Here is a 144,179-nt window from a genome sequence, read left to right on the forward strand (position 1 = left end):
TGATAATTAGAAGCGTTGTTCCTTAAATATCGCCATAATACTTGTAGGATATATTAGTGGTGTACTAATGTTTAATTTAAGATTGTTTGCGTCTGTCTGGTAGCAGTGTTGCCAGCTACAGAAAATTTTAATTCCAGGTTTTAGGGGGAAATTTTGGGAAAATTATCTGTTTTGCCTCTATTATTTCCCTCTTGTTGGCTATATCGGAACGAACGTACCAGTAACTGTAAGTATCGTCTTTGCCCTACACAACGCACTATAGAAAGCTTCAATAGGATAATTTGGGGAAGTACAGTTGAAGTTTGCAGTAGACCATGTTCTCTAATTTTAAAGGTAACTGTGATATTTAAAGGTAGAATGAGATATTTTTTATTGGCATGCTTACTTTTAGATATCGTCACAATACTTGTATGATATATTAGAGGGATATCAAACCTTATTTTAAGATAGTTTGTGTGTGTCTCGTAGCAGTGTTTCCATTTACAGAAAATTTTAATTCCAGATTTTAGGGGCAAATTTTAGAAAAAAATCCCATTTTTGTTACTATTTTTCCCTCTTGTTGGCTACACTCGAACAAACGACCAGTGTCTAAAATTCTCGCCCTTAGCCTACACAGCGCACCATAAAAAGTTTCACTAGAATAATTAGGGGAAGTACAGTTGAGGTTTACAAGAAACCATGTTTTGGAAATGGTAAGAAAATGGCGAATTTCTGAGGTAGATTAAGATATTGTTTTAATACCATGCTTACTTTATTAGATATGGCCATGATACTTGTAGGATATATTCTTGGAGTACTATGGTTTACTTTCTGATAGTTTTTGTCTGTCTGATGCTGGGTTTCTAGCCAAAACAATTAATTTCCGATTTTAGGTGAAAAATTCGGAAAATTTCCTTTCCCCCTCTATAATTACCCTCTTATTGGCTACTTTGAAACAAACGTACCGCTACTTAAAGCTTCCTCTTTGGCCTACACAGCGCACCATAAAAAGTTTCAATAGGATAATTAGAGAAGCTGTAGCCCCGGCATATCTGTTGATTTTTGCTTCTGAGGCGTAAAAAGTATCAAAATTTCATGTGTATGATGACAGATAATTTTTTCTTTCCCTCTTTGAATGGAAGACAGCGACTTCAGGATTTCACTGTACCTTGTCAAGATACCAAAGAATCTTTTTAGGTCACTTGAACCCATATAGCAGCAGTGGTGCTAGATACAAAAAATTTTGAAATTCAGTTAGGGAATTTTTTTGTAAATTTTCACCCCCTACATTTCCCTCAAAAATTTCCCACCCGTTAGTAACACTGCAATAAAACTTACACCAAAAAATAGCCACATCCATTTTCTAGAAAACAAGGCCTTAACCATATCAATCAAATCAATGGTTTTTGAGCAATAAGTCACTAACTGAAAATATAGGAAAACGCCAAAAATGACCTGGGTCCGAAAGAAATAATTACACAATTCTGCTCGTATTGGTACAAAGTTAAACAAACGATTTGTAAGTTACAAGGGCTTCGACTCAAGTTCTGTTGATTATTTCAATAATCTGCAACATAAATCAATAAATAATAGTTGCCAGAAAAAAAACGGACATTAGAAAAAAACGTCAAAAAGAACGATGTTTTTATTGAAAAAAAACTTCACAGAAAAAAAACGTTTTTTTACAACACTAATCATAAGAGCGGTAGTATAAAGTATCAAAGATCCTGGGTTTTAGGATCGTGCTGTCCAAATCATAAAACATTCAACCTAGAATGACAGCACTAATATGCAACATGAACATAAGAGAACGTAATTATAAATGTATCCAAAGAGTCATTCGCCAAGAAGACGAATTTCGAGAGAAAGCGATAGTAAGCCTCCTTGCTACTTCAGAATACACCTGGCCAACGTCATAATGAAACGTAGTTAACTATATCCTGCACTATTTTAATTAATCAGCTATGCATACTTGTAATATACGACTTATTGTACTTACATAATTACAACCATTCCTACACTATAAAATAAAATGTAACGACGAGTAAAATTCGCGATTACACAAAGTGCCTTGACACAAGTACACTTTGGCCGTAAGTTAATTCAGATAGGTGAGATAAGTCTCGGAGCTGATTATTTACTTGCCCTACAGACCATGGATGGGACTTCGCGGATTATGAAGCACGATAGACTGTGCGGAAAGTTCCAGCTCACGTATGGGTCTGAATCGTACTGGTCTTCGAATGAACCGAAACAAGTCGTTATAAACCATCTCAATTCTGTTTCACATTACAAACCGTAATTTTGTCCCAACTACGTTATAGCCCTGTATCCTATTCCAGTTTGGCCAAAATATTATTTTTGATATTTCTAAACTCGGTCACCGCTTTCTATCTTATAATGAGGACGCTAAGATATATTTTCGTTGAAGAACCTATTTCTTCTGTTTCTTTTTACTGTGACGTCACTCAAAGACTTAGATTTTCTGTGCAGTGGCTACTAATAGTTTTGCGAATAATTCTCTTCCAGTTATTGTGTTTGTTTTATATTCTTTTTATTGTTTACTAAAATTTTTAATGTCTCTCTTTTAAAATGTTTTTAATAAAAAAAAGGAAATTTTTTTCTGGATGTTGTCCCTATTTCTCCACTGGAACGTGGTAATACAGACGTTCTTGAGCAGCAGATATAAATTATGAAAAAGTAACATTAGATGCAGTCGAAGACAGAACAAATGCCAAAAGGTATTAAATTTATTATTTTTATTAATAGAAATGAGTTATGTGGTCGTTCTTGTTGTGATACTATTCCAAACAACATATTTTTAAGAACTGATGACTCTGGAAAAGACTACATTTATTTTTTCTGCGAATAAACAAACTAAACATTTACATGGAACGCGAATAAGTGCTTTTCTTTTAATTTACATTCTGTAAGTGACTATGGGCGACGAGACTTGAAATCGTACTTACATCGCTACATCGTACATACTTTAAAACTACAAATGGAACATAGTAGAAGTAGGAGTAAATATGGGGACTCAGAATTCACAGTTTTCTCTGGTTTCGAACACCTCAATTGGCAGCATCAAGCTAATAAAAGCACAAAATAATTACAGAACATTCAGAACTTAGTAACGTTCTCGAAATATTCTATACTCATAAGGGCAAAACTTTATCTCGTTATGAGATGGCATTTCTACCAAGATTACTCATCAGACTCATCGGGTACATGAAACGAATATATGGAATCGTCGCTGGTAATGTCTCCATCTATCTCACACACGGAAAAAGTGTCACTGTCACTGTGTTCCTCAAGGGTTCTCTTTTTTCTTGGTATCATGGTGCATTTCAAGTGTGATGAACTTGCATCTCCCGATAACTTATTTTCTAAGTTTTTCTGCTGCTCTGACTGAACAGCCTTCTAAGTCTCTTTATGCTTTTGCCTTCTGTTCCTGGTGATGCAACTTCCAGTTTTAAGCTAGATGTGTAATTTTTCCGGCTCTGGAAGCAGTCAGTCTATTCCTTCACTTAGTGTGAGTTTTTGAGAAGGTACTGAAAGATCTTTCTGTGGTGGCTGATGATACCGATGCTGTTAATATCCGCTGTGCGACTTTAGATAATGGGTCCTTCCACACAAACGCTGCCACCAAATTACTGGGTTCATTTCACCAGAACTTGTCCAAATGAACTTCCTGCCCCAAAAATTTCTTTGCCTTGTAATGTGCGAAATCTTTTATAACATTTACAAGATCTGTTCCCATGTTCTCTGCAACCTTGTATATGAACTTCAATCCATCGACATGTTGTTCTGGAGACAAGTCCCTGCGATGATGGATCTAGCAAAGCTGCGGCATAGTGAATCGGTTGTAGTGCTGTAGTTTTTCTGCTTTCGAAATTATTAAGATATTAGTTTCTTCTGTTTTGGACAATAGGAGTTCGGGAACACCCTTTCTTAATTGTTCTTAGATTTCTTTGACAACAGGTTTGTTACATTCATCTCATTCTAATACATTTATCCAGGACACTATTTGCTTAAGAACATATATTAGCTTTTCGACTGTCATCCAGTAAACCTCATTATCAGGCAACCTTGGTTTGTGGTCCTTGATGAATGTTGTATATCTTGCATTGGTTTCATGAACAGCGAAGTTCTGTAGAGTGACTTTTGTAGCTTTCTGACTTTCAAGAGATTGAAGAACACTACAAAATACCACTGCAGACAAGGTTCAAGGTGTGTATTTTAAATAACAATGGTTACAATTGGAGATATTTTTCTTGGACAAGAGAAAAAGTTTTCTCATATTTGCTGCCATTATCACCAGGGAGAACAAAGAACTTTTCCAATGACCTCAAGTTGATAAAATGAACAAATATTGGATGGGGGCTTGTAATATTGAGGTTGATTATTCTCTCATTACAATCATACTCCAACCGTCACATAGAAGATTTAGATACTTCGAATTTTGTAGCTCTACCCACAGTTGTGTTTATATTTCATTAAACTGGGTATCGAGTTTTTCCTTAAATTTTTCACTTATTTGACTATGTGGCCATTATTTTGCAACATATAAGCTATTTGAAAATAATTGTAAATTGTTTTACCAACCCCTTTTCAGGCATTGTTTTTCGACTTGTTTTACAACGTCATATGGCATGTCCTTAAATTATAAAATAAAATAGAAACACTTGCGCTAGGCTAGGGTAAATGCAATGTCATATATAAGAAAATATTTGTTGAATTTATTAAATAAATAGTTAACTGTCTTTTGCCATTTGCAGTTTTTATCTGAACTTTGAGACAACTTATCCTGCAAGCCAGCAAACTACTCCCTTATCATCCAACCCAGAACATAACTTGACATGTGATGTGTGTATGAGCTCATTAACTCATTAACTTACATGTGATACGGTATGCATATATAGGCTACTTACGTTTTCATCAGCTTTCATTGTATCCATAAAAGTTGTAATGCTACTAGATGAACATTGTTAATTGATGGGGGAACCTTTCAGATCTGAAACAGCATCAAAGTTTTATCAGCCACCCTCGTTACTAAAGAGACATCAATCCTTTTATTGTTGCTACAACTTGACGTAGGTTGTTCACTTTCATTCACTTGTTCTGTCCCAGTATTTTGCCAGCAATCAAACAAATTTTTCACTTGTAAACCTTTTAAAATTGTTTTCTTTGGACTTTCAGAACACTTAAAACATTTACTCAAATGATCTTACATTTCATTTACATTTGTGTGTTTATAGTTTTTACCACAGTACTTGCAGTTTACTGATTTATCACTTCGTACATAATACGCGCTCCAAATACTACTTTTATTTCTACCCATTGTCTGTTTTTTCTCTCCATGAATAACAGAAATCTTAGGCAATTCAAGTAAGATAAAAGGCATGTCTACTCTCAAAATCAGTAGCAGCACTGAACTTAATTAGAAAAGGAATTGTTCGAAGCAATGTTACAAGAAATAAATTATGAGTTTCCAGTGTATCAGGGTTGCGTCTTTCTTTAAACACATTTGAATGTGGAAGATTTTATTCTGCAATTTTAAAACCCACTGTGTATTCTTATTAGGTAATTTTGCAGTTTGTAAAAATACCCAATTGGGTAGATAAATAAAATTTCGGTATTTACCCAATTTTTATTTATCTACCCATTGGGTAAATACCCAAGCCCAATCCCTAGTGCTGCCAAACTTCCAGATTGAGTAAATTCCTTTCCACACTCTTGGCACGTGTGGGTGATTTTTACCAGTATGTATTAACATGTGCTGCCAGATTTCCAGGTTCTGTAAATCTCTTGGCTCCTGTGAGGTTTTACACCCGTATGTATTAACATGTGTTTGCCAAACTTGAACTGCTAGCAAACCTCTCTCCGCACTGCTGGCATAAGTGGAGTTTTACAACCGTATGGATTAACATGTGTTTTGGCAAATCTCCATGTCGATTAAATCCCTTTCCGCATTCTTGGCACGTATAAGATATTTCTTTCGTAAGTATTAACATGTGTTACCAAATGTCTAGGTAGTGTAAATCCCTTGCCACAATATTGGCATCTCTGGGTTTTACACGCGAATGCGTTAATGTGTCTCGCAAAATTTCCACGTCCAGTAAATCCCTTTCCGCATTCTTGCCACCTGTGAGATTTTTCACCCATGTATATTAACATGTGTGTTGCGTAATTTCCACGTCCAGTAAATGTCTCTCCGCGTTTTGGCTCCAGCGGGCTTTTACACCGATATGTATTAACATGTGACTTGCCAAATTGAACTTTGAGTAAACTTCTTACGACACTGTTGGCATGTGTGAGGTTTTGCAACTATATGTATTCAAAGGTGTCTTGTCCAATTTCCACGTTGAAAAAATCCCTTAGCACATTCTTGGAACCTGTGAAGTTTTTTTCGTTCTTATATAATAACAAGTGCTGCAAAATTTCCACGTCTACTAAATCCCTTTTCGCATTCTTAGCACGTGTGGGAACTTTCGCCAATATGTATTAAAATGTGTGTTGCTAAGTTTCTACGTTGAGAAAATCCCTTGCTACATTCTTGGCACGTGTGGGATATTTCACCTGATGCGTTAACATGAGTTTCGCCAAATTTTCGCGTCCAGTAAATCGCTTTCCCCATTCTAGGTACCAGTGGGTTTTTCACCCGTATGTATTAACATGTGTGTTGCCAAGTTTCTACGTTGACAAAATCCCTTACCACATTCTTGGCACGTGTGGGATTTTTCATCCTATTCGTTCACAGAATCTGGAAACTCTGCAATGAGAGAATAAAGCAGTGGTGGATTGTGCTCCCTTGAATTTATATTGTATGAAGTGATTAAGTGAGTTTCGCTGCTAAATATAGCATGCACAGGACTTTGTAAGTAACCGTGATTATATTTATATAATACAGTAGATCGTCGATTATCCGAACGTCGGTCAACCGAACGATCGCTTAACCGAACTGTGTACTCGCTCACACCTGTTACTCTCCCACCCTACCGTCCATCATCCCCCTCACTCCCAAACCATTTTCCACAGTAGTCGCCGCACTGTCAAGTAAACCTTACGTTTGGGTGAATCGAGTTGCTGACTGAGACACATATGAAAAAGTAGTACGAACTGTGGTCAGTATTTCAGTGAAGATGTAGGCGCGAAGCTCCAGGGGTTTAGGAGATACAGTTACGAGAACATCACATGGAAGTACAGAATAGTCTTCATACAGTTGGAGGTGAAAGCTCTGTAAGACGTCTTGTAACGGCAAAAGGTGAATAACTAATATATGGGTACATATTAGTACTAGTGGGAAGTCATATAGTAAGGGTATACCTGACGGCGGCCATCTTGAAATCCGCCATTTTGAATTAAGGTTAAGTTTTAAAAATAGGAATACGGTCATGTTATACATGATTTAAGGCGCAAATTTAATCAGAAGAACAATGGTGACGCTAATTTTGATTTAAGCGCAATTGGTAAAAAGTTACAGGGAAATTAAATATTGTTGCAGCATATGTATTAGTCCTTTACCCCACCTTGTAAATTTTGTGTTAATGATAAAGCGCTGCTGACCGGCCAAGCCGTCAATCGCTGTGTTTCAACAATCAGCACACTTCTGTCGTTTTGACACTGGCTGTAGAAGTAGCGGCAGTATCAAAGCTGTTCACAGCAACAGCTGCGCCATGTACACGTACCACATACTATATATTCCTACTAAAGTTGCCTTTGTACGTTACTTTGCAATACTTAAAGAGAGGCCTGGTTTTATGAATAAATTTACTGTACTTCTTTTTGGCAAATAAATATGTACAGTTCGATTATCAGAACAAACCAGTTTTCCGAACACCCATGTCCCCCAATTACTTCGGATAATCGACGCTCTACTTTACGTTATATTATTTATGCTCAAGAAAAAAGGATAAACTTAAAAGTACGATAGTTTAACCTGAACAGTGCAATGTAAACAAACAAAAGACGAACGATTTTGTCAGTGCTGCAATCTCTATTTTCTGTTTCAATACGGGGTACAATCAATACAGTTTATACCGATTAAATATGAGTTTTTGCGGAGAGTGTATGAAATTTACTTCTAGACAGGATGTAATTTCTAAAATTGAATGTGGTGACTGCTTTAATTTCTGGCACATAAAATGAACTCAACTTAAAGATGAGGATGTTCAGTTTATGAAATCGGAAAATAAAACATGGCGATGTAAAGGTTGTGCGAAAAAAAGACGTACTAGCCTTTACAGCGAACCACCTCCTTTAACAGCGTGTCCATCATTACAAGATATTTACCAACTTGTAGAAAAGTTAAGCAATGATCTTACAGAACTCAAAAAAGCAAACCGTGAAAGTGAACAAGATTTAGAAAAGTCATTGGACGTTGTACATGAAAAACTAGATGAGAGTGCTAATTTAATAAAACAACAATTTGAAACAATTAAAAAATGCATGGAGAAAATAGATACATTAAAGGAAGAAAATTTACAATTAAAAAAACAGTTGAAAGACACACAGGTGAAAGTTGAAGAATTAGATCAATAAGGAAGAAGAAATAAAGTGGAAATATACGGTGTACCTGAAAAGACTAATGAAGATGTGTGTGAAACAGTAAAAAACATTAGTAGGGCCTTAGACATGGAAATAACGAACGAAATGATCGACGTGTGTAATAGGAAAAAAAAACTTTCAAACCAGAGCGCAGGGGGAATTATTGTAAGGTTTTTGAGGCGAACGGGCAAAGATAGGCTCATGCAAAGGAGAAAGGTAAAAAGAAATCTAAACGCAAGACGTTTGGGTTTTTCATCTAGTGAAGTTGTGTATATAAATCATAGCCTTACTCTTTACCGCAAGAGTTTGTTTGGTCAAGCTAGAAAATTAAAACGTGATAGGAATTTTGCATATTTGTGGTGGATTATGCTGCATCAATTAAATTAAAGAAAAATCAAAATGATAATAATGTAATTGTAATAAAAGCGATTGAAGATATTGAGAAGTTGTACTAAATTTATGAGACAAATTAAGTCAGAATTTATTATCAGAATGTTAGGGGATTAAGGACTAAAACAAATGATTTTTTTTTTTAGCTAATACGTCCTTCAAAGAGTATGATATTATATTGGTAACAGAAACATGGTTAAATGATAGTATTTATGATGGCGAGATATTTAGTAATAACTATACAATATATAGACGGGATAGAGGTGTTAAGATAGAAGAAGAGGTGTTCTAATTGTAATAAAAAACAAATATAGTACCTGTAGATGTACACTGAATGACAAATTAGAAAATCTTTGTGTACGGGTGAATTTTCAAGGAAAATACTATTATAATTTCATTGTGTATTTTACTCCAGGATCTAGGGTAGAGGATTATATTATTTTTTTCAATTCATTCGAAAATAATGTACCATTTCATAATAGTAGTTTTATTATAACAGGTGATTTTAATCTTCCTTTAATTACGGGTGTCGAATGCGATCTACATCTTCAAGGACAAAGTTATAGAGCACTTGATAATTTTATGATTTTTTATAATTTAAGATCGATCAATAATGTTAAGAAAAAAATGGAAGAAGTTTGGATTTTATTTTAACAAATTTAAGACAAAATATTTTAGTAACTAAAGACGACTCACCAATAGTTCGACCAGATGAACATCATCCTCCATTAATAATCGAAGTAAACTTTCATAAAAATAAAGATTACCGGTACAGGAAAAATAGTTCAGCGTACAGGTATAACTTTCAAAAAACGGATTTTTTAAAAATGTATGAAATATTTCGGGAAACGGATTGATCATTTTTGAAGAGAATTGATAATGTAGATATAGCTGTAGAGCAATTTAATAAAGCAATAAAAGAAAATTTTAGCATAACCGTACCCAAAAGGAAAACGAACTCAAGTAAAACATTTCCTTGTTGGTTCAATAAGGATATACTGGATACTATTAGGCTAAAGGAATATTATAGAAAACAAAAAACAATCTGAATATAACACAATGTTGTATAAAGAATACCGGAAACGATTAGAAATAATGCTGAATAAAGCATATAAAGAGTACGTAAGGGAAATGTTAGATAATATTATAGGGAATGCAAATGCATACTGGAAGTTTATTAAAAATAAAAAAGAAATGTCTTCTTCTATAAATCAACCAATGACATTAAATAATAAGAATTTATATGATGATAAAAATATAGTTGATGGTTTTGCAACATATTTTAGGTCAGTGTATTCTGAGAACAAAGCATATTACAGCATATGTGAATCTAGCAAAATGAACGTAAATAATTCGTTAGTGTTATATGCCATAAAGATAGATGAATATAAAGCAGCAATAAAAAAATTAAAACCCAAAAGGGCAAGTGGACATGACAATATACTACCATATGTACTTAAGGCTTGCTCTGAAATATTGATGTATCCTTTATGTACAATCTTCAATCTAATCCTAAGGACACAATCATTTCCCAGTCTGTGTCCCTATACAAGAGTCTGTAAAATTTATAAGTCGGGAGAAGAAAATTATAGACCTGTAAGCATAATATGTGCACCTGCAAAAATATTAGAGCAAATAATATATATGCGTATTTTAATCATACCAAATGTTTTGTTTCTGAAGACCAACATGGTTTAAACCCGTGTAGATCAACATTAACTAACTTAATAAATTTTACTCAGGAGGTTTATGATGCATTTCATAGAAAAATACACGTGGATACTATATATATATAGATTTTGCTAAAGATTTTGATAAATTAACCATGAGATATTATTACGAAAACTTTCTAGCTTTGGTATGTCTAGTGAAATGTTAAATCTTGTGGCTTCGTATCTTAGTAATAGGAAACAGTATGTAATATATAAGTATGTAGAATCTTTTAAATATAATGTGAACTCGGGAGTTCCACAAGCATCCAATTTGGGACCTTATTTTCCTTGTTGTTTATAGACGACCTTCCGACCAAAATTAAAAGTTCAAAATGTCTCCTATATGCTGATAATATCAAAGTATATAAAGAAATTAATAGTTACGAAGATACGTTACTACTACAAGATGATGTAACTACTATATACAATTGGAGTGTACATAATGACCTCCCATTGAATTTTAGAATGTGTTACTACTTGAGGTATGTAAGTAAAACAGACAATGAAAGACGTACATATACAATTAATGGTTATGCTATATCAAGAGTATATACAATAAGAGACCTGGGAGTTACAATGAATTTTACTTTGTCATTTCAAGACCATATACGAAACATTATGAAAGATGCGTATAAATGATTAGGGTTTGTAATTACAAATTCAAAATATGTTCATAAATTGTATACCATTATTGCAATTTACAATACTATGGTTAGATCAAAGTTAGAATATTGCTCTCTTATATGGAATCCATACAAGAAATTTCTCCAGGGACAGACGAAAAAATTTAAAAGAAATTTTTAAGATTGTTATATTTTAAAAAATACAATATGTCTGCCTATGAAAATAAAATACCGTATATTGCACTATTGAAAGAGTGACTTTATATTTGTAACTAACAGGAGAGAATATTTTGAACTATTTCTTTATGAAATCATAAATGGAGTAATACAAAACATTTCCTTTTTACATAGAATTAGTTACAATGTAAAGAAAAATCATTTAAGAAGTAGAGGTCTATTTTATTGTGTTAACCAGAACAGAAATGTATAGAAATTAGCCACTTATATATGTTCGAAGTATAATTTAATGATTTCGAGAAAAAAAAACAATTTGGATTTTAGCCAAAATATCAAATATTTTAAGAAGAAATTAGACAAGTTTTAAAAAAGGTAAAATATTTTATAACTCATTTGATAAAATGTTTTATTTGTAAATGGGTAGATAATGATTTTATTAACATCAAGTGAACTTTTAAATTTATTTTTACTTAGTTTTTGTAGAATTAAAAAGCGAAGCTTTTTAGATGTTACATTCTTAGAAAGAGTATGGATATTTTGTTTTGTTTAAAATTACGTCTTTTTCATTTAATTTTCGTATTTGTGTTTTTTTTTGTATTTTAGTGTATCTGCATAATATGTATACAAATATACTTTGTGTAAGCCTCCCGTAACTGGAGCTTGTACTGTGGGGTAAATAAATAAACATGTGTCGCGAAATTTTTGCGTCCAGTAAATCTCTTCCCGCATTCTAGGCACGAGTGGGTTTTTCACCTTTATTTATTAATATGTGTGTTGACAAATTTCCACTTTAAGTAAATCCTTTTCCGAATTCTCGACACCTGTGGGCTTTTTCGCCGTAAGTACTAACGTGTTTTCTTAATTTTTTACGTTGAGAAAATCTCTTTCCACATTCTTGGCACGTGTTAACTTTTTCGTTCCTATGTATTAACATGTGTGCTGCCAAATCTCCACGTTTAGTAAATCACTTTCCGCATTCTAGGCACGTGTGGTTTTTCGCCCGTATGTAATAACATGTGTTTGCCCAAGTTTCCACGTTGAGAAAATCCCTTTCCACATTCTTGGCAAGTGTGGGATTTTTCACCCGTATGTGTTAACATGTGTGTCGCCAAATTTCCACGTTGCGAAAATCCCTTTCCACATTCTTGGCATGTAAGGGGCTTTTCACCCGTATGTGTTAACATGTGTGACGCCAAATTTCCTCGCTGAAAAAATCCCTTTCCGCACTCTTGGCACGTGTGAGGTTTTGCATTTGAATGTATTAACACGTGTGTTCGCAAGTTACTAGGGTCAGAAAATCCTTTTCCACATTCTTGGCACGTGTGTGGTTTTTCACTTGTATGTATTAACACGTGTCTTGCCAAATTTCCACGTTGAGAAAATCCCTTTCCACATTCTTGACACGTGTAAGGTTTTTCATTTGTATGTATTAACATGTGTGTTGCCAAATTTCCATGTCTATTAAATCCCTTTCCACACTCTTGGCACGTGTGAGGTTTTTCATTTGTATGATTTAACATGTGTGTTGCCAAATGTCCATGTGTAGTAAATCCCTTTCCGCACTCTTGGCACGTGTAAGGTTTCTCATGTGTATGTATTAACATGTGTGCTGCCAAATTTCTATGTCTAGTAAATCTTTTTCCGCATTCTTGGCACGTGTGAGGTTTTTCATTTGTATGTATTAACATGTGTGTTGCCAAATGTTCATGTCTAGTAAATCCCTTTCCGCACTCTTGGCATGTATGGGGTTTTTTGCCCGTATGTATTAACATGTGTGTTCGCAAGTTACTAGGGTCAGAAAATCCCTTTCCACATTCTTGGCACGTGTGAGGTTTTTCACTTGTATGTATTAACACGTGTCTTGCCAAATTTCCACGCTGAGAAAATCCCTTTCCACATTCTTGGCACGTGTGAGGTTTTTCATTTGTATGTATTAACATGTGTGTTGCCAAATTTCCTTGACTAGTAAATCCCTTTCCGCATTCTTGGCATCTGTGGGCATTTTCACCCCTATGTATCAACATGTGTGCTTTCAAACTTCCAGATTGAGTAAATCCCTTTACACACTTTTGGCTTCTTTGTGATTTTTCACCCTTACGTATTAACATGTGTCTTGCCAACTTTCCACGATGAGTAAATCTGCTTCCACAATCTTCACGCGTGTGAGTTCTCTTACCAGTATGTATTACGATGTGTGCAGAAGAATTTGAACTATTAATACATTCCTTTTTGCACTCTTGGCACGTACAAGAATTTTCTGCAGTATGTATTAACACTTGTGTTGGCAAATGTGATCGAGAGATTCCCTTGTAAACCTCCTTGTTAGTACGAGGTTCCTTACCAAAATGAGAAATATTTTCCATTGGTGTAATGAACGTATGTGCTCTTCTAGAAGGAATATGTTTACGGAATCTGCAAAAAGTTGAATAAACACGAAATGGAAATATATAATATGAAACTTCACAAAAATGCAAGCGTTGTTATAAAATACAGCACTAATAGGAAGATATTTATTTTGTATTATACTTCTTTTGCATTTAAAATATGAGGGGTTCCCAAGTAGTGATGGGTAATATTCCGGAAATTTATGTACAATCACAAAGAAAATTGAATTCTATTAGTATAATATGATTTCATAGGATAACTTGTTCCTTATCACCGCTAATTATTACTGTTGTGTCCAGATTATTTTCAAACATTATATTCTGAACGACAATATGTTATTATATTTAGAGAATACCCATAAATGTATATTTACTTACAATATGTTCTATGCAAGTAAACATGTGGAAAAAATGGTATAGTACTTACACATACTTTTACACCGCTAAACAATTCAAATTTAGATGTAAGTGGATTTTCTAAACTTGATTCTAATATTGTTATTATAAATATATTAAATTTTTATATGTTATAAACAAATTAGGTTGGGTTACTGTCAGAAGACACATGTTTCATCATGTCTCAGAAGACACACTTGCGCATACATTACTAATAAAACTCCAATTGACTAAAGCAATATAGATATTTTAAGATTATATATTTGTGCATAATCTTAAAATATATACACAAATATATGATCTTAAAATATATATATATATACTGCTTTGGTCAGTTGTCGTCTTATTAGTAATCTTGAATTTTCCAAAGCTAGAATGAATAATTTATAAGTTGCGCATACATTCTTATGTTCACAATATTTGCAAGATATTGACCTAGTGTTATAATGTAGCACCTAACATTGAAACACACGACCTTTCTTCCTACCTATTTCTTGAAATTTTATGCGTTATTTCACATGTAAGAGAAGTCGAGTCAGAGAGAGGAGACACCGACGTCTATTACTAACGATGTTTCGGGGTGTATTAATTGTACTTCATCTCTGCTTCTACATAATTTATACATTACTTTACAAACTGGTTCCTTTTCATCATTTCTAAATTAGTACTTTGCTACTCTTTAGTGCAAATAGAAATGGTACTTAAAATATCATATTAGTTATTTAAAGTACTGTCAAAAGTTTTTTTTTTAATCTCCAAATTATTTAAAACCTAGAATAATAATAAATGAAAATAAAGTAATTAGACACATGGTTCTTCTAATTTGGAGGATAAAGTAATGAAAATAAATTCCTTCCCGGGAATTTATATGCCAAGGAAAAAACAGGGAATATTCACATTTTATATTTTCCTTCCCAGCGGGAATATTCCCACTGCCCATTCCTATTCCCAAGCACTCGTACATATTTCGTGATGAACTGAAATCTCATACTATGGAACTATTACATGATATGTCGTAGAAATATGGAATTTACAACAATCGAGTGTTTTCCGTAGCACTTATATTCTCCACAGAGGAGAATCCATTGTGTTTACATTTTAAAATTGGAAATCAGATTAACTCAAGTACGCACCAAGGTGCATATGTTACAGTATGGAATGAACATGATTTTATAGGTGAAAATGGACGTAGGAAGTCAATTAATATATTTATAAATAACATTGTTAATTTAAGTGACAGAAACTTTAGTCAATGCGGGAAATTGTTGCAATTACAACTACCAGAGACAGTTACTATAATCACAAGGGAACAAAGGAAGGTTATAACAAATTTAAAATTTTGCAGTGTAACATAAACTGCTGGTATTTTTGTATCCTCGGATTGTTTTCATATATTTGATTTTACTATTCTCTGACTGTTCTGATATACTAAAATTTTAATCCACATAACGATCCTCAGAGCCATTGAAATATATCTACGTTGTTAAATGTGATACAATTGTAGGTGCTTTTTCGAAATAAAACATTTTGAGAAACATCGAGTTATCAATTCCTCGTAACTTTTCACCTATTTATAAGAAATGTAATTATGAATATAAAATTCGGCGCTAGGATAATGAGCAAATGTAGTGCCCCGTTCGTCTCCTTTGTGTTATTACTGTTACAAGCATTTCGAATTTCATAGGTTTTTAAGCTGTAACGTCTTCATCTTGCACACCGGAAAACAACTCTGCTATTCTACAATACGGTTAGCACATAGAATTTAAATTTGTAATATACTCATTACGACACTGAACGAAAAGAAAATTCTATACTTGGTTTTCAACACTACTATCGCCGGGTATGTCAAACAACGTCTCTCGGGTATTATTTGCATTGCGAAAAAGTTCAGTGTTTATTGTTTATTACTTTAAAGTTTAAAGAACGTGTCAAGATAAATGACCCACTATATATTTAAAAAATGAAAGAAACGTGTTATAATTCACATTATAAAGGGAAGGCGGTTGAATTTTTTGAAATGAATTTTCTAATATCTTGGTTGTCTACCTTCACCTCAGTTTTTATCATCTTCCTTTCATTGAAATGGGTATGATAAGAAGAACAGAATTAGAAATGTTCGTCAAAAAATATCATCTTACGAGTCACTCTTCTTAGAGAGAGATAACTTATTACGCATGCTTATCATTCAAAATTAACTGCGTCGTGTACTAGTGTTTTGGGAAACACTGTATTCCCAAGAAAAGGAAAAAGATCTGTGTATTACTTCACAGTACGTAAATTTCAAATCCAGCTCCTTTCATTAGGCCAGGAAACGAGCAAATCGTTTGAAATTAAATTTTGTACTGAAGTTACTATTGCATCGGACTGCAATGAGGATCCTATGAGTAGTCGAACTTATGAAAATTGTAGGCCAAAGCTAGGATATATGACAAGTGGATTATGTCAGGATGGTGAAATTTGGTACATAAAATCTTTACTAAAAACCAGTGGACAAATGATCTACGCTCTAAGGGTTGAAAGCGGACTATTTGTATAGTTTTCAGTTATATATCAAATTATCGTTTTGTAGTACAATATAAAGTTAGATCTTATATACAGACGTCTATCACGTCATCTAATATAGTTTAGTGGCCACAGTTTTGCCAGCACGGAAGGAATTCTAGGAAAACTAGGTTTTCAAAAGGATGTTGCGTCCTAAACCCATACATCTCCTATAAATGTACCGCAGATACAAGAAGAGAGCAACTTAGATGAATTAGCAGAGAAAATAGAAGATAGAAAAAATTAGCTATTAGAAACTCAACAAAAGGAAAAAAAGACAACCAAACGATTATTGAGTAAAACAGAAACCTTCCGGACCAGTGAAATAGAAGACGTGAAAAGAAAAACGCGTAAAGCTAGGAAACTTTATCAACATATAACAGAAAGTAATTTAAGATGAAACAGATTAAATAAATATAGAGTTTAAAAAAATACTAAAATAAAATGATAGAATCAAAGAAAAACAGCTGGAAAACACATTGAAAATAATTTAAACCTAGATCCCTTGGGTAAACTGTACAATTATAAGTAAAACACCTACCACACTCTCAACTCTAAAAAGAACAAATGGTACATATACAAATAATTGGGAAGAAACAATACACTATCTAATAAGTGAAAAAGGAAAATCTCAGTCCGACTCCGACCCATGTTAAAAAATGCGTTTGCTACAAAGAAGCTTTCATTCTTCTCAAGAAATATAGTCTCTGTATCCGCGCCTACGATCCATTTTTCACTCAAAACGAGTTGATAACAAAAAGTCGACCCAAGTGCTAATCATGTTCAAAAATTCATTTCAAACGTTTCAAATGTTTCATAACTCTGGACATTTTATGAATATAAAATGGGAACTTAAGATATTTTAGAAATATAACCTCTGACACTTTTATAAGTGGAATTTTCGAAAACGCTTTGTATATATAAAACCTAGTTTCAGGTGCGCACTCAGAAATTATTGTTGGGAGGGGTACAAGTTTTGGAGTGGGCCTAATACTATAAGATACCAAGTCTATTTTGAATTAACTGATGTTATTCTATACCTCCTCCCCCCAAAAACAAGTAATTCTTATGTGCAGACCTATATCCTGAGGAAAACTAATAGAATTGGACTGTTCTTATAAGAAAAGGAAATGTACGACTAAATTTTTGGGCTATATCAATCTTTTCTTCTAAGCAACCATAGTTTTACTACAAAACTGTTTACATCTCTGTTGAGTTACGATTTTTTTTTGGGAGGGGGTGTCCGGACCCGGTGGACCACCCCCGTATGTTCGCACCTGCCTAGTTTATTCTTCCTGACTAATTAATTTTATCATATTTTAACTCCCACTACCTTAGAGTACAAATTTTAAAGAAACTCGTATGATAAAATCTTAGGTTGAGTCCAGTTAATCATATTCGAAAGATCATTTCAAATATTTCAATCGTTTTCGATAATGATCAGACGGACGATGTTTTCCTTTTTTTCTCGGTTTCGGTTTTTGTTTCCGTTGGTTTTCGGGGACGACAAACAGTTTCCAGGAATGGATTCAGCATTAAAGGAATATATTCAATCTCGTGCGACAATCTTCTGCATAAACCGGAAGTGGTTGAAACAGGGTGCGAAATCCGGGGGGAGGGAATTTTTCCCACCAAAATTTTAATCATGCATTTCCCCCACCAAAATCTGTCGGCGGGTATACCTTAAAATGAAAATATAATTGTAATGAAGATGTTCAGACAAATAAGACGAACTTCCTTCACCACACCATTTTCAAACGATTTCGGATCCTGGGTTGAAATGAACTATTTTATGGTTTCATCAGTAATGCTCACATATTCAATAATTCTATTGCTGAAGGATACAGTGTTCGATTGCGTATTTATAAACATGTTATGCTGATTGCAGCAGTAATAAAAAAGAAATCTACCTATAAAATATATCATAAGTAAGAGTATACTGTGAAGTCGAAGGTAAAAAAAAAAACACATCAACATTTTTATTTCGAGAATAGCCTACGGAATGAAATCTGTGTTTTACGTTCCACGATTATGCCGGTTAGGCTAAACGAGACGATGATGATGAAAGAATGAATGAAATGGGGCGGAATTAATAAAGTGGGAAAAAACCCACGCATACGATGTTTGTCCACCACATAGTTCACTTGGCGGGGGCTAGGATCAAAGCCGGCTCCCTACGCACCAAAGGTGAACGCTCTACCACTGAGCCACCGCGCCCCCCAAAAGAAGTCAGTTCAATAATAATAATAATAATAATAATAATAATAATAATAATAATAATAATAATAACAATAATTAAAGATGAAGCTCTCCAAGAATTGATTTTGCAAATCTATGGCTTGAAATCATTGGTCGAAGTTAAGTTAAACTTTAACCTTATACTTGCAGTTGACATTTGCATAGAGGCCGGTCCGTATGATGCGCTTCGCCCCCTCTCCTAAGTTGTCTTTCGCATGTGACCCTCGACATCTGCCACCTTATTCTGGTCATTAACAGTTATTCTGGTCATTTTAGACACTCTCGGTAGTTTCAATGTTAAAACTATTGCGTACAGTGGAAAATTCGAAACGAATTTCTTGTATTATTGAACTAACTCTGTTGTAAAACTCAAATTAATCTTTCTCTGTAAATTTACTTAAAAAATGAATTTGCAACAATTCAAATCTTTCTTTACAGGATACAAAGTGAAAATGCAGTAAAATTTGTACAAAAACGAAGATATTTATAAAAATAAGCTTTTCTATATGATTGTTTTGTATTGTTAAAATTTTGTTCATCGACGGGGAGCGCTAAACGCTTTTGGGCCTAGGGGCGGCAAAGCAAAAAATCCGGCCCTGGTCGAACATAAAATTAAATCAATCATAGGTGTTTGTCCGACTAATATTACATAAATGGTATAAGTTATATCTGTTTTGGATAAAATATAGATGAAATATAGCTTTAGGAACACACGTGAGCTAGTTGCATCCTCCTAAGTTGTCCCGCTCTCTGAACAACGATTAATGATTATATGAAAATGAATTAAGTGGTCGAGGACTGGCACATTTACCCTAGTAATACAAAACATTTATTTATGGCTGTTCTGCGTAGTTATATTTATGCAAAAACAATTACTTGCTAACTATATGAATTTCATTTCCAAGTAAATAGTCGATGGATATGAAATTCTATATACTTAACAAGATGCAATAATGTCTCTCAAATACTCGTTCAGAAAATATGTAAATTCTATTTTCTATTTGGATCAAGCAGGAGTGCCCACAGGCTGCTTTTATGGCGTTGGTTGCACCTGTTAGACTGTGTGTCGGGGGAGAGCATATTTTCTTTCAAAATGACAGAATCACACTTTTAATTATACTATAATTTTCCTTTTAAGAACGGCAAATGTGAAGGTGAATGAATGTATTCTTTGGGGCTTGAAAGGATAAAATTTCGACGGAAGGTGGAAGAAAATAGTGTATAGAATAATCCTGTTTAGAAAGAATGGACACGGGCTACCAAGTGATGCAGCCTGCAATGTATTCCACATGCAAACCAGTGTGGAAACTCATTGGGGAGGGGGAATCTCGCTAAGAATTTAAGCACTCTGTTTTGGGGGCGAACAGTATATTCGGGGGAAAATTGCGCCCAAGTAGTTGGAGAGATGGGCTCCCCTCGGCCGAGGGAGGGCTGCAATTCTTATGTCGTTAACTTCTAGCCCAAGATTCAAGATTCCACTCCCGTCTAGAAAATTCGTAAATAAAACACTGACTTAGCCTACAAAATTCCTATTAAACAATGGCAAGCGAAATCACAAGAGCAACTTATAGTTAAAGGGACAAAGGAAAATATTCAAACCAGTTTTGGCGATAATGTATCGTTAAAAATGTAGGTAAATACAAAACAATTTAATTTAATCGATTATTTTATGATACTAAATTATGACTATTCTTGACGGATTTCGAGGCCAAATACTCCAGTGTGCCGACAAAACATCAAGACATTCCATAATTATCTTCTATTTCCTTCTAAGAAATACCTAATGACAAAGACACTAAAACATCTATCCCAGGTTGGCCAATGAAAAAAAAAAGGCCGGGGACCAAAGATAGTCCCTGCTTACCTATGGTCGATTAACAGCAGGTGTTATCTTCAGATAGGGAAAAAGAAGCTTTTGTGTACAGAACAAAAATCTACAGTGTTTTCGAATTACAATATAGTTCTCTCTGCTATTGGAAGAACCAGGTGTCTACTTTGATCCAACCTCACTCAACCTCACGCTCACAAACTCATTTCGACCTCACGCTCAAAAACCCATTTCGACCTCACGCTCACCTCACAAGTCTGACCTCATGCTCACATCAACAGCCTGACCTCACGCTCACATCACCAGTCTGACCTCACGCTCACATAACCAGTCTGATCTCACGCTCACTTCGTGAGGTTGAAGTCGAGCGAGCGTGAGTTCCGAACTCGTGAGCGCCGACCTCATGAGTTTGGACATCTTTGGTCGTTTCCGCTTATTTTTGCCTTCATTCTTGACTTAGAATTACGGTATGGTGTACCTCTTCATAGCTACTTTGCTACCGCTAATGCTTTCCATGTGTATGTTCCAGGTTCAATCATCAGTGGTATGTCATACCTGGGATAAAACCTTAATACTAACCCATATTTCACTTTCAGCAACAGACTTTGTCTCATACAGCCTTAGTACAGTATATACAATTAAAATATAATAAATTAACTTCAGTACCATATAGTAGTTAATTTCCTTCCTTTGACTCAGATTTGTTCAATAGCTCCTAACGGATAACGCAGAACGAGTATATTTAATCGTACCGAAATTGAAATTTTTCAATTTATCATTTATTATCCAATATATTCTGCTTTGACTGTCATTTTAGAAATAGAATATAACGTTCATTATCTTAACAAATAGGGTAAATTATTACCATAATATATTTTGTTTCAAATTGATGAAATGCTTTATTACCGTTTCACATCACTTTATAACACGAACTTCCTGAACCTTGTAGTGGGAGCTACGGCACTCATCTTTGCTATATGTAGTCTCGGGTTGGATCACCAAACAAGTTAATTCAAAGTCCGATGTTTCGCATAGTTCACGTCTCACTTTAAATACATTCTGCTTTTTATACAAGTTCGTTAGTTCGCAATGTATTATGTAAGCATATAAACATAGATTAAGCTTATTCCTGAGCTCTCAGTGGTGTATGTGATCTTTATTCGAGAAAACTAATTACGTTGGAATTTTATATTGACTGAAACTTACTTGCGAAACATGGACACACATATTATATAAGTATATACGTAATAATATGTGTATCTTTTTTCGAGCTATCTATATCTATTTTCTCTCACTCGCCAGGACAAGTGATTCTTAACTTTCTGTCGGATTTCTTTTGTATTAATTTTCGAAATTCTGCTGGAACATGGATTGAATAATCAAAAAATCTTTTTTCTCGTTGTACGACTTTCGTTAAATTTTGGATCGATTTTTACCCTACCTTACCCATTAAACGTTATATACAGGATGTCTCAAAAGTCCCGTGACACAGGATAATTCTGTTATTATCAGAGTTACAACAAAATGTAAGAGGAGTATACAGTTTCCAAATATGATATTTTTAAACTAAAGTGAAGTATTTTTTTTTTTTAAATCGGGCAAGCCGTTTGTGCTGTACACTCTTTATGCGACCAATGCTAAATGAAAATGCAACGTTGATATTTACCTGAATCTACAACATAAGCAAATGAAATCACTGTCTCTTACGCTAACGTGTCGATGGCCAGCCTTCACTTCAAACATGCCCTCATTCAGATTATGTTGTAGGCCCACGTTGCATTTTCATTTAACATTGGGCGTATAAAGAGTGTACAGCCCAAACACTTCGCCCTTTTTAAAAAAATAATTTCACTTTAGATTGAAAACACTGGAAACGGGTTTCCCTCTTACATTTTGTTGTAACTCTAATAATAACAGTTACCCTATATCAGGGGACTTTTGAGACACCCTGCATATATATAAACTTCAGAGGTAGACTATGCTGAATCACTTTTTGGTCCAAATTAAGTTAAGAGTACTTTTTTAATAGAATATGTACTTTCTACAGGTTAATAATGTAAGTCTAAAAGCATCCTACTTAGTGATGATGATGAGCGCATGCAAGGACGAGAGCAAGACCAAGACCCGGGTGACCTTGGTCTTGGTCTTACACATCCAGTCTTAGTCTTAGTCTTGCATCGGAACCCTTGGTCTTGGTCTTGCTTGCAAGTGTTGCTTTTAAGAAATCAAATGATTTTCATAGGTAAATTTTGCTTTGGATATAAGGGATAATAACATCTATAACGCGCCAGTAGTAATGGAATTACAATATATGTTTCTAATGTAATATAGTTTAACTTCGTGTGAGTATGGTGATAGTGTACAACATAGGCGACGACCTTTGTTTCTTTTTTTAAATGGGTGCCCACGCTTCACTACTTACAACACAAATCACAACATTTGCTGATTTCTTCATATTTTTAACAGATCTAATACTCCGCTGGTTCCCAAACTGGGGAGGCTGCCCGTGAGACTCATGAAAGAAAATCATGACGGCAGAGGTAACTGAAATACCATGAATTACAAAATTATTTTTACACTCTAAAGGTGTCAGTTTTTTCTTTTCAGTCACGATTAGTTAATCTTTGTAATGTACAAACTTCCAATTAAATATTCATATTTTGTTTTACTAATCCAATATGTAGTCTAAGGGGCAGAAATATAGACATTACCCAAAAGCGAAGAAAAAATTGGAGGCTTTCGAAACGTTTGTATGGAGCAAGGAGAGGATTAGCGTGGTTGAATGGAAAACGAATGAGAAACTGTTAAAAATAGTAGCGGTAAGATAGGAAAGAAGAAGTTAGATGTAATTAAGAGAATGGGGAACTGGTTGGGACATTAGCTAAGGAAGAACTGTATTATGAGGGACGTGCTAGAGGGTATGGTGGAAGGAAAGAGAGAGAGAGAGAGGCGAAGGAGACCAGTTGAAGAAAGGTATTAAAATAGAAAATTGCTACGTCAAGACGAAGAAACTAGCTGAGGATTACCATACATCGAAACTTCTTAGTTGCAGCAAGTGACCTGCCAATAATTGCAGAACAGCTATGATGATGATGATATGTTTAGTAGGCCAAAAAGAGACGAAATAAAATAATAATGGTTATAATGAAACCTCTTCATATTTTACAATAATTGATATCTTAATACCTGTCTGTCTATTGTGCAAACTGAATTTATTTGTACATAGATTTTCGACGTGGATTAGAACTACAAAATAACGGCATCAAACTCGAATTTATATGAAATAACTGTACAAAATCATTCTCACTTTTGAACATGGATAATTTATTGTTGTATAAAGTTATATCGCCCAATCCTCGATGTGCCGTATATCTAAGGAGGGTAAAAGTTACACTGATCACCATTTGAGTTAGATACACCTGCCTAATACCGTGTAGCACCATCTTCACACGGTGGCTGCCCAGCACAGCATGGACTTCACGAGGCGCCTGAAATGTTGTTGTGGCATCTCGATCCATATTTGCTGCAACGTCTGCCACAGAGCACGCTGGTTGGTCGGAAGAGTGTCCACAGTCCGAAGGCATTGTTCCGTAGCGTCGCAGCGAACACAGATGTGTTCGACAGGATTGAAGTCCGTGATGGCCATGAAAGAGTTGCCAGATCAGAGAAGTGCTCATAAAACTACTCTGCTGCGATCCTAGAGCAGTGGGCCGGCGCGTTGTCCTGCTGAAAGACGAGATCACCGTCCGTATGTTGCAGCCGAGCAAATGACAGGACATGGTTATCCAGAAGGTCGCAGTAGCGTTCACCTGTGGGGAACCATGTCATACGTGTTAGGGGACAAATTTCAGTCCATGTAAACCACCATCACCGGCCTGAACAGTTCCCTGCAGGCACGATGGATTCATTGCCTCATGTGATTGGCAACGCACCACGCATTCGTACCAGACCATCGCATTTTCCAATGTGAAACGTTACTTATCTGTCCAGGCAACCATTTCTCAATTTCCACAGTCCAGTGGCGGTGTTACTTTGTCCATGCTAGACTATGCTTTCTGTGTTGTGTGGTTAGAGGGGTACTCGCGTGCGCCGATGGATTCTTTACCCTATGGCGAGTAGGTGGTTGTGGATTGTGTGGCTCCTCACATGGCGTTGTTGTCCTGCATTGAACCTCTCGGCAATGTGACGCACTGTAGAAGGTCTATCGGCTGTTACGATGCGGGCCAGTCGGTGCCTACCCATGTCGTCGGCACTCTTCTGGCCGCGGCAATTTGCCGATGTGGCTGCGGTTTTAAATCAAACCAGGTACTCACGACAAGCCCTTGATCCAGTTGCCTTTGAAAGGTGAAAAATGAAATCTTTGAGTTTTACGTCCCGCGGTTATGCCGGTTAGGCTAAAGGAGACGATGATGATGAGTAATGAATGAAATGGTGGAATGAAGAAAGTAGGAGGAAACGGGAGAACCCCGAGAAAACCCACGCACACGGTGTCTGTCCACCACAAAGTTCACTTGGCGGGGGCTGGGATCGAACCCGGGACCCCAAGCACCAGAGGTGAACGCTCTACCACTGAGCCACCGCGGCCCCCCTTTGAAAGGTGTAACGCTCCCGCGCTTGAAAGTGAGAGACCATCTAATTCGTCCAACAAACTCACACCAAAAAAGAGTTCGGAATAATGAACTATTAGTGAGGACGAATCGGTCGATCACAATATAGTGCTTTGAGTACCGCAACCGTGCCCCTGAAATTTAACGCCAACCTCAATTGGCAAATTTTAAGTCAAAAAAGTAAAGATATAACTATGTTTTTAAGATTTGTATAAGCAAAATATCAATTCAAAGCCAACCGAATTCAATTCAACAATTTATTTTCTTTAGCAATTTCACGCAAAAATTTGATGAGAATTATTACAATACATATCACTTCTTAATCACCCTACATATAATTTCACTCCAATTCATTAATTAACAACAGTTTCGATACTTCATAACTAGTGATGGGCACTGGAAATATTCCCGGTGGGAAGGAATTTAAAAATGGGAATATTCCCGGGTTTTTTTCCCTGGCCTATAAATTCCCGGGAAAGAATTTATTATCATTTCTCTACTTTATCTTCCAAATTATAAGAACCATATGACTAATTACTTTATTTTAATATATTATGATTTACTTCTGGGTTTTAAAGAATTTGGAGGTTAAAAAATTTAATATTATTTGACGGTACTTTATATAAGGAATAATATATGTTTTTAAGTTCCATTTTCATTTGAACTAAAAAGTAAGCTATTTGTTTAGTATTGAGGAGCCAAAACTAGCGAAAAGTAGGATGATTTACGGAAGAAATGAGTTGATAGTGATGTTAAAGTAGTCAAGAAAATATCGAACACAATTCTTTTAGGGCAGTAGGGGATTTATACAAAACGGACATGTAAGTGAAAATGATTTATCTGAGAAAAGAAAGTGAATTGTTGGTAACGAAGATAAAATCAAAGCGCCATGCGGGGCTCTAACCCGCCTTCATTCGCTAACGCTCGCTCTGCAGTGCTGTCTGAATTTAATTTTGGTAACGTAATTTAATGTGTGAAACCATAAAACAACCGCATCGGAATAGAATATCGCAAAAAAGTAGGTACAAAAGCTGGCCCCTAATGCTAAAGAACAGCCAAAATTAGCAAAGTACTAATTTACAAATGATGAACCATTTTGTAAAGTAATTTAGAATTACAGAAATAGAGATGAAGTACTATTAATAAACCCTGAACCACCATTAGTAATAGACGTCGGTCTGTCTCCTCTCTCTGACTCGAATTTCTGAAGAGGTACTCGGACTTCTTTTTCATGTGAATTAACGTCTGTATGCGCAAATGTTGATAAATTGGTGAGACATGTATCTTCTAGCATTTACCCAATCTAATTGGTTTATAACATTTATAAATTTAATATGTTTATAATATTAGTAATAGAGTCAAGTTGAGCAAATCCACTTACATATAAATTTAAATTGTTTAGTAGTTTAAAAGTATTAGGTCTTACTATATAATTTTTCACACATATTTAGTTGATGGAACTTATTGTAAATAAATATACATTTTTGCGTACTCTCTAAATATAATAACTAACTAACTAACTAACTAACTCTATGGCCTATGGAACCCGGAGGTTCAGTGCCGCGTTCACAAAAGCTCTCCACTGACTTCTATCCTTAGCTAATTGCATCCAGTTTCTACTTTGTATTCCTATCTCTGCGAGATCCATCTTAATATTGTCCTCCCATCTGCGCCTAGGTCTTCCTAATGGTCGTTTTCCTATGGGTCTACCAGTCAAGACTTTGAAAGCGTTTCTACCTTCTTCCATTCTAGCTACATGACCTGCCCACCTAAGCCTCCTAGACTTGACGACCCTAACAATGTTGGGTAAACCGTATAATCTATGTAGTTCCTCGTTATGAAGCTTCCGCCATTCCCCATTCTCGTTCCTCTTGGGTCCGAATATTCTTCTCAGGATCCTGTTCTCAAATACTTTCAGTCTATGTTCTTCCCTCAGAGTAAGCGACCATGTTTCACAACCATACAGAACAACAGGCATGATTATCGTTTTATATATTTTAAGCTTCAAATTCCTCGACAGGATTCGCGACGACAAGAGATTTTGAACCGAATAGTAACACGAATGCTCTGCTTTTAGTCGACATTTAATTTCTTCGTGAATATGATTTTCGTCTGTTAATATTGATCCTAAATATTTGAAAGTATCCACTTTATCAAAAGCATTATTTAATATTTTAACGCCTCCACAATTTGCCGTATTACGGTCCCGACGCACTTCCATGTATTTAGTTTTCTCTGCATTTACTTCTAAACCCATGTCCCTGCAAGCGTTTAATAAGATCTCTAAATATAATAAAGTGTTAATAAAGTAACATAGTACCGTTCAGATTATATAGATTTTAAAGAATCCTCTGTGGGCAACAGTAATAATATGCTGTGATATAAAAATTAATTCAACTTTGAAATCATAATATAGTAATAGAATGCAATTTTCTTTCTGATTAAACATAAATTCTCATTTTGGGAATCTTCCCGGGAATATTCCCGAAAAATATCTTCCCGGGAATTTACCCATCACTATTCATAACTACTAGTCTCGCTAGAAACTATCAAAATTTGTAGAATAAAATATAATTTAATTGCAACGACTAACTATTACAAAATCTCTACAACCGGGAAATATTCAATTTGATATATATATCTATAATCTGTAAGGCAATAGTCAACTGACAAAACCAGATTCTCTTTTTTTTATTTATTTATGCAAGCCAAATTAAGGAGTAGATTGTGACGCTAATTTTCAAATCAAAAACCCAACCCAATCCAATTAATAATCCGCTAAAGATCACAACTACATGCTATAGTGATTTAATTGGGTTCAAAAAAGATATAACCTCAGAAAATTGATCAATGCAGAATTCCAATAATTTCTAAATCTAACTAACTTCCAACAAATAGTTTCACTAAACAGCAACAAGTCTGTAAAGCTATTAAACCTGGTCGAAGCTTACACAAAAATATGCTAAATTCCAAACCAACACATTTATTTGAGCCAAGAACAACAAAATTTCCTATTTAAATACTAATCGGAATCAAAATAACAAAACAAATCAAAAATATAAATTCAGAGCAAACCAACTGGGGCTATAAGTTTAACCCTGCAATACGCGCGCGGGCTACTATTGTAGCCCAGCGTTTTTGTTTTCCTTGCCGCAAGGTAATTTGAGATGCCAACACAAAGGGTGTTTGTGTACCTTTCTATCAACTATCATTCTGCATGTTTAGTGTGTGATCGAACGTAAAATCGAAACGAGCTCATTGTTATTCTGCTTGAAAGTTTCATGGGCTACATCTGTAGCCCGCGCGACTATTGCTGTCACGAAAGATCCAAAACGTCAAAGTTTTTTCATTATAGTTTGTGTGTTGATCAGATGGTAAATGGGTTTGCAAAATGCTAATTCTGATGAGGAATGTTTTCTAGATTGCGATAGTGAAGGTGAAGACGGAAGAACTGCATTTTTCGGACACAGTAATAGTAAAAATTCAGAAGATGTTACTGAGAATTCCGGGTGGCAGGAATCACTGATACCTGTTGATGATAGTGACAATAAATACAGTTCCGAAGTAAATTATTATGTAGCAAAAGACAATTTCAGATGAAAAAAAAAATATTACTCGTAATATTTGTACTCGTGCTGATAATATTATGCTTCGTTTTCCTGGACGTAAAGGTGAGGCCAGGTCTGCGTTGTCGTAACTTAAATGTCTAGAATTGCATTTAGATGCAAACATTTTCATACTTATAGTTGATTATAGCAATATTTAAATTGACAGAGTTAGAAAGAGATTTGTACGTGACCGTGATGCAAAACTTACAGACGAGACCGAAATACGTGCCCTTTTTGGCATTTTGATACTTTTCATGGGTGGTCAATGCTTGAAGGAAGGTGCGCATTGACCACTCAATCACTTGTGCGCAGGACATGCTTCGAAGATCTTGGAAACAGAAAAAGAAAAGTATATGAGAGGAAATAGCATATGTATCATTATGCAAAATCGTAATCAAACTTTTGATAGCAGAAAATCATAAAAAAGTATTTCGATGAAAAGGTATATGTTTTGTCGATAACACGTTTATCTGTAACCTTTGTTTGTAAACTTGTGGTAAAATAATGCGAATTTTTAAAAACAATTCCGACATATATGTTTACGATGAAGAAAAGTTCGAAATGCACCAGATTGGTGCATTTATTGCTTAACACAAAGAACTTTTACAGTCCTATTCGTGTATTACTTTTGAAAAATGAATGGCGTTGATCTTCTTTGTATATACATAACTTTCAAAATAAATATATTTCTCAAATTGTGTATAAGAGCCTTAGAACAGTTTATAAATACATTTCTCTACAAGAAAGATAAAAATATTAACAAACTTGCCAATATAATGAAATAAAAACAAATGGGCTACGGTGGTAACCCGCGCGACTAATCATGTCACAAAAATCCGCGCGCCTATTGCAGGGTTAAACAAACAAATTTATGACTAATTCAGAAGGTTAATTTAACAACACTTAAGATTATCAAATTAGAACACGAAATAACCCTCAACAACCAATAATGACGGCAATGAACTCAGTAAAATTCAACCTTAAGTAATTTAAATGAATGTGCTAGCTTCAATCACCCAAACAAAATGAGCCAAAAGCACCGAACCTGTTTAATAGTCCGGGACAGTAACTTAAACGAAAGACCTCCAACTAATCTTGTAAAGATACTCAATACTGTATTAATTCAAATGGGTCGTTAATCTAAAACGAAGAAAATCCTTTAGCAGACCTGAATTTTCAAATAGGACGCTAAACCAAATAGAACGAAATCATTAACAAAATAAATTAACACCTCAAAGGTACTCAAAAATTGAAGCAACGAAAATGGGACGCTGAATTAACACGACTAACCTTCAAAACAAATTAAACAAAATTATACAAAACAAGCTACGAAAATGGGACGCTAAATTAACGCGATCAACCTAGAAATCAAATTAAACAAAATTATTCAAAACTGAAGCTACGAAAATGGGACGCTAAATTATTACAAATGGACCCTTTGACAAACCTGAAATAGTACTAAAGTAGTAGAAAAATGATCGATCTGGCTCAACATAGAACATACTAGAACAACTCACAAGCCCCTGGGAAAATGACCACCGTGCACCGTGAGCCCACGGTCTTTTACGACCTAAAATTTACGGGTGAATTTAATCCCTTTTATGAGCACTTTTAAGGGGGTGTATTCGTTCTCTTTTATGACCACTTTTAAGGGGTGAACTCGTTCCCTTTTACAAGCCCCCCTGGGAATTGACCACCATACAACGTGAGCCCATGGTCTTTTACGACCTCCATTTTAGGGGTGAACTCGTTCTCTTTTACGACCTCCATTTTAAGGGGTGACCTCGTTCTCTTTTACGACCTCCATTTTAGAGGGTGTACTCGTTCCCTTTTATGAGCACTTTTTCAACCCTTATTTTAACATAGCAGAAATTACGAACACATAGAAGAGCAGATAACACATAACACTACGTAACACACAGCAGAACAGATAACACATAAGACTACGTAACATTTCAAGGGTGAACTCGTTCCCTTTTCCAACCCCTATTTTAACATACCAGATAGCACAGCTAATAAAAGAGCATGGCTTATTTTTCAAACACCTATTTTAACATAGCAGAAATTACATAGAACAGCTAATAAAAGAACATGGCTTATTTTCCAACCCCTATTTTAACATAGCAGAAATTACACTGAGACTATGAACACACAGCAGAACAGATAATACATAGCACAGCTAATAAAAGAGCATGGCTTATTTTCCAACCCTTATTTTAACATAGCAGAAATTACACTGAGACTATGAACACACAGCAGAGCATAAGACTACGTAACACACAAAAACCTCCATTTTAGGGGTGGACTCGTTCTCTTTTATGAGCATATTTTTCAACCCTTACAGAGGTGTATTCGTTTTCAACCCCTTAGCATAAGACTATGCAACATAGCAGTTACGAACACATAGTAGAGCAGATAATAAACACAACAACCTCCATTTTAGGGGTGGACTCGTTCTCTTTTATGAGCATATTTTCCAACCCCTATTTCAACATGACAGAGACTACGAAACATGGCGGACATAGCACAGTGGGTGTATTCATTTTCTCCACCCCTAATTGAACATAGCAGAAATTACACTGAGAGTACGTAGCACACAAAAACCTCCATTTTAGGGGTGGACTCGTTCTCTTTTATAATTACTTTTCCAACCCCTATTTTACCATAGCAGAAATTACATAAATTTTTTTTCAACCCCTATTTTAAAACAATGAATACCTATGTAACATAGCGATTGGATACGCTCTTTGAACCGATTTGGATGAAACTAGGCATATGGGGGTTTTCGACCATGCTGAGTACGAATATCATACCTATTTTTTACCTGGTTCTTATAGTTTATGTGGGATACGCCCTTTGTATGACACTTAAAACCTAATCACTCGAAAACGGAGCCAAATATCGAAGTGGTGTTTCCACATTTACTAATTGTTCATCAACTACTACAAGTTCCAAAATACTAATCATCGAGGTCAAACGTCAAACTCGAAAACGGAGCCAAATATTGAGGTGGTGTTTCCACATTTAGTAATAGTTCATCAATCACTGCAAGTTCCAAAATAATGACCATCGAGAGCTTGTAAACGGAGCAACGGATTGAGGTGTTGTTTCCAAATCTAGTAATAGGTCATCAACTAGTAAATGTTAAAAAGTACTGATCATCGAGGTCAAAGGTCAACATACATTACATAAAAGGTTACATAATTTTTTTTCAACCCCTATTTTAAAACAATGAATACCTATGTAACATAGCGATTGGATACGCTCTTTGAACCGATTTGGATGAAACTAGGCATATGGGGGTTTTCGACCATGCTGAGTACGAATATCATACCTATTTTTACCTGGGTCTTATAGTTTATGTGGGATACGCCCTTTGTATGACACTTAAAACCTAATCACTCGAAAACGGAGCCAAATATTGAGGTCGTGTTTCCACATTTAATAATTGGCGATCAACTACTACAAGTTCCAAAAATAATGATCATCGAGGTCAAAGGTCAACATACTTAAAACCTAATAACTTGGAAATGGATCCACATATTGAGGTGGTGTTTCCACATTTAGCAATTGGTCATCAACTACTACAAGTTCCAAAAATAATGATCATCGAGGTCAAAGGTCAACATACTTAAAACCTAATAACTCGAAAACTGAGCAAAATATTGAGGTGCTGTTTCCAAATCTAGTAACTGGTCACCAACTACTACAAGTTCCAAAATAATGATCGTCGGGGTCAAAGGTCAACATACTTAAAACCCAATAACTCGAAAACGGAGCCAAATATTGAGATGCTGTTTTCACATTTAGTAATAGTTTATCAACTACTAGAAATATCAAAAATAGTGGCCATCGAGGTCAAAGGTCAACATACTTAAAACCTAATAACTCGAAAACGGAGCCAAATATCAAAGTAATGTTTCCACATTTAGTAATTGGTCATCAACTACTACAAGTTCCAAAATACTAATCATCGAGGTCAAACGTCAAACTCGAAAACGGAGCCAAATATTGAGGTGGTGTTTCCACATTTAGTAATAGTTCATCAATCACTGCAAGTTCCAAAATAATGACCATCGAGAGCTTGTAAACGGAGCAACGGATTGAGGTGTTGTTTCCAAATCTAGTAATAGGTCATCAACTAGTAAATGTTAAAAAGTACTGATCAGCGAGGTCAAAGGTCAACATACTTAAAACCTAATAACTCGAAAACGAAGCAACGTATTGAGGTGCTGTTTCCAAATCTAGTAATACGTCATCAACTATTACATGTTCCAAAAGTACTCACTATCGAGGTCAATGGTCAAATATTTAAGCCTTAATAACTTTAAACAAAACCTGTGTGACCTATTCAGTTTTGTACCAAGCAGAGAGAAGTGAAGAATGAATAAATATGACTGGCTTACTTCGAGAAAGAAAGCAAAGATATTTCATTTTTAACTAGCTGAGAATTTTAAATCATCTTGTATTATTTAAACAAACGAAAGGATAAATTTTATACCAACGAGAAATGCCATTTTATACCATTTTGTATTACTCCAATAAACGAAGGAATACCAGAAAAAAATAAGTGAAGAATGAATAAAATTTAGGTGGATTATTTTCTTTTGTACCAACTGGAAAAGAGAAGAAGAGCTACTTTAACTAGCTCATTATGTACTGTTTAAACAAACGAAAATTGACCATTATGTAACTTTTGAAATACTGAAATGTTCTATTTTTGTATCAATCAGAAAAACCCGAAGAAAGATCATTTTAACAAGTTCATAATTTCGATGTTCTACTTTTTATACCAACGAGAAAAAATGAACAAGCTGAATATTTAAATATACGAAAGAATAAATTTAAGTGACCTATTCAATTTTGAACCAATGAGAAATGACTCAGCAAAAGGCGAAGAAGGACTATTTTAAACAATGGAGTATTTAGTTTTGTACCACCAAGAAAAAAAAGAAATTGCACCATTTTGGAGTATTCAAAAAAACAAAGGACTTATAATTTGTGTCAACTTTAAAATCAATTAAACGAAGTAATGCATTTGAAAAACCGAAGTTGAGTATTTTATACCATTTTGTATTATTTCAACAACCAAAGGAATAAGCAAAAAAAGGATTATTTTATATCATTTTAAACTAGTCTAATAAACGAAGGCATAAATATGAGTGAGCTATTTAATTTTACCTAAGAAGAAGGGCGAAGAAGGACTATTTTATAATTTTACTACTCAAATAAACAATGGAGTATTTAGTTTTGTACCACCGAGAAAAACAAAGAAATTGCACCATTTTGGAGTATTCAAATTAACAAAGGACTTATAATTTATGTCAACACAAAATCATTTAAACGAAGTAATGCATTTGAGTGAGCTATTTAATTTGAAAAACCGTAGCAGGATCATCTTATACCATTTTGTATTATTTCAACAAACAAAGGAATAAGCAAAAAAAGGATTATTTCATATTATTTTAAACTATTTAAATAAACGAAGGCATAAAACATGAGTGAGACCAGAGAAAAACCGAAGAAGGTCCATTTTAACTAACTGAGAATTTCTGTAACTTTTTGTACTATTTAAACAAACGATGGGATAAATTTGAGTGACCTGTTTTTTGTACTAACCTGAAAAATCGAAGAATGTACCTTTATACTAGCTCAATGAACGAAAGAACAAATTTGAGTGTTCTACTTTTTATACCAAACAAAGAACCATTTTGTACTAATCAAATAAACGAAAGAAAAAAGTGAAAAAAAAGACCAATTTAACTAGCTCAGAATTTATATACGTTTTGTTTAGGTGTCCTACTTTTTGTACCAGAGTGAAATGTCTTTTTAACCAGCTCAAAAGTATTCAAATAAACAAAAAACCGAAGAAGGATCATTTTAACTAGTTCAGAATTTCTGTACTTTTGTGCCATTCAAACAAATGAAAAAACCAAGCAGGAAAAGAAAAGAATTTGTACTGACCAGAAAAGGCGAAGAAGGATCATTTTATACCTTTATGTGCTATTTAAATAAACGAAGGAATAAATTTGAGTGATCTATTCAATTTTATACCAATCAGAAGAAAAGCAAAGAAGGGCCATTTTGAAGAAGGTACCTTTATACTAGCTCAATAAACGAAAGAACAAATTTGAGTGTTCTACTTTTTATACCAAACAAAGAAGAACCATTTTGTATTAATCAAATAAACGAAAGAAAAAAGTGAAAAAAAGACCAATTTAACTAGCTCAGAATTTATATACGTTTTGTTTAGGTGTCCTATTTTTTGTACCAGCGTGAAATGTCCTTTTAACCAGCTCAAAAGTATTCAAATAAACAAAAAACCGAAGAAGGATCATTTTAACTAGTTCAGAATTTCTGTACTTTTGTGCCATTCAAACAAATGAAAAAACCAAGCAGGAAAAGAAAAGAATTTGTACTGACCAGAAAAGGCGAAGAAGGATCATTTTATACCTTTATGTGCTATTTAAATAAACGAAGGAATAAATTTGAGTGATCTATTCAATTTTATACCAATCAGAAGAAAAGCAAAGAAGGGCTATTTTAACTAGTTGAGTATTTTTGTGCTACACAAATCAACAAATGAATAAATTTGAGTGACCTATTCAATTTGGTATCAACAAGAAATACCATTTTAAATAACTCAGCATTTTATATCTTTTTGTGCTATTTAAATAAACGAAGAAAGCCAAGGAGATCCAATTTAGCTAACTCAGAATTTTATACCATTTTGTACTAATCAAATAAACGAAGGTATAAATTTTTGTGACCTATTCAGTTTTGAAAACAAGCAGGAAAAGGAAAGAATTAACATTTTGTACTAATCAAATAACCATATTAACTAACTCAAAGAAACAAAAGAATAAATTTTGAGTGGCTTAAGCAAAGAAGGTCAATTTGTACCTTTTGTGCTATTAAAACTGAGTGACCTATTCAATTTTGTTTGCAATTAAAAAAACGGAGAAGGTCTATTTTATGTACATTTTGTACTTCTCAAATAAACAAAGAAATACCATATTCTGCTACTCAAACAAACGACGGAATAACCTCAGAATTTCTATACCTTTTTGTGTTATTCAAATAAACGAAGGAATAAATTTGTGTGACTTATACCAACCATGAAGGTCCATTATAACAAGCTCGGTATTTTTATACCATTTTGTATTACTCTATTTCATTTTTGTAACAATCAGAAGAAAACAGCTCAGAATTTTATACCTTTGTGGTGTTACATTGAAGTCTCAATTTTTCCGGTCATTAACTACATATTTGAACATAAGATTTAACAAACCAGAGTTGAGTAATAATTCTGTAGAGCAGACTCCATAGCAATTTGCGTAACAGCATGCTTGGCCAATTTGAATCACAGCAGAAGAAAAGATCATATAAAAGTAAGAAAAGCAGATATTTAAACAACGTTGCGAATGCGTTACCTAACATTTGTATTGCTAAGGTACTGCCTATTGCTCAACGATTCAATTATTTTTTAGAACTTTCTTTCCTCGTCTAAGTCCAAAAACACAAATATATATTTTTGCATTTATGTGTTTTATTATAATGGAATATAAGTTTATGGAGTATATTTGGAAATAATAGAACATACATCATGATGTTATATTGCCTTGAAAACATGTTATTAAACACGGAGAATGCATAGAATGCTTTTATTCTAGGTATATAAATAGATGTATCACACTTGATTTGTTTTTGCTGAAGAGCAGAAAAAATGACTAGCACGGAGATTGTTTATGTTTTACCTAGAGAAAAAGAAATTCAGCGTGAAAACGAAAAACCTATACTGTTAATTCACCCGTCTGACCCCGATTTGCCAGATGAATTACGTGATAAAGTAGGAATCATATATCCAACACAGGAAATAGAAGATGTGTATTATTTTAGACGGTATAATATATATAATGATGAAATACTCCCGGAAAGTGATGATGACAATGTTTCAAATATTACCTGTTTTGAACTGGAAGCTAATGAGTGCGACTGTACTAGTGAAACTATTAGTGATACATGTGTTATACAATTATTTAATGAGTATACACCAAATTCAGTATTATTATGTGAAGCATGTTCTAAACATAATGAGAATGAAAAAGATCACAACTGTTTGCTGCAATATGATTACGAATTATTGCAAATGTGTGGACGATCTTGATTAAACGTGAAATGAGAGAAAAAATCTATAAACTTTATATAAAGAAGCATTTTAAAGGTTGTAATATTAAGAACACTTATACTTTGGAGAAAAAATTTAATCAGGTATATGAATACATTACAGAGTGTGATTATTATATCAACAAAATAGTAGAAATGTTTTTAGAGAAAGATAAACAATTATTTAATTCTGTAAATGAACACTGAGCCCACTGTAGCATATGCGTTTGATTGTGTAAGAATAGAAGAACTTGAACTGTTAAATGGATCAATTTGTACTATTGTAATATTACAAACATTGGACTCTGGCAACTGAATTGTCAGTGAGAGTCAATTTAAATTGTTCTCTGGATGACACAAACATATACAAAATGTAACACCACAAAGGTATAAAATTCTGAGCTGTTTTCTTCTGATTGTTACAAAAATGAAATAGAGTAATACAAAATGGTATAAAAATACCGAGCTTGTTATAATGGACCTTCATGGTTGGTATAAGTCACACAAATTTATTCCTTCGTTTATTTGAATAACACAAAAAGGTATAGAAATTCTGAGGTTATTCCGTCGTTTGTTTGAGTAGCAGAATATGGTATTTCTTTGTTTATTTGAGTAGTACAAAATGTACATAAAATAGACCTTCTCCGTTTTTTTAATTGCAAACAAAATTGAATAGGTCACTCAGTTTTAATAGCACAAAAGGTACAAATTGACCTTCTTTGCTTAAGCCACTCAAAATTTATTCTTTCGTTTCTTTGAGTTAGTTAATATGATTATTTGATTAGTACAAAATGTTAATTCTTTCCTTTTCCTGCTTGTTTTCAAAACTGAATAGGTCACAAAAATTTATTCCTTCGTTTATTTGATTAGTACAAAATGGTATAAAATTCTGAGTTAGCTAAATTGGATCTCCTTGGCTTTCTTCGTTTATTTAAATAGCACAAAAAGATATAAAATGCTGAGTTATTTAAAATGGTATTTCTTGTTGATACCAAATTGAATAGGTCACTCAAATTTATTCATTTGTTGATTCATGTAGCACAAAAATACTCAACTAGTTAAAATGGCCCTTCTTTGCTTTTCTTCTGATTGGTATAAAATTGAATAGATCACTCAAATTTATTCCTTCGTTTATTTAAATAGCACATAAAGGTATAAAATGATCCTTCTTCGCCTTTTCTGGTCAGTACAAATTCTTTTCTTTTCCTGCTTGGTATTTTCATTTGTTTGAATGGCACAAAAGTACAGAAATTCTGAACTAGTTAAAATGATCCTTCTTCGGTTTTTTGTTTATTTGAATACTACTGAGCCGGTTAAAAAGACATTTCACGCTGGTACAAAAAGTAGGACACCTAAACAAAACGTATATAAACTCTGAGCTAGTTAAATTGGTCTTTTTTTTTCACTTTTTTCTTTCGTTTATTTGATTAGTACAAAATGGTTCTTCTTTGTTTGGTATAAAAAGTAGAACACTCAAATTTGTTCTTTCGTTCATTGAGCTAGTATAAAGGTACCTTCTTCGATTTTTCTGGTTAGTACAAAAAACAGGTCACTCAAATTTATCCCATCGTTTGTTTAAATGGTACAAAAAGGTACAGAAATTCTCAGTTAGTTAAAATGGGCCTTCTTCGGTTTTTCTCTGGTCTCACTCACGTTTATGCCTTCGTTTATTTAAATAGTTTAAAATAATATAAAATAATCCTTTTTTTGCTTATTCCTTTGTTTGTTGAAATAATACAAAATGGTATAAGATGATCCTGCTTCGGTTTTTCAAATTAAATAGCTCACTCAAATGCATTACTTCGTTTAATTGATTTTGTGTTGACACAAATTATAAGTCCTTTCTTAATTTGAATACTCATAAATGGTGCAATTTCTTTGTTTTTCTCGGTGGTACAAAACTAAATACTCCATTGTTTATTTGAGTAGTAAAATTATAAAATAGTCCTTCTTCGCCCTTCTTCTTAGGTTGGTACAAAACTAAATAGACAACTCAAATTCTGAGCCAGTTAAATACCTTTTCTCATTGGTACAAAATTGAATAGGTCACTTAAATTTATTCCATCGTTTGTTTAAATAGTACAAAAAGGTACAGAAATTCTCAGTTAGTTAAAATGGGTCTTCTTCGGTTTTTTCTAGTTAGTACAATTTTGTTCTTTCGTTAAAATACTCAGCTACAAAATTAAATAGCTCACTCATATTTATGCCTTCGTTTATTAGACTAGTTTAAAATGATATAAAATAATCCTTTTTTTGCTTATTCCTTTGGTTGTTGAAATAATACAAAATGGTATAAAATACTCAACTTCGGTTTTTCAAATGCATTACTTCGTTTAATTGATTTTAGAGTTGAAACAAATTATAAGTCCTTTGTTTATTTGAATACTCCAAAATGGTGCAATTTCTTTTTTTTCTTGGTGGTACAAAACTAAATACTCCATTGTTTAAAATAGTCCTTCTTCGCCTTTTGCTGAGCCATTTCTCATTGGTACAAAATTGAATAGGTCACTTAAATTTATTCTTTCGTATATTTAAATACTCAGCTAGTTCATTTTTCTCGTTGGTATAAAAAGTAGAACATCGAAATTATGAACTTGTTAAAATGATCCTTCTTCGGGTTTTTCTGATTGATACAAAAATAGAACATTTCAGTATTTCAAAAGTTACATAATGGTCAATTTTCGTTTGTTTAAACAGTACATAATGAGCTAGTTAAAGTAGCTCTTCTTCTCTTTTCCAGTTGGTACAAAAGAAAATAATCCACCTAAATTTTATTCATTCTTCACTTATTTTTTTCTGGTATTCCTTCGTTTATTGGAGTAATACAAAATGGTATAAAATGGCATTTCTCGTTGGTATAAAATTTATCCTTTCGTTTGTTTAAATAATACAAGATGATTTAAAATTCTCAGCTAGTTAAAAATGAAATATCTTTGCTTTCTTTCTCGAAGTAAGCCAGTCATATTTATTCATTCTTCACTTCTCTCTGCTTGGTACAAAACTGAATAGGTCACACAGGTTTTGTTTAAAGTTATTAAGGCTTAAATATTTGACCATTGACCTCGATAGTGAGTACTTTTGGAACATGTAATAGTTGATGACGTATTACTAGATTTGGAAACAGCACCTCAATACGTTGCTTCGTTTTCGAGTTATTAGGTTTTAAGTATGTTGACCTTTGACCTCGCTGATCAGTACTTTTTAACATTTACTAGTTGATGACCTATTACTAGATTTGGAAACAACACCTCAATCCGTTGCTCCGTTTACAAGCTCTCGATGGTCATTATTTTGGAACTTGCAGTGATTGATGAACTATTACTAAATGTGGAAACACCACCTCAATATTTGGCTCCGTTTTCGAGTTTGACGTTTGACCTCGATGATTAGTATTTTGGAACTTGTAGTAGTTGATGACCAATTACTAAATGTGGAAACATTACTTTGATATTTGGCTCCGTTTTCGAGTTATTAGGTTTTAAGTATGTTGACCTTTGACCTCGATGGCCACTATTTTTGATATTTCTAGTAGTTGATGAACTATTACTAAATGTGAAAACAGCATCTCAATATTTGGCTCCGTTTTCGAGTTATTGGGTTTTAAGTATGTTGACCTTTGACCCCGACGATCATTATTTTGGAACTTGTAGTAGTTGGTGACCAGTTACTAGATTTGGAAACAGCACCTCAATATTTTGCTCAGTTTTCGAGTTATTAGGTTTTAAGTATGTTGACCTTTGACCTCGATGATCATTATTTTTGGAACTTGTAGTAGTTGATGACCAATTGCTAAATGTGGAAACACCACCTCAATATGTGGATCCATTTCCAAGTTATTAGGTTTTAAGTATGTTGACCTTTGACCTCGATGATCATTATTTTTGGAACTTGTAGTAGTTGATGACCAATTGCTAAATGTGGAAACACCACCTCAATATGTGGATCCATTTCCAAGTTATTAGGTTTTAAGTATGTTGACCTTTGACCTCGATGACCATTATTTTTGGAACTTGTAGTAGTTGATCGCCAATTATTAAATGTGGAAACACGACCTCAATATTTGGCTCCGTTTTCGAGTGATTAGGTTTTAAGTGTCATACAAAGGGCGTATCCCACATAAACTATAAGACCCAGGTAAAAATAGGTATGATATTCGTACTCAGCATGGTCGAAAACCCCCATATGCCTAGTTTCATCCAAATCGGTTCAAAGAGCGTATCCAATCGCTATGTTACATAGGTATTCATTGTCTTAAAATAGGGGTTGGAAAAGTAATTATAAAAGAGAACGAGTCCACCCCTAAAATGGAGGTTTTTGTGTGTTACGTACTCTCAGTGTAATTTCTGCTTTGTTCAATTAGGGGTGGAGAAAATGAATACACCCCCTGTGCTATGTCTGCCATGTTTCGTAGTCTCCGTCATGTTGAAATAGGTGTTGGAAAATATGCTCATAAAAGAGAACGAGTCCACCCCTAAAATGGAGGTGGTTGTGTTTATTATCTGCTCTACTATGTGTTCGTAACTGCTATGTTGCATAGTCTTATGCTAAGGGGTTGAAAACGAATACAGCTCTGTAAGGGTTGAAAAATATGCTCATAAAAGAGAACGAGTCCACCCCTAAAATGGAGGTTGTTGTGTGTTACGCAGTCTTATGTTCTGCTATGTGTTCATAGTCTCAGTGTAATTTCTGCTATGTTAAAATAAGGGTTGGAAAATAAGCCATGCTCTTTTATTAGCTGTGCTATGTAATTTCTGCTATGTTAAAATAGGTGTTTGAAAAATAAGCCATGCTCTTTTATTAGCTGTGCTATCTGCTATGTTAAAATAGGGGTTGGAAAAGGGAACGAGTTCACCCTTGAAATGTTACGTAGTCTTATGTGTTATCTGTTCTGCTGTGTGTTACGTAGTGTTATGTGTTATCTGCTCTTCTATGTGTTCGTAATTTCTGCTGTTAAAATAAGGGTTGAAAAAGTGCTCATAAAAGGGAACGAGTACACCCTCTAAAATGGAGGTCGTAAAAGAGAACGAGGTCACCCCTTAAAATGGAGGTCGTAAAAGAGAACGAGTTCACCCCTAAAATGGAGGTCGTAAAAGACCATGGGCTCACGTTGTATGGTGGTCAATTCCCAGGGGGGCTCGTAAAAGGGAACGAGTTCACCCCTTAAAAGTGGTCATAAAAGAGAACGAATACACCCCCTTAAAAGTGCTCATAAAAGGGATTAAATTCACCCGTAAATTTTAGGTCGTAAAAGACCGTGGGCTCACGGTGCACGGTGGTCATTTTCCCAGGGGCTTGTGAGTTGTTCTAGTATGTTCTATGTTGAGCCAGATCGATCATTTTTCTAATACTTACTAACTTTACCAATCAAAACGTAACTTTACTGAAATAAGCAAACAATTTAAACAAAGGCAACATATCCTCAAACAAACTAAATTTAAAAAAAACTACGAAAATTCCTTACTTTAATAGCGGAGAACTCAATAACCTGGAGAAAGAGACAGACATAGAGAAATACAAAATATAATAATCTCCAGTTACCACAAAAATTTTAGCGGCAGTCTTAGTCCACCTCTCTCATCAACGACCAGTAATTCAAAAGAAAAAAAAACAGCTGACTTTATATTTCCAAACAGTAACAAATTCACACAATGATTAATCAAATTGTTTGAAAAACACAAAAAAATCTAACTCAAATCCGAGCGATGTAATTGCGAAAATAGAAAATAATTCTATCAAAAAACGTCCCTGTTAGAATTTACACACACCCGCTCAAGCTTGCATACAACAACTCGTTGACGTGGCAGACAGAAAGCACGGGTGGGATTGCTTCCGAGCTACGCAAAATCACCTCAGGCAACTTTCAATTCTTTCTAGCTTCTGGCGCTAGCAAAGCAACGCACCAGCCACGAGGAAGAGCGCAATGATACAAAAGTTGACTACTGACGTAAGATTACTTAATACTAAATACAAACAACTAAATTACTTTTAAATGTAACTTCTTTTCTGTTTTTCTTCACATTTAAATTTCTCATTTTCGATTCTAAATTTCTTCTTTTTAGACTTTTTTTTTTACCAAACCAAAGTTTTTTTACTTCCAATATAATTTCACATAATATAGTCCAAACTAAACCAATAACAAAACATCTCTCCATTTCAATAACTTAATAGTTGTAGAGTCCAAACAGTAGGGTACCTCAAAAATCATGATACAAAAATAAAAACCCACAGAAAATATTGTAGCGACGAGTCCATGTTGTCACAAAGTCCAAGTGCCGTATTCACTTCCAAAATTGGGTCAGTCGTCTGACCACGCTCTTCAGGTTCTTCGTCTTAGCCATCGCACGCGGCACTGATACGGATATCGAGAGAGGATGCACACGGCAGCAGTGTTTCATTCACATACTCTGGTGTTGCCTCTGCAGGGCAGTTTCTGTAACTCTTTTGTTGTCTCTAATTCAACTGGTGATCAGTGTATATTGGTAAACAATTATTAAATATATGCGCTATAAGCATTCGCCCATGAAACCAAACCTGCGGTCACATGCACTAAGTTTTTTCTCAATGTCATGAAAATGTTATTGTAATATTAATTTTATGTGCACACATTAAAAATTTCCAACGGATGCTGAAGCCTCGGAGCCAAGGAATGCCCATGTAGTCGGCACATATGGTGTACGGAATTACCGATGTTTTACCCTTTTTTATTAGTTTTTGAAAAACACCACTAAAATGTTTTGAAATGAAATCAAATATCTAGTTTAACGTCCCATGGTGATGCACCGACGCTAAGGTAGACGAAGATGGTGAGAAAAGAATGAAATGGTGGAATTAAAGTAGGATGAAACGGGAAAATCCGGAGAAAACTCACGCACACTGTGTTTATCCACCAAAAACGCTTACTTGGCGCAAGCTGGAATCGAAAAGGGGACCTCGTGCTGCAGAGATGAACGCTTTTCCACTTTTTTTTTTAAAAAAAAAAAAGGTCATTCCAACCGGAATATTGGTCTCCATGGTCATCTCATACATATTCTACTTAATCCAAACACGACAGGGATCCGCACACAGAAAGATGGAGGACAGTTAAAATTCCGACCATGCTCACCAAAGGGGTTCGAAACCCCAGTGGATCGCGCCTCGTGATCCGAAGGCGAACGCCCGAGACCACTCGGCTATTGCCACCGGGAAACACTGAGCAACTGCGGCCATAACATGTTTTAGTTTACTTTTCGCTTATCCGCTTCTTATAGACAACTATTTTTCGTATGATTTCTAAAAATCCAATCATGGGATGTCATAAGTGAATAAATGATGACCAAAGTAAAATCAGGCACTGAAGTTCTTATACCTACTAACAATTCATAGAATTATGCTATTAGTCGTCCACCAAAAACCGATTCAGAAATCGACATACTGTAGCTATATGCTAGAGTGCAGGTCGACTCGCACAGATTGCAAAAGCTACTGGCAACACATTCACTCCAGCGGCATTTTTTACTGAAGCCAAGAAATTATAGTTTGAAAAGCAATATTATAGGTCATACTTAAGGAAACGGTTTTTGGCTTCTCTTGTAAAATTACGAAATTATGACTTGGCTTAGTTTATCTCTGAGGTCCGGATATAATAAAATCATCACCATCATCATAATCAACCACTATCAATCCACTGCTGGATGAATGTCTCTTCAAATCTTTTCTACAACTATTTATCTGGGAAGTCTTATTTGCACACCACCTGGTGTATGTATCGAAATCGAAAAGAATCGATCTTCGTCGACACTGAAATTTGCGATGTTGCCAAGTGTACTGTTAATACCATCGCAACCGCAGCTAAGCCCATTTTCAGTGAGTGACCTTTTACTTAATGAAAGAAGCATTTTTCAATATACAAAACAAAATAATTAATTTCCGCGAAATAACCGAGAAGATGCTTGGGCCATGGCAGTTAAAATACTATATTTCAAAAGGTGCTTGGTAAGTGATTTCAATCATTTTAATTCGAAAAGGATCTACAAATTTTGATGTGAATTGTAGTAAACAATCTCATAGCATGTCATTTATGTCTTCAGGTTGAGAATTTTTTTAATGCACTTTAGCATTATCCCATATATTAATTTATTGAAGACATTATGAGACAAGCGCTATTATTATTACATATTTATATTATTATTATTATTATTATTAAAAAGCGCTTTTACACCAATTTAAAATTACAAGAGTAAAATGTACTAAAGAGGTTGTACAGTGTTGGACAAAAAGAAGGGTGCACCCGCTCTTATTCTCCCCGGGATTATTAGAATTTTGTGTGGAGTATTGAGTCATTGACATTTATATTAATTGTAGTACTAGCCCTTCTTCAACTGAATGTCATTGTTTTCCTTCTTAGATTTCCTTGTTCTTGGTGAGCATCGATCAAAAATTGCGGGTGTCCCGTTTTTTTGTCCAAGACTAAACTATTTAGAAATTTACCAAGTCTATACTTCATAAATCCGTCTTAAGTGAGACAGAATACCCTGTTCGTATAAACGTTCTTTTTCATAACAAGGATGTAGATAACTGACCCACCATACCTGCAACATTGAAAATTTTATTACAAGTGCCAAAAATTGAAAAAAATACCAATCCTAAGTTAACATCGGGGCAAAGGTTCCGCAGATGTGAATCAGGAAAATACTGACTTAGGTTACGTACGTAAAGTTAGGTTATTTCCTTTCGAAGTAGTAGACGCTTATTTTGTACTTAAGAAAAACACTAAATTCCGTCTGCTCCGGTACCGTTTTACACTCATTCAGTTTGCTCTTGCCAGTCAATAGGATAGCCCAGAATTGGACAATAAAAGATAAAAGATATGATATTAAACAATCAAGTGATTTTTTAGTATTTTCTAAAGGCCACTACTTTTCACGGATGTTCTTGTACGCCTGTAAAAAAACGTTTAAATATGGCATTTCCGTTTAAGAGTCCCTATCACTGCGAAATTAAAATATCGCTAATTTTGCAGTAATTATGTGATATCTTCAAATAGATAAAAGATAATCGAAAAGTGGATCAAGACCTCCCTAGACGATGTTATTTTGCATGAGGTAGTGTTATCACGAGTCACCTAGTAGCTTTGCGTTTCCAATTATTTAGAAACGCGAAAATAAATGCCGAGTTTCTAAATGGCTGGAAATCGAAAGCAGATAGGTGAATCTTGATAACGGTATCTCCCGCAAAATATTGTCTAGGGAGGTATTGTTCCACTTTTCGATTACCTTTTTTCTATTTGAAGATATCACATAATTACTGTAAAATTAGCGGTATTTTAATTTCGCAGTGATGAGGCCTCTTAACTACGGCATTCCTTGTATTTTTTTTTACTTTTGACTAGTTTTGGCTCACAACTGCGATACCTTTACCAATGTCGGTATTTGATCAGCCATCTACATCCTTGGATAATAAGCGATTGTATAACCGGAATCCCACATTAAATTTCCCCTTGTATTTAAGGGTAATGCTCAAACAAACCATTTACAGATTTTTCTTTAAGTAAAACATTGTCAAGATACTGACTTCGGGTTAGGTAAACTTAAACCAGTTTCCTTCAGAAATAGTAAATTAAAAACAGTTATGATACGAGGGATGATATTTCAAGATTTTGTCTTTTTCAAAAGAATTAACTAAATTCCTAACGTTCCACGCACGGTTCTGTTCAATATATAATCTTGTCCAAACGCTACTGTACTGAAAGCTTACGTGCGGAAATTGAAATATATTTATATAGTTACCAAGATTACGGAAGTGTATTTAAAAGTGGAAGAAAATATAACCTCGTATTAATTTACATTGCTGGAAGTAGTAGTACTAGAAAGGTTTAAAAATGTATCGATTTTATTCTACGTAACAGCAGGCTTCAATCTCGCTCTCTGAAACACAAGCTGTAATGGAGACTGACGCTAGGTTTTCCGTTTCATAATGTCTTTTAAATTATACCTATATCGAGATTATTATACCTATGAAGTGTATTTTACGTGGTTGCGTTGGTATTAACAGTACACTTAGCAACATCGCAAATTTCAGTGTCGACAAAGATCGATTCTTTTCGATTTCGATACATACACCAGGCGGTGTGCAAATAAGGCTTCCCTATTTATCTTGGACATTTCTTTTCCAGGTTACTCTCCAGTGGTTCGTGATTTCGACACATCTTTTTGTATGCCGACGTTTCCTAGGCTGATTTTGTCTCGTTGCATTCATTTCAGAATTATTTAGGAGTTCAACCTTATATTTTTTTACAGACTTTAACCACAAAGAGTGAGATGATTGGTAAGTATCAAAGAAAATACACGGCATTCTGCATCAGAACACAATCCTATATCATTTTTCATAATTAGAAGAATTTCGCGAAAGTTGACGTCGCAGAAATTTTTACCACATACAGTAATTTAAATGAGGAAGCTTCGAAATTTGCGGGGAGATTACCCACTTTCATTTTCTTGTATTTGCAATGGCCGATTTTAGCCATAACAGATGGGAATTATATTGACACACTAAAATATTCAGGTCTACATACAAGGTTTTATCAAAATCTAATAATTTTTAAATATATTATACCAGAAAATAATTTTGTATGTGTGCAACTTTGCAACTTGGAGTGAATTTTATCTTTTTTAAAAAAAATCCTTATTATTGGGCAATGTAATGCAAAAAAACTGGGTTATTTAGGAAGGTTGGAGGAAGGTACGAAATGTTACTATACAGTAAAAGCTCTTTATTCGCGGGGTATATGTTCCATAAATATGCCGCGAATACAGAAACCGTGAATACGTAATGGCAATTTTTATAGGATTATAGGGGGTACGTTCCTAGGCGACAAAATAAAAAAAATACATATATAAAAAATCAATTTACTGTAATTGAAGTTTTTGACCATATTGACTAATTATTATCTTCAGGCTTAGGCAATGGTTTGAAGAATTTTGTATTTTTTTCTTGCTTGGCAGTTTTTAAAAGTTTCTTCAATTCAGACTGATATCTAGCAGTGGCATTAGCAATTTGCCTCTTAAAAATAAGACTTCGTTCCATAGACGGATCAATTTTCATAAAGGAATCACAAAGCTCATTTGCCATTCTAAAACCTTCACTAAGATTTTTCAAATTAAATGTCATGTTTCCAGTGCTTGTTGAAGCCTCTTCTTCAATGGGCTGTGAATTTAACATTTCCTCCAAATCGGTTTCAGTCAAATCTTCATCTTGCTATTCAAGCAATTCCTGAATGTCACTTGATTCTATTTGTTCGAACCGATCTCGTCCTATTCCATTCGCAATTTCGGCTATGTTTGCAGTCAAAGTTTTAATTTGCACACATTCTTAGTCATTTTCCGCAGTCAGAGCAGGCCACAGTTTTTCCAGCATGACTTCAATGTGTGTGGCTTCAGTTCTTCCAATGATTCTTTTATGTTTACGATGCATTTTGCTATGTCAAATTTCTTCCAGCATTCCATAACATTCATATCAGGATTACATTCCATATTATCCAATACGATGTTGAAGGTTCGTCTAATGCAATATAGCTGGATTATTCCTTGGTCCATGTTGAAGCAAAGCCGTCGTGTTGGGAGGTAAAAATGTCACTTTTACATTTGGATGCATAGTTTCAAGTTCGCCAGGATGACCTGGTGCATTGTCCAAAACAGGAACTTGTAACGTAATAGTCCCAATAAATGTATATTTGTATGTATGTTGTATAAGAATGTTTGTAAGAGCGCAAAGATTAAAAACTACATATAGATAACCTATATTGACTGGCCTATGTCTGAAGTGTGCTACCATCTGGTGGGCAATTTCGGTACCAGGTCGGGAACTAAGCCGGGCCGTGACGAATTGCCATCACTTTGGATTTCGCAGGTAAGAAGTAGGGTCAGGGAATAGCTTACTTCTACCTAGAGGTTAGAATATATAAAATGTAATTATTAAATTCCTTTTAGATTGAATGTAAATGGGAAAGGAAGTATTAAGGTATCATCCCGGCATATTAAGGTCTCATGTAAATGTATATTTTTGGTAATATTAACCTTCTAAATTTGAACCTGCCACGAGGCCATATGCATGCTGATCATTTGTGCTCACATTCAAATTTTTAATATTGTTATGAATCTTGAGTATTCACGAAATTTATGGTTAAGATTTATATAAAGGATACCTTATTTAAATCACTATTTCGGTATTGCATATCTATATTACTTGTTGTTCTTCGTTACGTTTTCACTACTTGTTATTCAACGTGTATTAAAAAAAAGAAATTTTCTTTCATGTTAATAAATTTGTTGCTTTACAATTAGTATTATACTTCACACGATATAACCTGTGTGCTGGCTTCCGTCAAATTCACAGAATTTACTAGAAGCCAAGCATGTTACATAATTTATAGGGCTGCGAAATCCAAAGTCCATCAAGTTGGGCAAGCGCAAATTTACAGCTGTCTTCTTAATGAGATATCGTGTGGGGAAGAAAAATCATTGAAACATGTGAGCACCTTAGGGATTTTTATAAGTATAAAATATGAGTGAACATAATTTAATTTCTTTTTCTCAAGATGATTTCCTTATTCATGCCTCAGATATTCAAACATATAAAAGGGTATTAGAGGAAATTCTTGAACGTTTTCGAAAATGGGGAATTACTGTTTCAAAAAGGAAAACACAACTTTTCCAAACTAAAATCAAATTCCTAGGTTATGAATTTGAAGCGGGAGAAACCAGAATTGATCCGGAAAGGATTGACACAATTCTTAAATTACCTAAACCCAAAAATAAGAAAGAAGTAAATTGTATCTGTGGGTATTTTTATTATTTCCGAAAATATGTTAAAGATTATGCGGAAATCATGGAACCTCTTCACCGTTTAAGATCTAATAAAATAAAATTTCACTGGGGTGAGAGGGAAGATGAAGCCTATAATAATATTAAGCAAGCATTTGTTGAACATGCTGTATTACAATTACCAGACATGAATAAATCCTTTGTCATTCATGTAGATAGTACTTACAAGAAACATTCAGCTATACTTTCTCAATACGATGATGACGGCCTTCTTAGACCTGTATCATTTTTCTCTAAGAATATTTCTTCAGTAGATTGGTCTAAAAGCATATACGAACTTGAACTTCGTTCTCTTCTTCTTCCTATTGAAAAATTTGAAATGTATCTTATAAAACAATTTATTGTTTTTTGTGATAATTCATCAGTCACGTGGTTGTTACGGAATCATAAGCGTCAACGTAAGTATGGTACATTAATTGAAAAACTATCTAAATATTGCTTTAAGGTTGTTTACCTCCGCAGTAAGCAGAACTTTCTAGCTGATTTTATTTCGCGCACGAACAATGGTGTGGAATTCTATACTAATGATCCTTCAGTTGAAGAAATTGAAGAATTCGAAGGGAAACCAGTCAACCTTAGTTTCGCCAATTTTTGGACTTCACCCTTGTTTAGGAAACCGTTAAAGGAACATCAAATGGAAGATCCTGAAGTACGGAATATTATCCAAGAAGTGCGGCGAGGCCAAAGGGCGGATGAATTGTCTCAAGGATGGAATCTTAATGAAGAAGACCCGAGGCAGAAGAGACCATAGTTGGAGGATAGTCATCCCGAAGGAAATAGTGTATCCTATCATGAAGTATTTCCATCATGATGAGATGGGAGGATTTCATGCTGGATATTCCAAAACGATAGCGAAAATAGCGTCCAGATGTACCTAAAAGACCCTATACCGTGACGTCAGAAAATACGTGAAAGGATGTCAGCGATGTCAACTCTGCAAGGACACCAACAGAAGAAAGCAAGGAGTATACTACAGTAGGAAAGTTACTACGCCAAACAGTTGGTATTTAGATACCATTGGCCAACTCACAAATTCTGGACGTTATCGTCATATCCTCGTCATCACGGACGCAGCATCACGGTTCGTCATGCTTCACCTTTGCGTTCCTTGAATTCCAAGGTTATATGCAAACACTTAATGAAGTTGTTCATGTTAGTGGGAAAACCTCAGAAAATCATTCATGATCGTGCTCAAGTGTTCTGTAGTCATCATATGAAGCAATTTTTCTTCAGTTTAGGTATCCAGGATGTGAGTACAGCTCCGTACAATCTTAGCAGTAACCTTTGTGAAAGAGTGAACAGAGTACTTAAGAACATGCTCCGTGTTAATTGTAATGAACATCAAAATAATAGGGATGAACTGTTGGACAGAATCCAATTCACCTAAACATCAGTAAGAGTGAGAGTACGGGATACGAACCATCCGAATTGTTTCTTGGAAGAAAACTTTATACACCTCTCGATGTGTTGTGGGAAATAGACTGCGACGAGTTAACTAAGGCGCCGGATAAAGAAGAAAGATTGAGGAGAGTCATCATCAACATTGGTAAAGCATGGCTTAGAAAGGAGAAATGTTATAATAAAAATGGAGAACCTTGTAATTATTCTGAAGGTCAGAAAGTATTGGTTAGGAAGTTTCAAAAGGCTTCATTCATGAAGAATTACACACCTAAGTTATCCCCCTTATTTTATGGGCCATTTGAGGTCATTAATAAACCTACATTAAACACCCTTTGGTTAAGGAAATGTGATCAACGTAGTGTTATCATTAAGAGAACATTAATCATGTTAAACCTTATATTGATAACAATAATGAATCTTAATATGTATATGTTATCTTCTAATCATTGTTAGAAATTCCTGTGAGTTTATTATTTTTTTCTTTGCAGAGAGAGGTATACCATATCCACCCAATACTTTGTAAAGCAGGCTTGCAATAATATGTAAGAGGGTTAAGTTTTTTGTAAGATCCTGGAAACTGTAAGTAGAGAATTTATTCTTGGTCAACAATTCATATTCCATTTATTGTGGACTATTCCTTTGTAGTAAGGTTAGAATCATAGAGATAGAGGGGTAGGATATATTATGTAACGTAATAGTCCCAATAAATGTATATTTGTATGTATGTTGTATAAGAATGTTTGTAAGAGCGCAAAGATTAAAAACTACATATAGATAACCTATATTGACTGGCCTATGTCTGAAGTGTGCTACCATCTGGTGGGCAATTTCGGTACCAGGTCGGGAACTAAGCCGGGCCGTGACGAATTGCCATCACTTTGGATTTCGCAGGTAAGAAGTAGGGTCAGGGAATAGCTTACTTCTACCTAGAGGTTAGAATATATAAAATGTAATTATTAAATTCCTTTTAGATTGAATGTAAATGGGAAAGGAAGTATTAAGGTATCATCCCGGCATATTAAGGTCTCATGTAAATGTATATTTTTGGTAATATTAACCTTCTAAATTTGAACCTGCCACGAGGCCATATGCATGCTGATCATTTGTGCTCACATTCAAATTTTTAATATTGTTATGAATCTTGAGTATTCACGAAATTTATGGTTAAGATTTATATAAAGGATACCTTATTTAAATCACTATTTCGGTATTGCATATCTATATTACTTGTTGTTCTTCGTTACGTTTTCACTACTTGTTATTCAACGTGTATAAAAAAAGCAATTTTTTTCATGTTACTAAATTTGTTGCTTTACAGTTAGTATTATACTTTACACGATGTCTACTAATAATCTGTGCTGGCTTCCGTTAAATTTACAGAATTTACTAGAAGCCAAGCATTTTACAAACTGCTTTAAAGTCTAAATTCTGTTTTCTTAAATAAGTTTCAACTTCAGAAACAAAAGAATTCCGGAACCAGTCCAAAAAATAGCACTTGTAACCCACGCTTTCTTATTAGCACGCTATAACACTGGCAGGACGTCCTTGTTTAGATTTTCTAAAGCCCGAGGATTTAACGATCTGTAAAGCATCAGTGGTTTAATAACACAATCTCCAGATGCATTAGAACATAGCAGCAGTGTAACTCTATCCTTTGCTGCCTTAAATCCAGGAGAAGACTTTTCGCTTTTAGAAATCAATGTTTTGTTTGGTATTCTCTTCCAAAACAGCGTTGTTTCGTCTGCATTAAATACTTGCTCAGGTTTGTATCCTCCATCAGCTACTAAGTTTAAAAATTCTTCTGGATATCGTTGTGCTGCAGCAGTGTTTGTAGATGCAGCTTCTCCAACGATTTTAATGTGATGCAAAGATTGTCCCACCTTAAATTTATTGAACCAACCTTCCGATGCTTGAAATCCTCCATCTGTACATTCACCACTACAACTACCATCAGGTTCTTTAAAATGAGCGTAAAGACGCTTTACCTTCTCCCGGACCATTGGACCACTCAGGGGCACCCTTTTTTGGTTGCGGTCTTCGATCCATAATGACAACGCCACTTCCATTTTTTCTATTGCTGGATTACGAACAATTTTCGCTGACAGTGAAGTTGAAGCTACAGACGACCTTATTTTATCTTCGGATTTTTTTATCGATCGTACATTCGTTGACATTGAATGAGCATGATATAGATGCAGACGACTCTCCAAGGCGTAAACGATCAAGCATTTCTATTTTCACTTTAAGCGGTAACAGATTTTTTCGTGTCAAAACACGTTTCTCATTTTTTTTAGTTGACATTACTGTATAAATTAGAAAGACAGTGGTAGAGACGTGTTACTCGATCACAATTTTTGTAACGAATGGAAAGACGAAAGAATAAAACACGCAAAGCTGCTCTTACCAAAGAACGGAACGTCTAATAATGTGGCGGCATTTAAAAATATACTTTATTCATTGAGTAATAAGATTGCTTTCATTCTGTTTGTTTACATTCTCAAAAACACCGAACGCGGCGAAGGCGGCTTATGTCAAAGTCCGAACCAATACAGCGGCGATATCATTTAACAACATACTATATGCAAAGTTGTAATAAGTTCTATTTTACATTTTATTAGTCCATTTGACGGCGTTTACAAAGGATATTGGGTTGGATACCCATTGGAATGCTTTCTATTATTATGTATGTACGTACTGATAAGATCCGCGAATAAAGAAATCTTTAGCCGCGAATATAGGAATTGGGTCGCATTTTTTTAATCCGCGAATAGTGAAAACGCGAATGAAGGAAGCGCGAATAAGGAGCTTTTACTGTACAATTAGATAAGGTTTACGGGGTTCAGCGGACACACACAAATGTTGATCGAGTAGAAAGATAGAAGTTTTAAAATTTTATCTAAAAGAAAATATATGTCAGATGCAGGATATTTTCCCATTCTCTTTGTCAAAATCTGACAACATAAGAAAAATGAAATATTTTTCAACGTCCCATGATTATGCCCGTTAGGCTAAGGGAGACAATGATTAAAGCAAGTGAATGATGATGGAAGAATTGGTACGATGAAAAGTGGAAGGAAACGGAGGTACCCCCGAAAAAAAAGAACACGATGTTGTCCACCAAATTTACTTGGTCGGGAGTCAAACCAAGAACCCCATCCCCACCAGAGGTAAGCGCTTTACTTCTGAGCCACCGTGTCCCCCGAAACAACGTAAGCAAATTAGAAGGAAACATTTTAAGAAGGAATATCTTTCAAAGGTAAAGTCACTGCGCGGATGATCATCTCTATGAGCAGAAGAGACTGATATTTTCTCTCCTATATGAGCTTCTTAAAACCATTTCCTTCATCCGGATATTATCCTACGTGATGAGAGCGTGGTTCTGGATTCGATTCCAACAAGAATAATTGAAAATGTTGGTGTTGACCCCCAAGGGCGCCGATTTCTCTGTAAATTTGGAGGTCCCATCCAGATGCAAAAGGGATATATGAGGATTTTAAGACAAATTGCATTCAAACTATAACAAATATTGTATAATCATAAATACAATGTGAGGGGGCCACATGAGCTTAAGGGGGCTCGGGCCCCCTTGGCCCCACAGGATCGGCGCCCTTGTTGACCCCGCATATTGAGAACACTTACGAAGCTAGGTGAAATAAGACGAAACGGAATGAGATCTAGAGAGCCTGCATTAAGGCTGTACTAAAGCCATTATATGGTATAGGGAAAATCGGTTGCCTTACTCTCCGACACAAATGCATCAAAATAATTAATATTTTGGCATACTGAATGCTCTCGTTATAACATGTTAATTACTTTCCTATTACAAAGGAAATTTGTAGAATAACATAAATAAATAAAATAAAATGAAAAAGTGTGAATCTTTGGTTTTATCAAATACGACATTCCTTACGGATGATTGCCTTTTACGTATGAAATAGGAAAAACTTAAAAACCAAGACTAGTCAGAATTTTGTATGTTCCGAAAATGAAGCTGGAATTTCTACTCACATACATTCCTTGTCGTTTTTCTTTCAACAGAAGTCCCCACGCACCCACCCTTCCCCGACCCCAGCTATTGCCAAAAAGAAAGGGGAGGAAGGGAAAATGCATGTAGTGACACCTAGCAGTTGAAGGAGCATTATGTCCACTTAGAAAGAGAAAAAGTATTCAAATATCGAATTTAGTCAATGCATAATAGTTTATAAATGACGCCTTCTTACGTTTAATATATGTATTACGACACATTTGAAATAATTAAATTAAAATATAGTGATTTAGGGAGAACAATCGTTAAAATTTCAAATGTCGTGTTTTTTAAACTTTTATTGATTCACAAAATTACCGTAACTTTCATCGTAGATCTAATAAAATATATTAGATTTTTGAGAAAGGGACCCTGAAGCTACATAGTATAATCCTATTTCTATAACATATCCAAAAATTATGACAATCTTTCACATTGTTAATTAACAAGAAGGAATGAGAGCATGCATGTTTTTGCGAACAATTTTTTTGAGAGTAGGAAGACTCTTAAGAAAAAACTACAGCAACGTTTATCAAAATGACACTTTTTTCACAAAAGTTACTGATATTTGGCAAGGGCCTATTTTTAAAAAATCGGAACAAGCTTGCGGCATAAAATACATAAGTTTCGTCTAAAGTTACAAGGTCTAAAAAATTCGGAGGGGATAGGAACCCTCTAAATACGCCCTATTATCTGGGAAGAAACAAACAGACACGCACACAAAAGAATTTCCGTCTTAAATGTCCATGGTTATTTCCCCGTTAGAATAGTTAACGATTTATAAACCCAAACCCAATGTTACCAAGAGAAGAAAGCAGGATTGTTCCGTTCCAAGTTCAAAACGGGATTTTCCCTCATTATCCACTGCATGACACTTCTTTTTATACTATACACACTGTATATTTGAGTCTCATTGTAATATGATTATTAACTTCCGTAATCGAAATAACAGAACAGAAATGAGATTTTACTTATTTTCATTTTCAATTAATTTATTTCGGAATTTGATTTAAATTAACGATTTTTATTTAAAAATAAGGTAAATTAAATCAGACTTGTTTAAATCAATCCACCCTGGTTCTACAAGCTGTCATCTACTTTATGATACACTATGTGATCAAAAGTATGCGGACACCTGGCTGAAAATGACATACAAGTTCGTGGCACCCTCCATTGGTACTGCTGGAATTCAATATGGTGTTGGCTCACCCTTAGCCTTGATGACAGCTTCCACTCTCGCAGGCATACTTTCAATCAGGTGCTGGAAGTTTTCTTGGGGAATGGCAGCCCATTCTTCAAGGAGTGCCGAACTGAGGATAGGTCGGTGAGGTCTGGCACGAAGTCGGCGTTCCAAAACATCACAAAGGTGTTCTATAGGATTCAAGTCAGGACTCTGTGCAGGCCAGTCCATTACAGGGATGTTATGGTCGTGTAACCACTCCGCCACAGGCTGTGCATTATGAACACATGCTCGATTGTGTTGAAAGATGCAATCGCCATCCCCGAATTGCTCTTCAAGTGGGAAGCAAGAAGGTGTTTAACACATCAATGTAGACCTGCGCTGTGAGAGTGCCACGCAAAACAACAAGGGGTGCAAGCCCCCTCCAAGAGAAACATGACCACACCATAACACCACCACCTCGAAATTTTACTGTTGGCACTACAAATGCTGACAGATGACGTTCACCGGGCATTCGCCATATCCACACCCTCCCATCGGATCGCCACATTTGTACCGTGATTCGTCACTCCACACAACGTTTTTCCACTGTTCAATCGTCCAATGTTTACGCTCTTTACACCAAGCGAGACGTCGTTTGGCATTTACCTGCGTGATGTGTGGCTTATGAGCAGCCGCTCGACGTTGAAATCCAAGTTTTCTCACCTCACGCCTAACTGTCATAGTACTTGGATGGATCCTGATGCAGTTTGGAATTCCTGTGTGATGGTCCGGATAGATTTCTGCCTATTACACTTTTCGACCCTCTTCAACTGTCGGCGGTCTCTCTCAGTGAACAGACGAGCTTGGCCTGTACGCTCTTGTGCTTACGTGTCCCTTCACGTTTCCACTTCACTATTACATCAGAAACAGTGGACCTATAGGGATCTTTAGGACCGTGGAAATCTCGCGTACAGACTTCTGACACAAGTGACACCATATCCCCTGACCACATTCGAAGTCCGTGAGTTCCGCGGAGCGCCCTATTCTGCCTTTTCACAATATCTAATGATTACTGAGGTCACTGATAATGAGTATCTGGCAGTATGTGGCAGCACAATGCACCTAATATGAAAGACGTATGTTTTTGGGGTGTCCGGATACTTTTGATCACATAGTGTATTATTGCATTTCATTTTCATTTCTTAAAATAATATCTTAATCTAATATAGAGTGTTATTATCTTGGTGCATGTCCAAATAATCGTATAGATCAATATGCTTGACAACTGATATACTTTGAAAATATTATTGATGCGTAAAACATGCACCAACTGTACAATAATGGTACATATTTCTCTTAAGGCTGGACCAAACTTGCGGGGCTGGTCCCGTAGGGAGCAGGCGCGAAGCGATGATGGGTACAAGCATAAACGGATATGTTTGGAAACTACAATAGCTATTCATCAGTTAAAAGCACTAACCTCTCTACTAAAGCCGGAAGAGTTAAAAATCTTGTATGAGTCAAAATTTTTGGCATTAACCCAGCATCTCGAGACAATTGGACATATAATGAAGTTAAACCTATAAGACTTAGCTACAGTATAAAAATTTGAAACGACAGGGGAAAAAAACTTACATCCTGATTATACACAATCCAGCTAAATCCTGTCGAGCGGGATTTTTGTTATAATGTACATTTTATAGTACCATTTGTGGGCTTTTTTTCTATGTACGCTCTTCTTCAGAAGGAAATTTACTATAACTTACTATACTTTAATGCTTGTTACTATATCTTCACTTTCTATATCCAGTATAGGTATCCTTTAGAGAATTATTGCCTTATTAACTGAAGTGTAAAAACGAATGTGTATTGAAGCTATGAACATTCAATTCTTTTATAGTTTATATTTATTTATAGTTTTTACTACATCACCACCTTCCAAAGTAAAATTTGTCATAAAAAGTTTGGACAGAATAAGTATGAAAGAAAAGCGTGTATTGATATATAAAGCTTTTTCCTCATATGTATTTCGTCTATCAAAACAAAACTTGACACACACATTTCTTATCCCCTATAGAATTTTTCGAGATACATTTGGTTTGTGTGCTTTTACTCGGAGCCACTCCAGAGGAGTCCAAAATTGATAAGAAGGAATTGTGGAGGGAATTTTTTCGACATTCAATTTTATCTGTTCAAGTATGTTACACAGCACCTCTGGAAAGCTAGTTTCGTGCTGAAGAGAATGAACTATAAACCATGACTCTGGAATGAAGAGAGTTGATGCAATACCTATTTCACTGCGAGTCTACGATTTTCTTTATAATAAAAGGGTTAATGGGCCTCAGGTACTTACTCCCTTGTCCATTGCACCCACTCTTTTGTGCATGAACATATGTTTCTTATGTTTATCGAATGGACTACGTATGATGCGGATGTCCGGATGACACATTGATGTCTGTTTCTTGTAAAGACGGGGGTTAGAATCTTAGAACATCATTAGTTAAGCCGCTATACTCTCATCCAAGAATATATATTTTCCACTATGACAAAAAAGAAAAAACACGAAAAAATTATTCATTCAAAAATACTTAAAATTGCAATTTTAGGGGCACCAATTTCCAGAATTGTCCGGGAAAGGATTCTCCTATAAGTCTGAGTTTTATCTGCACTCCAAGCTGAGATTCTTGATCTTGAATGTTAATTAAAGGGCCTCTACTGATTTACAAAACCGCCGCATCTGCATCGATATATTTCTGATGATTGGCATTTTTTGGTTCTGTTCCACAGAAAGTACTATCCTCGTAATACTTGTAATGTAGAAATTATTAAAAAAACGTTTTCTTCAATTTCTACAATGATACTTAACAAGACAAGTATTTCACTAGTACAAGTATTTAAAAATACATTTCACTGCTATGATGTTAAACAAGTTATCAAGAAGATACTTCCTTTTGTATCAATCCGCTGCGTAACTTGTGTAACACGCACACACACACATAAATTACTCCAGTTGTGCCTTTTCTTAGACCATGATATAATGCCACCGATACTAAGAGATGAAGTTATTATCAACGTCCATTGGACTAAAGAAAAGTACAACGAATAACAACCTATTCTGTAATCGAGACCGGACTTACCAATGCAGAACGCTGAAACGGAAGATTAGCCATTTAGCATATTCGATATAATTCCCAGATACTCTCAATATTACTGCTATGACATATATCATGTGATTTCTATAACTCTGCACCTGTCATCTATAACTCCATCTGCCGATAATCGATGTAACAACGTGAAAGATTCCTAGATTAACTGCTATTGTTGCCATCTGACAACACACCATTATAGCACGTTTTGCAAATAAGAACAGAAGTAAAACCCTGCACTGCTGAACAAGACTATATTATTCATAAAAATAAATACTTTACATGTTACGTCTCGATCTTCTAACCAAGATCCTCATCAGACATACACTAAATCTGTATACAGTGCAACCAAACTAATATACAAGCCAGAAAAACCTTCCTGCTGCCTCATTGGTCAGGACAAATAGAAAATAACGACGCCCGTTGAAGATAGCTTAAGTCAATCATAGACGCCCAAATATATGATGATTCGACCAATAAGAGAACCTTTCAAAATAACAAGAAAAACATTATGAATCAGCATTAACACATAATCCCCAGCATTTGTGAATAAGGGTTTTCCATTCTGTATTAACACTCAAGCCTTTACTCCAGTTCATTAAGTACTTATCTCTTTTTTCTACCCGCCGTGCCTCCTTCCACTTCCTCGGAAACATACTTTCTTCATATTCTAAGATAATAACCTTCTCCTAGTACACCTTATGTCCTATTGACATGTTTGTATATAGCATTAATTTCTCTATTATATTTACATCACTCTTATGTTGTTTAACTCTTTCATTCAAAAATTTACCCCTTTCTCCAATATATTTCATATCACAATCTAAACATTTTATACAGTATATAACACCTTTCTTCTCCTTTTGCTTTCAATCTTTTCCCTTACTTCTCACTAACTCTAACAACATTCTACTGCCTTTTCTGTACGTTCTCAAACATCTGCTTTCTTAACATCTTTTTAAGAACTTCTGTTTCCTACCCTAACTCAATAATACCATTTCATATTACTTCTTTACCTTCCTCCCATTTTTCATCTTTCGCGAAACCCACAGAAGTTTTAAAAATATCCCTTCTACTATACCCATTCTCATATAACAGCTTTCCAAACTTTTCAATGTTGTCCTCTACATTTTTGTTACTAACGTTGGTAATTCGTGTCATCATAATTCTTATAAAATTAGATTTTGTGCTTCTGTCCACACTACTTTTCTTATTACAATAAATACCCGCATTGAATTCTTTCTGGTACCATTGTGTTCTAATTCTCCTCCCTTCTTTAGTCATCCAGATAACAAAGAATACCTTCCTTCTTTATCTTAAGCACTAACTCTATGCCTTTTTCCTAATCCTCAAATGATTTTTTACAAAATCCAATAACTCTTCTTTAGACTCTTCCCAAATTCCAAAACAGTCACCAACACACCTACACAAATACCTAATCTTCCCTTCTCCAATACCTTCTTCTTCCATAATGATATCTGATAACACAGGGCTTACCTTAGACCCTATACTCAAACCTTCCTTAATTCTATATATGCCACTCTTCAGTTTACAAAAACTAAAATCCCATAAGTTGAGATCTTTTCTTACATTCTCCCGTTTAAAATTTTTCATACTTTCTTTCCCCATGGCCCCTTATTAACATACAATATGGCACCTAAACTCAGGAAAACAGCTTTGACATCCAGACTAAATAAAATACAATTACTTTCAATTACAACATTAGGTATGTAGTCTATTACCTCACTATATTCCTTAATTGCCAACGAATCCTGTCTCTTATCCACTTTAAAATTGGTATTAACTCAGTCTCCATGGTTCAAATTAATTATTCTTACAATCCATCACTGGTCTTAATTTCACTTCCTTTCATGAATCTTTGGAAAACTTTTCAACACTGGTATTCTCCCTTATTCATTTACCCACTTTTTGACCCCATTCTTCTTCCTTTATTTCTTGTATGATCTCTTCTTTCTTCTTATCCACTAATTCATACTGACCATCTATTAATTATTTAACCTTGTCATCATACGACCCTTCATCATTATTCATTTTACCACCCTGACAAATACAGGGAATTATATGTTAATGCTGATTCATGATATTTTTCTTGTTATTTTGAAGTGTTCTCTTATTAGTTGAGTAGTCATATTTTTGGGTGTCTATGATTGACTTAGACTGTCTTCAACGGGCGTCGTTGACTGGCTATTTGTTCCGACCAATGAGGAAGCAGGTAGGTTTTGTGGCTAACAGATATTGTGTATGTCTAATACTGCTTGTAGACGATCCAAGAAAACTTGAACAAGACTCTTGTTCAAGACCATTCAAGAGTATTTGATGAAAAAGACGTCATTTTTGTCTTGAATTCAATAGTTTCATTCAAGAGACTTCGTTTCGGTCCTGTTCTAAGCAATATAATTCAAGAGCATTCAAAAGCCAATCAGCGCCCGAGCTGATTGCAGGAAAATACAAAACAACTATGATGGCGTCGTGAGACAGAGCAGCAGTTGTTCAATAAATATCTTTTTATTAGTCTTTTCCACAATTATCTGATATTGAACGTATGCATTATAATAATAATAAAAAGCAAATATCCGCACTGGAAGATATTGTTAATATTATTGTTGATAATATAAACGATTTACTGTAGGTACTTACAGTGTTTGCATGCTTATAACTATTGTTAAATTTTGATTAATTGATAAGTATAATAATATTAATTAGAGAACTTAATATAAAAGAATATCAAGTGTAGATTAAGAAAGAAGAGGCAATCAAATAATATATATATAGCTTTCCTTGCTTCAATTAGACGTTTTGTACTGTTGTTAAACTGGTATTATTAAATAATTACGTACAGATTGATAATATGCCCGCAAATTGAGGTACCCTGGAAACAGTGTTTCTTTCTGAATTAATGTTCCGGGGGGCACTCAGTATTCCGCCAGGGGCACTGCTGGTACTATTCTATTTTTATTATATGATAAACGTATTAATTTGGTTTGCTGCGGGGGGACTGTCAGAGCTCCGGGGATTAGTGCCCCCAAAAAACAAATCTGGAAGAAACACTGCTTGGAAATGACTACATGCTATGCTGTTATAATATATGCAATTATTATATCACGAAATTTACACGTAGTGTTTTAGAAGTTATTTCTTAAGGTAGGAGTTGCGTTCATGTGCACATATTAATTTAATGAGGTATTTTCCGTAAAGTAAAAATGCACATTCAGACTTATGCTACATATACGAAATAAAAAAAAAACTAATATCGAGAATGATATTTAACAGTGTCAGGGCAGGAGGATAGAACAGGGCCCACGCGAGAATACGTCCATAGGGAGCAGGTGCGTCATTGATGTATGTTATATTGCAAGAAACATATGAATAAGAATAACGCATAAATAAGAATAGTGAAACAATCCTTTGAGTAATATTCACTCATTTGAATTCAACTATAGCACTTGTAATGATTTAATACTGGTAACATTTAACTTCCTACATTATACAAGCATGTTCCGACAGTGGAAATCCTTGTCCCAGGCAATCCTCTTTCATATGCACTCACAAATTTTAACAGTAAAATTACTATTTGCTTGACGGGTTATTCTAAACCAGTACCAAATATGGGATAAGTTTGTGTAAAAAGTCTGATGCAGATATGGGCGGTAAGTCCAGTAGCTGAAAAAGTATTATCATTGTTTCGTTTGGTTTCCTGTTTTTATTCTTTTTTAAACAGTCTTTGATAACATAGCACAAATAACATCAGAAGACAGTCATTGCCATGTGTTATACACAATTAAGAAAAACAGTTCGATTTTTTCTTGAGTGTAATTCTGTCATCAGTACGCTATATGGATAATCAGATTTTTAAAAAAGCTTAGTACAGGTAACGATTTTATGCCTAAGCAGCACTTTATTATTTAAACCTAAGCTAACCAAACTCGTATTTAACGTAAAAGGTACAAAATACTTACTGAAAATTCGATAGCGTTACTACAAGATCAATTTTCTGTTTTCTAAATGATTTAATATAATCTATTAAACTCCAATGCCTGGAGAAAGTTGGGAAAGAAACTCTAATATGCATATTCATGCATAGGTCTTAAGTAGATCAGTACGCAGTTTCGCTTTTATTTGTTTTCATACTTTCGATCAATTGTTTTGAACTGCCACCTATCAGCAACTACATAAAACGTAATTTAATACCTCTATGGTAGTTTGAACGTTGTTTCAAGTTCATTCGCGACTCTTGTAAACAATATTTCTTTAAATGTGTAAATTTGAGGTATTTAATGGTCTTGTTCAAGCTTTCTTTGACGGTGTACAAACAATATAATATGGATCTTAGTTAGAAGGTCGAGACGTACCATGTAGAGTTTTTAATTGTATGTATAAAACAATCTTGTTTAGCAGTGTAGCGTTTTAATTATATTATCATATAGAAAAAGTTTAGTTCTCCATACCGGCTGAAAGAGGCCGAGGAAGGCATTTCACCATATTGCCTTTTTGTTATATTGTGACCTGTAGAATAGTACACTGTGGTCCGTGGGCGCCATTTTTAGAAAACCCGATATGAGTTACTATTGATTTGAATACCTTCACTTATACAATAATGTAAATATTAAAAAGTGTAATAATCCACTCCATACATTATCGTATATCCCGTATTATTACTATCGGTTGCTTTTATATAAATTTACTTACGTATAATATTTGACGTAGCAATACACCGACACAAATCGATGATTATTTATATCAACAAATATCGGCATACACACTATCACTTTTACACTATTATTGTAGATACATCCAACATATAGAACGTCCACTTAATATTTGAACACTTATTATTCACATACACTGACGGATGGCTGTTCCATACTAACCTCTGCTTTCTCCTGCTTCCAGCGTGGGAAATTATTTCCTGTCAAGTTTGGAACTTCCATCAATCCCAACTATCTGTATTCCCAACGTCACTGCTATTATCGTCTTTCTGACTGGTAATAAATTGTCTCGAACAAGGACCTAACTTCTTGAAAGTAGTTCGAGGACTCTGGCGGTATAGATGAAGTTGATTGTTAACTTATGCAACTGTTTATACATAATAATGCAAAATATCAGATATAATCTGGAACTTCCAACTAGGAGATTGAGGTCACAACAATGTCTTTTTTTAATTGTTCAATTCTTATTAACGATATTTTGCATATGTTGATTTGCTATTTCAACGCATTCTCTCTTGGTGTGTTCTGGTGGTTTGCATAATCGACATTTATCCACCGACTCAAAGGGTAGAGTATTGCCATCATTAGGATTTACAAGCTGAACTACCTTATCACTAAATGTGTCTCTACAGATATACGGGCCTCTAAAAATATTTAACAACTTAGCTTCTGAATGTTTACCTAGATGATATTCTTTTATGAAAATAAGATCTCCTGTTTCTTTTCTTGATTCGAATTGTGTTACTCATTACTTCTCTTCAATTTTACTTTCTTCTGCTCTGATTTCAGTAACATTTCTTGCCACTCTTGAGATAATCAGGGTCGTCACATTCCATATTGAGTTATTGTCCAAAAATCTCATAAGAGCAGCATGCTCATTTATTTTTAACATTAGGGATGCTGGAGATACACCTAGCGAACTTGACACGTTATCGCTATACATCAATCTCACGCATGGTTGAAGATACTGATATTATATCTAGTGATCTTCGTTGACTATACTTTGAAGGAGTCTTAGAAGATCTAGATGTTGCCTTTCGGTAAAGTTATTGCCCAGACAAAATCTCATTGTGTAATGTATCTTGATGCCTAAATTCTCCGCACTTCAGTAAAGGGGTGTGTGCAGAAGACCGAAGCTTTGTCACATAAACTTTCGGGTCGGTCTAAAACCTCAAAATAGTCCTGCAAGCTTCTAGTAACAGCCAGGGTGTTGGCACTTCCGATGTGGATATGTGACTAAATATCCCGCAAAAGATTCTGAAACATTTAGTATATATCTGCGTCCATTGGTTGATGGGAGCCATTGTCGTAGAAAATCAATATACACAATTTGTCTGACACTAATGTGATGATTTGATCACTTTCACAATAGGGTGATAGTCGTCTTTTGTTTCCGTACATTTTCTGCAATCAGTGATGCAACATGTCATATTTGGTTTCGTATTTTTTCAATACAAGGCTTGTTGTATCGTGGCGATGGTCCAATCAACTCCTCAATGGCCTTATTCGTCATGGTAAGACAAACAGTACTGAAACAAGCATTTTTTGTGATGCTCACCTTAAATACGTCAGGATTGGATTATTCCCATTTTTCCGTCTTGTTCTTGTTCTAAAGAGGTGGCTACTGATATATGGGATGTGTCACTCCTGTATATAAACCCAACATTAAAGTCTGGCCGTGATAATTTTACATTTTCGCAAATCCTTTGATTTAATCTAATAAATGCCGCTTCACACTATTCTGTCCTCAACCAGTTTCTTCCCTTTTCTAAAAATGCGTAAGGCGGTGCGGCAACTCCGGACAAGCTCTCAGAAAAAAGTATACTAAATATTGAAGGAAACCTAGGAATCGTTGTAGCGATCTTATGCTTACAGGCCTTGGGTAGTTTACTATTGGAGTTAGATGCACATCCTTCTCTCCCCAGCTGGAGAGATAATCTATCCAAGGAACTTCCGAGTTGAACGACATTTAGCTCACTTCTCGAGACTCACGTAAATACTGGCTTTTTTCAAACATGCAATTAATGTTTTTATTATTGTATGCCCATCAAAGGTGTCATGAGATAAATATACGTAGTCTACGTATCTACCGACTCCTTTACCAAATTCCTAATTTGGCAATATTCTTTGGAGTGCTGCAACCAGTTGTATTGATACATTGATGTATCCATACTGCACAACCGTAAATTTCCATTTTTTCCTTCAAAAGTAAATTGTCGCGAAATAGGGTGTAAGTGTAAAATGAAATGAAATCTTTCAGTTTAACGTCCCACGGTTATGCCGGTTAGGCTAAAGGAGACGGTGATAATGAGAAATAAGTGAAATGGTGGAATGAAGAAAGTGGGAGGAAACGGGAGAACCCCGAGAAAACCCACGAGGACGGTGTTTGTCCACCACAAAGTTCTCATGGCGCGAGCTAGGATCGAACCAGGGACCCCAAGCACCGGAGGTGAACGCTCTACCACTGAGCCACTGCGCTCCCAGGGTGTAATTGTATTGCATGGTAACAGAAGAAAATCCAATTGCGACTGAAACTTGCGATACTTAGTTTTAATAAACGTTATCAATCGCTCCTTCAACTGTCTTAGTCGGATATGTTTATTCATTTCTTTCACACCTAAACACATTTTAATTTTGTCCGTACCTTTTTTGGAAAATGGGGTTAGAATAGGTAGATACATTTGATTGTAAAATTCCAGCTTCATACATTTTTTGATTTCTTCTTTAATTTGAGATCTATACTTCAGTGGCGTAGGATTTTTCTTTCTTGCTATGGAATCTTGTGTATTCACCTCTACCTTAAATGTAAGTTTATTACGTCATCCATGATGATCTTGGAACATTCCCCTTAATTCATCGAGTAATCCCTTAACCTTTCTGCGTCTGATTTAAGGAATCGGCTGATTCATTACACTCACGCGTCTCTTTCTTTCTTTCAGTAAAACGATCCGTTAACCCAATTGTGTTGTCTGGCCTTAAGTATTGTACCAAGTAAGAGTCTTCAATACTGCTTTCAATAGTTCTTCTGATAGAAGAAGATGCATACGGACTATTTTACTCACATCCTGTCCTCGAATTCTAATAATTGGATGATTGAAATTCAAAGCAGCGCCTAATTTCTTTACTGCATCAATGGATCATAAAAAAATCTCTACACTCAGCGCCCGTACGAAAAACACTTGGACGTTAATTTGAACACCACCTATTGAGACCAATATCTGAATCTCGCCTGGCCTTTCCTGCAAAAAACATCGCTGGCACATAACAATCGAGAGTGCGTAACATTGTATCTAGCGCGCCTCCATGCATCAAAAGACATAAGAGAAACTTCACTGCCGCTGTCCAATAGCCATTGGTACTAAACTCCGTTTATGGAAATGTAAATCTTGCTTGTGAAATGGATGAATTATCCATAATATCTTGACTTATTTCCTCATCTTCTACATCACTCTTAAACTCTATTTCTCCCTTTGCGGTGTGGGCAGAACAAATAAGATACCTCTGTATTGCAGTAATATCATTTTCCACACGCTGTCGATATGGACCACTATCAATGCGTCTTAACAGTCTCCCGATCAATGGTTAGATTGTGAGCAAGCCTGGTCATTACCACGTGTGGTCTTCTCTGTTGGATGTTCAAAATGCTGTGTGACTACGAGACAATTATTTGGCTTTATATGTATTAATATCACAGGGTTGGGTTGAGGGTTTTCCTGGTTCATTGTTAGTGAATCTTCTTGATCAGATGTTTGGCTTCCAGTTGCGCTTTCCCATCTTTTTCTACTTGCCATTCCATGGAGATCGTCCTTTTCATGGTCTTGGTCCCATGTTTGTCTCCTGAGACATTACTTCTTGCTGAAGAGTCAGTCGATCTACCTTATTGTTGCATGTCGTCTGATAACTTTTTTTTCGTATATATCAAACTTCCTAATTCCTTCCCCATTCCTGGACACTCTACTCGCTCCCGGAAAGGAATATAAGACCAATATCTTACTGTATTTCCAACCTAGTTATCATGATGTCCGAGAGAATGTGAGGTTCAGGTGTATTCGGACATAATTCTTGCAATTGCTGCAATTTGTGTGTAGCAAATTCCTTAACAGTAGGTTACTTGCGAGTGTCAAAATGCTAATTTCTGCATACAGTCAATTTATTTGCCACAACCTGTGAAGATAGAAACGTCTATATCAATGGGTTCACTAACTTCTGATATAATGAGAAAGTTTACCTTTACAATTTGAGGCAACTCCTCGGCGGGTCATCAAATATTAGAGACATTATTCGAAGAAATTGTTGATTTAACAAGTTCATAATGGCAGCTTCTTCAACTCTCGCTAAGAAGGTTAGCACTAGGGGTCTATTGGGTTGTCCACTAAATCTTGTGAAGTGCTTTATTTCAGTCAGGTTAACTGGTAATCGGCTCATCTTAATAGGATGACATTTCTTATCCAGTACTGGTATGACATCTGTGTCACTTGGTGTTCCATAATACATTTCTTCTGCCTATCTCTCTCTCCCTGGTTCTCCCATATGATACAAAAGAGAATCATGCGCATGCTTTTCCTTCTTTCTTTTCTAGTGATCTCTGCATCGTTCTTCCCCTGCATTACTGCTTTGTGAAGGTCTGGTTTCACAACGGGACTTCTTTGAAGCTATCGCACGTTGATCAGAGTAGTAAAATATTTTTAAACTGTCATTGCTACATTTGCCAACTCTACAATAATCAAAACTGCAGTACTGTTCTTCAATCATAACACGATTTGCACTGTTCACTTCGCCATAATTCACTATCATGATTACTAGATGTACGCGCGTTTATATTATCCTGACAAATGACAAGGCCATCTATTCTTTTCGAGATAGCACTTCATGATCTGCTTCAACTCGGGTTACTTTTTGTTGCATAATTGTCATGTCTTTGTTTAGTTTCCCTTATCTTATCGATATCTTCATCTATACTCCTGTTTAGTTGTTCAAGTTGCCTTGTTAAACAGGTATTAACATCATTGAAATGCTTACTTGTTTCATCAATACGTTGGGATAATTGTTGGGTTACCTTACATACTTGTTTATTCATATTGTTTATGTTTCTCACTAACTCACTTTCTATACTCCAAACATGTTCTGACCTCTTGAAAACGTGTGGCCACTTCACCTGTTATTTCATCCACTCGTTTAGTTAGACTTTCCTTCTTACTTCTTCGAAAAATAGAGAAAAACATTTCATTACCGGTAGGACTGTTAGAAGATGGAATAGTTAATACTTAATCGTAAGCGTTCCAGTCGAGAAGTTTTCTATCTATTCTTAGTAGTAATTAATCATCAGGGCTGGAACGCATAGGGTAATATTGTGCTAATATAGGTAGATTACACGTTCAATTAGTTATTAGTGAATCCACCGAAATGCCATCAATAAAATGCTAATAACCAACACCTTTAGAGATGAGCTTAAAACATACCAATGTAAGGAGTTCGAGATTTTCATCCGAAATATCGATGAGAAAGTTAACATTAGACATTACTCATCACTACTGTAACGTGTAATCTTAATATTGTATTTCTACTGAACACTTTAATCGGACAAAGAAACTATTAGAAAATTGTCAAACATATTTCAAATTTAAAAAGGTGATGTATGTATCCGAAAAGCATGAGTCAATAAAAACTTCATCCATGAAACACTCACTGCTTCACACCACGATCCGCTATGCCAACTATGTACCTTAACCTTAGTAAATACTATGATCTACTACTCTTAGCAACCACTGTGGTCAACCGTCATCTATTATGTTCGGCGTCTAAGAAACACTTGCTGAAAATGATCATTATATATTAACATTTCTATATGTATTTATTTAAATGTAATACATGATTGAAATAAATTTTACGTGGTGAGAAGGAAGAAAACAGAAAGAACGTCGACATCCAGAATGTGAATCTTTATGGCTAATTCTAAAACGAGCCTTTCCTCTACAGTAACTGTACCTCACGTCATTATGATATATGCAGGTTGAATATTTGCTATAGCTTGCCTAAAAGCAAGAGTCAAAAGTGCACGCAGAAGCAAAGTTTCAGTGAGGGTAAATTGAAGTCACTTCCTACATAAGTCAGTCTGTTACTGAAAGTTTTAAATATTTTCGTTCTTCTTCATTCTCTTTTTTATCTCGCACTTTCTATCAAAAGTCGTCTACTTGAAACTTAAAATTTCGAGGTAATCAACTTCTTACTCCCAATCATTGAAATAATTTAATGCTTACTTATTTAATAAACGTACAAAAGCACACGTTATATTAATAGAGTGTTTGCTTACCATTTCATTAAACAATTACAAAGCACCAGTTTCAATATTTCTCATTAAACGGTTATGTGACTAATTATCATTAAATACAAAGAAAAAACCCTAAAGTTGTAACCTGATAACATCTCGTTTTAGAATAGGCATTGCTGTCTATTCCTAAGCAAAATGAAGTATCGAAGTAATGTATTCGATTGAAAAAATCGAAAGAGAGTAGTTAAGTATTCATAACTTCCTTCTCTTTGTAATGTTACCAAATCCTATCGATTTCAATTGAATTTTAATTTTCTTAGGTTCTCTTACCTTGGGCTACTTAACTGTCAACATTTATTTGTAGAATGGTTATTTTAAGTTTAAACATCCCATGTTTATGAACGCTGGCTAGAGGAGAAGATGAAACGCATAACAATAGTGCAACGAGGACAGTGAGAACACGTCAGAACTCCAAGAAACCGAAGGAACCATCGTGATTTGGGACAGAACCAGTAGCCCCAATGCCGGCCGGAGGTGATGACTCTTCCAGTAGGCAACCTTGACCTTGTAACATGGTCAGTGTTCAAAGAACAAACGAAAGCGTTTTTTTAACAAAACATATTATTTTACCTGTAAATGTCATAGAAAAGTAGCAAGAAAAAACCTTTTTATCTATTAGCTTTGCGGACGGTACAAGTGCATATTATGAGACACTCCATCTCAAAATGTAACCTTGTAAGAAACGAACTTTTACAAGTTAAGTTAATGACCCATATAATAAAATAAGCTACTTGTAAAAGAGGAAAAGTTGAATTTATGGTTGGTCTAGTACGAGTTCGTTTATGATACATCAATATTAAAGCAATCACAGTAAGTGAAAGGATTCTCTAACGTCATATATAAAACTCGATAATTCGTGTAAGGATTTTATATATATATAAGAAAAAAAACTCGATAATTCCTTCGTGTGATCCACATTTGATATCTTTAATTATTAAGGTTTTTTGTATACAAAATAACATTACAGCTTCAAAACCCATATACAAATGAATATTAAAGTATCATTTTTATATCATGAAAACTTTTTGAGTGAGAGGGGAAAGATATAAATAATTCAGCGAGGTATTCTTCCCTGTAATAGGAAACGTATTACCAAATATTGACATTACGCAGAACCGTATAAGTATTTAATCCTGATATTCACCCCTGGTGCAATGAGGTTTCTTGCAATATACAATTACCTTTACATAATTATCTCAGTGCCGAACTGTCTTACCTATTACAACGCTACGCATTAGGTTGCATTATTTATGTGTTCAAATGTTTGTGATTCCAATAATAGAGTTTAAAATAAAGGAAAAATAAATACTTAACTAAGTATCGCAAATGTTGAAAAGAAATATTTATACAAAACATATCCCAGATGAAATAAATGCATTAAAACGTACCTCGGGGCCTGTGCATTGCTACCAACTTCTCGATTATCTTTTTCTTGAACATCCTCGTCATCGTCCTTGTCTCCGATAGTGGCAAACATGTGACTGCTTGACCCTTCTGTGATGTTTGTAAGATCGGAAGATATTGGCATGATGTTACTGCGAAAATGTTTGGAATTTACAAAAGCATCAGCCGTTGGTAAACGCTTCACCAAACATATAGCTTTCGAAGATAGTTTCCAATCTGATATTGTTTCATCTTCATTCCTTTGTAAATCGACATTCTCTCCTTCCGTTGCACTTTCTCGTTTCTTATATTCCACAAGTACTACAAGAGGGTCTTTATGGTCATTAGTGTTACTAGCACATAGCTTATAATCACATTCTTCAAATGACTCATTTTCTGTTTTCATTTCAACTTTAATAGGATTGTTTTCTGTTTTTATTTCAGTTTTATTATAGGCTAGGTTTAAATAATGTGAAGCCATTTTGATCATACAAAACTGTTCACGTCGGAGATTTGAAACCTTCAGCAGTTAATGTTCGAGAAAACCCAATAGATCTGAAACCAATAAGAAAAATATTATTCGCTTTAACAAAATTTATGAGCGGGCCGGAAGAAGACAACGGTAACTGGAACTTCAGGTGAAATTTAGTTAGTGGATTCAATTGTTTAAAATCACACTAGGGATAGAAAAAGTACTGAAAGGAGTACTTTAAAATATCCGAAATTTTACTACTACTTATACCAAAATATTGATAGACCTAAAAGCCGAAAATATAGAACTATACAGAAATGTGGAAATACTCACCAATATACGATTTTTTAAATTTTACCCCATGTCAAAGAAAAACCTAATATTTTCTTCTATTTACATACGAGATATTATAGGCATCTATCTTCTTTCTTCCATATCATTATACTTTTCTAATACATTATTATATTTTATCGAGATACGATACTAGCTTTTTTCTCTTTTCTTTACACACTGTATAGTTACCAATACTTGACGTAGATAACTGTTGCATGAGCACAGAAAACCCAAAACTAAAATATTTTCTACTATATTACTAGCTTATATTTTTAAAATTAAACATGACACCAATGCTATACAAACTTTAGCGTATCTGAAAAATCGAGATAATCTAAATAGTAGCTATTATGTCACTTCGCATAACTATGCCTTATGTTGAGACTATGCACACAATTTGTTAAAGAAAAATACGGAATGACCTCAAGATGTTTGGTTAGACTGAATATGGTTAGCTTAGGTGAGGGCAAAGTGGCACTAGTACCAGTAGCCAGTGGGATTGTTCTCAGTGGACGAAAAATAAAAAATGAGGATATTCCAGGTTTTTTTTTCTCCTGGCATATAGCTGGGACTTGGGTGGAATTTATTTCCCTTTCTTTACTTTATTTTCCAAATTATAAGAACAATATAACTAAGTACTTTGATTTATTATCATTTACTTCTAAGTTTTCAATTATTTGGAGATTGAAAGATTAAAATTCGTTGACTGTACTTTATATAATTAATTAATAATACCAGTTGAACCTGCGCTCCCTACAGAGCGCATCATTCGCATATGAGCATAAATCTCCTCGTTCCTCACAACATCTGTGCATGTCCCTTTACAGACACAAGTGAAAGAAGTCTTGGAAAAAAATCGGCAAGGCGTATCATAGAAGGGAGATTTTATCGATTTTTTCTCAATATCTCTCACCGTTTGCAAGATTTGAACCTACTTCCGGTCGGAGTGTCTAATTTTGCGCAGTATGTAATATGCAAACACATTACATACACAATTAATTATAATGCCAGCTATATATGGTGTTCATTGGGCAAAACAATCGAAAAATATTCATCTTAGACTGGAGAAATGGTTGAGTTGATTTTGAGTTTAACGTCTTGTTCAGCAGCGAGGCTATATGAGACGTGGACCTACTGATTAACGTGGAATCCGAACCATATGAGCTCCCGCCGGGAATCGAACCCAGGCCTCCCACGCCAAAGACGCGTACGCTAAACGCTTAGCCACAGAGGAGCGCGGGAGAAATGGTTATCCATGAAACGAACGCCTGAGACATATGCAAGCCTTATATACAAGTGTATGGCGTTGGAATGTATAACGCTTAGGATATGATGCTTGTTCTTTTTTTAATTTCAACGTTTACAGTGTATCCTAAAAATGTAATAAAGAAATATATTTTTTTAAATATTCTGTTTTTTTAAATATTCAATTAGAACTGGACAATCTACGTAAAATTTCCAATCGATCAGTGAGAGCCTGTAGTTTCCGAGGTCTCATTCTCGAAAGGATTGACCACAAACATAAAGGTCCATAACATATAGTTTAAAAGAACTCGAAGATGGAAGCACAATTCACGTGCATTTATTTTAGAGAAGGCTTATTAAAATACAAAGGTTTTTGCAATAATTTTATATCATAAACTTTATGAAAAAGATCTTGTTAACGTATTTACTTAAAGTACACAAATTTAAGATGTTTGTCTTTGTTAAACGTGAAATCACATATAACCGTAAATGAAAGATTTGAAAGCCAAAGTTATGGATTGAAGCGCAAGCGCTTTTAATTCCTGTTTTAGCTTTCTAATAGATAGATGATTCATTAAGTTCCATTTCCATTTGCACTAGAAAGAAGCAAAATAATAACTTACAAATGATGAAAAGGAATCAGTTTGTAAAGTAATGTGAAAATTCTATAGAAATAGAAATGAAGTACCATAAATACACCTTGAACCAAGTTTAGTAATAGACGTCGGTCTGTCTGCTGTTTGAAAAAGATGTGCGTGTAGCCGATGGTGTCTGATAGGTGATTTTTCGTTCGAAGAATATCTACTTCAGTCTTAGGAAAAACTACATCATAAACAATCTCTGTGCAGTTTACTTGGCGAGATTAGTATGATATTCATTTATTTTATTGCATGTTAAACTTTAGAAACTGAGGTCTTTATGACAGTGGCGTAACAAAAACAGGTGAGGGCAGTGGACAATAAAGGAAGAAGACAACGGTAGTTGCCGCTTCAGGTGAAATTGCGTTAGTGGTTGGAATTGTTTGTGATCACACTAGGGATGTAAAAAGTACTGAAAGCAGTACTTTAAAATATCAGAAAATTTGCTACTTCTTATAAGGATATACCTAAATGCTAAAAATACATAAATGTACAGAAATATCAAAATACTCACCACTATACGATTTTTAAATTTTACTCCTTGTCAAAGGAAAACCTATTACTTTCTTCTACTTGCATACGAAATATCATAGGCCTATAGGTTATTTCTTGCATATCATTATTATTTTCTTATACATTATTACATTTTTTTCGAGGCTTCCTTTTCACACAGCCCCGCACACGCCTTGCTACGACTCGGGTAGAGAGCATTTGTAGTTTGTAATGGCTGCCTAGCACAGCTTGGTGATTTTTTCCGCTGTAGTTGTTACATTATATATCCAAAAGCTGTATTTATACGCAAATCGTAAAAGAACTCTAATTTTTTTAACAATTACTTCTGGTGGTCCCATAGAACTATATCTAGGCCAAACGATATACTTTCATGTTGACAACCGCAAATCCTTCAGGGCTCAATAAGAAGGAAATTAGTAAAACAATTATATTTTTTCGTCAATTATTTCGAGTAGTGGGTCTAAAGAAAATCTGCACGTTTCTCTCTACCTTACAGGCAAACAAACATAATATTTCCTCCTTTTACAAATATTGGTTTGACTCAGACATGAGTGTTAGTACATTATATCATAGTTGCCTGATAATCTTCATCTCAAGTTCCTTTTTCTACGACAGTGAATGTTTCCTCCCGGAGCTACAAAACTCCCTCAGGAGGTTTTTCCGATCGGACTGAAGTAGGGTTACAGGTGCCTTCACAGTGTTTCTTTCAATCTTAGACAGAAAACTTCTCAATTCGTCATTACTACAATTAATTTTCCAATGACATATTAACACTGGGTATTAAAGACGTATGCGTACGGAGTGGCCGAATATACTGAGACTGTGCTCACATAAAAACATGTTTCCAATCAAGATATATCTTGTTTTCCTTTGTAATTGTACGAAGTTAGCAATCTTAAATTATACCGTGGATTTCATAGATCGGAATTTAGTTACTGGATGAAGAGGAAATCGTCCTTACTATTCTGTTAGTGTTCTTGTCTGATACCGATTTTATCTCATCCTAGCACAAAAATGGCGAAAAAATATACCTGACAATATCATTCTCATAAATTGGGAAAAGGAATTTAGTGAACGTGCCAGCCGGTAATCTATTTGCTGCAGGGCATTTCACACGCATCAATAGATTTGACCTAATTTTGCATACTGTATGACAGAACTACCAGCAGCATATTATTCCATTTGGATTTATGAAAATTATTTGCGAGTGATTAATTGTAGGAATGAGGGGACCTCAGGAGGAATCTTTTCCAAGATATGCAATTAATAGGCTGATTTAATGACACACCAGAGCACGAGATTCGCAGTGTTTGATTCACAAGGCATTCGTGTTGTTTGGTAACACAAACTGATTTCTTATTTATTGTAGATATTTTCTATTGTACCAAGTATTTACACACAAATCATGAAAGAATTTATGTTTTAAACAATTATTCCTGCCGTTTTACTATACAGATACACAGCACAAGTAGTTGTAGCAGTAGTAGTAGTAGTAGGAACGGGTTAGAAGCCCCGTAGGTGTTGTATGGTTTCTGTTCTAGACATAAAATGTGCAAATTTAAGGCTTGGCCAAATGTTTTCGTACATCTTAGAATCTCTAGATTCGTATAGTAAAATTCCATCAAATTATTTCTGGTGGATCCCGTGAATTCCATCTATGCTAAGTAGAATTTTCTGATGAGAGCGAAACATTCTGGAGGATAATAAGAACCGTAAGAAGTACGAAATTTTTACCAGAAATACTAACTCAGAGTAGACTTTAATATACTTGACCCATCTACGCATCGACATGTAGGACCGCTTCAGCATAGTACTGTAAGATAGAGATAGGAACGGGTTAGCTTAACCTTAGGGTAGTTTTGACTCATTTTAGTTTTTTTTTTTTTTTTTTTTCTGAGTGAGTATACAAGTTGGTGCAAGCATTGCAAAGTTAACCCCAAGTTTATTTATAAACATGTCTAAATTCACGTTGCCACATTGTGAATACAAAATTTTATACACTCACGTTGGTATATTTTCTTCTAGAAACACACTGACGGTTAAAAAAAATAAGGGCTCAGAGATACACATACAGGTCACAGATGCAAAATTAGACATTACTGCTGTATCGCCGGACCAACTTCAAAATCGTAAAAATTGACCGAATTGTACTGCATTCAGTTACATTTGGTTGGACTAAATTAAGTTACGTTAGATTACGTTATTAGGCATGCAGTTTTAATATACGGATAAACAGTATAAATAGTGGTAGTAGTATTAAGAGTACTGTTATTGTAGGAATGCGCAAATTCCCGAAAATATATTTTTCGAGAATATTCGCTGGGAATCATCCCAGAAAGATTTCAAAAAATGCGAATATTCCGGGAATGTATGTACAAACAAGAAGAAAATTGCATTCTATTGCTATATTATAATTTCTAATTAAAATTAGTTTTCTTTTATCAGAGTATATTTGTGATTGTTATCTCCAAAGGTTCTTTAAAACGTATATTCCTAACGGTATTATGTTATTTAATTATATTTAGAGAATACGCATAAATGTATATTTACAAATATGTCTTATGCAAGTGAATACTTTGGAGATATTTGGTATAGAAAGTCCAAATATTTTACACCGCTAAGCAGTATAAATTTACATGTTAGTGAATTTTCTAAACTTGATCCTACTACTGATATTGTAAACACATTAATTACTTATGTTATAAAGAAATTCAGTTATGTAACTACCACAAGATGCGTCTGTCAAAAAATTCGTAAGGTTGCCAGTGTAAGTAATGGCCTATATACAGAATGTTGATTAAAGTACACTGTGCTTTGTTACTGTGTACTATTAAATCTCTAATTTAAGAAAATTATTTACAATATTTACGGTGTTACAAAAATTCTGCAATAACGCTTGCACATATATACACACGTAAAGAAGAAAACAAGTACTAATTAACATAGGTCCGGAAACGCCAGTACTAACGAAACATCCTGAGATGCAACCCTCATTTTGATAATATTATATTTTAAATGTAAATGTATTTACAGCTACAAAGATCCTATTATTCAATATTTGATTGTTCCTCAGAGACCGAAATTCGAGTCAGAGACGACGACAACATGTATTACTAACGGTTATTCGATGTGTAGATACACAACTCTGTCTACAGAATTTCTAGATAACTTTACAATCTGGTTCGTTTTCATTTATAAATTAGTATTTTGATACGTTCTAGTACAAATAGAAATGGGAATTTAAAAATCATATTATTAATTAGTTAGGGTATATAAATACAGTCAACGAATTTTATTCCTTTAACCTCCAAATTATTTAAAACGTAAATCATAATAAATGAAAATAAATTCCTTCCAGTGTTTATATCATGGAAACCACCCGGAAATATTCCAATTGTCCACCATAGGTAATAGTAGTACAGGTAGGAACGGGTTAGAAGTAGTGATGGGTAAATTCCCGGGAAGATATTTTTCGGGAATATTCCCAAATTGGGAATTTGTGTTTCAGGAAGATAATTGCATTATATTATATTCTATATTATGATTTCAAAGTTGAATTAATGTTTATATCACAGCATATTATTACTGTTGTACACAGAGGATTATTTAAAATGTATATTCTGAACGGTACTATGTTACTTTATTAACACTTTATTATATTTAGAAAGTACGCATAAATGTATATTTATTTACAATATGCTCTATCAATTAAATATGTGTGAAAAAAATTATATAGTAACAATTTAAATTTATATGTAAGTGGATTTGCTCAACTTGACTCTATTACTGATATTATGAACACATTAAATTTATAAATGTTATAAACCAATTACATTGGATAAATGCTACAAGATACATGTATCACCAATTTATCAACATTTGTGCATACATATTTATGTTCACAAAATTTGCAAGATACTTACATATCTTTATAGTTTACCACGTAACATTGCCATACACGACTTTTCCTTCTACCCATTTTTCAAAATTCCATACGCTAATTCACATGTAAAAGAAGTCCGAGTACTTCTTCAGAAATTCGAGACAGAGAGAGGAGACAGACCGACGTCTATTACTAATGGTAGTTGTTGGCAGAGCACGCTTTTCTATACGAAGGAAATGCAGGATTTGAAAGTAAACTAATATCTGAACTGTATGTAAATATATTTTGCAGGCACTTGAAGATTACTTATAACATGATGTTGGACATAACACTCCTTTTCTATTACTAACATAAGTATTTCAGAGACAACTTCTTCGTTCTAGCACTACCGCCAGTTCACGTATCCAGAGTACATATATATAAAAAGAAAGAGCTAACAAATGACAGTCAAAATTCGCACTGAGACAGTCTGCTTCTTATTTTTTTTTAACACTTCCTCCTAAACACACTGTCCTGCCATATTACTGCAGGAAACTCCCATATTTTTACGCAAACTTTGAAACCTTACCTTTTCAAATGCTTTGGTAAATATATCAGCTACCTGATTTTGACCCGCAATATGCTTTACATCAATTTTGTTATTTTGAATAACACTCCCGTACAAAGTAGTATCTTATTTCGATGAGCTTTGACCTTTTGTCAAATTCTGGGTTTTTTGTCAATTTCACAGCCCTAGCGTTATCTACTAATAATACAGGTTTCTCACCAAATTTCACGCCCAAATACTGAACAATCGCTTTAAGCACATTAGTTCCTTCGCACCTTCACTCGCCGCAATGAATTCAGCTTCCGTTGTTGACAAAGCCACTGATTTCTAAAGGTGACTTGACCACGTTACTGCACTTCCTGCGAACACTGTAACTACGCCACAAGTAGACATTCTTGTTTTGATGTCTCCGGCATAATCCACAACACTGAAGGTTTTTAAACCCGTGGTGTTGTGTGATGAATACACTAGGCCATAGTCGAATGTACTTTAGAAGTACTTGAAGATTCTCTTAATCTTGATCCAATCCTCTTCTGTTGGCTGTTCAACGGCTCGAGCTGCTTGAGAAACTGCGAAAGTAATGTCAGGGCATGTTTCCACTGCGAAGTACATTAAGCATCCTACAGCTTCACGATATGGAGTTCCTTCTTTTATCGGCTTTGTACTACCGCCACTACTCCTATCGGATGGTGTTACAACTGAATTTGCTTCACTCATGTTAAATGTTTTGAGAATGTTTTTGGTATATGCTCGCTGACTTATAAAAATCTCCTTTCACTACGCTGGATCTACATACCCAAGAAGCTATTAGGTTCATCAGTAGTAATTACAAATGTATTACTTAACTGCTTTAAGAAATGGTCGATTTCATTAGAATCACTTCCTACCACTAATCCATCATCAACATACACCAAGACAATTAACTTTTTTTCATTTAGTTGTCGAACGATCAAACAAGGATCAGCAGCACTCACTTTCGTTCCTTGTTCTATCATAAACTTTACGAGTCGTTCGGTCCAACATCTTGGTGCCTGCTTTGGGCCATACAAGCTCTTCTTCAACTTGCACACTCTACTACTTTTATCGTCGTATCCTTCCGGTTGCTTCATGTGCACTTCTTCATGAAGTACCCCATTCAAAAATGCAGTTTTCACATCAATCTGTTTAATATGTAGTCTTTCCGTTGCTGCGACTACAAATACAGTTCTTATTGTATCATACCTTGCTACAGGGCTAGATGTCTCTTCATACTCTATCCCTTCCTTTTGTCCGCAACCTTTAGCTACGAGTCTCGCTTTGTACTTTTGTACAGAACCATAAGTGTTCAGTTTTCTTTTGTATACCCATCTGTTTGTTATCACTTTAGCACCATCTGGAAGCATCACTAAGTCCCACGTATGGTTCTTCTTTAATGCCTCCATTTCTTCCTTCATAGCCTGAGACCACTGTTCCTTGTTGGCTGACTGCATGGCTTCTTTATGTGATATTGGGTCCCCTATTTCACTTGTTGCCATATACGCTGAACCCATAACGAACTCACCAGAAGTCAACCAGGCCGGTTTCTTTACTTCTCTTCTTAGTTGTTTGGTGGGTTGATCTTCCGCGTCTTCTGCCTCGCTTTCAAAGTTGGAGTCAGTACACGGTATCTCTTCCTTCAGAATCGGATCATTATCCAGGATAGATTCTTCCTTTTGGGTACAAACTTCTGCAACCAATTCTTCCTTCTGATCTGGAACCACTTCTAAGAAATCAGTGCAAGTATTTTCTGGCTTGAAGTACACGTCATGTGACAACACAACACGTTTCTTTGAAGGTATGTATACTTTGTATCCATCTTTATCATTCAGTTATCCAACCATATACCCATGAATACTTTTGTTGTCGAACTTTTTACGAAACTTCTTTGGAATATGCACGTAGCATTGCGTACCAAAGACTTTAAGATGGTCAAAAACCATCACTTTGGTGCCGTTCCACAACTCACTTGGTGACTTTCCTGTTTGAGGGTTCTTTCCTGTGTGATTTAAAACATACACTGCCGTTTCACACGCTTGAGGCCATAAGAACCTAGGTAAACCACTTACTGAAAGCATTGACCTCGCCAGCTCAACAATGGTTCGATTTTCACGTTCTGCAACTCCATTTTGCTCTGGCGTATACGGTGCAGACAAAACTGGTGTTATTCCACGCTCCCTTAGAACAGCTTTTACGTCTTCACAGTCGAATTCTTTGCCACCGTCACTTAGGAACAGTTTAACAGTATGCCCCGCCGTCGATACTTCATTTAGAAATAATTTCAGGCATCTCACCACTTCATTCTTTTGTTTAATGAAAAATATTCTGCGATATTTACTGTAATCGTCCGTGAAGCACACGTAATACTTAAACCCTTGTACACTGTCCGTTACATTGGACCATTTACATCTGCATTTATTAATTCACCCACCCTTTGTGGCCTGTTATGTCTTACCCTCAACGGTTTCTTATGTGCTTTTCCGAGCACACAACCATCACAGAAACTTTGAGTATCTGTATCACTCACTTCTATGTTTGCCTGCTGAAGAATGTTTTTAACATGTCTTTTATCTTGATGCCCAAGACGCTCATTCCACAACTGTAACGTTTCTTTGGTTGTTGCAATGTTCACTTCAGCCGGTTCACACGGAATAACCACTCGAATATGCATGATATACGTGTTTTGTTTCCACTCACCTGTCGCAATGACCTCGTTATCGCAACATAATGTAACTTTATGACTGTCTATCGATGCACTAATATTATGTTTTGACGTGCTGCGCACAGAAAATAAATTCTTTTCAATTTCCGGTACGTACCACACATCTTGTAGATAACCTGGAATCCATTTACCGTTCACGAACCGTTCAATGTTTACTTGACCTGTTTCGTTCGCCAACACGAAATGTTTGTTTGCTAATGTCACACTTACTGGAACAGCAAACTTCTTATACGAAGCAAAATAATGTTTATTCGCAGTCATATGATTTGTTGCTCCTGAATCACAAACCCATGAATCTTCTTGCACTGCACTACTAGTCGCAGATAACGCTGCTCCACTCTGATCACCTCTGGAAAAGGCCCCCAAGGAAGTTGCATTTTCAGTTCGTTTTTTCTTATCTGCCTTCTTCTTTTTACAGAATTTCTGAAGATGGGTTGTCGACGAACAATAATAACATTTCTTACGCGTTTTGTTTTCATTCACATTCTCCCTTGCACTTTCATGCACATTCTCCCTTACACGACTGGTAAGGTTTTTGCTTCGCTTTCCTTTCACGTATCTTTGAGCAACAAATGCAGCATTTTCTGATAACGATACGGTTTGTAAACGTTTTTCTATGGTACACAACTTTTCGGTTAAGTTTTTCGTAGTCCGCTCACTATCACTCATTGATTCCCAGACATTATTAAACTTCTGATACTCAGAACCAAATGAATTAAGTATTCTTCCATGTAAGAGTTCAACCGGTATGTCGTGCGATCCCCTTCGTCGTAATTCACTGTTCATGTCCGATACAATTTCTCCGCTTTCGATACGTGAGCAGCCATATCCATTTCTGGATCGCGTTTTAAATTAAAAAACTCTGTCATTAGCATACTTATCCTTTGTATGTTTGACTGTTCATACACACTAACAAGTTTGTCCCATATGTCCTTGGCATTTGTGTAAATTAACACTAAATCCGCCACCTGTGTACTCAGTGCACTAGCAATTAACGCCGCTGCTTTCGCATTGTCCCGTTTCCATACTTGTAGCGCCTGCAGTCCCTCTGCCTTTTGTTCCGCAGATACTTCTAGACATGTCCTTGAACAATCAACTATTGACATCAGTTCATATTGTTCAAAATGCATTTTCATCTGCGACTTCCATTGACAACAGTTGGATTGCCCAACCAAATTTCAATTTTAGTTTCCGGTCCCGCCATTTTCGGCAATTCAATCCACTAGTCCACCTTTGTGTAATTGTTTGACACTTACTGTTCACCACGAAACACGTTGTCCCGTACAGCAATCTAGTCACAAACACGTAGGAAAAACTTCTTACCGGTACATATTTTTTTTTTTTTTTTTTAGTTACCACAGTTCACACTTTGAGTATTTTTACAATCGAACTTCCTGCATTTTTGCTGGGCCCATAACCTGTTGGCAGAGCACGTTTTTCTATACAAAGCAAATGTAGGATTTGAAAGTAAACCGATATCTGAACTATATGTAAATATATTTTGCAGGCACTTGAAGATTACTTGTAACATGATGTTGGACATAACACTCCTTTTCTATTAATAAAATAAGTTTTTCAGAGACAACTTCTTCGTTCTAGCACTACCGCCAGTTCACGTATCCAGAGTACATTGCGGTTCGTAGACACCTTCACCCTCAATACATATATATATATATATATATATATATATATATATATATATATAAAGAGAACTAACAAATGACAGTCAAAATTTGCACTGAGACAGTCTGCTTATTATTTTCTTTAACAATGGTACAGGGATTACTAATAGTACTTCATTTCTATTTCTACATAATTCTAAATTACTTTACAAAATGGTTCCATTTCATCATTTGTAAATTAGTACTTTGTTAACTTTGGCTGTTCTTTAGCATTAGCACCTACCTTTTTGCGATATTCAATTTCCATGCGTTTGTTTTATGGTTTCATACGTTAAATTACGTTACCAACGTTAAATTCAGACAGCGTTGCAGAGCGAGCGTTAGCGAATGAAGGCGGGTTAGAGCCCCGCATGGCACATTTTTTTCTATCTAGTGATGGATAAATTCCCGGGAATATATTTTTTGGGAATATTCCCAAAATGGGAATTTATGTTCAATCAGAAAGAAAATTGCATTCTATTACTATATTATGATTTCAAAGTGGAATTAATTTTTTTATCACAGCATATTATTACTGTTGTCCACAGATGATTCTTTAAAATGTATATTCTGAACGGTACTATGTTACTTTATTAACAGTTTATTATATTTTGAGAGTGCGCATAAATGTATATTTATTTACAATATGTTCTATCATTTAAATATGTGCGAAAAAATATATAGTAACAGTTTAAATTTATATGTAAGTGGATTTGCTGGACTTGACTTTATTACTGATATTATAAACACATTAAATTTATAAATGTTATAAACCAATTAGATTGGATAAATGCTAGAAGATACATGTCTCACCATTTTATCAACATTTCCGCATACATACTTTTGTTCACAAACTTTGCAAGATACTTACTTATCTTTATATTTTAGCACTAACTTGCCATACACGACCTTTCATTCTACCTGTTTCTTGAAATTCCATGCTTTAATTCACATGTAAAAGAAGTCCGAGTACCTCTTCAGAAATTCGAGTCAGAGAGAGGAGACAGACCGACGTCTATTACTAACGGTGGTTCAGGGTTTATTAATAGTACTTCATCTCTATTTCTACATAATTCTAAATTACTTTACAAAATGGTTCCTTTTCATCATTTGTAAATTAGTACTTTCCTAATTTTGGCTGTTCTTTAGCATTGGGGGCCGGCTTTTGCACCTACTTTTTTTGCGATATTCTATTCCGATGCGTTTTTTTTAATGTTTTCATACGTTAAATTACGTTACCAATATTAAATTCAGACAGCGTTGCGGAGCGAGCGTTAGCGAATGAAGACGGGTAAGAGCCCCGCATGGCACGTTGTTTTCTATCTTCGTTGCCAACAATTGACTTTCTTTTCTCAAATAAATCACTTCCACTAACCTTTCCGTTTTATATAAATCCCTTACTGGCTTAAAAAAATATGGTTGGTACTTTCTTGACTACTTGAACATCACTATCAACTCATTTCTTCCGTAAATCATCCTACCTTTTGCTAGTTTTGGCCTTCAATATCAAACAATTGCCCTACTTTTTAGTGCAAACGGAAACGGAACTTAAAAAATCAAATTATTAGTTATATAAAGTACCGTCAAATAATTTAAAATTTTTTAACCTCCAAATTCTTTAAAACCTAGAAGTAAATCATAATATATTAAAATAAAGTAATTAGTCATAGGGTTCTTATAATTCGGAGGATAAAGTAAAGAAATGAAGGTTATAGTTAAGGAGCCGTACTTCCCATTTAGGGAAGGACGAGAAACGCCATACTTTCAGGAATTATTCATTGACTATCTAGGATGTTAAAAAGTAGGTAATAGACTGAGTTCTTGCCCTTGTACTTAGGGTGTTTAGGTAGTGCAACAGTAAGATGTATCCTCGTGCACGGGAGATGAGAAGTAGCTGTTCTTAACTATTACCGGGAATATTCCCATTTTTAAAATTCCTTCCCACCGGGAATATTACCACTGGGGTTTTGTTCTCGATATAATATGGTCAAATTAAAGACTTACGCAATTTTTTCTGTACATTTTACAACCTAAGGATCCGTTCCGCACAGTAAAACAAGAGTACCTCTCAGCAAAAGTCCACCCGCCTCCACATACAGTACCGCTTACAACATAAAAACAATAAACACACGCTGTTACCAGGTCTGGATATTAAAAAGTATCGAGGTTATGCTCCAAAGGTATTGGATTTGAACTAGTTGTAGCCCCAATGTAAAAAATTAATTAATTTGCAGCTACCGGTATACACTTTTATGAATCATATATATCCTTATCGATTTGGAATACATAGAGTTGGAATTATGTCAGATATATGGGTTGGCCGCGGTTATGTTGTAATGCAAACTCCATACTACCTCGGAAGTAGTAGAACTGCAATGAACTTAAAATAAAATGAGAAAGTCTCTGATTTCCTACCTGACATGTTTGCTTAACTGAGTTTTGACCGGAGGGAAGTTACAAACATGTTTTTGAAAACAAAAGCACGGTGGCAGTGATCAAAAACTAAATACTCAAATCTCAAACATCCCATTCGTAATAATGTTTAATACTTATTTCAATAAGTTTGTTATCAATCCTGATGATAGCAAACACACTATACAATAAAAACTACATACTCCAACAATTTCAAGAACTCAATACCAATTCTAAATTACTAATTTATATTTTAATCATTTTGTATATTATCAAAAAATACGTCTAATAGATGCAAAATAATAATCTTTCTATTGTTCCATTTCTTGTTGACTTCACATATAGTCAATATCAGACATTATTAGCCACGCATGCCTAGTATCCAGCTTTTCACATTGCTTTACTTGTCAGAAGCCAACAAAACAGGAAACCACACTCAGCAGTCCGCATACGTTAAAATGAAAAACGACCGGAAAATCATAACTCACATAATTAGCTCTGGCTCTTAAATTTTCCTCTTTAGTCCAAATATAAAATCATTTTCGGTATCAAGGAGAATCAATCAATAGGAAAAGCAAAGAAAAACGCATTTATTATTACACATATTTATTCAATTTAATTTAAAATTTAAATATTCCAATTTTTAATCATGTTCTAATAGAAACATAAACTACAGGCTTTCTATTATTCCATTTCTTGCTGACTTTACATATAGTCAATATCAGACATTATTAACCTTGCATGCCTAGTATCCAGCTTTTCACATTGCTTTACTTATCAGAAATTAACAAAACAGGAAACCACACTCACGAGTCCACATACGTTAAAATTAAAAAAGACCGGAAAATCATAACTCACATAATTAGCTCTGGCTCTCAAATTTTCCTCTTCAGTCCAAATATAAAATCATTTTCGGTATCAAGGAGAATCAATCAATAGGAAAAACAAAGAAAAACGCATTTATTATTACACATATTTATTCAATTTAATTTAAAATTTAAATATTGCAATTTTAAATCATGCTCTAATAGAAACATAAACTACAGGCATTCTATTATTCCATTTCTTGTTTACTTCACATATAGTGAATATCAGACATTATTAACCTCGCATGCCTAGTATCAAGCTTTTCACATTGCTTTACTTATCAGAAACCAACAAAACAAGAAACCACACTCACGAGTCCACATACGTTAAAATTAAAAAAAGACCGGGAAATCATAATTCACATAATTAGCTCTGGCTCTCAAATTTTTCTCTTCAGTCCAAATATAAAATCATTTTCGGTATCAGGGAATCAATCAATAGGAAAAGCAAAGAAAAACGCATTTATTATTACACATATTTATTCAATTTAATTTAAAATTTAAATATTCCAATTTTTAATCATGCTCTAATAGAAACATAAACAACAGGCTTTCTATTATTCCATTTCTTGTTAACTTCACCTATAGTCAATATCAGACATTTTATTTGTACGCCATGGAAGGTCTAAAATATTTCGGTGTGTTTTGAATCCCGCATCCCCTTGTACCATACGCGCATCTGTACTGTGCTAATTTTGGGTTGCTCACATTAATAAGTGCCGCTGTTTTTGTCCTCACTAATATTTAATTAGATCTTAGGTATTTTCTTTAATTATCTAAGTTTACTTTTATTGGCGCTAGTTTACCTCTGGTTGGTAATAATTTGGTTTCAGTTAGTTGGTGGTTTTACATCATACCTGCGCACGTAGTTCACGTATTTCTCGTTAGGTGTCTTCTTTAGGAGCTGGCTGTTGATGTGTGCGCATTGTATCCATCTCCAGACCTTAGTCTCTGTTTCGTGATGTTTTTAACATTTACAGTGAAACCTCTACTAACGGACACCTCTATAAAGCGGACACCTCCCTTAACGGACATATTTTGTAATCCTCAAACACTGTAATAGGGAAAAACATATTGGCAAACCTCTCTAAAGCGGACACTCTCTAGTACGGACACGGACAGCCTTTTGTGTCTTTTATAGGTATTATTTACCTCCGTATTACGGACACTTTCTCTAGAAATAAGTTGAAAAGTGTAGTAAAAATACATTTTTAGCAATTCGTGCATGTGTCACCAAGGAAACATTGTGACAATATTTTGCCCCCTCAACTGTCTGCTCAGCAACCCAGACGAAGCGTCTCTGTTTAACAACACTCTTATGTCCTTTGCTTGCATCCCACTCCCACCCAAGCTGTTTTAGACATAAAAGTGATTGGCAGTTGCCCGCCGTTAGGGATGACACGTTATGTTACTGTCCCATTGGAGTCTCTAACCAACCACAAGACAAGTTTAGTATTTTATGCACTCAGGTATGTATATTGTCTCAAAAAGGACACTTCAGGACTGCAATTACCCCACATATTAAAGCGCCATACTGAAAACGAAGGAAGTACTGATAAGCGCAAAGTGCAGAGAACTATAACATGTTATTTCCATTTTGTGCTTCGAACACAGAGTATTGGATGACAGAGGATAATGCATGTAGTATTCGTAAATACGTGATTCATGCAAAAATATTTTTTATAATTGTATATTACCTTACTCACTAAGTTACATAAAATACTGAAACCTCTTGAAGGCGAACACCTCTCTATAGCGGACAATTTTTGATTTCCCACGGCTGTCCGCTTTAGAGTGTTTTCACTGTAATAATAGATGTAGCTACGGTGCCTGGCTATTGAGAGAAGTCCCTTTGCTAAACATTTCATTTTTTATACTATAACTTAAGTGAATACTAATTATTCTTTGCAGTTTAACGCTCACAATTACACCCTTTGGCATAACTGAGGGAATGACTGAAGCCAGTGAATCATGATGAGACAATTAGTGAAATGAAAATGTTTGATGAAACTGGAGTATCCCGAAAAATAGTAATTCTTGTACACACCTGTCTAAAAATTTTATCGTACCTTGATGTGCTAAATATTAAAGTTTACCTGTTACCGATTTGAATCCCCTCAAGAGCCGACATTGTATTGCAGTATCCCTTTGACACATGGGTAGTGATTGTTATACTGCTTAAAATGACGTACATTTGTATTAAACTTTTATAATGATTTTTGCTTTCATTTGCTTCTAGAACATTACAACAATAGTTTTTGGTGGTTTTAATTACCTAGGTACATCAAGCCGTAGTTACAGTGAACAGTGCGATTTTAGACGCATTATTGTTCTATTGCTAATATTTTTCGATCTCTATTACACAATAGACTTTGTGTTTATCGAAATTTAAGAGTGTGTTTATTACAGTACATTTCTCTCATTTTGCTACAGTCAATAGTTACTATTTATACAGCGTTTATTATTCTATTGCTATAGTATTCAATCCGTGTTCAGGATAGACGCTTATGCCAGGTGTTTCATATTGCTCCAGTTTCGCAGCAAATATGTTCACTATTTCTGAGTTATGAGAAAGTAAAAGAAAAAGGTTTTAAAAGAAAACGACTAAAGAAAAGAAAAATAATCGCTAAACATCACAGCCACTTCTTGACGGTTTTGAAAGACATAACTCAACGTGGTACGAGCATTTACGGACGGATTTTTCCCAGCGGGAGATGTGTCCGTTGACGTTGTTTGAGTGCTGTTTTGTGGTTCACTGAGGAAAGGAACCAAACCTTTGAGTTTCTTAAACTATACTTGAGAAAAGCGAAGGAACCCTACACAAGGTCCGTAATTGGACTACGGTTACTTATAACTCATATTATTTCGTGTATAGCGAAGGGTTATTATTATTATTATTATTATTATTATTATTATTATTATTATTATTATTATTATTATTATTATTATTATTATTATTATTATTATTATTTAATATTATTCACAAAGGAAGCAAAGAAAAAAGTTCTGACGCATTGAAACTCTTTAAAAGGCTTACTGATAACATAAAATAACAATATGAAGAAAAAGCTCGCTAATTTCCAAAATAAAAAACCTCAATTATAAAACTCTAAGTCATCTTCAACCTTGTGTTTATATTTATGTCATCATCATCATCATAGGTATTCTGCCCTTATTGGCAGGTCGCTTGCCGCAGCTGAGAAGCTTCCATGCTTCACGGTCTTCCGCTAACCTCTTCGTCTTCGCGTATGATCCTTCTGTTTTTATATCATCCATTAATTGTAGTCTCCTTCGCCCGCTCCCTCTCTTTCCTGCCACCATACCCTCTAGCACGTCCCTCATGATAGAGTTAACTTTAAAACCTTTAACGGAAATTTTTGTGTGTCCTGTTCAATTTCGCTAGGTAGCTGTTATTATATGCTTATAGGGATGTATGCGAGACGAGACGAGACGAGAAATGGAAAAGTCTCGTATCGTCTCGCAGCCTCAAATGTTGGTCTCGTCTCGTCTCGCAAATGCGAAATCTCGTCTCAAGTCTCGCATAAAATTTTGAGTCTCGTCTCGCGCGAGACTTTCTCGCAGTCTCGCATATATTCTTGGTGAAAATTTTGCAATGTGTTATTCTATGGCTGTTAATGAATGATGGTGTCACATTCTGTGCGAAGGCAGATATTTGACCTAAAAGCCCCTTGGCAAGGTGAATCCGTGGTGGTTTGCCATTGCTTTTCATGGGATGAATGTTCATAACATCCTAAGGAGACGGAATCTAGAGTTCAACATTGTATCCGAACTTGCGTCCCCTCCACTCCAAATTAAAAGAAAAGTTGTGCTGGAATTTGATTGCTGGACCATTAATTTTCGTCAAATTAATAGCATAATTTACAGCAAAACCAGCATAAATTAATTACTGGATCCAACATTGTTTTTCAGCTTAGAGGTCTCCAGCAATATTTTCTAGTATGCCATACGGGCACATTTTTGCCCCGAAGGAAAGTCGCCAATGTAATTAGGATATAAAGAATATAACGTTTCCGTATATGTTTTTCTGAACTCATTGAACCAAACCCGGATCCTTTTACTATATGTTTTTTTTGCTAGCTGTGGCCAGCACCCACCCAAAGGGTTACGCCCTTTATTTGGGAAGAGAATGAAGGATGAACTATATGTGGAAGGCAATTGTCGGGAGGCAAAGGAGATTACATAAACTTTATTATAACCCTGTTTTCCATATTGCAGGACATTATGGCCTTTAACCATAATCATAAGCATAGGTAAAGGATAGGAACACTATCTAACAATGCATCCGGAGAGTGATAAAAGCTGAATAGTGGTGATAGAATGAAACTATGAGGTGCACTTCACATCACAACACAACACAGATAGGAGTGTTAGACAGACGAATGAAGGTTATCTTCTGTCCAGGAGCTGCTCTGGACGCAATGAGGACGAGGGTAGCCCAATTAGTACGGTAGGGTTATTGTGCAACATAAGATGGAGTGATGTATGGTGGGGGGATGGCAATGAGAAAGTCATCAAGAAGTTGCAAGTCCGGACTATATGGCGGAAGAACGTAATGGTATAGAGTCAACAGCAGAGAGAGTGAGGAAGGCTGTATAATAAAAGAGGGTTTGCGGAGAGTGGCTTCGTGGTGCATAGCATCAAACAATAGTGGATGGTGAGTCTGGAATCGCTTCGTAACCTACCGAAGTCTGAGATCTTCCAGGTGGTAAAGGATATGCGCAAAAGGCGTTTTCTCGTACAAGTCTCTGGTTGAGCTTGGTAATCTTATGCGGAAGGCAAGGCGGAGGGCGTGCCGCTCAAGAATTTGGAGTCTCCGGTAGTATGATTCGGGTGCAGAAAGCCAAGCCGTAAATCCATGTGTTAACACAGGTCGGTAAAAAGCTTTATAGGTCTTAAGAAGGATGTGAGATTTTAATCCCCAGTTAGTCCCAGTTAGGCGTCTGAGTAGATTCAGACGGTTTGTTGCTTTAAGAGCAAGACTTTTGAGATGAGCAGACCATTTCAAATGGGAGTCGAAGACAATGCCCAGATATGTCTCAGTGGGACTTGCAGCAAGGGGAGTACCTGCAATCTCGATTCTGAGGTTGGCCGGATTGCGATGGACACGACTACGTTTACCGGGTGGTAGAAAGTTAATTGCTTTGGTTTTATTGGCGTTAAGTTTAAGGCGCCACATATCACACCACTGAATGAATGCGTCTATGGCAGTTTGAAGGATGTGGTTGATATTGTGAATAGTTGTCGCCGTTGCCAGGAATGCCGTATCGTCCGCATACTGAAAAAGACTGACGTTTGGAGGAAGAGCAGGAAAGTCAGCAACATACAATAAGTAAAGTAGCGGGGACAGGGCAGAGCCTTGAGGAACTCCAAAGTGGATAAATATAGGGTGAGATAGGACATTATTGATAGAAACATAGGTCAGGCGGCTAGAGAGAAAATGGTAAATGAAGCGAATGTAACAGATTTTAAGTCGGAAAGAAAATAGTTTGAACAGAAGGCCGAGATGCCACACTTTATCGAAAGCCTTTTCTAAATCGAAAGGGACGAGACAGGAAGGCTTAGATTAATTAAACTGAGCAGTGATGAACGTGGTCAGACGGAGGAGTTGATCATTGATACTGTAGTTTGGGCGGAATCCAGCCTGATGAAGGAGAATTAGGTTGTGATCGGCAAGATGTGTGTGGAGGCGAGAGACCAGTATCCGTTCAAGTATTTTGCTGAAAACGAGGGTGAGTTGAATTGGACGATAGGAAGACACATACGAAGCTGGTTTGTTCGGTTTCAGGAACATTAAGGTTTTGGATGTTTTCCAGCCGTTAGGGATAAAACCAGTACGGAGGATGAACGTGAAGATGAGAGATAGAAGATAATGGAGAATGTAGGGTCCTTCCTTGATATGGCGATACGTAATAGAATCTAGCCCTGGAGCGGTGTTGCGCTTACGAGAGACGGTGGTGGTGATTTCTGTAACGGTGACAGGAGCTGTCAAAGATGAATTGTCGGGTAGAAGATGGTCAAAATGCGGTTGGAATGAAGGCGAGTTGAGATTGAACCGGTCGGTAGGATGAGTGCGAGCAGATAGAGCAGGTCCAAGTGGCGTGAAGACATCTTGAAATTAATCAGCAAAGGTATTGGCTTTGTTCATGTCAGTGTGTAAGGGCGTATCATTGAGAATGAGTGGATATGATGTGTGAGAAGTTTTACCAGTGAGCTGATGAAAGCGTTTCCAGAACTTAGTTGGATGTGCTGTATCAGAGAAAGTATTACAGGTTTTAATCCAGCTTCTGGTCTCATAGGCAACGAGGTAGTTATGCACCGCCCGCAGGTATTGGCGATGTTGCCGAAGCGATTCCAGATTGCCCGTGCGAGTAAAATCACGATGCAGCTGACGGGAACGACGTATTAAATGTAAGTATTGTGGTGGCAATTTTGGTCTATAGGGATCAATTGTAGTCCGAGGGATGTACTGCAAGGACGCCTGATGAATACTATCAGTAATCTCATCAATAGTGTCGTATAGTTCAGGTGAGCGGGTTGAGGTGTACCTGGATTTTGAAGAGTAGCTTTAATTGGGACATGATCGCTCCCAAGCGGGTCAAGCACAGAAAGAGTGAGCTTGGAGAGAATATTGGGTGATGTTATGACTATATCGGGAGTTGTATTCGAAGCCGGTCGAGTTGGTTTAGGAATGGGATGAATAAATTCCGTCGTTTGGGTCTGAATATAATTGCAGAAGGTGCGTTTTTGATTATCTGAGCGGCTATGGTAGTTAATGTCGGCCATTATGATGTAGGTCCGAAAATTCTCAGAAATATATTGAAAGAAACTTAAAGGAATAGGATGGCCTGGTCGTATATAAATGGTAGCAACAGTGACGTAGCATTATTTGAAATATAAAGTAGCGGTAAGATGTTCAGGCAGTGATGTATCGCCAGTTGCGTGTACTCTATGTGAAATAGAGTGCGGAAAACCAATAGCTACGCCACCATTAGCACGGCGGGTGGGAATGGTATTATCATGTCGAAGAATGTGATAGGGTGAGAGTTTGCATGAGATTTTAGGAGTAAGAAATGTTTCGTTGAGAAGAAAACAATGAACGTGTTCCTCCAGAAGTAGCTGCTCAAACAAAGGTTTGTTTTTTGTAGAGATCGAATGTTCAGAAAGAGAAAATTTACTGCCATAATGAAAAATAACGAGAATAGATGAGGAGAGAAGTTATACTGCAGATTCATGGACTGTAGAATGAAAATGAGCGTAGTTGTTGGAGTAAGTGCCAGTGAAGTTGACATGCAGGATAGTTTTAGCAGCGAGTTGTACTTGTTGGAGCATATGTTGACGAAGAAATGGATGTATGTTCTGCAAGGTAACAGCGAGAAATGACAACAATTTGTCGACGGTGATCGGTTGTGCAGAGCTAGGAGGCGGAGTAGTAGAATAGGAGTTATGAATACGGATAGGTACAGTGAGGTCTGGTTTTAGCTTCTCTGCAGCGGGTTTGGCCTTACATTTATAGCTATACGTGGGATGCTGATCTGGGCAGGTCGAGCATTGCGGTGGATTACTGAGATTGGTTCAAGACTTGGTGGAATGTGAACCTGCACAGTACCCGCATTTGAAAGGGTTCCTGCAGTCGTTAGTGTGATGTGAGTTATAAGCTTAACATCGCTCACAACATACAGGAAGAGGCGGAGGTGAGTGAGACGGTTCCACCCGATGTCGTTTCAGGTATATGTAGGCACCATTGCATCCACGGTCTCTTGACTGTTTGTGGGAACTCGGACCATATAAGTGGGTCCGGATGCGTTCTTTATGCGAAGGCATTTCAGGATTGAATGACCCTCCAGCCTAAGTTCATCAGCGACCTCGGCATCCGTGAACTGGGGATCTACTCCTCGTATTACAACAGATAGAGCTGGAGGCTTGCGAGGAGGTGGAGGTTGCTATGCCCGGTTTGATGAAAGCTTTTGAAGGTTTGCCGAGGTGCCAAAGATCTCGAAAGAGTAGGTGTTACGGAGAGTGGTTGCCATGTTAGGATCTGTCGATCGGATGATAATACCATTCTTGGTAGGTATTAGCTGCTTGACATCCGATCGTGGTACGTACTTCAGTAGACGTAAGTAGATCTGCTTTAAATCATGGTATTTAACGTCGTAGTTGGTAAGAAGAAAAGAATGGACTACTGGTTTAGATGATTTTCCTGGAATCTCGATATCCATATTGCTAGACGCAGACGAGGACTCACTCAGTGTATGATGACGTTTGGTTGGAGGTGTCATCTGGAGCGCAGCAGAAAAGGTAGCAGCTGTTGTGGAGAGAGCCGTCGGACTGCTCGGCTCTGACTCTTGGCGGGCTTTTCGTTTGTCGATCTTTGCCACCGTCAGAGAAGGGCCCTGAGCAACAACAGGAGGTAGTCCAGTATGGCCAGTGCCTTGTCCAGAAGCCATAGCGAAGGTCGTCTAGGTTACAGGTTTGAAGAAGACCACCCGTTTGGATAGTGGTCTAGGTGGGCCAAAGAGGCTATCAACCTGCGTAGGTATCTGATAAGGTGGGCTAGATAAGTCTCTCAACCGATACACACAGATATTTAGCTTCAGTGACCAAGATAGTAGATAGGAGATTACAAAAATCGTCACTAGGCTCTAGTGGCGCTTCAGAGCAGACAAAGCAAAACTCTGGGAAAGTATGCTACTATATGTAAATTTCTTCGTCTTTATTTAACCGGATTTCAACCTTGTCTTTGCCTGCTTCTAGTCCGAGGAATGCACTAACGTCACAATATCCAAAATTGACACGGATTGTTCCCTTAGAATAGGTTTGAACTTTCTTTTCAGAAAGTTTAAACTCTCTAACATTAAATTTGTGGAAGCAGCAGAGAAAATATAAAAATACGTTACTTGTGTAGGAGAACAGTGCTGCCATCTATTGTCGCCTATCCCCCTTACACCAACCACCAAGGAATAACATTACTTGTGTCAACGGACTTGTGGATAACGCAATATGTTAACAATTGCAAGAATCAAACCGCTTTATGCAGAATCATTTTGATGTATGATTAGCATCATACTAAAGGCTGGACTACTGCAGGAAACAAATGTTAGTCGAAGTCTTTAGTATGGCACTAATCACACGCAAAAACGACTCTGCACAAGGCTCCAAATATCCAGCAAACTATACTTGATACGAAAAAAGCTTTCTGGATCAATTTCCAGATCATACAATTGAACTAACTGCAGTATTGCCAGAATTCGCATTTTATCAACTTTCGCATTCAACTTATAGAGTGTTGCCAGATCTAGAAAATAAATTTACTGACAGATATAGGGCCATTCCTACCATCTCCTACCAAGCCTATATGGCCATCCTACCAAACCAGAGTTTGAATTAAACTTCCGAACTAGAGGGGAGTAGGTGAGACCGCAAACGCCACGAACACTGGTGCTAATTCCCTATGATAAAAAATGATCTGTTTTATTAAATTTTACAAATTTTATCCTAATTTGTGGTACAATTTATGGTGATTTTATATAAATTATAGTGATTTTATGATAATTTTATACAGTATATGGTGATTTTTCTCATATGTCTAGTGATTTTTAGTGTTATCATCGAATAAAAATTATTGTAAAATATTTTTGGTAATATACTTTGATATCTAAGTTTGTAACACTTCATGGAGACACACAAATGGTTGAGAATACAAAGTTAACTTCCTCATCCTCTGAAAAAACTTGTACCTTCCCTTTCTTGTCCTTCCCTGAAGCGATGAAGAACAGGTGAATGAACTTGAAGAAACTACCTGGAAAGGGTGAAAGGAAGGAGATCCAGGTGCATAAAAGAATGCTAGGAATTCCTTTGTTCACGGAGTAGAAGTAATTCGTAGATCGCGTATGCAAATGAGGCTAGGTTTGACAATAGGTCTTTTGTTAAGAGGAATATGGTTTGTCCTTGAGTACACATGTACACGTACGCAGGTGGGAACAATGGATGCCGCAGATGTTTGTATGTGTAATAAATTAGGGTCAATGACATGTCGGCTTCCTTTATCCTTTGTTGACAAAGAAGTAGTTGGAGTGCATACGTGACTGGATGCATGTACACAGAAGAAATTGTTTAGGGAGCGCAGCTGTATGTTAATTTTTTATTTAGGACAGGAATGTCGTTGGAATGACTACGTGACTGGATACACGTACGCAAGGGTTGAATGTTTGATAGATGAAATTTTGATAATAGGATGGAAAGGTAAAATATTTTAATCGTTGTAGGGAGGCATTTTAAGATAGTTGAAAGAACAAAGTGTCCTTGTTGTGTTGTAGTTTTGGATATTGATATTTTTATTGATAGGTAGATAAAATATTTATATTATGTCTAGAGACCATATTGATTGAATAGAGGATGAAAATCTAATCAAGTATGTTAATTTGTATTAATTTATGTTTAAATTTACATGAATTATAAGCTGTTTATGGTTCTTAGGAGATAGGAGAATATAGCCTGGTAAGAGGTAGTTCTTTCTGTTTTAACTTGTTTGAGCTTTGAGGCAGGAGGTGGAGCTTGTTAACTTGTATAGAAAGACTCCAGCGAATGAAAAACCAGACTTGGAGAATGTATTTACAACTTTTTATTCCAACCCAAAACTTGTAGAAACCAATAATAAAAGGAAAGAGGAGGGACTAGGCAAAAACGGAGAACGAATGATAATTTGATTCCAATTGCTTGAATGAGGTCCTTTGTGGCTTAAAGATCCCTTTTCAATTGGCCTGTCCCCTTTCAACCAACTTCTTTTATGATCCTGACACTTGAGGATAAGGAAGATTGCCCCTTCTTTACCTGAGTTTATTTTTCATTGCAGGGTGCAATAAACCTGTTACCTGCCTTTAGGTTTATGAGGGGTACACTCTAAGAAAAGTATCTTATGCATTTATACGGTGTTTTCACTGAATGATATGGGATTTATTCGATCTTTTAATGATGTTTGGGTGTACGAAACACAGCTGAATCACAAATGACGTATGTATATAAGTACTTCTTGGTAATGGACGCATGTATATGTGTTTTGCGTGATATGTGTACAGGAATATATGTGCATGCATACTATGTTTTGTATGCATGTAAGTGTTTTATCATCACCTTTAACGTAATGTGTGGTTGCATAACTTCTTCTTTGGTGGTATGCTAGGTTGCATAACATCCTCCTTTGGTTTGTGTTGTAGCCTTATATATTATGACTCTTTATGCATGTAACTTTTCTTCAACGTAATGTAGGGTTCTTTGGTGGTATGCTAGGTGAATGCAAGCACCTGAAGTGTTTGTATTGTATTAATATTGATTTATATTGTAGACTTATATGTAGTGACTCTTTACGTATTTAAGTGTTTTAATCGTACCTTTAGCGTAATGTTGGGTTCCATAAGCTCTACTATCGGTATAATGGTGGATGCATAGCTTCTATCTTATCGATTGTACTGTAGACATATATTGTGCCTTATTATACATGTAACCTTACCTTGACACGATTGTTAGGACCTCTTGTTATGATTGTAATGATGGCTTACATAACCTTAACTTTTGTTTGTTTTGTATGGTTATATATTGTGGTGCTTGACGTATGTACATGATTTAACCATGTCTTAAATGTATAGTTGAGATATATATTGTGACTTTTTACGTATGTAAGTGCTTGTTAGACATATGTTGGTTGTATTTAACCACATATAATATCAATGTTTAATTGAAGTTTTAACTGAAGGCTACTTTTGCAAATAATTTATTTGTACATCCTTGTAGAAGACATTATGACGTCATCAGGGTTTGCAGTACATACTGATTTATTGTATGCTGTCACATAAATAACCTTATATGAACCATATATATTCCTTCTTTATCTTATATAGAATACCATATTTATTTATAAGATATTTTGTATAAAGTTTTGAACGTCACATAAAGTATTATTAAAACATGTAAAAGTAATCGGTAAATACTTGATATGACGCAGTATATATATATATTCTTCCTTTATCTTATATAGAATACACATACTTCTTGATATATCTATTATTGGATGTATAAAAATAAAACATGTAATTGAAATTTGTGTTATTTGTTTATTAGCATTAATTCTTATTCTACAGTGGCACGCTGTTATTGATTAGAGATATTATTTACATATATTTAGGTGTTTGATATATTTATAAGTATTCAATATAATAAATAATTATGTATTTGCAATTATGATATTTTGAATTGTATATTTCCGTATTTACAATATTGATATTGTTAATTGTATAGTTCAGTATTGATGTATATTTTCGATATTCATATGCCAATATTAATTGTATATTTTCGATATTCATATTCCTATATTATTTACAATAACAATACTTACAATGCACTATTTACATATTTACATTATTTACAATATGCTATTTACATATTTATAATATTTACAATATTTACATATTTACATTATTTACAATAACAATATACTATTTACATATTCACATATATAAACGTAGGGAAGTGTCAATTGACGAGTGGTGTGAAAATATTTATGAAATTTGTCTCTCTCAAAGAATATCACGACTATGTCAATATATTAGGACACATTTAACATAATATATATACAAATATTTATCGAATACTCATACCAATAATGCTAATCATTTGACACGCATAATACTTTGATACCCGTACGGCAGTGTTCTAAAGTCGGCCATACTGTGAGGATCAAGTCGTCGTCTTTTATTTTCAGCCTTTTGATGTGTTTTAGTTTCAGCCCTGGACACAATGACAAACCCCGGCTTTCGAACAATCCTCCCTGGATTGTTTAACTGTTTATTGTCAACTTTATCGCGAATTAGATTATAAAAATGATCAAAATTAATTTCTTGGCGCGTACGATGATTTAAAGTTATACCCCTAATTTTAAATACATAATCTACATTGTCCGTCCCAACCTCATTTAAACGGTACGCATAATTCTTTGGCCCTATTCCTATAAATGCATTAATTTCCCACCCTTCAGGAACTTCATTATTTAGTTCACCCAGGTAGGAACCCAAAGAAAGCGGAGGTTTTTCATTACGTGGCTGTACAAACATAATACTATCGGTGTCGCAGTACAGCACACGGTCAGGCACTACGGTTGTTAATAATTCATAAAGTTTTAAATGTGCCCACGAAGTGATGAACGCGGCAAGGACAACATTTGAGAACTTCCATGGTTTGTTTTTGTTCTCACTGTTTTTATACGTTACAATGAGATGTCGCTCTCCAATAGGTAATACAGTTTGCACCTCGTATTGTGGTGCCCATAGATAAGTCAAAAATTTTTCCGGAGTATCGACAATTACCGATTGCGATAAATCCGTTCGCTGTCCCCATTTTCCATATAGTGAATTGAGGAATATTTTAGAAATATACCTTAATCCCGGGTTCTTCCTTATATTATCATAATTTAATTTAATGCCTTCATGGGCATAATAGTTTGCAATATATTTTTTCTGGTCTTCTTCGGTTTTGCAAGAAGCAGGAAAACCTGAAGCTTCCTGTTTCATTTGAAGAAAGGAATTCACATAGTCTTAAACAGACCATCTGAATCCTCCTCGCCGCCAACCAGGTTAAATTCCCAGACTTCAATTACTTGCAGCATTTTCTATCCGAGCTGGAAAGCTACATGGAGTTCAGGGGTACAGTATGTGTCCGTTAAGGCACGTTCCGAATCGCTATACACGCAATTGTCAATACTTTTTTCCATACACGTACGGCACAACCCAAACAAAAGATGACCATTACACGCATATGGTAACACCGGAAAATACAAGTCATTAGAGGGTAAAACAGTGCATTTGATTAACCCATGAATACTTTCCACGTTTGGAAAGTCTGGCCCCATGTATATTTTTGGCTTACCTACAGTCATTGATTTACGGGCCATTACCCAAGGGTATAACGATGTTACATCATAATATGCCACGGTTTCCTCGCTGGTACGTTCGTACAAAGCATTAAAGCATTCTGTACGACCACCATGAAAACTATCCTTTGGTGTTAGGTGATCAACAAGATCCTTACAGTGAGTTTGAATAAACTCCTGCATGGTCTTCGTTCGAAGTTCAAACCCATTAACCTTATACCTTCCAAATCGTTTTTCCAAAACATTCCCAGAATGTTGGATTTTATTACCCCTGGTACGTTCTAAGTACTGTAACCAATACATTGCCTTCAGGCTTTGTCGGTCACGATGGTCGAACCCATAGTGTGGAGTAATTGGAATAATTTCTTTAGGCAAATATAAGGTACGATAGGTCAGTATGGCCAAACTAGCAATAGTAGGCGCGACGATACAACATTGAATACCATTCGTTTTTTCCTCAATTAAGTTTGAAAATTTAATTACAGCCTCTGCTAAAATTTTGACATCATTTCGACAATACATCACCATTTCCTTTTGGAGATCGTACTCCTCGCCACTTGCAGCACGTTCTTGGTGCCAGGCGATTAGTTGTTGTCTTTCTTCCGTGTTTCGCGAGTCAGGATCAAAATATTCAAGAGCGGGAACCGGACCTACATAATTTTGATTTTTCAAACGGTTAAATAAATATGGGAAATCTCCCTTTTCCAAATTTCCAGATAGACCTAAAGCTTTAGGGAGTTTTGATAATTTAACTCCCATATACAAAAACATGTCACGGAAGTAAATCTTTGGTCCTAAACGCATTTCAATAATTTTTTGTCCTGACATTGTTACTTCAGGTGTATGATGATGGGTCGTTATCAAAGTTTTAGCACAGAACTGCATATCATAATTACTCCCATTATGGGAAAGCACAGTGATTTTTTTAAACATTGGTCGAGTTATTAATACATGATTAACAAATCCATCAGTCATGAAAATCAAACGAACGAAACCCATATTTATCCCCGCATACAAAGCAAGGATCATCCAACTTTGCGTCCTTACACTTGTAACAGGCATGAATACAATTTACGAAACTCACGTAATGTTCTTGTTCTCCATGTTCATTTTTAGGAAGTAACATCGTTTCTACATCAAAGATGATGTACAAAAAGGCCTCTACATATTGCAAAGTAACTGCCTGAACAAAACAAATGTGGTCATCATTCACATACGTATAACACGTTTTACAATAACGTTCACCGCATTCGTGTTTAGACTTTCGGCCTCGCATGTCAACCATGTCACCACAATGGACACAAATTTTCTTCGTTTCGCATAAACTCTTCCCGTGAGCATTCACCGTTTTATGATTGGCAAAACTTTCTTCTGAAGAAAACAGTCTGCGACAATTATTACATTCGCGTTTAATATTATTATCATCAGAAACATCGTGATACTTCTCGCACATCCTACATTTGAAGTTACACTTATGGTCTTGTGTATGATAATATCCTTCCAAACAATATTCACAATACATATGTTTGTTCAATAGGGTTCTAATGTTAGTAATTAATTCATAGTGCCCTTCAGTATACAAGATGAACATTTTCTTTGATGCATGTATTCCAGGATAAATTACAGTGTAGTTTCGAGTTGATCGGTTTTTTTCGTAGATGACAATTTGGTAATGAGGAGCTAGCTTATTTTGGAACTTTTTCACATCATCAATAGTACATCCATTACGGATTTCAATGTCAACTTTAGCACTGACTCACAAATCCTTTGCTTGATTTAACAATCGTTTTGGATGATTTTTCAATTCATATACGTAGTTACGACGATGATCAGCCTTACCCTTCCCAAGGACAATGTTATTGGGAAGACAATACACATCCTTTTCCATTGGGATAGTACACTGTTCCAGGTGTGTTACAAAACTGCTATATTTTGCTGAACCCATACTTCGACCCCTACCTTTACGTGAATCCACAATATGAATTTTGAAAGTTACTTTATCACCAAATAAATAATTTTCGTTACTATTTAAAATATTTTCAATACTCTGAAACAAAACCTCGGGACTTAATTGTGACTTTTGACGCCATGATATGTATATTGGCTTCTTGATCGTGGAAGCAGAAGTTTTTATTGTCGTGCCAACATACATGTGATCGTCGACTTCGTTTAACGTATGCTCCTTTACAAATTCAAATAATGAATGAATATATTTTTCCGGATCATAAATTCCATTGGTGCGCATACGTTCAATGGTAACTTCCTTTCCTGTTAGCCCAAAATAAGTATAATGTTTGGTTGTACTATTGACAATACGAAAATATTCATCCGTTCCAGCACCATGCATTACAGGTTTTGGTGTAGAATTAATGCTACATTCAGGAAGAATACCGAGGAACTCATTGGACTCATTTGCAATTAAACCGGATGTTTTCTCTGAAGACACAAGTTCCATAAACTTTTCACGAGCTAAATTCCTCATATTATCTTGGCGAAAGAAGCCTACATGATATAAATCAATAATATCTTTTGCAGACTCACGTTTCTCCAAAACAACATGAGGATTACAGCCACAATGCATGAACAACGCTCGCAATAGCTTGGAATAAGCTTCACTGCTTACCCTTACACCCGTAGCATGGCATTGCGTCAACACTTCTCATGTAAATAAAACTTCGTTTCGATGTTCGTATCCGCGCGCTTCTTGAGTTGCCAACATGGTGCAAATCACATTACGGTCACTCATTGTATCACTACTTAAGTAAAATACCCACGTTTAGTTTTCAATTATTGGTTGTTAGAACCCTATAATTGCTTCTTATTTATCAAAGATACACTTAAAAATTTTTGAAATTACAATCTCACCAACTCCTCTTGAAAATGATAAGGTCCCGTAACTTTTAGTCTACCGACGATTCAGCTGAAAGTTTATCGGCAATTTCATTAATACTTTCTGATAACTATATTGATAAATTTCCCGAAACTTTTTCAACTCAGCGTAGATGTTCTTCTAAGATTATTGATTAATTGCTCCGCGCTAATTCGCTTCAAGTTAATTGCTCCACGCTACGTACAACCAGAAACGTCTTCAGCATACAACTTCTTCTTTTATACTAATTTGCGACGACCTCTTATATACGTGCAGACTATTTGATATATTCCACTACGTTTTTCCCGAAAATGACAAACTCTTGTAACTTTTTTTCAGTACAGAGATGATGAAGTAAAAAGTTTATTGACTAATCCTTCGATACTTTTCGATAACTATAAATGTCAATGTCACGTAATTTTTATCTAGCTGTTGTATGTTTACAATTACAACATGTAGTGTACAATCAGGAACGTCTTCACCGTAGCAGTACTTCTTCTAAACTGAGGCCATGCCGATTTTGTAAGCCTTATATAGACGTAAAACGTACTCTCGTCCCCAGCTACATTAGTTTCTAATCTGTATAATCTTTTTTTAGTTTGTAAAAAGTAAAATGTAAAAGTACAAGTTAAACAAAAAATGTGAAACTGAAAACAAAGAAGCAGAAAGTTAAATTTTAAAATCACAATGTTGCAAACTAAAATACAAAAGTAAAATGTAAAAGTACAAGTTAAATAAAATATGTGAAACTGAAAACAAAAAAGCAAAAAGTTAAATTTTGAAATCACAATGTTGCAAACTAAAATACAAAAGTAAAATTTAAAACTACAAGTTAAGAAAGAAAAATGTAAAACTGAAAATGAAAATGGTCAAAAAAATTAGAACATAGTTGCAAACAAAAATACAAACAGTAAAATTTAAAAGTACAAATTAAAAACAATATTGTAAAACGGATAATGAAAACAGAAAGTAAAATTTTAAAATCAATGTTACAAACTAAAAACAAAATAGAAAAATATACAACTTAAAAAAATGTAAAACGGAAAATGAAAACACAGAAAGTAAAATTTTAATATAAATGTTACAAACTAAAGTACAAAATGTAAAATTTAAAATACAAGATAACAAACAAACATGTAAACTAAAAAATTAAAAATGCATAAAGAAAATTTTAAGAAACAATGTTGCAAATTAAAATGCAAAAAGCAAAAACTAAAAGTACAAGAAACAATAATGCAAAACTAAAAATTAAAATGCAGAAAGTCAAAACTACAAGAAATAAAATTAGCAAGCTAAAAATTAAAGTGTGAAAGTAAAATTCTAATCAGTGTTGCATTGAAAATGTAGAAAGTAAAAAACGAAAATGGAAACACATCTCGCAGTAGGTAAGAACGCATAGATTTTCCAAATTTTTTACAGAAGTTCACAACACGTTTCGTGACATATTTTATTTAGCTTGCATATTTTATTTCTTGTAGTTTCGACTTTCTGCATTTTCATTTTTAGTTTTGCATTATTCTTTCTTGTACTTTTACTTTTTACTTTCTGTATTTTAATTTGCAAAATTGTTTTTTAAAATTTCATTTATGCATTATTAAATTTATTAGTTTACATGTTTGTTTGTTAACTTGTATTTTAAATTTTACATTTTGTATTTTAGTTTGTAACATTGTTTATTAGAATTTTACTTTCTGTGTTTTCATTTTCCGTTTTACATTTTTTAAGTTGTACATTTTTCTATTTTGTTTTTAGTTTGTAATATTGATTTTAAAATTTTACTTTCTGTTTTCATTTTCCGTTTTACATTATTGTTTTTAATTTGTACTTTTAAATTTTCCTTTTTGTATTTTAGTTTGCAACTGTTTTAATTTTTTTACCATTTTCATTTTCAGTTTTACATTTTTCTTTCTTAACTTGTAGTTTTAAATTTTACTTTTGTATTTTAGTTTGCAACATTGTGATTTTAAAATTTAACTTTTTGCTTTTTTGTTTTTAGTTTCACATTTTTTATTTAAATTGTACTTTTACATTTTACTTTTGTATTTTAGTTTGCAACATTGTGATTTTAAAATTTAACTTTCTGAATTTTTGTTTTCAGTTTCACATTTTTTGTTTAACTTGCACTTTTACAGTTTACTTCTTGTATTTTAATTTGTAACATTGATTTTTAAAATTTTACTTTCTGTGTTTTCATTTTCCGTTTTACATTTTTTAAGTTGTACATTTTACCTTTTTGTACTTTAGTTTGTAACATTGTTTTTTATATTTTACTTTTTTTCATTTTCATTATCCATTTTACATTATTGTTTCTTAACTTGTACTTTTACATTTTACTTTTTGTATTTTAGTTTGTATCATTGTTTTGAAAATTTTACATATGCATTTTTAAAAATTTTTAGTTTATATATTTGTTTGTTTACTTGTACTTATATATTTTGCTTTTGTATTTTAGTTTGCAATATTGTTTTTTTTAAATTTTTACTTTCTGCTTTTCATTTTCAGTTTACAATTTTATTTCTTGTAGTTTTAAATTTTACTTTTTTGTATTTTAGTTTGCAACATTGTGTTTAAAATTTTCTAAACTTGTGTTTTACGTCTATATAAGGCTTACAAAATCGGCACGGCCTCAGTTTAGAAGAAGTACTGCTATGGTGAAGACGTTCCTTATTGTACACTACATGTTGTAATTGTAAACATACAACAGCTAGATAAAAATTACGTGACATTGACATTTACAGTTATCGAAAAGTATCGAAGGATTAGTCAATAAACTTTTAACTGCATCATCTCTGTACTGAAAAAAAGTTACAAGAGTTTGTCATTTTCGGGAAAAACGTAGTGGAATATATCAAATAGTCTGCACGTATATAAGAGGTCGTCGCAAATTAGTATAAAAGAAGAAGTTGTATGCTGAAGACGTTTCTGGTTGTACGTAGCGTGGAGCAATTAACTTGAAGCGAATTAGCGTGGAGCAATTAATCAATAATCTTAGAAGAACATCTACGCTGAGTTGAAAAAGTTTCGGGAAATTTATCAATATAGTTATCGGAAAGTATTAATGAAATTGCCGATAAACTTTCAGCTGAATCGTCGGTAGACTGTAAAAGTTACGGGACCTTATCATTTTCAAGAGGAGTTGGTGAGATTGTAATTTCAAAAACTTTTAAGTGTATCTTTGATAAATAAGAAGTAATTATAGTGTTCTAACAACCAATAATTGAAAACTAAACGTGGGTATTTTACTTAAGTAGTGATACAATGAGTGACCGTAATGTGATTTGTACCATGTTGGCAACTCAAGAAGCGCGCGGATACGAACATCGAAACGAAGTTTTATTTGCATGAGAAGTGTTGACGCAATGCCATGCTACGGGTGTAGGGGTAAGCAGTGAAGCTTATTCCAAGCTATTGCGAGCGTTGTTCATGCATTGTGGCTGTAATCCTCATGTTGTTTTGGAGAAACGTGAGTCTGCAAAAGATATTATTGATTTATATCATGTAGGCTTCTTTCGCCAAGATAATATGAGGAATTTAGCTCGTGAAAAGTTTATGGAACTTGTGTCTTCAGAGAAAACATCCGGTTTAATTGCAAATGAGTCCAATGAGTTCCTCGGTATTCTTCCTGAATGTAGCATTAATTCTACACCAAAACCTGTAATGCATGGTGCTGGAACGGATGAATATTTTCGTATTGTCAATAGTACAACCAAACATTATACTTATTTTGGGCTAACAGGAAAGGAAGTTACCATTGAACGTATGCGCACCAATGGAATTTATGATCCGGAAAAATATATTCATTCATTATTTGAATTTGTAAAGAAGCATACGTTAAACGAAGTCGACGATCACATGTATGTTGGCATGAAAATAGAAAGTTCTGCTTCCACGATCAAGAAGCCAATATACATATCATGGCGTCAAAAGTCACAATTAAGTCCCGAGGTTTTGTTTCAGAGTATTGAAAATGTTTTAAATAATAACGAAAATTATTTATTTGGTGATAAAGTAACTTTCAAAATTCATATTGTGGATTCACGTAAAGGTAGGGGTCGAAGTATGGGTTCAGCAAAATATAGCAGTTTTGTAACACACCTGGAACAGTGTACTATCCCAATGGAAAAGGATGTGTATTGTCTTCCCAATAACATTGTCCTTGGGAAGGGTAAGGCTGATCATCGTCGTAACTACGTATATGAATTGAAAAATCATCCAAAACGATTGTTAAATCAAGCAAAGGATTTGTGAGTCAGTGCTAAAGTTGACATTGAAATCCGTAATGGATGTACTATTGATGATGTGAAAAAGTTCCAAAATAAGCTAGCTCCTCATTACCAAATTGTCATCTACGAAAAAAACCTATCAACTCGAAACTACACTGTAATTTATCCTGGAATACATGCATCAAAGAAAATGTTCATCTTGTATACTGAAGGGCACTATGAATTAATTACTAACATTAGAACCCTATTGAACAAACATATGTATTGTGAATATTGTTTGGAAGGATATTATCATACACAAGACCATAAGTGTAACTTCAAATGTAGGATGTGCGAGAAGTATCACGATGTTTCTGATGATAATAATATTAAACGCGAATGTAATAATTGTCGCAGACTGTTTTCTTCAGAAGAAAGTTTTGCCAATCATAAAACGGTGAATGCTCACGGGAAGAGTTTATGCGAAACGAAGAAAATTTGTGTCCATTGTGGTGATATGGTTGACATGCGAGGCCGAAAGTCTAAACACGAATGCGGTGAACGTTATTGTAAAACGTGTTATACGTATGTGAATGATGACCACATTTGTTTTGTTCAGGCTGTTACTTTGCAATATGTAGTGGCCTTTTTGTACATCATCTTTGATGTAGAAACGATGTTACTTAGTAAAAATGAACATGGAGAACAAGAACATTACGTGAATTTCGTAAATTGTATTCATGCCTGTTACAAGTGTAAGGACGCAAAGTTGGATGATCATTGCTTTGTATGCGGGGATAAATATGTGTTTCGTTCGTTTGATTTTCATGACATTGATGGATTTGTTAATCATGTATTAATAACTCGACCAATGTTTAAAAAAATCACTGTGCTTTCCCATAATGGGAGTAATTATGATATGCAGTTCTGTGCTAAAACTTTGATAACGACCCATCATCATACACCTGAAGTAACAATGTCAGGACAAAAAATTATTGAAATGCGTTTAGGACCAAAGATTTACTTCCGTGACATGTTTTTGTATATGGGAGTTAAATTATCAAAACTCCCTAAAGCTTTAGGTCTATCTGGAAATTTGGAAAAGGGAGATTTCCCATATTTATTTAACCGTTTGGAAAATCAAAATTATGTAGGTCCGGTTCCCGCTCTTGAATATTTTGATCCTGACTCGCGAAACACGGAAGAAAGACAACAACTAATCGCCTGGCACCAAGAACGTGCTGCAAGTGGCGAGGAGTACGACCTCGAAAAGGAAATGGTGATGTATTGTCGAAATGATGTCAAAATTTTAGCAGAGGCTGTAATTAAATTTTCAAACTTAATTGAGGAAAAAACGAATGGTATTCAACGTTGTATCGTCGCGCCTACTATTGCTAGTTTGGCCATACTGACCTATCGTACCTTATATTTGCCTAAAGAAATTATTCCAATTATTCCACCCTATGGGTTCGACCATCGTGACCGACAAAGCCTGAAGGCAATGTATTGGTTACGGTACTTAAAACGTACCAGGGGAAATAAAATCCAACATTCTGGGAATGTTTTGGAAAAACGATTTGGAAGGTATAAGGTTGATGGGTTTGAACCTCGAACGAATAGTTTTCAAATTTCATGGGTGTTTTTTCCACGGGTGCTTAACCTGCTATCCTACACTTCGACACGTATCTTTGGATTCCACCTCTAAGCAAGGTATATCCTTACAAGACTGGTATGAAAGAACCGCCACGAAAATAGCATTCCTGAAAAAATTAAATCTTAACGTTTTTCAAATGTGGGAATGTGAATGGGATCATTGGGTGAAGACTGATAAGACCATGCAGGAAAGTATTCAAACTCACTCTAAGAATCTTGTTAATCACCTAATACCAAAGGATAGTTTTCATGGTGATCGTACAGAATGGTTTAATGCTTTGTACGAACATACCAGCGAGCAAACCGTGGCATATTATGATGTAACATCGTTATACCCTTGGGTAATGGCCCGTAAACCAATGCCTGTAGGTATGCCAAAAATATACATGGGGCCAGACTTTCAAACCTGGAAAGTATTCATGGGTTAATCAAATGCACTGTTTCCCCCTAATGACTTTTATTTTCCAGTGTTACCATATGCGTGTAATGGTCATCTTTTGTTTGGGTTGTTCCGTACGTGTATGGAAAAAAGTATTGACAATTGCGTGCATAGTGATTCCCAACGTACCTTAACGGACACAAACTGTACGACTGAATTCCATGTAGCTTTACAGCTCGGATACAAAATTCTGCAAGTAATTGAAATCTGGGAATTTAACCTGGTTGGCGGCGAGGAGGATTCACATGGTCTGTTTGAAGACTATGTGAATTCCTTTCTTCAAATGAAACAGGAAGCTTCAGGTTTTCCTGCTTCTTGCAAAACCGAAGAAGACCAGAAAATATATATTGCAAACTATTATGCCCATGAAGGCATTAAATTAAATTATGATAATATAAGGAAGAACCCGGGATTAAGGTATATTTCTAAAATATTCCTCAATTCACTATATGGAAAATGGAGGCAGCGAACGGATTTATCGCAATCGGTAATTGTCGATACTCCGGAAAATTTTTTGACTTATCTATGGGCACCACAATAAGAGGTGTAAACTGTATTACCTATTGGAGAGCGACATCTCTTTGTAACGTATAAAAACATTGAGAACAAAAACAAACCATGGAAGTTCTCAAATGTTGTCCTTGCCGCGTTCATCACTTCGTGGGCACATTTAAATCTTTATGAATTATTAACAACAATAGGGCCTGACCGTGTGCTGTACTGCGGCACCGATAGTATTATGTTTGTACACGTAATAAAAAACCTCCGCTTTCTTTGGGTTCCTACCTGGGTGAACTAACTAATGAAGTTCCAGAAGGGTGGGAAATTAATGCACTTATAGGAACAGGGCCAAAGAATTATGCGTACCGTTTAAATGAGGTTGGGACGGACAATGTAGATTATGTATTTAAAATTAGGGGTATAACTTTAAATCATCGTACGCGCCAAGAAATTAATTTTGATCATTTTTATAATCTAATTCGCGATAAAGTTGACAATAAACAGTTAAACAATAAAGGGAGGATTGTTCGAAAGCCGGGGTTTGTCATTGTGTCCAGGGCTGAAACTAAAACACATCAAAAGGCTGAAAATAAAAGACGACGACTTGATCCTCACAGTATGGCCGACTTTAGAACACTGCCGTACGGGTATCAAAGTATTATGCGTGTCAAATGATTAGCATTATTGGTATGAGTATTCGATAAATATTTGTATATATGTTATGTTAAATGTGTCCTAATATATTGACATAGTCGTGATATTCTTGGACAGAGACAAATTTCATAAATATTTTCACACCACTCGTCAATTGACACTTCCCTACGTTTATATATGTGAATATGTAAATAGTATATTGTTATTGTAAATAATGTAAATATGTAAATATTGTAAATATTATAAATATGTAAAAAGCATATTGTAAATAATGTAAATATGTAAATAGTACATTGTAAAAATTGTTATTGTAAATTATATAGGAATATGAATATCGAAAATATACAATTAATATTGGTATATGAATATCGAAAATATACATCAATACTGAACTATACAATTAACAATATCAATATTGTAAATACGGAAATATACAATTCAAAATATCATAATTGCAAATACATAATTATTTATTATATTGAATACTTATAAATATATCAAACACCTAAATATATGTAAATAATATCTCTAATCAATAACAGCGTGCCACTGTAGAATAAGAATTAATGCTAATAAACAAATAACACAAATTTCAATTACATGTTTTATTTTTATACATCCAATAATAGATATATCAAGAAGTATGTGTATTCTATATAAGATAAAGGAAGAATATATATATATACTGCGTCATATCAAGTATTTACCGATTACTTTTACATGTTTTAATAATACTTTATGTGACGTTCAAAACTTTATACAAAATATCTTATAAATAAATATGGTATTCTATATAAGATAAAGAAGGAATATATATGGTTCATATAAGGTTATTTATGTGACAGCATACAATAAATCAGTATGTACTGCAAACCCTGATGACGTCATAATGTCTTCTACAAGGATGTACAAATAAATTATTTGCAAAAGTAGCCTTCAGTTAAAACTTCAATTAAACATTGATATTATATGTGGTTAAATACAACCAACATATGTCTAACAAGCACTTACATACGTAAAAAGTCACAATATATATCTCAACTATACATTTAAGACATGGTTAAATCACGTACATACGTCAAGCACCACAATATATAACCATACAAAACAAACAAAAGTTAAGGTTATGTAAGCCATCATTACAATCATAACAAGAGGTCCTAACAATCGTGTCAAGGTAAAGTTACATGTATAATAAGGCACAATATATGTCTACAGTACAATCGATAAGATAGAAGCTATGCATCCACCATTATACCGATAGTAGAGCTTATGGAACCCAACATTACGCTAAAGGTACGATTAAAACACTTAAATACGTAAAGAGTCACTATATATAAGTCTACAATATAAATCAATATTAATACAATACAAACACTTCAGGTGCTTGCATTCACCTAGCATACCACCAAAAAACCCTACATTACGTTGAAGAAAAGTTACATGCTTAAAGATTCATAATATATAAGGCTACAACACAAACCGAAGGAGATATTATGCAACCTAGCATACCACCAAAGAAGAACTTATGCAACCACACATTACGTTAAAGGTGATGATAAAACACTTACATGCATACAAAACATAATATGCGTGCACATATATTCCTGTACACATATCAGGCAAAACACATATACATACGTCCATTACCAAAAAGTACTTATATACATACGTCATTTGTGATTCAGCTGTGTTTCGTACACCCAAACATCATTAAAAGATCGAATAAATCCCATATCATTCAGTGAAAACACCGTATAAATGCATAAGATACTTTTCTTAGAGTTGTGTCCGTTTCCTCTCACAATATCTGGGTATGTGTGTACAATATATACTAATATATACAATACATATCATAATATACCGTTAAATAAACGCTAAATACGAAAAAATCATTCTTTCTAACCCTTTCATTACCAACTAATTAATATTCATGAATAATTAATTCATTAATCTAATTTATGCAAAAATATTTTAAAGAAATCTTGTTTGGCTGCAAAGAAGGAAATAAGACTCTGGTCAGGTGGACACTTTACTGTACCTCTCATAAACCTAAAGGCAGGTAACAGGTTTATTGCACCCTGCAATAAAAAATAAACTCAGGTAAAGAAGGGGCAATCTTCCTTATCCTCAAGTGTCAGGATCATAAAAGAAGTTGGTTGACAGGGGACAGGCCAATTGAAAATGGATCTTTAAGCCACAAAGGACCTCCTTCAAGCAATTGGAATCAAATTATCATTCGTTCTTCGTTTTTGCCTAGTCCCTCCTCTTTCCTTTTATTATTGGTTTCTACAGGTTTTGGGTTGGAATAAAAAGTTGTAAATACATTTTCCAAGTCTGGTTTTTCATTCGCTGGAGTCTTTCTATACAAGTTAACAAGCTCCACCTCCTGCCTCAAAGCTCAAACAAGTTAAAACAGAAAGAACTACCTCTTACCAGGCTATATTCTCCTATCTCCTAAGAACCAAAAACAGTTTATAATTCATGCAAATTTAAACATAAATTAATACAAATTAACATACTTGATTAGATTTTCATCCTCTATTCAATCAATATGGTCTCTAGACATAATATAAATATTCTATCTACCTATCAATAATAATATCAATAACCAAAACTACAACACAACAAGGACGCTTTGTTCTTTCAACTATCTGTTAAAATGCCTCCCTACAACGATTAAAATATTTTACCTTTCCATCTTATTATCAAAATTTCGTCTATCAAACATTCAACCCTTGCGTACGTGTATCCAGTCACGTAGTCATTCCAACGACATTCCTGTCCTAAATAAAAAAATTAACATACAGCTTCGCTCCCTAAACAATTTCTTCTGTGTACATGCATCCAGTCACGTATGCGCTCCAACTACTTCTTTGTCAACAAAGGATAAAGGAAGCCGACATGTCATTGACCCTAATTTATTACACATACAAACATCTGCGGCATCCATTGTTCCCACCTGCGTACGTGTACATGTGTACTCAAGGACAAACCATATTCCTCTTAACAAAAGACCTTTTGTCAAACCTAGCCTCATTTGCATACGCGATCTACGAATTACTTCTACTCCGTGAACAAAGGAATTCCTAGCATTCTTTTATGCACCTGGATCTCCTTCCTTTCACCCTTTCCAGGTAGTTTCTTCAAGTTCATTCACCTGTTCTTCATCGCTTCAGGGAAGGACAAGAAAGGGAAGGTACAAGTTTTTTCAGAGGCTGAGGAAGTTAACTTTGTGTTCTCAACCATTTGTGTGTTTCCATGAAGTGTTACCAACTTAGATATCAAAGTATATTACCAAAAATATTTTACAATAATTTTTATTCGATGATAACACTAAAAATCACTAGACATATGAGAAAAATCACCATATACTATATAAAATTATCATAAAAGCACCAAATACTGTATAAAATTATCATAAAATCACCATAATTTATATAAAATCACCATAAATTGTACCACAAAATAGGATAAAATTTGTAAAATTTAATAAAACAGATCATTTTTTATCATAGGGAATTAGCACCACTGTTCGTGACGTTTGCGGTCTCACCTACTGAGGAGAAGTTTTTTATAAATATATGGAAAGAAAATACTTATTCCATGTAAAAATATCATGTTATTTCTGCGAGCCGGCCCGGGGATAAACTTTGACGAGAGGGGATTTCCCCGCCATCCCCCAACATTAATCGCTAGTAGTAATGTGAAAAAGACAGAAACAACAGAAATATCACATTTCGAAACAATAGGGAGTCTAATTCGCTTTTCAGACCAAAAACAGAAGTTCATGTATTCGTGCGCGCCCGCGTGTATGTGTTTGTGTCGCAAAATAAAGTCCTAAATCGATGCTGTAATAAATTTCCAATTTACAAAATTTTTCTTTTTTAATTATGTTTAAAAACTAAAGAAGGTTTTAATTCTGAAAATCAACCTTGAATAATAATAAATCTCATAAAATGTCTATTGCCGCAATCACTTTTTTGTTCCTGGAGGCATTAACGCTCAACTTAGAAAACTCAATAAATGTAAAATCACTAAATATACAAATAAATGTAATTTATAAATGTTGTGAGACTGCGAGAAGTCTCGCGAGACTTCTCGTGCGAGACTTAACCGAGTCTCGTCTAGCGTCTCGTCTCGCATGGTTTAGTCTCAGCTCGCGTCTCGCATAAAATTTTCAGTCTCGTCTCGTGTCTCGTCTCGCAAATGCTTTTCCGAGTATATTTATTTTTTATTGACAGATACTAGGCGCATTCTTTTATTTGTAAATTTATATATATATATATTGTTAGCCTGGTCTATTGTTGTACGAAGTGAATGTGGGGATAGTAGCAAGAATGAGAAGACCAAACTCATCTAAGAGAATCATCTGAGATTTCTCTCTTAGCATGCCCCTGAAAGTTAGGCAAAATGTGTAACATGAAGTTCAAGAATAATTTAGTTGTTATCAATGAGAGTGTTATTAAATTTAGAGAAAAGCATATTGTTCATTTTATAACAATTTATTGGACAATAAAATTTAGTGTTCTTAGATTTGATTCATTTAAATATATGAAAGGTCGTGAGGAATAAAAGTAAGGAAATCTGGCCATTAGAATATCATACCTTGTTTTATTCTTGTTCTATGCTGTCAGGAAATCTCAGCTGCAGTTCAGCTTCAGATGTTATAAAGTGTCCATGGAAAGATGAAACTCGACACTCGAAAAATATTCGTGAATAAAACTTGTGCAAGAACTTTCCGAAAATTTAGACTGAAATAATTTGTTCCGATCCGTTACTTTAAATATAAGTTCGTATCGTAAAGCAACATGTCAGATTACTATTTCGACGCGTGATCTTAACTTAATCTTGACTTGTTCTAACTTCATCTACTCGCAACTTATTAGCTTCTGATTCACTCAAAACGGTTTTATATAATCGAGAAATGAGGTTGCAGATATCGGAGATATTCATGACAACAACAAACTCCAGTTAGCACGGGAATTCTTGAGAAATCTCAATTGGGACAGGACATTCTGCTGACCAAAAATCCTTAGAATCTCCAGACACAATCTCTCGGATGATTTAAATTTTGTTAATCCAAGAAATTTTTAAAAACAAATAGATACACAATTCTTACAATATCATAGACATTCTGTACTCAATTTTGAAAGTAAAAATGCGGTGGAAACAAATGAAATCAACAATTCGTACGTAGATAGCAGAGACATCCAGTAACCTGCACACATGGTTTAAACGGATTTCTACTAATAGCGTAGCGACAACTACTCAACAAAAAATGTCCAGCGGGCTGGACGCAAGGACCGAGGAGGAATTTCACATACTGCCTGTGAGCTGTTTCAACCCGAAGAAACCAAATGTATTCAAGAAGCTTTGTAGGCTTACGGAGCTGAAAATATTAAAAGCGACCTTGCGTTTATCAATACTCATTTCCGTTCATGGGGTCCGCAGTGGCTCAGTGGTAGAGCGTTCACCTCTGGTGTTTGGGGTCCTGGGTTCAAACCCTGTTCCCGCCAAGCGAACTATGTGCTGGACAAACACCGTGTGCGTGAGATTCCTCGGGGTTCTCCCGCTTCCTCCCACTTTCTTCATTCCACCATTTCATTCGTCTCTCATCATCACCGTCTCCTTTAGCCTAACCGGCATAATCGTGGGACGTAAAACTCAAAAAATTCATTTCATTTCCATTTTAGTTCAATTTCAAAAATCATAACGATATTACAAAAGCGATTATTAGGACTTTGTAGTGCATTTGAGCAGTTTGATCCAATAACGAAACAGACGCCACCAAGACCAATCGGACAAGAATTCCTTCGAAACGCAGTCAATAGACGCGAAAAATTCTGGCATAAAATTCTTGTCTGATGTAAAAAAAAAAAAAAAAAAAAGTGTTCCTGGGAACAACGACTCACGAATTTCAGATTTATCGGCAAGTAACATTACTTCTTTGAAATACTGTCTCTTAACGACCCGTGACATGGAAAGAACATTTTCCATATACAGTAATGTTTTGACAAATGAATGCCGGCAGGCTTTTCCCAGAAAACATCGAAAAGTACATAGTTGTATATTGTAGCATAAATGCATCATAGTTATACACCAAGTATATGTAGTTCATGTAATACACCTTTTTTCTCTACATATAATAAAATCCCTCATTTAACTTTAACTTTTGAATGGTGCATATTTACAATTTTTAGTACATATTTGCATATTTTCGTAATTTTTAACGCATATTTGCGTGCATATTTTGCCGTTTTTTAGTGCATATCGATCCGAAGTCTACTTATAAGTGACGGGCTTAAGATTGTAGATGCCGACAATGTCCACAAATTTGTATAAATAAATCAAAAATTTACAATCACAGAAATACATTGAGGATGAGGACGTCAGGTAAATCATAAGAAAAGTAAAATTTTTAATTATATTTTTGTATTAATGTTAATAAAAGGAGAGAATCACGAAGTAGCACAATTAATTTGGAAGTTTCCTGAAAAGGAGAAAAAAATATTCTGTACTTAACAACATCTAAGTGGAGTGTAAAGTTCGACGACGGTGCACATGAAAATTAGCGATGAGCGCAAGAGGCTTGGTCTTGCAGTTTCTGCAAGAGTCTTCCATGCAAGACCAAAACCAAGACGAGTACTCAGCAGTTCGCATACGTTAAAATGAAAAACGACCGGAAAATCACACACCACATAAGTAGCTCTGGCTCTCAAATTTTGCTCTTCAGTCCAAATATAAAATCATTTTCAGTATCAAGGAGAATCAATCAAGCGGAAAAGCAATGAAAAAACATTTATTATTACACATATTTATTCAATTTAATTATTCCAATGCTCTTAAGTGACGGTTTGTTCCGACTAAAGTAGGTCCAGGAGCGGATCCAGAACGGACTTCTAGAGAGAGGCGTTAGGTTGTAATACTGCTACTTAGAGTTACTTTTAAACAGCTCCAAACTCTGGGGTGGTTTTTATTTATATATAAAATATGAAAAACACTTTCTTTTTCTGGGGACGGACAATGGCCCCGATAGCAGCCCCGGCAGCTTATAACTCCGAAAGCAAACATTTGTGCACCCAGGTTGATCTATACTTTTCTTCTTCTCTTGGTGTCAAGACTCAACACCCAAAATTTTTGTGTCGTTTTGAAACACCCTGTATAAATCAAAAGACCACACAGTCACTGACTAATACTCTAAATAGGAGACATCCGTTTGTTCATATAAATTGAATTTAGCTTTATCTTCAACAGTACTGTTAAATGAAACTTTAACCTACATCTGAATCACACGAGATTGTACCGCGTCGTCGTGCCGTGGAAAATCAGCGCCCGGGTCGAAAGTATACGACGGCGCCCCCTAGTACATATGAGTGAGGTCGACAGACCAGCCAGGGGAAGCATTGGACGAAAAACCTAAAGATGTTATCTCATTGTTTTTAAACATACGTAGTAAAACACAATGATACTCTTGTATTGGTTTCCACTGTAAGAAAAAGATGAAAAAAGAATGAAAAATTTAAAATAAAAAACAAATAAAACAGGTCCATTATGGTATGTGAATAGTGGCAAAAGTTACAAACCTCCCTTTTCATTCTGCGCCTTTCGTTTCACAGCAACTTCCGCTGCACAAAAGTTAAAAACCTCCTTCTTTTTATTCCGCTTTTTTTTTTTTTTTTTTTTTACACCAACTTCACCAGCACAGCCCTTAGTAGTTGACACGTGCCAATTGACTGGGTTACATGCAACATGCGGTCACTCAAACGGGAGACACACCTCTTTGTTTGCTTATACAGTTTCAGAAACCCACAGGCTCTGTTCCTGTCTTCTACGAAACCAGAAAACAACACTAAATAACAACAGACAACTCTCCCGCTGTGAAAACCCATACGTCATTTCTTGTATGTCGTTGCCATCTATCTTTCCAAATTGTCAGATGGTCAGTGACTATTTTTCTTTTTTGTGTCAGTTTTTTATAATCATTTTTACAACACACATTTCATTGAATTTTTCGTAAGTCAGGTATAGTAAACATATTTACCGCTCCACTGAACAATGATTGATTACTATAGCAATGGAATAATGAGCGCTATATTAATAGCAACTATTGACTATAGCAAACAAGATAAATGTATTTAATAGACGCCGTTTAAAATTTTGATAAAGACGAGAAATAAGTTTTCCTTATCTATCCTGGTATTATTTTAAAGTCACACCTTGTCTCGGTTATTGAAGTTCTTTCTCTCGATTCGATTATAAAAAAGAGGTCCTCATCCCGTTTCATTTTCTAAGTTGAGACAAAATTTATAACCTGATTTTTTATTCCTTCAAACTATGCTATGCGTAAAGGTAGGAAGTCTTATAAAACATTTTTCCCTTCCGTTCGTCTGCCGTTATGTTTCGGAGCAAAACAGGTAAGAGATATCGCCATGAGGTATTTCACAATCGATTAAGCGTCTCAGAAACAGGTTATAAATTCTCCATTAACTTTATGTTCAAACCTGAAGTGGTTAAAAATAATCACTTGCAGTTTGAATATTTCTCATTATTGAACCATATTAATAATAGATAACGACTAACTTTTTTCTGTAATCGGTTATCGAAACCGGAAGAGGTTGAATTTACTAGTATTTCTGCTGTCAATATTTATTTGTATGGAGCGAGAACTTTAAAAAATATGGAGAAGTTTTTTGCAATCTATTCAGCATACCAAGGATAGGTTCTATACTAGGGATGGCCAGACGGATCCGGATCTCGGATATCCGGATCCTATAAGATCCGGATCTCGGATCCGGACCCGAAATTGCGGATCTTGGATCCGGATATCCGGTTCCTGGATCCGGATCCGAAATTTTGGATCTTGGATCCGGATCCGAATTTTCGGATCTTGGATCCGGATATCCGGATCTTGGGTACGGATCCGAAATTTTGGATCTTAGATTCGGATCCGGATATCCAGTTCCTGGATCCAGATCCGAAATTTCGAAGTTCGGACTCCTGTTTTGAATATTTTAGGCCTTAGATTCAGAACCAAAACTAAAATATTCATATGTATAAAATATATATAAACTTTGCTAGGTGAATTTTATCTAACTCAGATAGTGGGAAGACAATTCAATTTAAATGACAACAGATGACATCGAAATCTCATTTTCACATTTTTCGAGGTTAGATCATTGTTGCGCACACCCCATCATTTAGTCTTTAGTATATCTTTAAAGTACTACGAGTATGCCACTTTCATCTCAAGTCAGTAGTTGTATAGATCTGCCTTTTGTTATATATTAATTGAATTAGGATTAAAATTCGATTGTTTGTGAGACCTATGATAATATTTTCAGATTGAGTTATAAGGTTGAAAAACTGCATAGTAATGCTGCGTATTTTCTTTGAGCCACATTGGAAATTAATGTAGTCTATCTTATACAGTCGCCTCTTATGATTAATCCAATGATCTGAACTCCTGCAGCATTACGCTAAAATGATGGATGTATTTGAACTTTCATAATTTCTATCTTTTTTTTTTATTGCCAGCAAAATAAATATCATAAGCGGTATTTTACATAATACATATCGACGAGGATCAGTCAGTTGATTGCTTAAAGTTTACTGCATAGCTATTACATCTGTAAGACACTGGAGGTCTTAGAACAAAATCCGTGGCTTTCCCATAAAATCTTAAATCTCTCTATATAAAAAGGGAAAAGTTCTGGGTGACAGTAAGTGAGTGACAGATCACCGTACAGGACAAATCGCGTAAGCTAGAAACTTGAAATTTGGACAGTATATAGGATTTGTGACGTAGGATACCACTAAGGAAGGACTTTGGGAAATTCGACGAGGAAGGGGGAAATGGGGTGGGAAATATTTCAATAAAATGGCCCGAAATCCTTGACGTTAGATACTTCAAATGTGGTATTTGGGTTTCTCATTGAAAATAATTTGATACTTGTTTAAGCGTTTTTTGATATTTAAATTAGAAGGGGCAGGAAAGATGTAGAAAGTAAGAAGGGGTGGAAATTTCAATTATTGCAATTGGTATAATAATATACCTATATCTCGGAAACTTAAAGGGTTAGAAACATGGAATTTGGTATTTGGACTCCTCACTTAAAATAATTAGATACCTATTTTTCAACTTTTTTGATATATGGCCCAGAAGGGAAGAAAAAGGGCGGGAAGAAAATTAAGTGGGGATTACAATTATTCTATTAATATGTTCAATCCTTTAAGGCTAGAGACTTGAAATTTGGTATTTGCATTTCTCAATGTAAATAATTTGATACGTGTTTCAGTGTTTTTTCTTATGTTTTAGTAAAAATGAAAAGAAAAGATATGGAAAGGAAAAAGGGTGGGGATTGTAATTATTATAACAACATGTCGATATCTGGGAACCTCTGAAGGTTAGGAGCTTGGAATTTGGTATTTAGACTTTTCATTTGAAATAACTAGATATTTACTTAAGCGTTTTTTTGATGTATGTCTTAGAAAGGAAGAAAAAGGGAGCGAAGAAAAGAGTTTTATATCTCGGAATCCTGGAATGTTAGAGAAATGAAACTTATTTGAACAAAAATTCGTTATGTTTGTAGGCGTATGATGTCCGAGGCCGTAGACCGAGCAAATGTGTGGGCTGGTTGAAAAGCCCCCACGTACTCGCACTGAAATTCGGTGTATCTCGGGACACCAGAATGTTATTACATACAACTTGATATTTGAACTGAGATTCGTTATGGTTGTAGGTTTACGAGGTGCGAGGCCGTAGGCCGATCAAATGAGATATCAGAGGATCTAAGGGCGAATCCCCAAACATTTCTTTTTAAATTAGTAGGGTACATATGTAGGTTCTGCCCCACTTTCCCCCCTTCCACCCCCTAACTATCAAAAAAAATTATGAACCCACCCCTGACCATTGTACTTTAACACAGAGGGATTACCCCAAAGTGCGATTGAATATGCTTTTATGACATTTAAAATCATAAAAACTTACATCTAAAATTACACTACACTACACTACTTATAATTACACTTTTACTCTATCCCATAATGCCCCCAAGCTAATGTATTTACACCATCTCTTAATATATATCTTTTGTCATCTGATGAATCTAATGCTAGCTTATGAACGGTTATACTATATATATCATGCTTATAACTTCTAATGAGGTTTATGTCCTTATACATTTTAACATTTTTAAATAAGCTTTCTTTATAATCATCAAACTGCAACTCCTTGGCAACTACGCATTTAGTTACTCCTTTAGCTTTTTTCTCTTCTTTATTTTCTACTCTATAAGCATACATCTTTGATCTCAATCCAATAAACTCTGTCATTATCTTACCTTTATTTTCATCTTTCATCTTACCTATTACTTTTTTGTTTATTAGTGGTAGTCCATATATGTTATTTTCCTTGTATTCACTCGTGTCAAACTGGTCAACTATTTCTGCTATATCTTTGTAAAAGTCTTCAGTCTCAATCTCATATAAAGCTATCAGTATCCATATAACATAAATCTATATTGTTTCCATATTTCCGCTTCATCGTGTTATAGTGAAAATCATGCATTAATAGCTTCGATAGTTCTAACACACTCATACCAACATATATTGGCTTATTAAATGTTAATCGCTCTTTTTTCATATGTATAGCACACAAGTTCTCACTAAATATTGTTCTGTAATCAAAGTTAGGTTTAGCAATTAATGCTTCTACCCTCTTAGGATCACATTCTAATTGTATGGGCTGTCTTTTTCGAATATTTTCCATAGTTTTTCCAAATACCGAGTTATTTATGAGCTTATAAAAATCTTCTTCAAACTTGTTTTTAGCTTGCGTTCTCATGTTTGTATTTAAATCAATGTATTTCTTTAACCAGTCTGATTGTTTGAATTCTAATATTCTATGCACTTTCTTTAATCTCATTCCAAGTGACATATATAGTTTTAAGTTCCTATAGTGAATTACATATCTTTCCTTATTATAAAGTGTAGTTAGTAGTTTTGATTGTTTAGATTCTGGCGGACACATGTTCTCTGGAGCTAATGGTAAATCAGAATGCTTGTTATGTAAATGCTTTGGATATTCTAAATCTACTTCTAATATGTAACCAGTTTCTGAGTCATCCGGAATGTTCATTATATCTATGTAAGGTTTAACCCACTTAAAATCTTTATAGGGCATGTATTGACTCATAGCCCATCCATATAAGTTGTTTGCGTCTAAATATGCTAGGTATGTTGAACACTCATCCTTATTATAATCTTGCATATATTTGTTGTTAGCTTTTACATATCTTTTACTGCATTGTGAGATTCCCCCTCGTATACCCTTTTCTAACATTAGTATTTTATCATAATCAGTCAACATTTCTAAGTTAATTTTAGTCATCTTTAACATTGCATCCCACGATAGACCTGGTGCTGTATAATACCAAGCAGGATCTAATCCATATGCCTTTAAACACACATCTCTAAAGTTTTCAAAGATATCTGTTAATTGAAGGACATCTGTTTTGTTATAATGTTCAGTTAAGTCCTCCAATAACTCTAGATTGAATTCTTTACAAACTCGTACATGAAGCTTATGACGTTCAGGACTCATTTTTTCTCCTGTTAATCTGTTTGTAAATTTGTCTGGAGATAATGGAACAGGTTCTTTCAATTTTTCAAATGAATCAACATAATCAAATGGATAATCACCTTTAGTATTAACTAGATCAAGTTTGTCAATCGGGAAAAACTTTAATGTTTCTCGAAATTGTTCTGGCTTTAAATTCTTTGTTAACTCTGCTAAACTCTTTGGCATAAATCTAAATGAATCAACAAATCTTAAGTTTATTCCATCTTTTTCTGATCCTCCTTTTACATATTTTTCATATGTTATGTACCTTTCCTTATTATTAGCGATCAGTTTAATTTTCTGTGCATCATAAGCTAACTCCTTAATAAACAAATGCGTATCATAACCAGTTAAGTTGTGAAGAAATACAGGAACAAAGTTGGGATTTTCATAGTTTAAATTGCAATAACTGTGAGCTGCACCTTTAAACTTTCCAGTTAAATGATCATGATCTCTTACTTTTGCTTTATTTTTATTTATCCTATACAAACATTTTTTTAAGTCATGCTTCCATTCTTCTATTTTTCACTCATATCATCTTTATCCTTGTAGAACTGTATTTTCTTCTTCAGTATATTTATTTTTTTCTCAACAGCTGGTGGTAAGTCATTCAAGTTTTTCTCACATATATGGCAAGTATCTGAACTGTTATAAACTTCTATTTCCTCCTCACTAAGCGGGATCATATCAACTACCCTTTTATATATTTCCATAACTTCTATTGCTTCTTTTTGTAACATTTCAATAAATACTTTCGCAGCATCTGGACCTATATAACTAAAAGGAGCTTTATAGTCCCCATTTGAATATTTGACATAGTAACAAAAACTCATTGGCTTATGCTTTTGATATTTTACTGTTTTACTACAATTATGCTCTATTTTTAACTTACATAAGATACATTCAAAGTCAGCTATTATCGTAAATGGAACTCTTAATGATCGATTATAGTTTTGAAACTTTATTTGATTGTCATATGGTTTAGGAAGTTCTATTCTAACATGTTCTAAGAGTTCATGCTCTTTACAATCTAATTCATGTTTTTGCAACTGCTTCTCATTTCGAAAGTGTCTCGTTAAACATCTATCACAAAAGTATAGTTTTTCCTCATGTTTTGTCACTTGACTTCTTATTAATCGTGATAAGTCTTTTATCCAACAAAAATGACTGTTTTTTTCATCTTTTACATATAATAAATTGATATGAGTTTCCTGCTTATTTTTTGTGATTTGAAGTGGATATACATTATAGTTCTTGTCATAGCTGTAAACATTGATGGAGATATTACTTCTTTTTTCAAACTTAACTATATCTTTTAACTGTACAGGAAACTCAATACCATCACAATATTTCTTTTGTAATTCATTAACAAGTTGTTTATAATGAGAGGGTCTTTGAGGATTTTTTGAAACGGTTCTATCAATAGGTTTTAAATAACTTGCAATAGAATATAAGAAACATTTATTATCTTTATTTTGAATATTCATTACTGCTTTCTTATCTTTAATCTGCTTTGGAAGTTCAATATATGAAGAAGCTCTTAATGGTACATACTTGTTTAATCTGATTTGTAAGTATTTAATTTGGTGTAATGTCCATCCCGATCCTCTACCTTCAAATTCTTCCATTTCTCTACGAAGTTTTTGTTTGGCATAAGATATATATTCACTTAAGTCAGTTGATTCTAATGTTCTCTCGTTTGATGTTTTGAAATTGCGTTCTTGTATTTCTTTATCTTTTATATAATCACAAATGAGAACAAGGTTTACTTTAACTGGATGAAATTTTAATTCCTCTTTGATTTTTTTAATAGCAACTCTTCCACTTGTATCTAAAAATTTTATTGGATCTTTATATCCTCCTGTGTTTTCAACTTTAACGGTTTGTAAGCGCTTCTTGAATGCTGTTTCTTCTAATTCTACTTTTATAGGTATACGTGCTGGTTTCGGTTCTTCAATTACTTCTTCTTTAAATGGGAATATATCTCTAATCTGTCTTCTGCTTTGTTCATCGTCATATTGTTTAAGAAGGTCTATCAGTTCTGCTTTTCTTAATCGGGAATATCTTTTGATTCCCTTTTCTTTACATTGTCGTCTTAACTCTATTACAGTAAATTTACTATAATTAATCATCTTATTTATTATATATAAAATCCTACTACTCAATTTTTATCTTCGCCGGATTATTTCTGTTCATTTTTGTACTATTTTTAGTTCCATATATCTTAATACAACGCTTAACATTGTACACTCCTGCCATTGTCTACATATTACGCGTTGTATTAGAACACGACTTTGATGAGAATACCCCATCAAAGTCACATATTAAAACTGAATCATTTTTGTAAGCTTACTCATCATCATCATCATCATAATCATCACTACCATATTTATATTCATCATCACTATTCAAATCAGATGTTTTTTGTTGCATTATTAATAATTCTTTTTCCTTTAACAGTATTTGCTTCTCTAGTAGTGCTGTTATGAGTTTAAGATCATGATGAATTAGTTTAAGTCTATCATGTAATAAATCAAATTCTTTCTCCATATTTGTTATATAGAAAACCAACAAAAATGAAATAAATTTAAAATCTAAGAATAAAAACAAACATGACTAGTGCTAAGGAAATATTATCTTACAAACCTGTATTTGATTGTGTATGCAAATATTTAGATATTGGTGGTTATAATGATGAAGACAAAATAAATTTTAGCGTGTCCATAGGTATGTTAGATCATTTATTCAAGAAAGCCACTAAAGAAAACAACTCATTTCTTATACAAAACATTCTCTATGCAAATGTTATGAATTTGTCTGATGAGATATTAGATTCACTGACTAATGAACAATGGTTATCTATAGGTTATGATGATTATGAGGAGGAATATAACTATGATCACATTACAGAAGATTTCATACGTAAATATCTGCAGAAAATTAATTTGAACGAAATATGTTTATGGAAAAAGTTATCGGAAGAGTTTATAAGAGAATTAGCTGATAAAGTTGATTGGGAGATTATTTCAGGAAGCCAAGACTTATCAGAAGACTTTATAAGAGAATTTGCAGATAGAGTTGATTGGAAGGAAGTATCGTATAACCAAAAGCTATCTGAAGAATTTATTAATGAGTTTATAGATAAAGTTGATTTTGATGCTATATCTTATGGAAGCAAACTCTCTGAAGCCTTTATATGAGAACATGCAGATAAAGTTTCTTGGGGGCGCTTATCTGGAACTCAACATTTATCAGAAAACCTTATAAGAGATTACGCTGACAAAGTAGATTGGGAAATAATTTCAATATTTCAAAATTTAACAGAAGGATTTATTGCAGAGTTCAAAGACAGAGTTCATTGGCATAACATTTCAATTTTTCAACACCTCTCTGTAGAGTTTATATATTTATTTAGACATTATGTAGATTGGAGAGTTATAATAAGAAAATACCGTAATAATCCTGATTTAGGTGGTATATTGAATTTAGCATTCGATGTTACAGCAGATGGTTTGTTTAATGTTTAACTAATTACCTTTTATGACTATTATATCATAAAAGTCGTAACCTTAATTAGATATTAACCTTAATTATCTTTTATGATTATTATATCATAAAAGTTGTAACTTTAATTATTTAATATTAACCTTAATTATCAGATAATAACCTATCATATAAACAATCAATTTCTTTAATCAATTCTTCTTCTGATAGTGGCGTCCAAAACTCATTACCCTTACCTTTACGAATATCTAGTTCTTGCTGCATTAGATTGAATAGCTTAATACTGTTAGGATCTCTAAACTTTTCGTATTTGGTCTAGGAATTAATTCGTGCGGGTGGACAAGAGATGGCGCAACGAACGGAGCGTCCCACAGTTCCGTGTATCCACACATGTGTTGCAAACCCCTGTCATCGCGTATCGTTCGTAGTATAGGGCAGTGGATTAAAGCGTCAACAACACCAGTTTGTAGTTAAGTGAACATGGCGCAATTTGTGCCTGATAAAGTGTTTTTGCGGGGTGTCCTGCTGCGTTACTTTTACATGCAGAAAAGTGCGACTGAAAGTCATCGTATTTTGGTGGAAGTGTATGGTGACCATGCTCTAGCTGAGCGAACGTGTCAGAAGTGGTTTGCACGGTTTAGAAGTGGTGATTTCGGCTTGGCAGACCAAGAGCGAGCTGGACAGCCAAAAAAATTTCAAGACGAAGAATTGACAGCATTGCTCGAGCAGGATTCGTGTCAAACGCAGGAACAACTTGCAGCAGCATTAGGCGTTGATCAAACAACAGTCTCCAAACGCTTGAAAGCCATGGGAATGATTCAAAAGATGTCACATTGGGTTCCACATGAATTGAAAGACAGAGACGTTGAAAGACGAAAAACCATTTGCGAATTGCTGCTTCAACGACAGAGCAGAAAGGGGTTTCTGCATCGAATTATTACGGGTGATGAGAAGTGGATCCATTACGAGAACCCTAAACGAAAAAAGGCCTGGGTGAAACCAGGTGAACTAGGTCCATCACAACCAAAACGAGATATTCACTGTGCAAAGGTTATGCTGTGCATATGGTGGGATATGAAAGGTGTGGTGTACTATGAGCTGCTGCAACCGGGTGAATGGAGAACGTTATCGACGACAATTAATGCGTTTGAAGCAAGCTCTGGCCAGAACACGACCAAAATGGGAGAACAGACATGATAAACTTATTGTTCAACATGATAACGCTCGCCCACATGTCGCAAAACCGGTCAAAACCTATTTAGAAAATGTCGGATGGGAAGTTTTACCCCACCCGCAGTATTTACCAGACGTTGCTCCTTCGGACTACTACTTGTTCGATTGCATGAACAACGATTTGATTGGACAGCGGTTTACTTCTTCAGAAGATATCGAAACATGGGTCTCTGACTGGATCGCTTCCAAGGATGAGGACTTCTTTCGCCACGGAATCCGTACATTGCCTGACAGATGGGCGAAAGTGGTGGCTAGCAATGGACAATATTTTTCTTAAGGTATTTATGTATTTTGTGTTTGTACTACAGCTTCAATGTGTGCGTACCAACCGCACGAATTAATTCCTAGACCAAATATATTATTACATGATTCGGATATTTTTCTTCTGCTTCATTAAGAGGTTTATATAGGCTTCTCTTCTGACAACGAATAGCATAATAAGGGAAAGAATCATTAGGTTTGTTCTTCTTATATATGATTAGACAATTATCTTTTAAATTATCGTTTGTATATGGTGCTGCAATTTCTTTTAAGCCTTCGTTTTGAATCCTTAATTTCTCCATTGATTGCTCAACTTCTTCTAATCTGGTTAGTAATTTTTCGTTGTCTTGTGCATATTGTCTAAAGTCTCGAGTGAAGTAATTGATAATAATCTGGTTACATTTAAGATAAAACTCAGGAGAAAGCCATAAAGATATAGCAAGAATTAATTCCTTAGTTACGTATTGACCAGTTATTTTCTTTGTTAACCCATCTTTATTATCCCCAGTTACTTCGTAGCCGGCGCCAGATATTCCGCACCGGCTTTGATTTATGTAAGAGACCAACTCTATGCTATGTTTGCTACATTTCCAATCTCTGAACCTCTTACCACCATCTTGACACAGTTTAGTAGCATTGAAGTAACCAGTCTTCTTATCTATAATCAGTCTAAAGTCACCAAACAGACCGTACCAGTAATCATCTTTAATCTGTTTATAGCAAATATCATTTAAACTATACGAGTTATCCATAGTACTTATATTTATTATATAGAAAATTTTTATTTTTAACTTCATTTTCGTTACCAGCTAGTTCTACTGTGTAATATGATGATTTTTTGCCGGAGCACATCTGCTCCAGTTAATTTTTATGTAGAGCAACAGAGCGAAAGTGCTCCATTGCTTTTTTTCTCATTATGTTGTTAATTTTTGATAATTTCCACAGCTGGTTTACCAGCGCTGGAAATGTATGCTATGTAGGGTATTGTTTCGCTACCCCCTTATCTCATTTAAACCAACCTTTTATGGAATAATAACCATAAAAGACAAACATTTATATTTTACACTACAACATTACTCTTATCTACCCAACTATTATGTGAATCATCAAAACCTAGCCATTTAACATATACTTTATCACCTTTCTTTCTTAACACCTTTTCCACCAAGTATTCATCTTTATGTTTCGTCTTTAATAGTTCTGGTTCGTAAAATCTGCCTTGTACATCCTCTTCTTCTAAATCTTTAATTCTATAGGTAGGTGGATTAGATGGAATAACTTCACTAATAACAAATACTTCTGTTGACTAATTAGGTGTATATCCTTTCTCAAATAACCCTTTCGATTTACTTATACGAACATGATCACCTAATTTGTATTTGGGTTTAACACGCATATATTCTTTTTGATACACTTTTTCCAATATTGTTCGCTCATTCTTCTTATTAACTTCTATAGGCTTTAAACCAATTGTTCTATGTACTCTATTATTATACTCACTAACCAGTGTTGGTAATATCTCTACCCATTTATAATTTCCTTGTGTTGTGAACCTTTTCCACATGTTTTGTTTAAGTGTTCTATTAAATCTCTCAACAATAGAAGCTTTCTTACCACTATAGGTTGAGTAGTGATTAATCTTATTTTCATCCATTAACTTCTTAAACTCTTTATTATAAAACTCTTTACCTTGATCTGTTTGTAAGTTATTAGGTTTTCTCGTTTTTAATATGGATTCGAATGCTTCTGTAACATTTTTCCCACTTTTATCTTTAACAGGAACAGCAAACGCATATTTCGAGAACACATCTATAATCGTTAGCAGATACATATAACCTTTATTTAATTTGGAAACACCTTTTAATACTCCACTATCCATTTCAACAAGATCAGCTTGCCAAAGATCATTGATACCTTTTATAACTACACTTAATCTGTCAAAGTTTTTTCTAGATGGTTTGTGAATTTCTTCTATAATGTCTTCTCTAACACCTTTACCTTCTTCTAGTCAATCGGGCTTTTTAACGAATTGAGTTTTAGTAACACCACATACAGAACAAATACCTTTCTTTAGATATCTTCCGTTCTTTGTTTGTTCAATTCTAATGGCATCTTTCTCCGTATCTGTTAACTTCTTACACTTAACACAATACATCATTATTTATTGTATAGAAAATCAACAAAAAAAATTTAAAATTTATCATTACCTAATACTATACTTTTAACATTATCATCATTATCACTTGATTCGTTTTCATCTTCTATTTCTACATACATAATAATCAATAATAACTTACCTTCTTTCAATTCAGAATCTTTAGATGGTCTAATTGCTAACTGATCATTTATATTAAAGTGTAATGGAAAACTTTCAACTAAAACGTCATTTAAAAATAAGTCTATAAGATGTTTATTAAAACTTGATTCTATATGCATTAACCTACCTCTATAAAGAAATTTGTAGGCAGCAGCTAAATTATGTACAAAAAAGACTGGTTTCCCAAGATCATTTTCTGCCAATCGACATGGAACTTCAAAAATTTCTTTTCTTGTAAGTAAATTAAACTCTTTTTTCACTGATTCAAGCTGTTCTAATGTTACAACATCTTGTTTATCAATAGCATTAGATACATTACCAAAAATATCCATATTTATTATATAGGAAACGTCTTTAGGAAAGCTCTCTTTCTATGTACATCACAACAAACAATAATTGACCTTCTTCCATAGCCGAATTTTTAGTTGGTTTAATCGTTATTATATCATTCTTCTTAAAACCAAAAGGTATATTTTCAATCAAAGTATCACCTAAATATATGTCTAAAAAGTATTTATCCAAACTTAAGTCCATGTGCATTATTTTCCCATTATAGAGAAATTTGTAACCGTTAGAGAGATTAAATATTCTAAAGATTGGTTCCTTAACGTTTTTAGCTCTTAATCGATATAGTAGAGGTACAGTTTCTTTCTGCATAACCAATTTAGTAGTATCCATCCTAATCTTTTGAAAATCTTCTTTCTTTATGTATGTGTCTTGTAACGTTTCTAATGCATCTTCAAATCGTTTTCTATCGTTCTCTAATTGGGTTTCTATTGATCTAAGTTGACTTACGCTAACAACATCATTTAAATTCTCCAACAATTTTAATTTTTCTTCACTGATATCAACATTATCTTTTCTATCTTTAACATTACCAAATATATCCATACTCATTTATTATACAGAAAATATCCATCCTAATTTTTCAAAACATTTCTTTAACATCTCTATTTGTTTAGATGAGTGTTTAAAATCAATATCAACATGAACATCGTGCTTTTTCAACACATAGTATAATACACATTTTAAGTTAATAAACAATACTCTTTTCGGATACTGTTCTTTAAAGGTTTTGTATAAGTTTTCGAAGTCCGTTATAAGTGTTTCTTCCATATGTCGTAAGTTTAATGGTTTTTGATCGGTAAGGTGATAGTGTATTAAATAAACATCATCATATTATTTTGTGTATTTCTTTTTCTTTAATACTTTTAGAACATCTTTTGTTGATATTAAATGTTTTGATATATTTCTAAATTCATCATTTAACACCTTGAACACCTCTTCAGGAATAATTCTATACTGTAAAGCTTGTAAACGAGATAACTGTAACTTAAATCTTTTTATAGTATCATACCATGGTTTTCTTACGCAAGCTCTCATTCCTTCACAAGTACTGTAAACAAAACCATTCGCTACAGAACAATCATCACAAATGTATGTACCCCTACCTTTTGTTAATGACTTACTACCACAATTACTGCATTTTAATGGTCTAGAACTATAATTTTTCAACATATCCTTTAAGGTAATTATTGGATATAACTTTACCAACTCTTCTTCCGTATACAAAAATTTAGGTATTAACATTTTCCATAACTGAACAACTGTATATGCGTTGTTTTTATCTTTTAAGTCTATCCTACTAACATCCCGAAAATACCAATTAAAATTAAATTTAACTAGTGCATCTAGTTCATACTCATTTTTCTCAAAATAATCTAAAAATCTATTGTGTATAGCTTCCATATTTATCTTAAAACAAAACTTTTATGAATATAAACCATAAAAGTACTTAAACTTAATCATTTTTAATCATATACATAACATCACTAAAAGAATGCCCTTGATTTAGAAGATTTAATACCTTAACACAAAGATGACCACATATAACTGAACTAAAGTCTTGTATTCGTTCGTCATTGTAAAATAAGTTTTCGGTACCAAGATATTGTACTAGTTGTTTAGGAGGAACACCACCATAAGAATCGAACACGTACTTTATGTTGTTATCTTTCCAATAGCATATCCAATGAGTACCAATGTTTTCTGATTTATCAAAGTTAACTACACCACATTCATTTATATAGGGTTTTTGTGGAAGTTCATCACTCATAAATACACCTCTAAATCGTTTTATCTTTAATTCTTTAGCCAACCTCTCTATATCGAAGTTGGTCAATGATTTTAGTTTTTTGACTTCTTTGGTTTACCTGCCCCCTGCTTTTCTTCCATAGCCATATTGTGTCTTTTTTGTTCTTCAAGTTCTTGTTTATTCTTCTTAGCATCCAGTACAGTTTTAGTAATCGCTGCTGCACCACCTGCTAATGAGCCAACTGCTCCTAAAGCTGCTAAAATAGCTGGAATTGTAAAGATAAAACCACCCATATGCTCTTTCTTAATCTTTTTCATTTGTGCAGTAGTTAAAGTTAAATCCATTCATCTACCTTCTTTAATTTTCTTGGCTTTATCACTAAGTTGTTTCTTTGTTAATACATGATCAATATTTAAATCCTTTAGTTCGTTATAAGGAACACTAAACATACAACCTTTAATAGAACACATCTTCCTATTTATTTAAGAGAAAATCTTAGTTTGTAAAAATACAGTTGTTGTTGCTCCACCAAAATCAATTAAGGAATCATTCTCATCTTTTATCCTTATCTCAAAATTATCAACCTTGTCTTTGGATATAGGGAAAAATAATGGATAAGTAGGCTCGTAAATAATACTATGTTTGAACTCAGCATCTGTTTTGAATGATGCTAAAATTCCTGTTTCCCTATGTGTATATTCTGTATCTTTAACAAACATGCCATCTGCTATATTACAGTGAACATTTATAGTATCAAACGGATGAAACTTTGGCAACTTACTTCCAATATGTGTTTTGTTCTTTTCTAAAACTTCAAAAACATTAAACCCGAGGACAGTACCTATACTTCCAATTGTAACATCATTACTATCAGTTTCAATTTTAACTCTATTTCTTAAATGATCTTCTGATAATGTTATGTTGATAGATTGAGATTTTAAATATTCATTAAGACTGTTTAAGCTGTATTGTCCTTCTGGTATAAAAACTTGTCTATCACCATATGAGAAACTGTTTTTTTGTGTTGTTATGTTTGGTGTCAGATATGTACTGTAAAACCCAACTAGTCCTATACTTAAATAGTTGCTACTGTTGTCTAATTCGTAATGGAGTTTCTTCTTTAAAACAGAAGTATCACTCGTTAACTTAAATACCTTAGCAATTTATTATATAATAAATGAACGAGTTTGATTTACCTAGAGATATTCCAAGAGAGAAAGTAATCAAGTTAATAGAAGATGTTATTCAAAAGTTAGAATACAGTTTAAAGAAGAAAAAGAGAAAACTACGAATTGTTAAATATGCATACTACACTTTGATCACGTTATCAGTCATACTTTCTGCAACAACTGGATTTATTAATATTTTTATACCTGTAACAATTTACTCAATATTAACAACGTCTCTTGCAACTGGAAGTGCTATAATAACAGGTTTGTCTTCTAAGTTAAACATAAGCAAAAGAAAAGACGAATATAAAACCATTGTCACTTGTATTAACTCATTTAAAGAACAGTTAGAGATAATAACATTAAATGGTGAAATGGATAACGAATATATAAAAGATACGTTGCTTAAGATTAGAGAACAACTTAAAGATATAAGATCATAAAAAATCGATCTTCTCTATAATAAATGAGTAAGAAAACTATTAATTGGGATGTAAAAGAGATGATAAAAGAAACAACAGTTAAGAAAAGAAATGGAGAGCTTATACCTGATGATATTCGTTGTCTTATCGTAGGTTCATCGGGGTGTGGTAAGACGTTTTTGTTATTTAATTTTTTATTACAGCCAGGTTGGTTAAACAATAATTACTTCTATATATATATTCTAAAAGCATGAATCAGCCAAAGTATGAGCAGTTAAAAGATCGATTTGAAAAGGCAGAACTAAAGTTTAAGAAACAAATAGCAACGTTCTTAAGCGGTAATGATTCTATTGTACCTATTGATGAATGTGAAAAATACTCTGTAGTAGTGTTTGACGATTACATTTTGGAAAATCAAGATACTGTTAGGAATTACTTTACAAGAGGTAGGCATAGACATTTAGACTGTTTCTATCTTGCACAAACATATTCAAAAGTACCTAAACAGCTTATAAGAGATAACGTTAACTTCCTATGCATATTCAGACAAGATGATACTAATCTTAAACATGTGTATAATGAGTTTGTTGGAGGAGATATGTCTTATGATAAATTTAAAGAGATATGTTCAAAATGTTGGCAAGAAGATTATGGTTTTATAGTAATTGATATGATAAGGAAGGTAAACAATGGTAAGTATAGGAACAAGATAAAACACTTCTTAAACGTTTGATGTTTATTGACGTTTATTTATGTTCTTTGATGTTTATTGACGTTTATTTATGTTCTTTGACGTTTATTGACGTTTGTTCGTTTTCTATATAATAAATGGATGAGAAAGATATTAATAAGAATATCAAGTTAAAGGAGTTCTTGATAAAGGGCTTCAAATCTTGGAAGAAAGAAAGAGCAGGTATATATGATAAATTTAAGACACAAGAACAACCTGTAATTGATGCTATTCTAAACTTAGCAAGTGAGATCAAAGAAGTAGCAGAACAAAATAAAAATCTAATAACTGAACTTGTTCCAGTTGTACATAAGACGGTTTCAATAGATCCTAGTCTACTAGAAACACCTAAAAAGATAACTTATGATAGTTCCCCAAGTAGTAGTGATACGCCTATAACGGGAGAAATAAAACAAATGAGAAAACAAATTAAAGACAAAGTTGAAGGAGTAGAGCCTTTAACAACAGCACAATCATTTGGTAAGATTGCAACGAAATATTATAGTAAAAGAAATGATAGTGTGTTTGGAATAAGAACTGTAGAAGAAGATGGAAAAATAATAAATAAGATAGAAAATTCTGAAGTTAAAGTGAAAGGTGATGATTTGATAATTAATGGTAAAACTTATAAGGGAACAGAAGGTCTATGGGAATTGTTAACGATGAATACTAATAAAACCATTGAAGATTATGATGATGATGATTTTGAACAGTACAAGGAAATAATAATAGAATCAGATGCTGCCTTCCAAAAATATAATCGAGATAAAAAAGTAGCATCTAATAGAGGTTCTAAGTACACCTTGTCTCAAAAAGGTTGAGCGCATTCTTTATTGCTGTTTCGAGGCAAAAATTTTCTAAGTCCAACTTCGGGTATCTTCGGGAAAAAGTAAACCAGGTTCGAACCTCGAAGCCAACCTTTGCAATCGGGAAAAATCTTGCAGATGTGTTTTTCTTCTTTTAAATATAATAAGACTTGTTACCAATTATATATAAAAAAGCAACATTGATTGAAATACTTAATGATACAATATTTCGAAACTGTATTAATGCCAGCATATGCTTGTTTGTCATTTTGCTCTCCATACTTAATGGAATATTTAGATACGTAAACGAATCTTTCCATATGTAAAAGAATGGTGAAAGTTAAGACATAGAACATTATTCTCTCCTGAGTACTAAAATAAAAGTCAAAGTAGAACAAAAACAGCGTTTGCAGTTGATATGAATGTAATTATTATCTTAAATACCGATATATATCGCTAGAAGTATTATTCGTGGAGCGCTTGTGTTAGCTCAGTGGTACGCCGTTGAATTTCAAATCGTAAGGTCGATGGTTCGATTCGCATCTGAGTCAAGTTTTTTTTATGAAATTCTATCTTCCGCAATGCATGAAAAATTATATAAAATAATTACATTAAAATACGTCAGTTGTATATATATAACATACAATCATTGCAGAACAAAGTGATTATTATGTTTAAAATATAACAGGTGTTCACAGTACGTTGGTATTCTATGATATATGTGAATGTTAAATACAAATTAAGAAAATAATATCATCGCAATGAATAAATTATGTAGTGTATTTATTTGGAGCTATTTGTCATCGGAAGTTACTTCTGAATTTTCTCATTACAGCAAGTGATTTACGCTTTCTGAAAGGTAAAAAGACTATTCGGGTATAAACAGAAATTATTATACAAACTCCAATCTTCGTTACAGACACAAAACTCCCGATCCCCAAAACTATGTAAACAGGAAATTTACGAACACGAAGTCATGTCTAAGAGATTTATTCATACTCGAGAAAGAAGGCAGAATAGGATTTCTTTCCAAAGGATTTCAGTTCAATAATCTGCAAGTCTTTTGTATATGGATGTGGTCCCTTTCTCTCCGCCAATATATATACAGTAAAAGCGATCGATATTAGCGTCGAATCCATAGTTCTCGTTGTTGCCGAAATTAATAATTACAACTCCGAAAGCGTTAAAGTCCAAATTTAACTCTCATCGTAAAGCTCATTTGTGGTTAAGCGTATAGCGTACACGCTTTCGGTGTGGGAGACCCAGATTCGGCTCCCAGCGAGAGCTCATGTAGTTCGCGTTAATTAGTAGGTCTACGTCTCTTATAGCCTCACTGCTGACGGGACGTTAAACTCAAAATCAATTCAATTGATTCTAAACCCATTATTATAGCGGGCGATAAAGGATGAAAAATAAAATGTCCCAAGTGACTGAGATTAGTGTCAAATCCATAGTTTGAGTTCGTGACACTGTTACAAACACAATATCATTTAATGCCACGTTTTGGTATGAGAGACTGCGCCTCCTGGATTTTGAATTTACAGGAGCAACATCAAAAGCATTGCTCACACAGCTCTAAATGTTTTGATGTATGTATACGTGTATATTCCAGCGAAACTCCGGAACAGTGTTGAATTCAGACATTTTCACCCGGGGGGAATGTGAACTCCTCGGGGGGGAAGGGTTGTTTTTCTGTATTTTTGCAAGAAAGCAGCATATTTAACAATTCCATTCACATGCACATCTTACCTAATATTGAGACTAATTGCTGATAAATATTCAATGAGAGATTAATTAAAAAAAAACAATCGTTTAATTTTATCTAAAACATTAAATAAAGACTGGCAAAAATAGTTTAGACTAAACTTTAACTGCTATTTACAGTAGCTATTTTTGTTATTATTTCCTATGTTCAGTAGTTACTGTTTGTTACTAATGTAAAAGTTTTCAAAAAGATTTAAATTAACGCTTTTTTTTTGTCCTAAAACAAACATACATAGGAAAATCTTAACAAAAACTTATCATTCTTTCTCACACTTCTGATTCTGAATCAAGCATATTAGCCTTGGTTTCTTCATTGCATATACATCAATAGTTTAGTTTACGAAATCTTCAGTAGGATTTTCCACGACTTTGTGCCGTGTCATGGAAAATCAGCGCTTGGGGCGAGAGTATACGACGATAGCCCCGTACGTGTGAGTGAGGTCGACAGACCAGCTGCGAAAGGTGAGAAAATTTTAAAAAGTAAACCCTGCTTTTCCTTGATTTTGAGCACTTTTTATTACTTTTTTCCTTTCATTATATATATGTGCACATGCCCACATGTGCATATGTGTTTCATTCCTCTCTTTTTCTTTCCTTCTTTTCTTTTCCTTTTCCCTCCCGAATTTTGCGCCCCTTACTTCGGCGCCCGGGGCCGTTGCCCCTCCCCCATTGCACGGCACTGGGCAGGATCTTCGTCACCTTCAATAGCAATCTTTCACTTATATACTACTATTATATTGATAAATTCTATATAAATCTCTAACCCAGGAGGGATAACTGTTCCTTCCTGATCCCTCTGAATCTCACCCTTTAACTCACTTATTTTTAGTTAAAGAAAGGTGTGTTTACTTTAACAATCGTCAAACACATGGAATTTAGGCGCTCTATTTCAAATAATGCAAGAACCGTACATTTTCAAGAACTGAATGAAGTCTGCTGACATCAGAGATCATATGGAATGATCAAAGCCCTATCTTTCCTTTCCTATCTCAATCTGTGCTAATGCTACCTACAGTACTAATATATAATATAGGGCGAGAGTATAGTACTTACTAAAATACAAACCTTTCTTCAACAGTTGAAAATTTCATGTTCTGCCAAACTCGGTCATAGCGTTAAGAAATATAGGTTTTATTGACTATTTTGGTATTCTATCTTAGTTTAATATTTATATACAATGGGTCTGCGTTATTTATATGTATATTGAGAGATCGGATTTCGTCTGCACGTGCACGGAAAGAAAAGCAAGTAATTGGGTGAAGTAATTTCTACATTTTGTGACTGAAATTTTGGAAGTTTCTCCGGGGGGAATGAATTTTCTTCGGGGGGAGATTTCCCCCCGGGCTACCCCCTGAATTCATCCCTGCTCCGGAATGTCTGGTGCAACTTTTACCTAACATGGGAGACATATTACTTTCAATCTAAGGAAAAAAAATATTGTGGAATTCAGATACCTCAAGGGATTGAAGTTGGGAAGAGTGGCATGTAAAAATAGTGTAAAATGACTGATTGTAGAGTGTTATCCATTGTTTTCTCGGTCGTTGAGATGAGTAGTGAGGCACTCAATGACGTTATATCCAAATTCATCCCCATCTTTACAGGATGAAGGGCTTGGAGATATGATTAATAAAATGTAAAAACTTACTTAAGTATTTGTCGAAGTAATAGTTTTCTGGAGTCGCGAAAGCGTTTCTAATAACTTTAGAGTGTAGTTTGTAACCACTTCAAGATGGGCTCTTTAATCATATCAATTTCTCACCTTAAGAAGAAATTACCATCTCAACTAGTATATGTATCAAGCTAGCCTTCGCAATCGAGAAAAAATTGTGTAGATGTATGTTTCGTCTTTTAAATGATACCGGTATACTAAATGTAAAATCAGAGATTGAGTTGGTCGGTGGGTCAAATGGGTCAAGATTTATGAGTGGGTCAGTGGATCGTAGGTCAGCAAGGCGTGACCCACTGCGAAACACCATCACTGTGACTCACACTGACCCATTGACCCACCAACCCATTCTGCTCAGTGCCTTCTAGATAGCATTTTCTGAACACTGGCAACTTTGTCTACGTTTTACTTTCAAGACCTCCATTTTTCTTCTTTTTTTCATTTGGTTGTAATGAAGAAAGAAGTTCAAGCTCTTTTGGATTTTGATATTTCCAGTTGTAACAATGGCAATAGGACTTACTGCTTGGCTTTTGAGATGCAGGCTATGAGTTTTAGAGGAGCTAACTACTGGGAAAAATTGGTTTATTACAAATATAACCTCTTAAGTCAGTAGAGAGGATGGCGTGGATAATGGATCAAACTTAATGACGATGTATTTTAGTGGGTCGGAGTTGGTCACAATGGTTCAGAGTTGTTTATATTTGGTGGTGGGTCAGAGTGGGTCATGGTGGGTGAATGGGTCACGTTGGGTGTTGAGTCATTGTGGGTCACGATGTGTAGTGGGTCAGTATTTTGTGGATCAAGGTTTCATTGACCCACACCATCTCTTGTCAACATTGCACTAAAGAGGAGAGTTTCCGAAGGTGCGCGTCGGCGATTTTCTCAAATTTTGCACATAGATAGTACCCCACAAGAAAGCAATAAATCTTGAAACGGTTCACAGTACCATCTCACAGAACTCGAGATAGAGGGATTGGTTTGATTGGCTAAATTAAGACATCAATAATTTATCCTTCTACAAGCGAGATTTTCTTCATCGTTTCCGTGGCGAAGTCAGAAGAATATGCGGCAAGTAAATTTAAGGTTGAAGGTTCGCGCCCACCTTGGGATACTTGTTTTTTCCCCTAGTGTTTTTTACACTCGCCTGAATATAAACAAATCAAGCATATGGGCGATTTAACATATTTTGGGGGAGAAATTTTGTGGTTCGTTGGCGTTTCGTTGAGTCTCTGCCGCTGGTGGTATAATTTTCAAAACCGAAGTGGGGCCACCACGGATCGTAGCTGCGGGATCACCAACTTTTGGCGAAATGTCGCCAGTTGCGCATCGGTGGTCCACTGACGCTTACGACATGGGGGCTTGTATCTGAAAACTAAGAGAATAAAGAAGCGTGGTATCCATGAAGCCCGTTGACACTAATAAAAGTCTGAAACGATGAAACAGATGTCAACACCGGAAAACATGTATTTTATAATTTCAAAGGTACCCCGTGTCGAGGAAAAAGATTTGCCCCAAGGTTCCCCGGTGGGTCTCAGGAGGGGTGCAACTCAAAATTTGAAAATGGTAAGGGGAATCAAGTAGTATGTCATTTAAAAGTATTACTAAAATTTAAAAAAAATGGTAAGAGTCCCGAGTCTTTATGCTAACTTGTGCAAAATAGCGAGCGTTCAAGATGGTAATAAATCCTTCATTGAAAACTCCTTGACCACCTCTACAAATTTGAAACTGTGAAACTACCCAGAAGAGGTAAACACTTGTCTTACCATTGCAAAAGTATAATGCACCAAGGTAAAACAAGAAGCGACCCATTATGGGTTTATTACATCACTAATATTAAATTCTACGTTCCACAATTGTGTCTTTAAGCTAAAGGACAGGGTAATTGTGAATTATGAAATTAATGGTAGAATACAGAATTGACCCACAACCAACTATGAACCACTCTGAACCATTGTGACCAACTCCGACCCACCAACGTAATCAACTCTGACCCATGATCCACGTCCTTCTCTCCATTGACTAAAGAGGTTACACTTGAAATAAAACAAGACTGTGAAATTTTCACTTATCGGAGTTTGAATTCCTACCATCAATCGCTCAAGCACCGCTCTGTTACAATACCGGTGGATCTGACCTTTGCGATATACAATGGTAAAGTGTTTCTCATCTTCCAAATTAAGATGAATTTAAATTTATCATATATAATTATTTCTTTCTTGGCTTACATATACATTTCAGTAGAAAACAGGGTGAAATTTGAAAGTATCAAATCAAGATAAAGTAGACCAACGTAAGAAGAAAAGAAAGAAAAACTAGTTTTCCATATAATTAAGCATGCCGTACTAATTTAAAATGCTCATGAAATTAAGCTTGGAATACAAATGTTATGTCTATTTTTCTCACAACTTTGTGGTTTGATTGCCTTATGCTGTGAACGCTCCATATATTATACACCAGCTTCAGCAATTCTTAAATTAGAAAGCAGTGGGTATAAAATGCAAAGGACTGTAGTTTTCATCCTCAATTAGTTTCTCAACTAATATCAATCGTTTTCGATAATTTTTACAAATCAACCCACTACCAATTTTCAATATATAGAAAGTCCCCCCCCGCTCATAAAACACATTTTTAAAAATGCCAGGACACGTTCTGTTTATTTTTAGTAAAGAGTTATATACTGAATTTAAGCTCTCTAAGTTGAACGGCTTGTAAGATACTGTTTTTCGCAAAAATTCGGAAACCTACTCCCCACTTAGGATATGTGTTATAATGAAAGTGATATGCGTATGATAACTTCCCAGTTGGGATTGGGGCCTGATTATATACCAAATGTCATTTCATTTGACTTTGCAATTTGACCGTGATAATCACGCAGACATAGTTACTTTCAGTTTTTTATACTAGGTATAATAATTCATATATTACAGGTGATTCAAATTTTTTTTCCAGCAGTTAGCTCCTCTAAAAGCTCACAAGCTGTATCTCAAAATTGAACTCCTCTTGCTATTGCCACTCTTACAATTGCAAATATCAAAATCCAAAAATGCCTGAGCTTTTTTCATTAGAAATGGAGATTCAGAAGAAGAAAAATGGAGATATTGAAAGTAAAACGTAGACAAGTTCACCAGTGTTCAGAAGATGCTGTCTACAATGCGAAGAACAGAATGGGACGGTGGGTAGTTGGGGGTCGTTTCGTCCAAAGGATTTTCGTCCAGAGACATTTAGCCCAAACACATTTGGTCCAGGGACATTTGGTCCAAAGGGTAATTTCTCCAAAGAACATTTTGTCCAAAAGACAATTGGTCCAAAGGACATTTCGTCCAAAAGACATTTGGCCCAAAGGACATTTCGTCCAAAACACAATTGGTTTAAAGAATATTTCGTCCAAAGGACATTTCGTCCAAAATCCAATTGGTCCAAAGGACATTTCGTCCAAAAGCCAATTGGTCCAAAGAACATTTCGTCCAAAGGATTTGCGTCCAGAGACATTTAGTCCAAACACATTTGGTCCAGGAACATTTCGTCCAAAACACAATTGGTGCAAAAGACAATTGTTCCAAAGAACATTTCGTCCAAAACACAATTGGTCCAAAAGATATTTGGTCCAAAGGGCATTTCGTCCAAAAAACAATTGGTCCAAGGGACATTTCGTCCAGAGATGTTTAGTTCAAAGCACATTTCGTCCAAAGAACATTTGGTCCGGTAACACTTGGGGGTTAAGGGTTTGCTTCTATTAGAAGAGTAAAAGTGATGAATATAACATTATGACTCACAAGTAATACCTACCAAGTGTAACTCCGATTTT

The 144,179-nt window shown here is 34.8% G+C and overlaps 2 protein-coding genes across 2 annotated transcripts; both read right to left on the reverse strand.

Moving 5' to 3' along the window:
• Positions 1-11,822: 11,822 nt before the first annotated feature.
• Positions 11,823-86,368, reverse strand: LOC145691101 (uncharacterized). The gene is made up of 3 exons (XM_081766789.1): positions 86,258-86,368; positions 72,230-72,779; positions 11,823-13,840 (listed from the first exon to the last, which is right to left on the reverse strand). The coding sequence occupies exons 2-3, from the start codon at positions 72,712-72,714 to the stop codon at positions 12,385-12,387; spliced, it is 1,941 nt and encodes a 646-aa protein (XP_081622915.1). The 5' UTR covers positions 72,715-72,779; positions 86,258-86,368; the 3' UTR covers positions 11,823-12,384.
• Positions 80,644-95,996, reverse strand: LOC145689815 (uncharacterized). Its single transcript, XM_081764023.1, has 3 exons — positions 95,656-95,996; positions 82,326-83,151; positions 80,644-81,624 (listed from the first exon to the last, which is right to left on the reverse strand). Exons 1-3 carry the CDS (start codon positions 95,994-95,996, stop codon positions 80,644-80,646), a joined length of 2,148 nt encoding a protein of 715 aa, XP_081620149.1.
• Positions 95,997-144,179: the final 48,183 nt, after the last annotated feature.

This window comes from Thermobia domestica, chromosome 7, assembly GCF_964235325.1.
Source record: "Thermobia domestica chromosome 7, izTheDome1.hap1.1, whole genome shotgun sequence".
In the NCBI taxonomy this organism is placed as follows: Eukaryota; Metazoa; Arthropoda; class Insecta; order Zygentoma; family Lepismatidae; genus Thermobia; species Thermobia domestica.

Excerpts from the sequence above, each read along its gene's own strand:
- LOC145691101 (XM_081766789.1), bottom strand. The coding sequence starts at position 72,714 with ATGATCAAAATGGCTTCACATTATTTAAACCTAGCCTATAATAAAACT. Across the intron at positions 13,841-72,229 it reads AGCAATGCACAGGCCCCGAG|ATTCCGTAAACATATTCCTT; the intron begins GTACGTTTTAAT and ends AACTTTTTGCAG.
- LOC145689815 (XM_081764023.1), bottom strand. The coding sequence starts at position 95,996 with ATGGCTTCTGGACAAGGCACTGGCCATACTGGACTACCTCCTGTTGTT. Across the intron at positions 83,152-95,655 it reads ATCTACTTACGTCTACTGAA|ATACGTGAAAGGAAAGCGAA; the intron begins GTACGTACCACG and ends TGTTGCTCAAAG. Across the intron at positions 81,625-82,325 it reads CACATAAGAAACCGTTGAGG|CCAGAAAATACTTGCACTGA; the intron begins GTAAGACATAAC and ends GTGTACTTCAAG.